This window comes from Cricetulus griseus, chromosome 2 (assembly GCF_003668045.3).
Source record: "Cricetulus griseus strain 17A/GY chromosome 2, alternate assembly CriGri-PICRH-1.0, whole genome shotgun sequence".
NCBI lineage: Eukaryota > Metazoa > Chordata > Mammalia > Rodentia > Cricetidae > Cricetulus > Cricetulus griseus.
Window position 1 is genome coordinate 12,394,851 of NC_048595.1, and position 137,953 is coordinate 12,532,803.

At 51.5% G+C, this 137,953-nt stretch overlaps 4 protein-coding genes and 1 pseudogene across 4 annotated transcripts; 4 read left to right on the forward strand and 1 right to left on the reverse strand.

The window, feature by feature from the left end:
* The first annotated feature begins 19,276 nt into the window (after nt 1-19,276).
* Nucleotides 19,277-47,501, forward strand: Padi1 (peptidyl arginine deiminase 1). Its single transcript, XM_027399887.2, has 16 exons — nt 19,277-19,368; nt 30,247-30,427; nt 31,324-31,396; nt 31,990-32,051; nt 33,358-33,472; nt 34,355-34,480; nt 35,215-35,387; nt 35,482-35,585; nt 36,652-36,775; nt 37,056-37,163; nt 39,764-39,915; nt 42,126-42,270; nt 43,100-43,193; nt 43,832-43,911; nt 45,382-45,507; nt 47,268-47,501. Exons 1-16 carry the CDS (start codon nt 19,277-19,279, stop codon nt 47,499-47,501), a joined length of 1,989 nt encoding a protein of 662 aa, XP_027255688.1.
* Nucleotides 47,502-51,921: 4,420 nt separating this feature from the next.
* Nucleotides 51,922-78,504, forward strand: Padi3 (peptidyl arginine deiminase 3). Its single transcript, XM_027399886.2, has 16 exons — nt 51,922-52,013; nt 59,872-60,052; nt 61,860-61,932; nt 63,917-63,978; nt 65,080-65,197; nt 65,879-66,004; nt 67,055-67,233; nt 67,667-67,770; nt 67,860-67,971; nt 69,502-69,609; nt 70,863-71,014; nt 72,310-72,454; nt 72,567-72,669; nt 75,376-75,455; nt 76,346-76,471; nt 78,271-78,504. The coding sequence occupies exons 1-16, from the start codon at nt 51,922-51,924 to the stop codon at nt 78,502-78,504; spliced, it is 1,995 nt and encodes a 664-aa protein (XP_027255687.1).
* A 9,206-nt stretch (nt 78,505-87,710) lies between these two features.
* On the reverse strand, nt 87,711-88,358 carry LOC100757189 (annotated as a pseudogene).
* Nucleotides 88,359-92,847: 4,489 nt separating this feature from the next.
* On the forward strand, nt 92,848-115,993 carry LOC100757481 (protein-arginine deiminase type-4). Its single transcript, XM_027399885.2, has 16 exons — nt 92,848-92,939; nt 97,340-97,520; nt 99,593-99,659; nt 101,884-101,951; nt 103,261-103,378; nt 104,121-104,246; nt 104,675-104,853; nt 104,941-105,044; nt 105,242-105,353; nt 106,408-106,515; nt 110,488-110,642; nt 111,802-111,946; nt 112,092-112,194; nt 114,340-114,410; nt 114,692-114,832; nt 115,596-115,993. The coding sequence occupies exons 1-16, from the start codon at nt 92,848-92,850 to the stop codon at nt 115,827-115,829; spliced, it is 2,004 nt and encodes a 667-aa protein (XP_027255686.1). The 3' UTR covers nt 115,830-115,993.
* A 4,966-nt stretch (nt 115,994-120,959) lies between these two features.
* Nucleotides 120,960-135,203, forward strand: Padi6 (peptidyl arginine deiminase 6). Its single transcript, XM_027399883.2, has 16 exons — nt 120,960-121,051; nt 121,618-121,795; nt 122,330-122,402; nt 124,810-124,877; nt 125,538-125,649; nt 126,997-127,122; nt 127,905-128,086; nt 128,314-128,417; nt 129,235-129,346; nt 130,578-130,685; nt 130,891-131,045; nt 131,842-131,998; nt 132,081-132,204; nt 133,467-133,537; nt 134,224-134,385; nt 134,970-135,203. The coding sequence occupies exons 1-16, from the start codon at nt 120,960-120,962 to the stop codon at nt 135,201-135,203; spliced, it is 2,058 nt and encodes a 685-aa protein (XP_027255684.1).
* The last annotated feature ends 2,750 nt before the right edge of the window (nt 135,204-137,953 follow it).

A 137,953-nucleotide genomic window follows, 5' to 3' on the forward strand; every position in this document is an offset into this window, starting at 1 on the left:
CCCCAGAGCACTTTCCTGCAGGATGCTGGGCGGTGGTGCAAAGCTGGAGATCTAGGATCACACACACACACACACACACACACACACACACACACAGACACACACACACATGCACACGCACACACACCACACAGACGCAGACGCACACGCACACGCACATGCACACGCACACGCGCACACGCGCACACACATACACACACACCATACACACACACACACACACGCACACGCACACGCACACCCACACGCGCGCGCGCACACACAGCGCAAGGATGACCATGACTTTCTTAGCCTTTTGCCTCCACCTCCCAAGAGCTGAGATTTCAGGAATTCCCTACCAGGAATTCCCTACGCAGTGTTTGGGGTTCAAACCCACGACTGCATGCATGCTGCCAAGCCCTCTACCAGCTGAGCTACATCCCAGGCCTCCCTCCCTGCAGCTCTTGAGCTTCCAATGTCTCTTGTCTACCTTTAGAAGAGACCCCCACCACGCTGTCTTCTGCTCTGGGAGAGTGGCCGATGCTGCAACTGGGTGATGTCCCACGTGTGGCCCAGCTCTCTTCCTGTCTCCTCTTTAATTTTTAAAATTTGAAAGAATGACAGGGTCTCACCCACGTAGCCCAAGCTGGTCTAGAACTTGTGATCTTCCTGCTTTTGCCTCCCAATGCTGGGATTTTGGGGGTGTGATTCTATGCCAAATTTCTTCCCTCCCTGGGCACAGATAGAGAAGGCTCAGAGAGAGCCAATGATACACCCAAAGTCACATAGCAGGTCATACATGGCAGTGTTCAATTAAGCCAAGCATCTGGCCTGTGCATTCTGGCCCACAAATCATACTCCCCACTCCCTCCTGATGCCCTGAGCCTCCCTGGGAATCTCAGTAGCTCAAGAAAACCCCAGGGTCAGTTGCATGTTCTGCCCACTCCATTATTCTCGGGGGTCCAGGGAGGAGGTGCAGCTCGGGGCAAGGCTAGCTGTAAGAAACTGCACCTGCAGGACTGTGCCAGTAAGCAGGTGACAGGGTGCTTGGAGCCCTCTGTGGAGGTGCAGGGCAGCCCCAGAGGGAGGAAGCTGAGGGGCAGATGGAGAAATAAGTGTGGGCTACAGAAGCAGACAGGAGTGCTCACCTCTCTACCTAGGTGCTAAGTAACCGCTGGTGAAGTGTCTAGGTGCAGTGTCTTTAAACCACCATGTCTTCTTGTAAAGTTGCATGATCTATCAGCAGCTGCAGACTCCAGCAGTTAATGGGTGATGTATTCCAGTACCCTGTCCTGACTGTGTCCAGAGGGGCTCGCTACGTAGTAGGGCCCTTCTGTTTCCAACATTATCACAGCTAGGCCATCTTAGGGGACCCTGGTGACTGGTTAAGGGAGGGGTGGCTGATCCTCTATGTCCCCCAAACCCTGCCTTGCCAGGAATGCAGCCCCGTAAAAAGTAAAGCCCATAATGTCCTCAATATAAATCTTGCTGACATCCTGAGCTGCACCTACCAGCATGAAGACCTGTTCCCACCTACCTTTGGCACTGTGAGAGTCCTGGACAGAGGCCAGGGGGACAATATCAGGACCAAGATCTGCTACCGGGGTGCTGTGTGACCTCAGTAAGTTACTACCTATCTCTGGTCCTTCCTGTTCCCTTCATTTGCTGACTCATGCCTAATCTTGGCTTAAGGAGAAGCTGAAGTCAGAGCCCAGGTAGCATCTAAGTGGGTAGTTTTGTTGGCACATGCTAAAGCTGTGCCCCAGGCTCTCTGGACCAGACCCATAAACCAGGCTCATAAACTCCTGATGAGGCAGCGGGCCTTCCTCAAATAAAAAGCATTTTCCAAACAGGGTTGGGAAAGGCCAGCTCTGGGCAGCCTGAGGCAGGGCATCTCAAGGGCACTGGGGCAGAGGTGCCAGGCAGGCCTAGCCTTCTGGGGAAAATACATGGGGAACCAGCTCCCTGAGTCACAGGCTGCTTCTCCTTACCTCCCTGTTGTAGTAAAGCTGGGCCCCAGTCTGGCCTTGGTGTGTGGCCTTGGCCATGTATCTTCTCCTTTGAGGTCTGGTTCCTCTGCTGTGTAACAGGAAAGTGGCTGTCTGGCTGGCCATGCACATGGACAGCTGGGACAGCATGGGACAAATGGTTGTGCAGTTTGGGAGGGGATTCTCTACCCTGGAGGTGGCCCCAGCACATCTCCCGTGGTGACTCTAGTTTGCACTTGCCCTTAACCCTGACCACATTTGTCCAGAGGGAGCCTGCAAGCCTGACAGGGACAGCCTGGACCATGGCTACCTAGAGACTCTGCTCTGTGACAGCCTCCTCTCCATCAGCCGGGCCTGAATCCTCCTGTCCATCATGTCAGGAATCTCCAGGGCAATGGGACTTTGCTACCTCAGAGAGGAGGCTCCCAGGGCTGGACACTCAGCCTGCAATCTCACAAAGGCTCTGTCTCTACCATCAGGCTCCCAGCCCCACCCGGCCCTATCTGTGAGAACAGCACACAGTAGGCCCTCACTGCTCTGCTGGTGGCTGGCACTTGGGGACCACTGCTTGGGTGTCAGGGTGAAGGGAGCCATACATCCGCTGGAGGAAGTGTGACAGGAAGCAATAATTCTGACCAGGTGCTGCCCTGCCCCGCCAGGCCGGCAACCCCAGCTCCAGGGCTGGAGGCCAAGATCAGGAGGAATGATTCAGGCCTGGGTTGGGCTGTGGGTACTCGGACCCAGCCCCAGTCTGACTGACCTCGTTCTGGAGAGTGGCGCTGAGGCTGGGGTGCTGCTGGGGAGAGGGTGGGGAAAGGTCTCCTTTGGTCTCATGGAGTCAAAACTGAGCAGGCCTCAGAGCAGCAGCTACTCAAAGCTTCCTTGCATAGAGTTAAGAAAGATACGGCTAAGGAGAGAGAGAGAGAGCCAGAGGTCCCCAGCAGCCTGTGGGGTCCCACTACTGGGACCCCAGGCTGCCTATTTTCTGCCTGGCTACCTCTTGGAGAGACCCAGTTTGTACTGAGGGAGCCCCCTCCAGTCTGGGGGTGTGTGGTGTCCTTCCCTTGCACCCCTAGTTAGTCAGCTTTCCATTCCTGTGATAAACGACAATTGAGAAAGCAACTTACAGGATGACAGGTTTATTTTGGCTCAGGGCTCTGGAGGTTTCAGCCCCTGGTCACCTTGACCAGGCAGGGAGCATGTGACCAAGCTGGTTGTTCTCTCCAGGCTGTCCGGGAAGCAAAGAGAGAGGATGGGGGCCAGGACAACCGTCCCCATTCAAAGACACACTCCCAGTGGCCTACTTCCTTCCGCTGGGCCCCATCTCCTGAAGCCTCCACCGCCTCCCAACAGCCCATTAAGCCAAGTCCATTGATGGATTAATCAATCAACTGTGTAAGAGTTTCAGTGATCCATCACTCGGGAGGCCGCGCCTCTGAACCCGCACACAGGAGCTCTTAGAGAATGCTTAAGATCCAAACCACCAACAGTTAGCACTGAGCCCATGATCCTCTCCCCCACGGGGGCAGGGGCAGGGGCAGGGGGCAGGGGGGCAGGGGGCAGGGGGCAGGGGGCAGAGGGCAGGGGGCAGGGGCAGGGGCAGGGGCAGGGGGCAGGGGCAGGGGCAGGGGGCAGGGGGCAGGGCTGGTCCTGTTGGGGAAACCACCCTCTGCCTCCTCTTCTGATGGCAGTCTCCTGCATCCTTCTCCTCCTCTCACTTAGCACCCTCTGGGTCTATGAGGCTGAGGATGCTTTACACAGGACCTTCTGAAAGAGACTCATGGAGACATGGCTGGGAGAGGCCCAGGCCTCACAGCTAGCTGCAAGCTCAGAATCACACTGCCGTCCATGTGCACTTTAGCCAGGCAGTGGTGGCACATGCCTTTAATCCCAGCACTCAGGAGGCAGAGGCAGAGGCAGGTGGATCTCAGTGAGTTCAAGGCCAGCCTGGTCTACAGAGAGAGTTCCAGAGCAGCCAGGGCTAGTGAAACTTTGTCTCCCAAAACGAAACAAAAAAAATGCCCTGTGCACTTAGAATTCCTCCGCACAATGCACCATGTAGGGTGCTCTGAATGGCCGAGCAGGTTGCTTACTGCATACAGGTATTCAAGGTAGAGTTGGGGCTACCTTCCTGTCTGAACTGCTCTTGTCTCCTGAACTCAATGGGTTCATTTAACCCTCCCTGCTGCAAGACTTCTTCAAAACTCAGGGGCCCCAAGAAGCAGGCCTTCCATGCCTTCACATATAGTGAGCTATGTTTACCTGCTGTTTTCCATACCTTGGAGGACAGAGACCCCACAGGGCCTGGTGGAAACCTTGGCTACAGAACCTGGTGTTTGGGAGGAGAGCTGTCAGGAGAGCCGGGGAGGATGGAGACTTTGCTGGGGTGCAGCGGGCCCCACCTAAGAGGGTTCTGAGGAGCAGGTGTGTGTCCAACTCAGATGAAGGCAGAACCTGCTTTGACCCCCTGTGGTTGCCCCTGCTGACTTTGAGCCAAATGTGTCACAGAGGGCAGACACATTGGCTGTGTGATGCCAGACAGGATGGCCTGTTTGGGAGCCAGACTCAGGCCAGGACAAAAGTCTATGGCCAGTCAGTAACTGAGTGGGCAAGGATCTTGGCAGATGTGGAGGCAAGAACAAATACAGAGAGCATTGCACCAGGCGCCATGGAACCTAGGGTTCTCATCTGTCCCTTGTCTAATGAGTCCATGCCATTAAGTCCCTTCTAGGTGGCAAATATATCCCATCTGGTAGCCTGGGTGTCATTTGGGAACTCCAGTTTACTGAAAGGGAGCCATTGTGGACACCCAAACTTGAGCACCCTGAGGTAGGACAGGGGAACAAGGGGCATGCATGACCTATGTCATAAACCCTCCCTTGCTCAGGCTGCCATCCCAGCACTACCTCCCACAGAAAGGCTCTGCCCTGAGCAGGACCTGGCACCCCCTCTCTGCATTCCTGTGATGGGTTATCTTAAAGCTGTCTGTCTGTGACAGATCACTAGATTCTCTTGGGCACTCAGCCCTCCTTCTCCTGGGGCCAGAAGAGTCAGGCGGGTCACAGCACCCTTGCCTAGATGACCCCTTTGCCCCAGGAGTCTCCCAAAAGGTCTGGAAGCCTGACCCTTGAAGGAGAGAAGGGAGGTCTCTAATCCCAGAGAGGTGAAAGGTGAAGGAGGCTGGTCTGTGGCTCTGAGAACATTGAGGCTCCACTCTACCTGTGAGATGCGGGCCGGAGAATTTTCCTATCTGAGGAGACATTGCTAGAGAGTCTCTGTCCCTGCCCAGGGCACTTCAGGTGTCTGGCTGTGTGTTGGTCACCTCACACCTTATTCCAGGACAAGAATGTGAGCAGGACACAGGAGACACAGCTGGGGAGCCCAGGAAGTGTCAGGAGTGGGGGATTGGAGGGTGACAACTGTCCCATGTCACCCATATGAGCCAGTGGAGGCATCCTGTGTCTCCTGCTCACATAAACCTCCCTGTGGGGTGCCAGAGACACGGTGAACCTGGGCAGATGCCTAAGGCCGATAGGGCCCCTCTCTGCCTCCAAGGGAGCTAAAGACATCCCATTGACACAGCCACCTGCCTCTCACCATCTCTGCATGGTGGCCTGGCTTGGACAACAGGGGTGGGGAGGTGGTGTTGCCATGAGCTGGGACCTAGCTCCAGCTTCACAGGGAGAGGACAAGTTTGGGCAGTCCCTAGCTGCCTCTTCCAGAAAGTGAGCGGAGGGAGGCAGGAGGCAGGGGAGGAGGAACACATGGCAGGATGTGTTGACAAATCAGATGGGTGGCATCGCCCATCTGATAAGATGTTGCCAGAGACTTAATGAGATTTACTTTGTTTTCTCTGGAGCCAGGCATTGAGCCAGGGGAGGTGGCTCTGCAGCTGCCTGCTGTGTGACCCAAGCCAGTCACTACCTGTCTCTGGGCCTCAATCTTTCTGTCACCACTTTCCAGCTGATGTCTGCCTCTGCCTTCCTCATGCTCTTTCTTCTTCTTCACCCAGCTCTGAGTGTCCCTCATGTCCACCCCAGCTTTCCTGTCTGTCTATCCACCTGTCCCCCTGTCCTTCCCTCTCTCCACCCACTACCACTGGAATGCAGGGCCAGGAGAGGTAGGGTTATGTTGAGAGTTCTGCTCACAAATGACCTTACTCCCAAAAGCCACTGCCCAGGGCACTGGGGGACCATGGGGATTCTGTTCACCAAGGGTGGTTGGCTGATGGCTCAGAACACCCATAAGACTGTTAAACCTGGAAAATGGAGGAGAAAGACTGAATCCATGACTGTCTAATTGAAGTAAGCTTTATTCTGGGGTCAGGACTGGCCAGTCCAGCTGCCTTTCCCTAGGTTGGGATGTTAGAGATCAGTCCTGCTGGCCTCTTGAGGATCTTTTTACGGGACAGATAAGGCGGGCGTTCACAGGGGCGAGAGACTTGGCTGTTACACGCTGTTAGAAAAATACAATGAGAGGGAAGGACAGGAATCATGAGAATGGGGTCGCAAGTTGAATGTAGGTTGAAAAACATGTTTTGCCGTTTGCATCAGATCTAAGAAGGAGGAACGGATTCTTTGGTACAAATAGAATTCCTAACGTGCAAAGGCTTACACAGGACAAACAGGAACTTATTCTTAATTGTCTTGATTGCAAACAGAAACCTTAACCTGCAAGGTATATTGTTCCTGGTTTGATCTCACAAGACCTGGAGTTGAGACTTTCTTTGCATGAGCCCTGACCATCTGTAGACTGGATCTTGCTAGAATGACAAGGGAATGGGGCTGAAGTCAAGTTTTCCATAGCAGAGATGATGGGTGTGGCTTCAAGAACAGAACACTTCCTGAGAGCCAGGGACAGCTGGGAAGGTTTCCTGGGGGAGGTGAACCATGAAGGGCCAGCATGCATTTCGTGTGTTCATGGCCAGCTCCCCGGGAGGCACTGGAAGGGCATGGGATAAAGCCCTGGTGCTTGGGCCGGGTATTCGGCTGCTGTTCCTAATAGTCCCATGGACAGATGGGTCCAAAGCACCCCCAGAAGGCTGAGACAGCCAAGGAACACTTGTTCTTAGGCTCACACTCTGTCCTCTATTGGTTCTGCCTGCCCTACTACTGGCCTTCATTCTTCACCCTCTACCTTGGTGCCCTCCTCTCTTCGGGTATGGGAGAAAGGGAATGTGCTGTGTGGCCTTGGATTAACTGCTCACCCTCTCTCGGCCTTCTTAGCAGTGCTAAGTCAGTCATGGCTTTCTTAGAGCATCTGTTGAGCCCCAGGCTCCTGCAAGGGTCATCGGGACTATGGGTGCTGAGGGGTCTCTGCCAAGCTTGGTCCAGACTTTTCAGTTCTGTTTGTGGAGCCTTTGGATTTGGGTTATCTCTAAGTTTCTTCTTCTGATGTTCTTGGTGTGGTCCAGCCATTGGGATGCTCTCTGTGGCAGGTCCACTCCCAGACTCACCTTTCAAATCCCAGTACTCAGCTGGGGCAAGGCTATTAGGGGAGATGGATTGCATGGCTGGTGCCTGGACAGCCTGATTGGTTTCGCCAAGCCTTCCTGTTGTAACTGGCCCGACTCCAAGTCAATGATGTGCAGTGCAGTGCAGGAAGAAGAAAGAGAACTATTGCTAAGACGCTGCCTTGGAAGATGGGGGTCAAGCACCCTTAGGGTAGCCATGCCTTCCAACATAATTACAAGCCCATTATGCTATCCCTGCCCTATTTGCTCTAGAGTGCGCGCGCGCGTGCGCGCGCGCACACACACACACACACACACACACACACACACACACAGCATATACATATACACATACAAACACAAACCAAAAACACTTTTTAATGTCCCAGTAGAGGGCTGTTGAGATGGCTCAGTTGTCACAGTGGTTGTCACACAAGCATGAGGACCTGAGTTCAGGTCTCCAGCAACCATGTGAAAAGTCAGGCACAGTGGCGCATGTCTTTCATCTCAGCACTGGGAAGCTGACACAGCCTATACCTTGAGCATGATGGGCTAATTAGCATATCAGTGACTCAAGGTTCAGTGAGAGACCCTGTCTCAAAATATGTAAGTCAGAGAGTGACAGGGCAAGACAGTGGACACCAACCCCTGCCCTTCACAGGTACACATGCATGTGCATACAAACACCACACACACACACACACACACACACACACACACAGATGTCCCAGTATTCATACCTGAGGTCCCCATGTGACACCCCCACACACACCCTGAAATCAGGCTGTCACTAGCTCTCCCTAATCACCTCTGGTCTGGATCAAGACAGGTGCCCAAGAAATGGCTGCTAGATAGATGGTAGGTGACTCCAGGAAAGGGGAGGAACCCTCTCTTCAGTGGGGGCTTAGGGAGTCGCTGTCTTGCTTAGGATGACATGGGAGAGAGCAATGGGTACAGGTGACAACAATAGTCTGCTCTGGGCTACCTACGTCATGGGTTACAGCATGGTGGTGTATGGTGTGGTGGCTTTCAGCTTGGCTTTGCTCCCTGTTACCATGTTTTACAAAGCAACGGTTTGTCTTGAGTTACTCCATGTTGAGTACAGGTGCCAAGACAGGACTCCACCTTGTTTATCTAAGCAAACAGCTGTCATCTGCCAGCACACCAGGATCCACAAACTGATAAATGATTTATCTATGCCAATAAGCAATGCCTGTGAGTGCATCAAATCACACAGAAACACAGGTCATGAGGGCTTAGCTATGTACCGGATGCCACCTCACACTAGGACTATCAAGGGACACCACAAGACTGCCATTTGGCCTTGCATGCCATCCCCTCACTCCCAGGAAATCATCGCCTAAGCAGAGAACCTGCCTGGTGATCTCTGCCCCTTGGCAGCTTCAGCTCAGGTGGGATGTATCCTTGAAGGTGACATGTGGGACACAGGGCCCTCTTCAGACTGACAGTCTTGTGCCCAGGTTGCTAAATTTCTCATCTGGAGGGGCTCAGCTGTCTGAACCCTGAAGCTCCCTGAACCCTGGCCTGGCTGTAGATTATAATCTATATAATCTATCTATAATCTGTATTTAATTATATATTACATTTTAAAAGAGCCATGTAAACACAACACCTAAATAAGAATAGAAATATACATATAACAAAATTGACTGTAAATTTGTATCAATTAACCAAAATTTATACCAGTGCAAAGTATTCATTTCTGTATCACAGTTCCTTTTTTTTCTTTAGAAAGAGATTGAATGTGATCTTTAATCATTTATAATCAACCCATTTTAAATGAAAACAAGCATTTATAAACAATATTTGGGAATGTGGGTGTAATTCTCTTCAAACTGCTTCTTGCTTTTTGGGGGTGCTGTCAATCCTAAGGGGATCCTAAGAAAACCCAGAACCATGGCAAAATCCTGGCTGTGGTGGTCTGTGAGGCTGCAGGGTGTCAGCTGTTTTGGATGTTGGATCACCTGGGCCACTGCTTCAGAGGGTCTTGTTTGATCAAACCATGTTAGTCTGGAAGGAATCCACAGTTTTTCATCTTCTGTGGAAAAAAAGCAGAACCTCTTTTCCAAAGTAACATGTCCTTAAAATTTGAAGTCAAGGCATTTTCAAAATATATAGGTTGGAATAATGCAGCAACATTTATAATCAAATGTCTCTTAGCAACCATTGCTTGTTCCTCAGCAATTAAAAAATTCAAAGACAACATAATGACATACAGTATCCAGACTCTATGTATTTTCCATCTTTACATGACTTTTTTTATTACTCTATTTCTTTAATTTTTTTGTTTATTGGGGCAGGGTTTTTCTGTATATGTTTGGCTGTCCTGGAACTCACTCTGTAGACCAGGCTGACCTGGAAATCACAGAGATCCGCCTGCCTTTGACTCCCAAGTGCTGGGATTAAAGGTGTACACCACCACACCCAACTACTCTTTCTTTTTAAAGGACTTTCTCTGTCCTTTTTCTTTTCTCTCCCAAGCCTATGTATAGTTTTAAACACACGATAAACTGTTTAGAGGGTTTTTTCCTCTGAACCTGTCTTTACTGTATATCTCTATCTTTTCCTGACCACATGAGTCTTTATTCTGCTAAACTGCATGGCTAGGATTAAAGTGGAGATTTTGGCTGTTGGCTGTACCCAGTTAGGCTTTGCAACATGGCAGGGGTATGTTTACTGCCAGCTCTGGGAGCTGTGCTCACCACCTCAACTCTGGTCTATGCTGCCATCAAGCAGCTCATAGCACACTGCCCATAAACCTTTTTTGGTCTGTATGAGTAAAAGCTAAATCTGCCATGGAGCTTGCTCTGCAGCTTGGAAACGCGGCTTCTGTGTACCACGACAGGAATCTACCATGCTGTGCTCCAGCCCGAATGCCATAGCATCTCTGCACCATGGCCTGCATGAGACTGTGAGACTAGGAAGCCCGCTACAGCTCTGTTTTTGTGCGTGCAGAATCCTTTTAAGCCTTTGTCAAATTTTACATGGAAATTCTTGCCCAAGGTTTGGGCTCCACATGTGGATAGAATTTCTGTCCTGCTCAGTCCCACAGTGTTTAGTCCCAAATAAACACGCAGAGGCTCATATTAATTATAAATTGTTTGGCTGATGGCTCAGGCTTCTTATTGGCTAGATCTCTCTTAATTATTAACCCATTTCTATTAAACTACGTATCTCCATGTGGCCCTGGCTTACCAGAGAACGCCCGAGTGTCCTACCTTCCCGGTAGCTACATGGTGTCTCCTTGACTCCACCTACTACCTTTCTGTTTGGATTCCCCACCTGGCTAAATCCTGCCTGTCCATTGGCTGAAACAGCTTCATTCACCAACTGATAAGAGAATCATAGATTCATAGCACACAGAAGGACATCCCAGATCAGTGTGGTTTATGACAAGTCACACAGTTCTTGTGTCCATGTAGCCCATGAGGCAGGTGGTGTAAGTTTCATGGAAGGACCAGGTGAGTGCCAAAGTCTTGTGCTGGAGCGATGCCCAGCAGAGGGGCTGGGACTCCTGGAAGGATGTCCTGGCTCTGAGAGTCGGTGGAAGGTGCTGGGCCTCTGCACTGGCAGTTTCAGGGAAGAGCCAACTTCAGGACAGTCTGGAATCCCTGCCACATTCTCTTTACCCAAAAGTTTGCTTGAAACAGAGTTCTCAGAGGAGAGTTCAACAGAGGCCAAGCATGAGTGCCTATAAACACCGTCCCCCAGATAACCCTGGGGGTTCAGCCAGATGCAACTGTATGACTCCCATGAGGCATAGGGTTTGGGAGTCTTCCTTTGACCCATTTATTAAACTCCACCAGGTCCTGAAGAGCCTGACTTCTCTGCCTCAGCTAGCTTAGTTTTACCTTAAGAATACCAAGTTTAATGAGATCCATGGTACTTTCTCTTTTTCCTGGTCTACTAGGAAACTCATAGCTAAGTCTACCATACAGATAAACTCTATAACATCTCCCCACTCCCCACCTCTCTCTCTCCCTCTCTGTCTCTGTCTCTGTCTCTCTCTGTCTCTCTCTCTCTCTCCACTTTGACTTAATATCCTCACTTGGGGAGAAAAAAGCGCTAGAGCAGTGGTTCTCAACTGTGGGTCCTGACCCTTAGGGTCACATGTCAGCTATTTACAGTACGAGTCATTCAGTAGCAAAATAACAGTTATGAAGTAGCAACTCAATAATGTTATGGTTGGGGGGGTCACCACAACATGAGGAACTGTATTAAAAGGTCCCAGAGTTAGGAAGGTTGAGAACCACTGCCTAGAGGGAGTATCATGTGGGCATTCTCCAGCCGTTTTCCCCTGTGAGGATGTGAGTGTGAATCCCCCAAGGTAATGATGCTCTGAGTCTTTTGGGATGTGTGAAGTGCTGAGAAGTGGTGGCGGGGGAGCGCTGGGGACCAGAAGGCATGAAACTCATGGAATCCCCAGGTCAAGGAATAGGTCCCCAGTGGGAGCAGCAGGAAGGCCCAAAGGGATTTAGAAGAGGTACCCAGTCAGGAGGGTCACTAAGGGGAGTGGTCTTGGGGGCCTTGAATGCCAGGTCAAGCTTGTATTTTGCAATTTCTTGAGCATCAGCCATAAGCCCACAACTATTTAATGTATATCTCTAAACTTGTACATTACTAAAGATTTTAGAAATTAGAAGGCTGAGAAATTTAGAAGACTGGGAGCCATTGAGAAGTTCAGTCATGTAGAATTCATGGAGAAGCCAGCCCAGGATCCTGGTTTGGCCAAGCCCAGACTGGAATACAAGGGCCAGGCCCCAAAGCCTCTCTGCTTCCCACTCAGCCATCTTCTACATCCTGGGGGTTTTTGGATTTTTTTAATGTTTGTTCATTTTATTGAGATAGAGTTTCATGTACCCCAGGCTATCCTCAAATTCCCTTTGTAGTTGAGGATGAACTTGAACTCCTAATGCTACTACTTCTATCTCCTGGGTGCTGAGATTACAGGTGCGAGCCACCATACCCTGCTTATCTGGTGCTGGGGATTGAATTTAGAACCTCAGGCAGGCTAAGCAAGCATTCTATCAACTGACCCATATCTGAGCCTATGCAGAGGGCTTTCGGGAGAGGAATGACATGATGGGACTGCAGCAAGCCAGGGCCTGGAACGCCAGGAGCTACCCAGGTCTCCAAAGAGAGACAGTGATGTCCTGGTCAGGGTGTTAATGATGGTGAAGGGGTGTGAAGAGGAGGCCTGTGAGGAAACCTGGAGGCACAGGAGATGAGCTGGAGGGTGACCGTTTAGAGTCTGAAGATGTGACCCGTGACCTAGGTGTCCAGTCCCTCAACACCATTTTTAGAGAGGTGGGGCCAAGCGTGGCCTGGACAGGGCTGATTGATCTGAGGTCACTCGTTGGTCACCTGCAGGGTAGCACTCTTGAACCTAAGCCCCTGAGGGCAGCATCCTCGTGCCTGCTCAGCTGGTGCCCAAACCTGGCCCAGCCCCAGCAAAGGTATCATTTAGCGCTGCTCATACAGTCTCATGGGCCTCAGGTGTCCCTCAGCAGAGAGCTGGGCCTGGGAACAGGGCTGACAGTGTCACATGGCTTGTGGCCCTCACCCCTTCTGCCATTACAACCCCTGGCCCCAGGGCCCCCTGCACTCAGAGAATTGGTGGGTATTCAGCTTTCTTGTGATAAGAGAGTCAGAGCGTCTGGGGACACTCCCCAGTCACTGGTAAGCCCTGAGTCCTACCTTGGGTGGCAATGTTACAGAAAGAGGTTAGGAGATATCCGGGAGACCCCAGTTAGAGTTGAGAGCACTCACCTACTGCCTGGAACTCTTGGTTCTATGGTGGCACCTGAAAATAACAAGTTCCCTCTAGATGTTTGCCAAATGAATGAGTTAGTGAATGAGTGAGTGAGTGAATGAATGAATGAATGAATGAGTGAGTGAGTGAGTGAATACTCTGGGTCTTGGTTCGGCTTCCAGTGATTTCTCCCATGTCACCTTGGGTAAGTCATTGCTCCCTTCAAGCCTTAACTAACCTGACTGGAAAATGAGCCCAGAGACCATGACCTCTGACAATGACAGAGGATCTTTCCACAACAAAGGCAGCAGAGCAAGAAGCAGGTGGTGCTATCCCTGCTGTTCCCTCCCTCAGGTCCTGCAGGCTGCCCTGGGTAAGCAGAGCAAGGGGTGTGACCCTCAGGTTGGAAGGGTCATGGCTGGAGTTGGCAGTCACCAGGAAGCCTCTCGACCCCTCAGATTTGTTATAAGACCTGGACTGGCCATTCCTGTGCCTTGCTGGTTGCCAGGGATCCCCTGACCCCCCCCCCCACCTCCCGTGTGTGCCTAACCTCACAGACATCCAGGGACCTCCCAAACAGACTTAACCCTATCCTTACCCAGACCCAACACCATGATGCAGTGTATGGGGGCTCTGTGGTCAGCCCAGGCGGACTGTTCCTGGGCCACAGCAGTCACCCAGCCCTATTGTCTTACTCTGGAAACTCCTCTCAGCCTACCTGACCCCTGAAAGGTGACTCGGGTGAGAATTCTGACCTAGTTCCACACACAGAGGGCTGGGGGCCTAGAGGGGACAGGAGTCATAGTATCTGAACTCAGCAGCACCTTGGGACTTACTAAGAGTGTGTGTGTGTGTGTGTGTGTGTGTGTGTGTGTATGTGTGTGTATATGTGTGTATGTGTATGTATGTGTGTGTATATGTGTGTATGTGTGTATGTGTGCATATGTGTGTATGTGTATACATGTGTCTATATGTATGTATGTGCGTATGTGTGTGTGTGTCTGTGTATATGTGTATATGTGTATGTATGTGTATATGTGTATATGTATGTGTGAATATGTGTGTATGTATGTGTGTGTCTGTGTATATGTGTATATGTGTATGTATGTGTATATATGTATGTGTGTATGTGTATATATGTGTGTGTGTGTCTGTGTGTCTGTGTATATGTGTATATGTGTATGTATGTGTATATGTGTATGTATGTGTGTGTATATGTATGTGTGTATGTGTATGTATGTATGTGCGTGCGTGTGTGTGTGTGTGTGTGTCTGTGTATATGTGTATATGTGTATGGATGTGTATATGTGTATATGTATATGTGTATATGTGTATATATGTGAGTATATGTATGTGTGTATGTGTATGTATGTATGTGTGTGCGTGCGTGTGTGTGTGTGTGTGTGTGTGTATGTGTGTATGTGTATGTATGTGTGTGTATATGTGTGTATGTGTGCATATGTGTGTATGTGTATATGTGTATACATGTGTCTATATGTATGTATGTGTGTGTGTGTCTGTGTATATGTGTATATGTGTATATGTATATGTGTATATGTGTATGTATATGTATATGTGTATATGTGTATGTATGTGAGTATATGTATGTGTGTATGTGTATGTATGTGTATATATGTATGTGTGTATGTGTATATATGTGTGTGTCTGTGTGTCTGTGTATATGTGTATATGTGTATGTATGTGTATATGTGTATGTATGTGTGTGTATATGTATGTGTGTATGTGTATGTATGTATGTGTGTGTGTGTGTGTGTGTATATGTGTATGTATGTGTGTATATGTATGTGTGTATGTGTGTGTGTGTCTGTGTGTCTGTATATATGTGTATATGTGTATGTATGTGTATATATGTATATGTATATGTGTATATGTGTGTGTATGTGTGTGTGTGTGTGTGTCTGTGTTGTTGTTTTTTCCGACTTACTCCCAAGTCGTTTGTATAGCCAAGCTCCCGATCCCCACCCTTCATACAAGTCTCCCCACCTGTTTCGTTCTTCATCGTCCTTGCTTGTTGCCTGGCTGTCACTGCGTGTACAGCTTGCAGCTGTCTGTGCCCTGAGAGGACAGGGTCTTGTTGGTTGGAAAATGATCAGCCTTCGGGAAGCCAGTGAAGAGATGGGACACCTGCCCAGCTGCCGTATGAAGGGCTTGTTCCCACAGCTCCTGGGCAGGTGTCCCTTGCACAGCATGCGTTGTCTTTTCAGCTGCCCCAGAGAGAGCAGGAACTCTGAGCTGAGCATTCCATCTCTGGAGGGGGTGGTGAGGTCACCCAGTGTCCTCCCCCGCTGCTCCCAGGTCTTACCCATCAAGCCTGGAACCTCAAGTTCAAAGAGACCACAGCCTGGACGTGCAGGATGTGCCTTTGTGGTTGTGGGTTGGGCAGAGGCCTGGGCAGGTCATGGTGTCTTCCGAGAAATGTTCTCAGGGAGAAGAAAAGGAAGGGGTGAGGAGGGTTCAAAGTCTACGTAGGGCACCGGAGAGGAGACACGTGGGTTTCCTTCAATGAGACAATAATGACGGTACATGCTATTCTCTAGAACAGTGCAAATGACCAATCAAATTGCTCAGGGAGCCTGTTTGAACAATGTGGGGAAGCACACAGAAGGAGCTGGGGGCTGAACACTCCCCTGGCAGGGACCTGTGGATGCTCAGAAGTCCATGTAGAGGTGAGGTGGCCTGTGTGCAGAAAGCCGACCTTAGGAGTGAGTCTTAGCTCTGGTTTCAGTTCCTACCTCTGTAAAACAGAGGTGTAGTCTACGGTACCCCTGCCCATTCCTCTATATCCCTCCTTGCCTCCCTTCTTTTTCCTTAAACCCGAGCGTGACCCCTTGGAGGAGCTAGGTCCTGCTGCCCTCTGGTCTCCCCACACTGGCCAAGAGCATAGCCAGACCATGATCTGTCTGAACTTGATCTTCAGACTTGGTCAGAACCTGTCACCTGGAATTGTTGGGAAAGTCAGATGAGAGAATCTGGAAGTCTTACAAACTGCCTGGCAGACGGTGACACTGGATCTGTGGTCACTAGAATGGCAGATTTCACTGTCATCAGCACTGACACTGTCCCATCTATCTACCGGTCCATCCATCCATCCCTCCATCTGTCCAGCCTTCTTCTGGGGAAGCCTGTGCACTCAGGGGGAGCTCACTTTACATACCTTACTCTGTTTCATGGGAAATGGACATGTTTCTACCACTAGATAGGTTTAGACAAAATGACTGGGGTCCTGGTTATGGTTTCAGGGAAAAGTGGTGGGAAGGCCACTCCTGCTGGACTGTTTTGCGTTTTTGTGTCTGGAGGGTAAAGTGAGGATTAGCCTTGATGCCTATAGGTATAATGCTTTTGTTTGTTTGTTTTTCAAGACAGGGTTTCTCTGTTTAGCCTTAGCTGTCCTAGAACTCACTCTGTAGATCAAGCTGGTCTTGAGCTCACAGAGACCCATCTGCCTCTGCCTCCCGGGTGCTGGAATTAAAGGTGTGCGCTACCACCGCCCAGTGTCTAGCAAACTTTTAAGGCCAGAAATATCACACTCAGATGTGCTGACAAAAAGGAAGGTTATTCTGGAAAGAGGAATCAAATAAAAGTTTGTGCCATTTTTCTGTTTCCTGACTTCCTAAGCAGGCTGGAGGTTCCTGGGGGTAGTTCCTCCATGGGGCTGTCAAGTAGCCCACCTGCAAGGAATGCCTCTCCTACCTCCTACCTGTCTTTGCTGTCCGGCCCCTGTGGACAGGATTCTTGGTTGTGAGTTTGCTTCTTGGAAGGCATGCCCTATGGCTCCAGAGAAGTCTTTCTGCACATCCTGACCCTCATCATGAAGGGGACATGTCATCCACCTTCTCCAATCAGCAGCCCTGTGGCCTCTTCATGTTTACAACAGAACAGCCAACCCCTAGACCCACACCCAGCCTTCTCCATCCATCAAACCAAGATACCATCCCTTCGGTCACTCGAGCCCAAACGCTGTGACCATCCTTGGATTCTTCCTCCTATGCCACTTCCAGTTCACCCGCAGATGTCATTGGCCACACTGCTGTCAAGGCATGTTCAAATCCTAGTCCTCTGCCCACTGACATCCCAGGGCCAGGCACCCTCACCTCTGCCCAGAGGATGGAGAACCTGCAACCCTCCATGTCACATGCCTCCTTCTTGCCTCTGGGAGCTGTCTATTTCCCTGACCATCGAGTCCTCAGAACAGGGAGCCTGGTCTCTCCTGTGTCTCCTGGGGTGCGCCCAGCCACACCAGTGTGAGCACAGGGTATCCCAGGAACCATCACGAACAGGTTCCGAACCTGCCTTCTGATCTCAAACAAGAGTTTTCTATATGCTTTTCTCTTCTTCCTTCTTCCCTCCCTCCCTCTTTCCTCCCTTCCTTCCCTCCTCTTAAAATAGCAAATTTCATTAAATACTGACAGCAGTTCATGAAGAAACAAAATAAAAGACCAGAGGTGTGCCTGGCTTGGTAAAGTGCTTACTCAGGCTGCACAAGACCCTGGGTTTGATCCCAAGCACCACATAAAACCGGGTGTTGTGGCCTTAATGACAGCAGGAGGGTGGGAGCTCAAGGTCATCCTGAGCTGTATAGTGAGTTTGAGGCTGGCCTTTCAAGAAGGAAGGAAGGAAGCAAGCAAGGAAGGAAGGAAGTCAAATCACAAAACCATTTCAATCGTCTCTGTGTGAATTTGTCTGTCTGTCTCTCTCACACACAGAGATACACATACATGATCAGAAGATCATATGTCAAAATTAACAAACATGGTCTATGTAACTTTTATTTTCTTCATGTTTCCCCACAGGTCATTTTCAACTTTGAAGAAATACATTTCCTGAATAAGAAAACAATATTTGGCCAGGTGGTGGTGGTGGCAGAGGCAGGCGGATCTCTGTGAGTTCTAGGCTAGCCTGGCCAGTAGAGTGAGTTCCAGGACAGGCTCCAAAAGCCACACAGAGAAACCCTGTCTTGAAAGAAGGAGGAAGAGAAGAAGAAGAAGAAGAAGAAGAAGAAGAAGAAGAAGAAGAAGAAGAAGAAGAAGAAGAAGAAGAAGAAGGTATTATTCTGGGCAGCTTTGTGTAGATCATGGTCTTGTGACAGCACCTCCGGTCCTAGCTCGTCTATGGGAAGGCTGGGAAAGAGAGCAGAGAAAACCTCCATTCTCTGCAATCACACAGACACAATTCAAACTCTCCTCACAGGGCCACTGTGGGAATGAAAGACACGTAAGAGAAGTCAGGGATGGTGGCTAGCACTCTGAGGCCCTGATCAAGTCCCCTCCCCTGTGGCTGGTGAGGGTGCTCACCCACTGACTTGTACCCTCTGAATTCCGAGCACCAGGGCATCACCTCTCCGTGTGGTGTGTAGGTCAGGTGGAATTGTGCCAGGCAGCCCTGCCACTCACTAGCGATGTGATTAGAGACCCGAATGATCACCAGCACATCTTTTAGACCAGGTGAACTCTCACCGAACAGGCCCTCCTGTTACAGCAGCCGTTACACACATGGGGTAAACAGAGTCCTGCAGAGCTCAAGTGACCCTATCCCCCTAGTGGCTCTGAGTGTCAGGGTTGGGATTTGAACTGCATAATGCTCATCTGCTGAGCTGCCCTTGAAGACTGGATTGCCACACATAGGAGACAGGATCTACAAACTTCCTACCTGGTGCCTGGCACGAAGCCCTCAGAAAGGTTGACACAGCGTGGGTTCTGGCACGAGAGCCTAAGAGTGAGATGGATAGACCCTCTGAGTTTCCTGTCGGCAGCTGAACCTGGCTGTTCCCAGGGCCCCTTCTCACCCCACAGAGAGCTTCAGACACCTCCCTCCCAGCCTCCTAGATTGACAGCCCATGACTTAGGTGACTGGGCGTGGAGCCAGGAGGTGGGGACCAGGCTCAGGCAGGCTCCCCAGGTTGCAGCGTGAAATTAAAAGGGAGGAGAGAGCACCAACCCATTAGAACGCACGCTCCCGGCAGCCAGGTGTCCCCAAGAAGAGCTGGGGAGCCAGGGAGGCAGCCGGGGCTTGTGGCTTCTGGGCACCTGAGCTAACCAGACCAGAAGGCTGGGATCTGGGCACAGGATGGCCTCCCAGAGAGCTGTGAAGCTATCTCTGAAGAAGCCCACTCATGCAGTGTGTGTGGTAGGTGTGGAGACGCTGGTGGATGTCTACAGGTAAGAAGAGCTGGGCACTTTCCTGTGCTTAGGTTGGTGATCCCTGGGCCAAAGAGTATGCAGTGTGGTGTTGGCAGGATGGTGTTTGGACACCAAAGAAGGAGCAGCTGACTTCAGAGCTTGGGATGGAAGGGAAGAGGGTCTGCCCCGGTGCTCTGGGGACAGGACACTGGGTCCAGTCCCTGGATGAGGGCGACCTCAGAAGATTACTCTGAGTCCTGGGGCCAAGCCCTGTCTGGGTTCCACATGCCAGTCTTCAAGTGCAGCGGCAGAAGGAGCTGGGGCTCAAGCCAGGGAAGAGGGTTGCCCCCCCTTTCTTCCTTCGTGTCTTGCCAATTTTCTACCTCTCTGCGGTTAAGGGTGTGCATGTGACATCTTGACCCTTGGAGGCCAGCCAGGGACAACCAGAGTGACTGGGATTAAGAGGGAGTGGCCAAGGGATAACTCAATGACTTAATTTAGGAAGTGATCCTGGCACAAAGCCTGGGACTTGGGCTGGCAAGAGGTGATGATGGTGGTGATGATGATGATGATGACTGTTCAAGTGGCCTTGATGGTGGCGGTGATAGTGTCAATAGAGACATCTGAATAGGACATCCATGACATCAGTTTCCGCCACTGACCTGAATCTTTCCTGCCCTGGTCTGCTTAGACAGGGATGCCAGGACCCAGGCCAGCCCCAGTTCTTTGGATGGCTACTGGGGAAGTTGGCTATGGTGATGTCTGGGGCCTCTGGATCTCTAGGTAGGGCACCTTCTATAGGGAGCTGAGTGCTAGGGGTTCCCAGACACCATCTGAACCCAGGTCCCCCTTGGTGCTCAGTCCCTGTGCTTGCCCAGCCAGGTGGGTGAGTGCTGTCTTTATGCCTGCCTGGATTCCACTGATGCTTTGTCTAACTGTCCCCTCTCAAGTAGTGGTGTGGGACCCCTGGTGACAGGGATGGGGAGGAATAGACAGGAGCTCTGGAAGTCAGACCTTGAGTACCTACTGCTGGGGACAGGAGGTCAAGCTGTTCTCATCAGACCTATATGGCTGGTGGGATCATATCTACTACTGACCGTTTAGTATAGGATTCTAGATTTAATGCATAGAGAGTCCATCGAGTGGATCTGGGGGAGAGGGAAAGGAGAGACACAGAGAGAACTTTCTGCTGCTTCCCAGGGGTCTAACACAAGCTGAGCAAATGTTCTACTGTGGGCCGAGCCCCCAGTACGTTTTTAGCGATGGCATGGGACATGTGTATCCTGCACCCTGAGGTTTAGCTGAAACCCAACTAGCCTTCCTGTACTGCATCCAGCAGTCCTGATTTGACACTGATGCCAGGGAAGGTGCCCATAGGTCCTACCTGCCCGATCCCAAGCCTCTGCTCTCACCTAGGGACAAGGCTGTTTCTTGAAGGTTCCTTTAAAGCTCAACCTTGTGTTACTCTATGGCACTTAGCAGCGAGCCAGATCTGCCTTCTGTCACCAGCTTATCCCTTGCTCCTCCATGCCGTGTGAGCTGAACCCCGATTGGATGCCCTGGACCCCCTCTGAAGTTCAGCATGGAGGTTATACATACAACTAGTGCATCCTGGTCCTATTGGTCCCTGGCTGTGTGACCTTGGGCATGCCACTGCCCTTCTGTTAGCCTGGCCTCTGCCTCTGAGAGTCCATGGGAATGTAGCAGTACCGCCATCATAGGTGTGTGTGTGTGGGGGGGGGTAAATGAGACGCGCATGTGCAGAATTTCCATGGTAGGTGCCTGGTAGGCCATGCCAGCTGTGGACATCCCCACATCTGTTCTTCTCATTGCTCCTCAGAGGTGGGAGGGGACAAGGACAAGGACAAGGTGGGGTATGTGGTGGGAATATCAGGTACGTAGCATCCTTCAGTGTGGTGGGCCCAGATTAAAGCAGAGGAAGCTCCCTTGGCTGTGGTGTTCCTTGGCTGGTTCTAGGAGGGACTGAAGGGTCACTCTGCACCACGAGTGGTGAATAACATCACAGCTACCCAGAATGTACAGGGGAGCACAGGAGTTTGCTCTGTGACACTGAGGAGGGCTCTCCTGCCCAGGCAGTGGGGAAAGGTGACTTGGATGAGCAAGCCAGCAAAGCTTCCTGGAGCCTGAGGCTCCCCCAGGGGCTGGGTGGGAGCCAGGCCACACTTGATGATGAGTGATGAACTTGGGGCTCAACCACCCCTTTGCTTGGTGACTAGTTCCGGCTGAGGCCAACCAAGGGGCTTAGAACTGGTCTTGCTTGCTGATAAGCCTGGGGAAGGTCCCCCAAGTGGTTGGTGTGCCGGTCACCTGAGCTGCCCAGAGTTTGAGCCTCCAGGTGATGGCGCTTAAGGTGACATCAGAGGAAGTGATTAATTCCCCATGGGCCCCATGGCCTGACTATTTGGAAAAATGTTTGTGTGGGGGGTTAATTGTGTGTCATGGGGTAACCAGACTTGGCAGGCGCTGTAGACCACCCCCCTAATTGGGCTAGCTCAGCACCCTTACCCCAATTTCCTCACGGGCTCTCTCAGCACCTAGATGTCTATTCCCCAGCAGGCTGTGACTCCACCCCCAATTGTCTGCTTCAGCACCCTGACCTTCTCACTCCCGTGGGCTACTTCAACACTCTCACCTCCCTTTCAGCAAAGCAAAATGGGGTCTTCAGCTCCTATAGCTCTGGGGCTTGGGACGAAGGAGTGTGGAGCACTGTGAGCCTCTTAGATGAGCCACAGGGAGGACCAAACCTGAGCATCTCCTGGGCTTCCTGGATTCCAAAACCAGCAATGCCCTGTAGTGTGTCTGTCTGTTTCCTGCAGTGAGTCTGTCTGTCTGTTTCCAGCACCCTGTGGATAGTGTTCTGGACATGGGTGAGTGTGGGCCCAACCTCTGGACCTGGTGAGAGATGAGGGCTAAATCCTCCCCTCCCGGACTCCACTAATACTCATCTGGTTGCACTATATGGAGGAAGTGCCTAGAGGTGACCAATTTGGTGGCTTCTCAGAACAGGATAGCTGAGGGATCGTACTGGTCCTTGAAGGCTGTGTGACCTTGGGCCAGTCACTTAGCCCCTCTGAGCTTGCTTTCTCTCAGGCTAGCTAGGTGGGGGTGGCATCATTTATTATGTGCCTGTACAGTTGGCATCCTTGTTCTCCCATTTTACTAATGAGGAATTTCGTCACTCATAGGCCTCAGATCTACTTTGGCGAGAGGAACATGACTCACTGCACTGACTAAAAATCGGGGTCCTTTCTCTTGCCGTACTTTGGTTCCAGACTCTAGTCTTCCAGAGCTTCGAAGAATAGGGAGTGGCAACTTCACCCCCCCTCCCCCGGGGGGGGCCCTCTGTCCACTGTGGGGAGACCTGCCTATCTCTGGCCATGCTCCTGGGCTTGCTAGGTAGCCTCCTCTGAACAATGACAGGGCGTTGCAAGGTGCCCATGAGCCACCGATCACTATCTTTGGGAAGGAGAGGTCACAGACACACCCAATATGGTGTAGACCTTAAGGAAACGTGTATATATGGTGCTGGACCAGCCATGGCCCTTCGTGACCCCTGCCAGCTGCAAACGGCTAAAGGAGGGCAGAGGGAGAAAGCCAAGGCAGGCTTGTGTCTGAGTGGCGCCTCCCTGCTGAGTGCCCCCCTCCACCTGGTTGAAGAGCCCCCCTCACCCCCCACCCCCCGCTATCTCCCCTGCCCTGCCAGGCCATCACTCAGCACACATTCAGACCGGCTTTGCTGCGCTCTGGTGCATTAAGTCCACCTGGCTTGTGCCGGTTGTAGGGAACTCACTGAGAGACAGTGTTCCGGATGTTTTGTTCTTGTTCTTTGTGTGTGTGTGTGTGTGTGTGTGTGTGTGTGTGTGTGTGTGTGTGTATACACCACATGCATGCAGTGTCCAAGGAGGTCAGAAGAGGGCATCAGATCCCCTGGAACTGGAGTTATAGGCAGTTGTAAGCTGTCTAGTGGGTGCTTGGAATTGAACCTGGGTCTTCTGCAAGAGCAGTAAGCACTCTTAACCACTGAGCCATCACTCCAGCCCATAGTCAGGTTTTTTTGTTTGTTTGTTTGTTTGTATGTTTGTTTTTTATGCGGGTTTTGGCATTGAATTCAGGTCCTTATACTTGCAAGGAATTACCAATGGAACTATTTCCTTAGTCCCTGGTTTTATTTGTTTATATATTTTAAGATGGTTCTTACTACATAATCCAGGTTGGCCTTGTACTCCTAATCCTCCTGCCTCGGCCTCCTGCATGCTGGCACCTTAGACATCTGTCACCACTGTAGATGTTGGTTTGTGTGGTGGTCCCGGTGGTCTGGCTCCTTAGTCTGCTGAGCGTGAAGGGGATCATAGTAGCATTCTCATCCATGGGTCCCTGTCTCTCTTCCGAAGCAGTGGCTATGGCTGCTACAACTGCCACAATACACCTGTTAACTCTCACAGAAAGTTTGCAAGGCAGAGATCACTGTAATCCCTATCTTGCAAAAAAAAAAAAAAAAAAAAAAGTAAGACACAGAGAGATTGAGAGACTTTCTGAAGTCATACAGCCTGCAACTGCTGGGGATAGGATTTGAACCCAGGTCTGCCTGATTCCAGATTCTGTAGTCTCTACCTCAGGGGAACCTGATCTCTGGAAATTTGCTAAGCTGCAGGGCCCTTGTAAGGAGTGGGATGAGGGCAGGGCAGTGGGCACACTCTGGGCTTGAGTCTCATCTGTGCTCCACATAGCCCTATGTGACTCCTCGGGGTTTCCTCTCTGCCCTGTACACGCAGGTGTTACCTCTGTTCTGCAGGCAGATGGCTGGGGATGGAGTCAGAGAGCAGACCAGGGGCCATGGGGCCTCTTTGCGGTGTCATTCTTCACCGTGTCTTGTGGGACCCACACCGTGCAGGACAAGGGTACTCGGGTTGAACCGAGGAGAGCCTGTGTATTGGAAGACTCAGATTGAGCAGAGAACAGATGTAAAAGAAACACCCACTGGCTCTCAGGGGCAGAGACGCTGAGGACCAGGTCAACCTGGAGGACTGCCAGCTGTGTCACAGGGTCTGACCTGCCACCGGTCCGCAGCTCCCGGTCACCTGGACCTGTGGCCTCCCCTGTTTCAGTCCAGGAGACAGCCTGCACCTCCTGCTCCTGCTGGGCCACTGCCTGGCCCAGGCCTCTCACAAGCCCTGCCTACCCCGCTCCTGCCCCAGTTGCTGGTGATGCCCCAGTTGTGTGTGGGGGTGGCACAGAGATCTTGTTCCTCCTCCTCCTCCTGAGGCCAGGTGACAAGTTTCCTAGCTGCAGAGCTCCATGTGGCCTGAAAGGTGGAAGTCTGCAGCCTAGCAGGAAATATAACTACAGGGGAACTTGTGGGGAGCTGCCTGGTGTGGGAAGTGCTAAGGCTGAATTCTGATGGGGTGGAGGCTGGCAAAGATGAGCTCCGTGTCCCCGTGACCCCCAATGGCACATGAAGTGTGTGCTCATTGTTTTTGGAACCAGAAAGTCACGGACACCATGTTCTGATCTGACAGAACCTTGAGAGGATCAGGTGGATAGGTGAGGACACAGACAGGGGTGGTGGCTTCCCTGCTTGGTTTCCCAGGCTTGCTCACAAGGAAACCCTCGATAAGGAGCTTGTACGGGAGTTTGCCATTTCCATGTCTGGAACCTGCCATGTGATCTCCTCTCTCCCTTCGGCAGGACATGCCCCGGTCACACATGAGAGATGGGAGGTAACTGTGACTCCTTCTGTGTGATCTGAGGAAAGCGACTTGGCCTCTCTGAGACAGGAACACCCGCATGAGAGGGTTGTGGTGGAGTGGAGATGAGGTCAAGAGTACACAAACTAAGCTAAATTAGGTGCTTGAAGCACCACACACCACACACACACCACACACACACACACACACACACACACACACCACACACACACACACACACACACCACACACACACACACACACACACACACACCACACACACACACACACACACACACACACACACACACACACACACACACACACACACACACACACACACACACACACACACACACACACACACACACACACACACACACACCACACACACCACACACACACACACACACACACACACACACACACACACACACACCACACACACACACACACATACACACACACACCACACACACACACCACACACACACACACACACACACACACACACACACACACACACACACACACACCACAACACACACACACACACACACCACACACACACACACCACACACACACACACACACACACACACACACACACACACAACACACACACACACACAACACACACACACACACACACACACACACACACACACACACACACACACACACACCACACACCACAGACACACACACACCACACACACACACCACAAACACACACATACACCACACACACACACCACAGACACACACACACACACACACACCACACACACACACACACACACCACAAACACACACATAAACTCATTCCTGCAATTTGTCCTCTGGTTTCCAAATGCGTGCACACATGAGAACACACACACACACACACACACACACACACACACACACACATGCTACACACACACACTGGACAGATGTCCCCAGCAGGCAGGCAGGTAACCCTGACTGAGTGAGCAGTCAGACAGAGGAGGGTTGATGCTCAGCCTCCATCTTGCACTCCCTCCAGTCTACCCTCAGCCCCCTTGGTGTTGTTCTCTAAGGACGCTTGAGGTTCTGGTGGCTTCCACTGAGGCTGGTTTGGCTGGTTCTCCTCCAGGTACCAGGCAGGAGACCCTACAGGATGAGACAGGCTGGCACTCCTGCTCTCCAACATATCGACAGAGCTGGTGCAGAGGCCATGGAGGGGAGCTGCTTACTGGCTTCCTCCTCATGGCTTGTTCAACCTACTTTCTTATAGAACCCAGGACGGGCAGTCCAGGGATGCCATTTTCCACAGTAGTCTAGCTCCCCTCCACCAACCATTAATCAAGAAAATGCCAACACACACTTGCCTGCATGTAGCCATTTTCTGAATTGAAGTCCCCTCTTCCCAAATAGGCCTCGCTGTGTCAAGCTGACAAAAACAAAACAAAACTGACCAATGCAGCTTTGAGATGGGGTTTTACTATGTAACCCCAGCTGGCCTGGAGCTGGCTATGTAGAGCAGGCTGGCTTTAAACACACAGAGATCTTCCTGCCTCTGCCTCTCCAGTGCTTGGATTAGGGGAATGCATCACCATGCCAGGCCTGTCCCTTCATTTTAGAGAGGAGGCTTCCCTTGACTGTGAGCCTGGGGACTTGCCAGAACATCACACTGGGAGCTTCCCAGCAGGATCCCCCACAGAGAGGCAGTGTGGGGAGGCATCAGGTGGCATGGCCGGAAGTAGACCCAAATGTGGATTTCCTAGGCGTACCCAGCTCCCACAGATGCCTGTCACTGAATTCATGGCCCACCCACAGACCTGTAGTGCCAGTCCAATGCCTGAGGCTCTAGGAGGGGTAGGGGCAGGATGCCAAGGACACACAGAATCTGAGGACACACAGCACTCTCCAAGCAAAACCTGCCTCTCTCGGGTACCACAAGAAATAGCCATGACTCCACTGTCACCCTTGGACCTTGCTGAGCACCCTGCTACTGACATGGGCAGGATGAGGGTAGCCAGAGCTTTGAAGGCAGCAGGATTGGACTGTTCAGGCCCCTCCACGCCCCAGGGAAGGGTCCTGCAGGCCTCTTCTGCCTATAGCTGCCTCTCAAGGGAAGCCACACTGGTCCCTACCTATGAGTGCGGGTAGGCAGGGATGTGGCACCTTTACAGCCGTGACAAAGCACCATGATCAAGGCAACTTATACAAGGAAACATTTAATTTGGGACTCGTGATTTCACAGGGTTGGAGTCCATGGCCATTACAGCGGGGAGCATGGCAGCATACAGGCAGGCACGGTGCTAGAGCAGTAGCTGAGAGCTTACATCTGATCCACTAGCAGAAGACAGAGGGAGAGAGAGCTAAGGATTTGTGGCCCCTCCAAGCCCACCCCAGGGATTCGACTCCTCCAAAGCCATGCCTCCTAATCCTTCCATCCTTACTCCAACTGGGGATCAAGCATTCAAATATACGGCCCTAGCCCCTATGGGCGCCGTTTTCATTCAAACACCACACCTTCCAGCACTGACTCTGCAAAGTTGCTGACTGAGGGGGCGACACTGGGTGAGACACACACACCTTCGTTTCACACACTTCTCAAACCATAGTCAACTCGCCCTCGTATTCAATGACAATAGCTTTATTGGTGAAGTAATTATTCTGGGGCAGACACTACTGCCCTTGTCAAACTGTGCTGTGAGCTGCCCCACAGCCAGCTACAGCAAGGACAAGTGGGTTCTACAGACTTGACTAGGCACTCACCAGTAAGGAGTAACATACAGTGTGACGTGACAGCTGTGGGATATACCTTGTTGAAATCAATAAGTTTTACAATAAACATGTGTGCATATGTGTGTCCCCACCCCCCGAAAGCCGTTAAACCCGGGGCTGGGGGTGGAGCCGCAAAGCACACATTGGTGAGGCTGGGTGGAAGGAGAGCAGCAGAGACTGGGGGTTTGCAGCCAGCTGGGGAGTTTCAAGCGAGAGGGAAAGGGTCTCGGGATGGGGATGAGTAACTCTGGTGCCTGGGTAGGAGGAAGGCTGAGGCCTGGGTGAAGGTGTGTTCCAGAGACCACGGGGGGGGGGGAGCAAGAGGGAGGCAGGAACTGTCTTATAGAGGGTGCCCAACAGTCTGGTGACAGTGAAGGGAGCAGTGATGATCCAAATGGGTGACATTTGCAGTGTATATGGGTTGAGTAAGAGGGAGAAGGGAAGGTGGGGGTGGAGATGACACTCCTGGTCCAGGCCAGGGACAAGCTTGGATGGGGCTAAGAGACGGGTGTGATAGGGAACAAGTGATGCTCAGGTGACCTGCCCTGGGGAGAAGGGAGAGGTGGCAGTGTGTGTGTGTGTGTGTGTGTGTGTGTGTGTGTGAGAGAGAGAGAGAGAGAGAGAGAGAGAGAGAGAGAGAGAGCACTCAACAGCAGTCAGGCAGTGTCAAAGGTCATATTCAAGGTCAGCAAGCACAGACCCAGACAATCCATTGTCTCTAGAACAGCTCAGGAACTGAGTGGAGAGCTGGCCCTGGCAGCTGCTGGAGCTAAGCCAGGCAGTTGGCAGAGGGAAAGCTGGGCCCAAAACATCCCAGGACCAAAGCTTCGAAGGCTGGGAAGGTCAGGTGCAGAAGAAGGCCCAGGGGATTGAGGCCTGGTGTGGGAGTGTTGGGATTCAGAAGTCCCTGTGGGTGCTGACAGGGCAGCTCACAGCCAGTTGGTCCTTAGTAATGACAGTGTGTGGGGCCTGCCCCAGAGAGATGCCTGAGGCTACACAGAGGCATCTGCATTGGAAGCCTGAGGTGCTGAGGTGCGGGGTAAGAGGACATCAGGAACTGGTGCCATTGACAACAAACAAAACCTGGGGACAGCAGACTGCAGAGTGCTGGGAGCTGGTACCCTCCAGGGGCAGGAGCAGAGTGACAGCCAGCAGGGAGGAAGGGGACCTTGTACAGGCTGATGTCTGAACAATTCAAGGGCTGGAGGATCAGGAATTCAAGGTCATCCTTGGTTATATAGTGAGTTCAAGGCCAGTCTGGGACAGTGGGGAGCAAGGAATATCTGGGGTCCCGAGCCATGTGGGCAGAATGGCAGTAGCCACAGGGATAAGGTTTCAGGAGGGCATGGCCACTGTGGAGGCAACTTGGTCCCTGGTGGTCAACGGGACTCTAAATCAAAGGATCATGATATCTGGAAGAAGCAGAAGAAACGAGATGTGTGGGGTTTCCATGGCAATGGGAGTGCAGCTTGAAGGAAGCTCTGAGGGTGCATCAGGGAGGCCTATGGTACTCTGGGGACCCCTCCCCTCTGCTTCTGCCTTGCTGTGGTGAGCCGTAGGGTGTGAATGAAGGGATTGGGGCCATCAATACTGCCAATTAAGACAGTTACTTGGTGGGGACAGGATGACTATGAAGAGGGCTGTGGGAAGGTTTTTTTCCAGAGGTGTGCTTGGATGGATTCCCGGGGGTCCAGGGAAGGGTGGAGACAGGAGGAGATGAGAAAAGATCTCTGGTTGATGTAGTCAGGGACCTCTCTAAGTGGACCTGTCTTCAGTGATGTCATCAGCTGTGAGACGATACGGTAGCGAGCCCTGAGCACTGGCGGGCTCAGCCCTCCCACTGCCCTGGACAGTCTGGGATCACCTGCTCAGGAAATGGCCCCACCCATAATTAAGATGGGTATTCCCACACCAATTAACAAATTATCTTTTAAAAAATCTATGTGTGTGCACGTACATAAGTGAAGGTCAGAGAGAGTTGGTTCTTTCATTCTGCCATTAGGGCCTGGGGAATCGAACTCAGATTATCAGGCTTGGCTGCAAGCCCCTTTCTGCTGAACCATCTCACCAACCCATTTGTATCAATGAATGTAATCAAGACGATCCCCCATAAGCATGCTCTAAGGCCCAGACTCCCAGATAATTCCAGATGCTATCAATTAACTTAACCATCAGAAGAGCGTGGTTGAAAGGGGGACAATTTAAACAGAGCCCTAAAGTCTGAGGGTGTGAGCCTTGTGGATTTTGGGGTGGGCGAGCATTCACTATATGAAGGTCCTGAGGCAGGAAAGCCTGGTGTTCTCATGAACCAGTGGGAAGGACCAGGTGGCTAGAGCAGAGACTTGGAGACAGGGGCCCCAGCCCCACTGATAAGGGGTACATCCTGACCAGCTGACATTTCAGCCTCTACCTCACATGGCCACTCTGAGTCCCTCAGCCTTCCCCCTCCTTTCCTTAGTGATGTGCCCAAGGGTGCCAACACCTTTGGGGTGTCTGGGAGCTCTGAAGTGAAGATCTACATGGTCTATGACCCTGCACGGGTAGCAGAGCCCACAGGCCGGGCCCACTGGCCCCTGGGTGCCAACGTGGATGTGGTGGTGGTGGCCGACACAGTCAGTAAGGACTTAAATGACCTCAAGGTAAGTCTCACTCCAAGTGGCTTATCCCAGCCTGAGCCATCTCAGACACTTCTCCACAGAGACCCGGGCTTCACGCACCCCAACACCACACAGCACATGGGAACAACCCCGTCACCCCCAAGATCCACAGAGACACCCAGATACACATCCCACCTCATGCACCCCAATGTCATACAGCTCATGGGAACAACCTGGTCACCCCTCAGGTCCACACAACTCTATGCTACTCACTCTAGTTGCCCACAAACCTCTGTGCTCCCCAAGCAGGATCCCATGGCCATGCTCAGATGTGCTTGCACAGGGCCCTGGCACAGCCACTCAAGCCTTCACACACACATAGCAAGACACCTCTGGCTCACCCCTCCCTGCTGGCCCTAGTGCCCCCCATAAACCATGTTCCCTCAACTCCTGGCCCAGTGCTTTCTCCAGGATGGGACATGGCTCTACACAGGATAGGGCCTGTGGCAACCTTCCCTGGAAGGAATCCTGTCAGGTGGGTCATGTGGGGGAGGGGTAGGAGTCTGGACTTTGGCAAAAATCCTGACACTGTGATCATGGGGCCCGGGTGGTCGTTCCCTCAGTACAGAGAATGGAGGATGCCAAGGCAGGTCAAGCTGCCTAGGCCAGCAGGGACAGTGGCCCCTCTGTCTGTCCCTCTCATATCTGTCTCATGTCTGTCCCTCTCTGTCTGTCTGTCCCTCTCATAGCCCAGGTTTTGGAGTCACCACATCCCTCTTTGTAGCCCTCCTTTCTTCCTCCTCAAATTGCTTGGCACCCTGGAGCATCACCCCAGGTCATAATTGCCAATGAGTTTTGCCTCCACCTCAAAACAGGGCTGTAGGTGTGGCCCCCATGACCCCTGCCTCGACTTCTCTTAAGATTGACTTCTTCCCCAGGTGAAGGTGTCATACTTCGGGTCTCAGGAGGCTGGTGCCCTGGGCCACAGCGTGCTCTACCTCACTAGTGTTGGTGAGTCCCTCTTCTGCCTGGCTGTGGACGTGGTGGCTCCCGGAATGCGGTGGAGGTGACTGTGGAGCCAGCTGCCTCTCCTCTCTACTTCCTGGAAACACCAAACATTTCCAGGACTGCGGGCATTGAGACCCAGACATGCTTAGGGCCAATGGGGTCTAGAAAGGTCTCTGCTACCAGCTTTAGCCACCGCGGCCTCCTCATGGGAGTCCCACACGTCTCTGGATCCTGGAGACCCAACCTAGAACCACAAAGAGTCATGTACCTCTTTCACCCAGAGCCCACGGCAGCCTCCCCTGAGGACGACAGGCCCTGCTCATGGGTGTCCAGTGAATACAATTAAGGGCCCACTGCATGTGGCATAGGAACCCAGGGCCACCAAGACATAGTCACCCAACACACATGGCCAAGCCAGTGACTTGTGTCCCTCCAGCACCAGCACTCCAGTGCCAGAGCTCCAGTGCCAACATGGGCTCCCGGATATCGAGTCTCCAGAGTTGGACTTCTGGGTTCTCGTCAGCTGGGGTGGGAGCCAAGATGGCTGGGCCTGCCATCACAGGTACAGAGACAGGTGACGTGTCTGCCCTTTGCAGATATGTCCCTCGATGCTGACACAGGCCGCACAGGCAAGGTGAAGAAAGGCTCGGGTGACAAGGTGAGACCCTGGATACCCCAAGAGTGTGATAGGCAGACGTGGGGGATCTTGGCAACAGAAGAGCGGCCAATTCCAGGATCTGTACTGTTCATGGAAAGATGGCCGAATTGGCTCAAGTGAGCATCAGTTCAGGCCATGTGATACACACTGTGTGGCTGTTGGGAAAACACTTACCCTTTCTGATCTGTCTTAATTTGTTTGCTGCAGTTTCTACTCAGAGGGACCTCTCAACATGGCAGGGGCTTCATGAAAGACTATTGAGTAGCCGGATGACCTATTTCTGGTAGAGGGGGTCAGGGTGCTCAGTTACAGCTAGGCCACGAAGAATGAAGGAGAATAGAGTTGTCCATGGGAAACATGCAGCCCACGTAGGGGCAGGAGGCACAGTTTGTAGGGAAAGACCCAGAGAGGCAGCCTGGATCCCAAGGCTTTGTGGACAAGGCGGGGCAGGACACCTGAATCGCTGTAAGGTTATTCATTGCACGGTCTTTCTCCAGGAGGCTGTTGGCAGGAGCTACAGTGAAAACCATGGTGTGGGTCCTGGCACAGGGTAGCATCTACTCAGAGGGGCGGGCAAGAGTGCCATGAGTGCCATGGAAGCAAGCAGTGGACCTGTGAGTCCCAGAGACCGGGGTTTGAAGATGGACTATGCAACCTAAAGATTTCCTCCCAGAGAGTCTCTTTACTTTCTTGCCAAATGGAGAAAACACATAGGGTATTGGGGACAGTAGTGACCCCAGAGTCAGGCAGCTTGTCCTCAGCCTGAAAGGACCTTCAAGACCCCGATGAATGTTAGGCCCAGGAGAATGCTGGAATGGGGGAGTCTTCTTCATGGGAGTCAAGGTGAAGCAGCTTCAGTCTCAGGCAGTGCCAAAACGTGCCCATTTCTGTATGTGGTGGCGTCCCTCTGTTCCTCCATTGGGGGTGTTCTGTATGTGGTGGTGTCCCTCTGTTCCTCCATTGTGGGTGTTCTGTATGTGGTGGCGTCCCTCTGTTCCTCCATTGGGGGTGTTCTGTGTGTGGTGGCATCCCTCTGTTCCTCCATTGGGGGTGTTCTGTGTGTGGTGGCGTCCCTCTGTTCCTCTATTGGGTGTGTTGGTAAAGCCACTGCATAAGGTCCTACGGGTCGTTCACTGCACAGGATGGTTCTCTCTGGGTCTGAGCCTTATTAAGAGTTCTGTGCCCCATGTCCATGGTCCCCTTTTAAATCTTTTAAACGAACCCAGGATACGAACGCGCCTACCCAGGCATGTCTAGTCCCAGAACCCCTAGGCTTGACTAACCCAAACTTTCCTGTGTGTCACAGAAAACTTGGCGCTGGGGCTCCGGGGGTTCTGGGGCCATCCTGTTAGTAAACTGTGACAGAGACGTCCGTGGGTCGAGGGAGGACCTGCATTCCAGCCATTTGAGGTCGCTGGAGGGTGAGTGACAGCAGGCATGGGAGGGGAAAGAGGGGGCCTTGTGTAGCAGGCTTTCTTTTGGGCCACCAAACAGCTCCCAAATCATGACATGGAGACTTCTTAGTAGTTATGAATGCTCGGCCTTAGCCTAGGCTTGTTTCTTGCCAGCTCTTATGACTTAACCTGTTTCTCTTCATCTGTTTTGTCTGGGGGCTTTTTATCTTTCTTTCCTTCTGTGTACCTGACTTTCACTGCTTCTCGTGTCTGGCCGGTGGCTGCCTGGCTTCTGGCCCTGGGCGTGTCTCTGTCTCCCTTGTTCTCTCCTCCTTCTTCTCTCTAGATTTCTCCTATTGGCTGTTCAGCTTTTTATTAGACCATTCAGATGCCTTAGGCAGACAAGGTGAAGCAAATGCAGTCCATCTTTACATAGTTAAACACGCATCCTTACATGGTTAAACAAATGCAGCATAAACAAATGTAACAACACACCTTTACACAGTTCAGGCAATATTCCACAGCATAAACAAATGTAACAACGCACCTTTACACAGTTCAGGTAATATTCCACAGCATAAACAAATGTAACAACACACCTTTACACAGTTCAGGTAATATTCCACAGCATAAACAAATGTAACACACCTTTGTCTAGTTAAAAGAATATTCCACAGCTGAGCAGTGGTTGCACACACCTTGGGAGGCAGAGGCAGGCAAATCTCTGGGAATTTGAGGCCAGCCAGGTCTACAGAGCAAGTTCCAGGACAGCCAGGACCATCCCACATAGCAAGCCTGTCTTGAATAACAACAACAACAACAACAACAATAATAATAATAATAATAATAATATTCCCCACCAGTCTTGGTTGGGGAGGAGGGCATTTGTCTCAGAAGTCACTCTCCCAGACCTGCAGGACATGTCCCCAATGGTGCTGAGCTGCGGTGGCCCCGATGAGCTCTTTGAAAGTCACAAGCTGGTCTTGAAGGTATCTTTGCCCGATTCCAGAAGGCTGAGGGTCTTCTGTGCCCGAGGTGAGTGGCGGTGGCCCGTCTCATCCCCTTCTTCCTTCCTCTGTCACCTTTCTGTAACTCATCGTTGCTTGCATGACTACTCCACTGGGGAAGAGTGTGACAGCCAAGGATGGGGCCCAACTGCTGGTTCCAATGCACAGAGAGAAAAACCGAAGCTCAGGCACAAAGTCACCGTCACACAGCCAAGTGGGGTGGAATGAGCATTCCAAGCCAGGCTTCTTGGGCACCAAGGCCCCTCCCAAACCTCACATGGTTTGTTAGCTCCTCTAGCCAGTCAGTCAGCACCAAACTCTTGCTGTCTGGTGGCCTCACCCAAGCAGGCAAGAAGGGCAAGGACCTTGGAGGCTAGGGCTCAGGACCTGGCTTCAAATCCTGGCTGAATTGCTAGATTTTTCTAACCAGAATCTGCAGCTTTAGTGGACTGAGGTGCAGTTCAGTGGCGATATGTTTAATCACCCCAAATAAAAATCCAGCCACATCAGAAGCCACTCCCATCCTCTGTCACCACAAATGAGATTCATCCATTATGTGGCACACACGATCCCCTCATTGCTTTTTGTGGGTGTTTAATAGCGCATCTATGGACGTGCTTTATTTGACATAATTTGTTTATAGGCACTGTGGACGGACATTTGGGTCATCATCACCTTTTGGGTCAAGATGCTTTTCTCTAGTTATCTCAGTAGAGCTCCCCAGAGGTGGTCCCCACATGGGCCTGACCCTGTTCTCCTTAGGTGGGACCTCCCTCTCCGACTACAAGCAGGTGCTAGGACCCCATCACCAGACCTATGAGGTAGAGCGGCACCCCGGGGAGAGCAACATCCAGTTCTACGTGGCAGGACTCGTCTTCCCAGACGCCAACTTCTCGGGGCTGATCTCTCTCAGCGTCAGCCTGGTAGGCACAGAGGTAAGTGCTAGATGAGGGCTGTGTCAAGGGAGGGGTGTGGGGGACAGAGGGCAGCTGGGAACCTACAGTGCCACTGAGTACTCCTTTCTCCCAGGGCCTCTCCGAGGTGTCACTCTTCACAGACAGCGTGACCTTCCGAGTGGCCCCCTGGATCATGACCCCCAATACCCAGCCACCCCTGGAGCTATACGTGTGCAGGTGAGTGGTCCCCACCCCCCACCCCCTCCAGGCCCAAACCAGAAGAGTAAGCAATAATGCTGTGTGACTGGCCATAGCCCTGAGCTGCCAGGGGATCGCAGTAGAGGTCCTACCACAGACACCAGCACCAGTTAGTTCTAAGTCTGCTGGCTCTCTACCTGTTGCAGAGGCCTAGACACCTTGAATTCAGTCTGGGTTGTGGTCAGGTGTGGTGGTACAGGCCTGTAATCCCTCATTTGGGAGGTTGAAGGAGGAAGACTGGGAGTTCAAATCCAGCCTCTGCTACAAGAGACCCTAGCTCAAAACAAAACAAAACAAAATCTGGGTGGTGGGGCTGAGCCCTGCATGTGTGCCACGAAGGACCTGGCTTCACTCTTCTGAAGTCACAGTCTGCATCTTTTGAGGACATAGGGACCCAGTCAGTTGAGTCTTGCCCATTCGGGGCGTCCTGGTCCTCTTGCTATGCCCTGGTATCTAGTGGCCTCTGCTGGTCAATCCTTGAGATGCCACAGATAGGAGTGGAAGACAGGGCCTGCTGAGCCAGATGCAAATTCACAGCAAGAGGATGAGGCCACTCAGGGTTATCTGTCCCCTGGAGCAGGGGTGTCCCAGCTTCCTGTCTGCTCAGAGACCTACCTCAACTCTCTGCTCTGAGAAGCCAGGGCTAGTCCACCTACTGCCACCTAATCAGTGGCATCAAACCCAGGTCACCTCCATAGCCACCCTGGACTGCCTGGGCTAGTTCAGGCACCCTGCCTCTGGGCTCTACAGTCTGGCCTTGCCCTGCTTAGGACCCAGTCACACACAAACGCGCGCACACACACACACACACACACACACACACACACACACACACACACACACACACACACACACACACACACACAGACACAGACACACACACACACACACACACACACACACACACGCACACACACACACACACCTCCCCGTCCCCCAGCCTTCCAGCCTCTCCAGGGCAGGGATAAATCTGAAGCTCAGTGCCCAGAGACACAGGGCCTGACACATCTGAATTCTGGTCCCAGCTTAGTCACTGTCCTTGCAGTGTGACAGATGCCCATGGCCGCAATGACAAATTCCTGGAGGACATGGCCCACCTGGCCCAGAAAGCCAACTGCAAACTAGTGGTCTGTCCCCGGGTGGAGAATAATAACGATCGCTGGATCCAGGTGGGTACAAGGTGGATCCAAAGAAGAACTGGGTGGGTGGTGGGTGACTGGGATAACAGGAGTTCAGTCACATCTGCCTGCTAACCTGGGGACATGGGCTCAAGCTAGAGCAATCGCTCCCATCTCCTCCAGATGTCCTGCCTTGGGGCTGGGTCTTCTGAATGAAGCCCTGGAGGCCTCCCCCATGTCCTCCCCAGTTCTTGGGTAATGTCACTGTCTGGGGTCATCTCTCCTGAAACCCCCTGAGGAGGCCTGCTGTAGATCTTTCTTCCTCACACAGGATGAGATGGAGTTTGGCTACGTTGAAGCCCCTCACAAATCCTTCCCTGTGGTCTTCGACTCCCCACGAAACAGAGGCCTGAGGGACTTTGCCCTTAAGAAGATCCTGGTGTGTGGCCAAGTACATGGTGGGGGGGGGGTCAGGGCTTTGGTGGCTCCTCTCCTGGAAGCCCTGGTGGATCCTCATCTTTTAGGGTACAGAGACTGGTGGGGGTGGTGAAAAGCAACCTGGAGAGTGGGTAGAAGGTGTCATCTGAGAATGCAAATGATATGCAAATCACACCCAAATAGACACCCACTCCCGTTACACCTTCTCCAGGATGGGAGAGACAGAACAGCAATGTTCTTGGCCAGGGGAGATTCTTAATGATCAGGGCTCATTCTCAGTGGCCAGGGCTCATTCTCAGTGGTCAGGGCTCATTCTCAGTGGCTAGGGCTCATTCTCAGTGGTCAGGGCTCATTCTCAGTGGTCAGGGCTCATTTTCAGTGGCCAGGGCTCATTCTCAGTGGTCAGGGCTCATTCTCAGTGGTCAGGGCTCATTCTCAGTGGCCTGGGCTCATTCTCAGTGGCCTGGGCTCATTCTCAGTGGCCTGGGCTCATTCTCAGTGGCCAGGGCTCATTCTCAATGGGGAGTCAACAGAAACAGCAGTCCTGGAGACCAGACTGCCTTTGAGAGGCTGTATACCCCTAGCAAGCATGCCAGGGACTGGTACTCCCTATACACAGGATGGCAGCCACAGCTACTGCCACCCGTGAGTTCCAGACACTGCCCCCTAGTATTTTTTAATGGTTTCCTACACTCAGTCCACAAGATACTCTGCCCTATTACTAATAATTGTTATTTATAAAGTTTCCTTTTCAGTACCAAGGAAACTGAGGCTTGGGGAGGTTAACCAACTTGCCCAAGGCAGGGAGCCAGTGGGACACCCATGCACAAACCCCAACTGGTACCTACAAGGCTGCAGTTTCTCCTGAGTTGGTCCCGTTTCTGTTGCCCCCGTTTGTGGGCCCCAAGTCCCTTCCTGCCAGGACAATGCAGACCAAGGAAAGAGTTTGGAAATAGGGTGTCTCAAGCCAGTAACTATCAGACCTAGACAGGGATGGGGGTGGGGTGTAACGTGTAACAAGTCTTTCTCTGTCCCACCAGACTGCTCCCAAATAAATACACAGAGACTTCTTAGTAATTATGAAAGCTCTGCCTTGGCTTAGGCTTGTCTCACTAGCTCTTTTTTTTTTTATGATTTGTAGTGGAACAAAGCACATCTTTTTTTTTAAGATTTTATTTATTATGTATACAGTCTATACAGTCCTCTGCCTGCAGGCCAGCAGAGGGCACTAGATCTCATTCAAGGTGGTTGTGAGCACATGTGGTTGCTGGGAATTGAACTCAGGACCTCTGGAAGAACGGTCAGTGCTCTTAACCGCTGAGCCATCTCTCCAGCCCAGTCTCACTAGCTCTTATAACTTAAATTAACCCCTTCGGTAATCTACACACTGCCATGTGGCTCATGGCTTTTACTCTCCTCTGTTGTTTCCTCTGTGTCTGGCTGACAACTCTACCTTTTTTCCTCACCGAGTCCTCTCTATCCCCAGAAGTCCTGCCTACCCCTTCCTGCCCAGCTATTGGCCATTCAGCTCTTTATTAAACCAATCTCAGTGACACATCTTCACACAGTGTAAAGCATTGTTACACAATGGGGGGAGTGAATCCTGCAGGGTGAGTGTGTGGGGAGACCAGGGCACCCTGGCTCTTGGCTCTGTGACCCCTTGGCCTTCTCTTCCTTTGGGTTCATGGCGCTCCTTTCTTCTTGGCTTGCTGTGAAGGCTAAGGCTGCTGAATGCCTTCTCTTCCTGACTGGTGTGTCAGGAATCCTGAGCCCTCTGTCTCCCCAGCGGCTCACAAGTTTTAATGTGTGGGGCATTGTGTGTGTGCATGTGTGTGTGTGTGTGTGTGTGTGTGTGTGTGTGTGTGTGCGCGCGTATGTGTAACTATGTGTGTATGCATGTGTGTGCCTGTGTGTGCCTGTGTGTGTGTGTGTGTGTGTGTGTGCGTGCGCGTGCGTGCGCGTATGTGTAACTATGTGTGTATGCATGTGTGTGCCTGTGTGTGCCTGTGTGTGTGTGTGTGTGTGCATGTGTGTGTGTGTGTGTGTGTGTGTCCATGCACATACATGTGGAGATTAGAGGTCATCCTTAGATGTCATGCCTTAAGAGCTGTCCACTTTTTTTTTTTTTTTGAGACAATGTCTCCTATTGGTCCGGGACTTGCCAATTAGGCTAGGCTAGCTGACTAGTGAGTCCCAGGACTACCCTGCCTCCCAGCACTGGAATTGCAAGTGTGTGCTACCATACCAGGCTTTTATGTGGGTGCTGGGAATCAAACTCAGGTCCTCACGCTTGTGTGGCAAGTGCTTTCTTTACCTCCTGAGCCATCTGCCAAGCCCCAGTGTGCTCCATCCTTCTCTCATTTCCTACCATGGTCTCTGTTCCATGTCTGTCCATCCATGAATCCTTTGATGTCTGCTGCTTGATCAAGGGCCTGGAGACTGCTCACCTCTGGGCACTGACTTGATCTAGAACTTCTCAGTGTGTAAAGAGAGGGGCTTGTTAGGTGTGGATGGAGACCTGGGAAGCAGTCTCCAGTGTCCTCCCCTCCTCTAAGCATGACTCCTCCTGCCTGTGGGTGCTCTGATGGTGCGTCTCTCTAGGGTCCTGACTTTGGATATGTGACCCGGGAGATCCAGTACGCAGGTGCCTCTGGCCTGGATTCCTTTGGCAACCTGGATGTGAGCCCACCGGTGAAGGTGGGCACCAAAGAGTACCCACTCGGCAGAATCCTCATCGGCGGCAGCTTCCCCAAGTGAGTGGCCTGAGAGGGTGGCGGGTTTGGGAGGGTGCAATAACCTCCTCCATGTGGCTCCCCAGACAGGGAGGTGCCCTCCAGAGCCCATGGGAAATGACTGTCCCAGACTCTGGACTGCAAGGTGTTCCCCAGGGCTCATGGTATGACTGTCACACAGGTCTCAGAGGCAAATTAGTGGCCCAGAGTGATAAGGATAAACGCCACGTTAAACCAGCCTGTCAGAGGCTGGGGATGAGCACGGTTGATCGAGGTTTACCCTCCATGAGTCCCTCCCTGCGTTTGATCTCCAGCTTGGAGTAAGCAAGCAAGAGTGACGGCTCACAACTGTGATCCCAGCACTTGGGTGAATGGAAGCAGAAGGATCAGAAGTTCAAGGTTATCCTCAGCTACATCACAAGTCTGAGGCAAGCCTGGGCTAATGAGACTCTGTCTGAAGTCAGCCAAGCTGGGAGGTGACATGCCCTCTGCCACATAAGCAGAGACAGGCTCCTTGCACTGGGAAGCCAAAGCCACTGATATCCTGTCTTGAAAGGGCCCAGAGGCAGGACAGGCAGCTGGAACACTTATGACAGAGACACTCAGTGACCCCACGCTGGCCATCTGTGATGGTGCCGAGGACAAGGTGTTTAGGGCTCAGTTAATGCTCAGACAGGTGCAATGCCCACTTGTGCAGCAGGTCCCTCCCTGACCTCAGGTAACCAAATGAGGGTGTGCTCCTTGGAGCCCACAGGGGTTTCACCCTGTCACAAACCCTGGGTGTCTCTTTCATTTGTGGAGCCTGGATGTGCCCCAACTTGTCTTTTGGGCCCCAGCTGGCCACACAGCCTCAGGTGAGAGCCTGGGGCTGCTGAATCAGACAAGGTGGGTTTTGCTGGTACCAAGTGAGGCACAGAGTTGGGTGCCTGGACCTGCTGTACTGGCTGAGGCTGGCTAGGAGATGGACAGAGACCCTGGTGGCCACCCACCTCAGAGAGGGCGCTGGGGCTGGGCTTCAGGCCCCGAGGTCCCAAGGAAGTGGCCTATGAGTCTCCAGGATCCGATGTCCATTGATTTGGTCTGTGTCACTCAGCTGGTGCTCACCATGGTGTCTGGCAAATACTCGGTGCTCAATTTGTTTCTTCAAATTGGGGTCAGGTGCCAGGCATGGGTGAAAGTACTATGGGTGCTAAACATGGACATACAACACAATAACCCCATGAGTTTGAAGCAGAGGGTCGTGAGTTCAAGGCAAGTCTTGGCTGCAGAGTGAGGCTCTGTCTTCAAAACAAAACAAACAAACAAACAAACCAAACAAATAAAACAAAAACAACAAGTTAAAAGGATGGGGTGGGGACTAAGCAAAATAAAAAACCCAACATACAGAAGAGGAATTTCTAGGGATGTGGGGTGAGCAATGCTGATACATTTGAAATAAATGATTTCTTTTATATCCCATTCCTCATTTTCTTCAACTGTAAAATAGGCTTGATAAAAAAAGCTCTCTCCTGCTGGGAAGAAATGGTGCATGCCTTTAATCCCATGCCTTTAATACTCAGGAGGCAGACACAGGTGGATCTACAAAGGCCAGGTTGATCTACAAAGTGAGTTCCAGGACAGCCAGGACTGCTATACAGAGAACTCCTGTCTTGAAAAACCAAGACAAACAAACAAACAAAAAAACAACATCTCTCCTCTAGGATTAAAGGCGGTGGTGGTACAAACCTTTAATCCTAGCACTCAGACTCATAAGGCAAGAGCGAAGCCAGCCAGGTCTACAGAGCAAGTTCCAGGACAGAGGGTACACAGAGAAACCCTATTTTGAAAAACAAACAAAGAGCCTCTCCCCTGGGCTGACCAGATAGCTTAGTGGGTAAGGTATCTGCTTCCCAAGTGTGAAAGCCTGAGTTTGGGCCCCCAGCACCCCTGTAAACAGCCGGGCATAGCAGCCATAGTGTCTTCCGCTCTCCTCCTGGGACATCCTAACTCCGCTCTGTTCCCAATGGCTTCAGCTTGGGCTGCAAATCTCTGGGCCTGTAATCAGTGGAGTCTGGTCTTGACCTTTCTCAGCAGGGTGGCTCAGACTATGTCACTTAGCTCACTGAGCCTCAGTTTCCCCTCTGGCAAAGCAGACCCACTGAGAGGGCTGTGAGGGCATAGGAGAGATGTATAGGGGATACGGGGAGGGGGGTAGGACATAAGATGACTGACGGAGCCTCTCTCTCCACCAGGTCCAGCGGGCGGCGAATGGCTAGGGTGGTGCGTGACTTCCTGCAGGCTCAGCAGGTACAGGCCCCGGTGGAACTCTACTCCGACTGGCTTTCCGTGGGCCATGTGGATGAGTTTCTGAGCTTCGTGCCCACCTCTGACCAAAAGGTGTGTCACCTGCTTCACCATTCCACAGCCTTCCAATTAAGTCACCTCTGCCCCCACCTGGCCTGATGGGATGGTTCTGGGCATGGGCACTGCCACCAACTCAGTCCCATGGGGTCAGCATGCCCTGGGGCTTAGGCTGTGTTAATCAGGAAGGGCTTCCTAGAGGAAGCCAGGAGACTGTGTGCTTCCTGCTGGTCTTTTCAGACCCCAGAATACTCCAAGAGTCAGGAATGATACTGGAAAGAGTTGAGAAAAGAACTCAAGCACCTACTATATGCCAGGCTCACACACATTTAGCCAGGTAACCCTCCGAAAGCCCATTCTTGCCTCCATTTTATAGGTAACGAAATCAAGGCTTAGGAGGGTCGTGCACACTCTCAGGTACATACAGGCCAGGGTGGTTGTGGAGGATTTTCATCAAGATTTGGGCTCTGGGTTCTATGTTGACCATAGAGTCCCACTATCTTGTAGAGAGGGCCAGGAAGAAAGTGACCCTCAGCCCTCACAGAGAAAGCCACCTGGGGCGGGGGGGGGGGGCGCTTCCTAGTGGCCAGTGACTCTGGCCCAGCTGGTTAGAGCTCAGATGGGGGCAGTGAGCAGCTGCAGCAGGGACAAGCCTGGATGACGTAGAAGGCAGAATGGAGTTCCTTGGCAGGCAAAGTGAGCAGGAAGCCAGGTAGGGAGACAGGTGTGGGAAAGGCCGGCAATTGGGACCCACTTGGTGGGTGGCGTGGACAGGGAGGGCGGGGAAGGAGCCCAGTGCACATCTGGCTCGTGAGCTCAATCCTTGGAGGTCTCTGGCATCTAATGGACCCGCACTTTGTGGCAGGGCTTCCGGCTGCTCCTGGCCAGCCCCAGGGCCTGCCTCCAGCTCTTCCAGGAGAAGAAGGAGGAGGGCTACGGGGAGGCAGAGCAGTTTGATGGTGAGTGCCAACGCTCTGTCACCTGTCACCTCTACCCTTTCATCACCATCCCTGGGGACGTTCCTACTGCTGCCCTGGAAAAGGGGGGAAATTAAGGAACCAGAGAGTCACCCAGATACATTGATGGTGGTGCTGCTCATTGATGGTGTAGGCTGGACCTCGGGGGAGATGAAGGGATACCGGATCCAGATCCTAGCTTTAACACTTGCTGGAGATGGAGTCCACCGGGCCTGTGCTCTGCCTCTTAGAACCCTTTTTCCCTTCTCTGAATTGGATATGATAATCGCCCTCACTGGAACATCTTAAAGATCAACAAGGATTAAGCTGCCCCAGCAGTTGTGGGAGGTCAGTGCTGGGAGCCCTGAGGAGACCTGAGGCCTTCTCCCAGCACCTCGATTCTTCTCCTTGGTTTGGCTACAGATGACACCAGCCTCCCAGCTTCTGGCCTTTCTCTTTCACCATCCTACTTGTGCTAGTCATTGGCCTGTGCTGTGCTGCTGCAGGCCTGGGGGCTCCAGGCAGTGTCCCTGAACCCACACACCGTCTGTCTGTGTCCCTGAACCCACTGTCTGTCTGTCTGTGAATTCACACTGTCTTCCTGTCCCTGAACTCACCCACTGTCTGTCTGTCCTTCACAGGCCTCAAACATAAGACAAAGAGAAGCATCAACAATATCTTGGCTGACAGACACCTCAGGAGGGACAGTACGCATGTGCAGGTGAGGGCAGGACAGTGGCTAGGTGGTGGCAAGGTCCAGAGTGTGGGGGACATAGCCCGGCCTCGGTTTGTCCTGTAGGTTCCTGAGGGTGTGAGAGTGAGAAGAGTGTTTGTCCTCAGAGCTGGTAGACTTGGGGGACGGGCCGGCCACCCTCAGACCACAGCAGGCACCTGGACTTGCCTGACTCTGGGGGTGCAGTCCATTTCCACAGATGTGAATCCAAGTCCTCATGCTGGGAGTATGAATGTGAGATGCAGTGACATGGGGTCCTCCTCAGAGGCCCTGAGCAGAGAGCAGGTGGGACACCAAAGACAACGCCTGCCCTGTGTGTGATGCTGGGCTCAGTGAAGGGAGGAGACCCATCGGCTCTTCTTCACCAAGCCAGGGACTTTACCACCATGGCTGGGGTGGGGCAGAAATATTAATGGTTGGGACAGTGTGTTAAATGACAGGGGTTGCCGGATGGTGGTGGCGCACGCCTTTAATCCCAACACTCAGGAGGCAGAGGCAGGCGGATCTTTGAGTTTGAGGCCAACCTGGTCTACAGAGTGAGTTTCAGGACAGCCTCCAAAGACAGAGAAACCCTGTCTTGAAAAAAAAAATGACAGGGGGCGTCATCAAAGTGACTCAGCAAGTAAAGGCTCCTGCTGCCTGAGGAGCCAAGTTTGATCCCCAGAATTCATAGTAGATGGAAAGAATTGACTGATCTCCACATATGCCTATATTGTACACACACACACACACACACACACACACACACACACACACACACGCACGCACGCACACACATACCACAATTAAAAAATGTAACTGGGACTAAAGAGAGGACTCAGAAGTCAAGAGCATTAACTGCTCTTCCAGAGGACCCAAGTTCTATTCCCAACACCCACATAGCAGCTCACAACCATCTGTAACTCCAGTTCCAGGAGATCTGATGCCCACTTTTGGCCTCCATTGCCACCAAGGCATGCACATAGCACACAGGCATACGTGCAGGCAAAACATCCATATACACAAAATAAAAACGATATTTAAAAATTGTAGGGGCTGGAGAGATGGCTCAGTGGTTAAGAGTACTGCCTGCTCTTCCAATGGTCCTGAGTTCAATTCCCATCAACCACATAGTGGCTCACAACCATCTGTAATGAAATCTTGTGCCCTCTTCTGGGCTGCAGACATACATGCAGGCAGAACACTGTGTACATAGTAAATAAATAAATAAATAAATAAATAAATCTTTTTTTAAAAAATTGTAATCAAGTGACAGAATCCTTTGGAACCAAACCTCAACTATTCCTAGCTTTGTGCAGTTGGGCAAGCTGCTGAGCCTCAGTTTCCCTGCTTCAGACAGCTGTGAATCCTTTTGCACAGAACCATCGAGAGCCTCTGAGGCGCCCACAGGTGCTCAGTGCTGCACTCACACTCACACTCAGATTCTACGGTTGGGGGCGGGGCTTCCCTCCTCCCCAGGAATGCATCGACTGGAACCGGGAGGTGCTGAAGCAGGAGCTGGGCCTATCAGAGAGCGACATCGTGGACATCCCGCAGCTCTTCTATCTGAAGGGAGCCTATGCTGAAGCCTTCTTCCCCGACATGGTGAGAGTCCCTGGTGGGTGTGAGGGCGGGCGGATGCAGAGGCCGCACAGAGAGGGACAGCCGTTCCTAGACGGGGCAGGTACATGCCCCTGAGAGTCTCAGATGGACACAATGAGTTCATGCCTTTGGCACCTGGTGGGCAACAGCTGGGAGAGCAGCGAGACACCCTACAGTGGGCAGCCAGCCCCACCCCATTTTCTAAATGGAAAGGCGGACACAGACGTTTTTGTCTTCTATCTGGAGACTCACTGACTTGCTCTGTTCCCACCTTAGCCTTCACATGAGGCTCCCCCAAGGGACTTCTATGTCAGCCTTCCTGGCAGACAGAACAAACAGTAGCCACCAGGTAGCAGATGGGGCCAAAAGCCCTCAGTCGGGGGAACGGGGCTGAGTGATGCTATCAAATCAGCTGACCCACAGGCCCATTTCCTGCCCGGCCAGGAAAGGATACAGGGTGAGGGCCTCAGTGAGAGGAGGGCTCTGGAGCAGGAAGTGACCCTCCTTTTCTATGGTGCCTTTAGCCTGGGTACTTCTCCCGGGACAAGACTAGAATAGAACCAAGTTAGGGGAAAGGGTGTGCTCACTGGAGTGAGGGGATGCCTCACTCTGACTTTCCATGAGGTCTAGCCTCTAGGCTGGCAGGGTGCTGCTCCCCAAAGACAGGTGCTTTCCACCTGAGCCTCCTGCTGCTGGACACCGTAGGGTGTTCAGTGGCATCTCTGGCCTCCTGTAACAACCAACAATACCAGGCTGGCGGATCCTTCCTCACTGAACAGCACTGCCCGAAGCTCTGCCTTCTGTTAGAGCTTTCCCTGCTGGGGTGAGCACTCTGAGTATTGGGATGGCCTGTAACTAACAACCAGGGACAGGAAGTGATTTTAATCTACCCAGCCATATGTGGCTAACGACGGCTGGCATAAAGACACAGGGCTTTGGTTCCCATTGCAGGTGGGACGTAGCTTAGGTTAAAGCCTATAACCTTGGGCTGTGACTCAACTCCAGGAGCAGAGGCCTGGCCATGGCAGCAAACATGGGTTTCTATTCCTCTCCCTGCCCTTTGAACCTGGCATTCCCCACCTCCCCAGCATGCACATTCCAGCCTGTCAGTGGGCAACAAGGCTTCCTGACTTGTAATGCCACTTAACCTGTCTGAGCTACAAACTCAGAGGGGGTTATGAGATTCAGGGATGGTGTATCTGGAGTGCAAATATTCTCAGTAAGTGCCAGACACTAAAGAAAGGGCTGCTATGAACAGCCAGCCGAGCAGGCTGTGTACTGCACAGCCATTAACACTGGTGAGGACAGTTACAGGACAGGCCCGTAGCTCTGCATGTTTAATCCCTGGCTGTGACAAACTTGTTACAACATGGCAATTGTCTGAGAGATGGGGGAAAGCGTAGGAGGAAGGGGTGATGGCCATTGGTAAAGTTAACCATACCTGCTATTAACTATGGAACCACTCTGCCACTGAAATACAACACTCTCAGCCCAGCACTCCTCCCCCCGCTGTCCCCCTTTTTTTCCCCCTTTTTTGCATGTTGAGATAATGCCTTATTTATGTAGCCCAGGCTGGCCTCAAAGTCACCATCTTCCTGCTTATGACTCCCAAATTATAATGGGCATATACCCCACCCCCATCTCAGACCCTAGTTCCTGACCCATTTCTGGTCCTGGTGGGATGCATCAGCAGAGCCAGAACCCAGAAGGGGCCCAGGGTGTGGCACATTCATGGCCAGTGGGGCTCTTCCTCTCTCTTGCAGGTCAACATGGTGGTCCTAGGCAAATACCTGGGCATCCCCAAGCCCTTTGGCCCCCTCATCAATGGCCGCTGCTGCCTGGAGGAGAAGGTACGCTCCCTGCTGGAGCCGCTGGGCCTACACTGTATCTTCATTGATGACTTCCTGTCTTACCACCAGTTGCTCGGGGAGATCCACTGTGGCACTAATGTGCGAAGGAAACCTTTCTCCTTTCGGTGGTGGAACTCAGTGCCCTGAGCCTGCCTGGCAACCACCCTTGCTACTCTTTTGATGGGAGTACCAGGGCAAGGGTGAGGGACATGGACCAGCCTCCATCCTCCTGGGGCCTGAAAGTAGGCTGGCTACTGTGGTCGCCAGACTCCAGGGGGACACCATGCTTCTTCGTCTCTGGAGCGGTCTGTCCTGCCCAGGGAGATTATTGTCACTCTTCCCTCTCCTGTTCCCAGCCACAGCCCCCGGAAGGTCAAGGTTGGCAGCTGAGCCTGTTAAAGGCATGGCCTCTGCAGGCACACCTCACTATGAGTTGCTCCCCTTTGTTTGGCTGCCTCTTTGGAGCTGGAGACAATGGCCTTGGGGCTGTTTCAGAAATGCTCACCATGCCTGGACCCTGGGCTGAGAGCATTACGGTTCCATATGACTCCTGGATTATGTAAGATGAAAAGGAAGATTTGGGGCATCCTTTTTCCTAAGGGGACTTCAGGCCATGGCCCTTAAACACCCTTCTGCTCTATGTAGGCAAGCAAGGACCGGAAAGGCCAGGGGCCTGAACTCGAGCAGGCAACAAAGCCCCTTTAATACCCTACTCCATCCACTCCATCCTCCGCAGGATGCTTGTTACTTGTTGGGACAGCCTTTAATTATGAGACCTGTTGCTTCCGGTTGGAAGGCGCTAGGGGCATAGGGAGGCCTTGGAAGTCCGCAAGCGGGGGCGGGAGAAGGGAGGGGCAGGCAGGAGGGTCTGAACAAGAAGTCAAATAGGTTGCCCATCTTGGGGTGGGGAACCTGGAAGCCTGGGACTCCTAGCTGGGCGTTTGGGGCCCCTGAATCTGAAGGCCGTTTCAAATGTGAAGGGGTTGGGACCCAAGGTGTTAGGAGAGGGTGGGGCAGACCATTAAGTTACAGCTGGAGGTGGGGCTTAATTTCCTCTAATAGTCTCTAATTACTCCCCAACCTGCTGCAGGCAGTGGGAGGGGAGGACCCACACTTCCTCAGCAGCCTGGGACCCTGCACAACACTTGCACTGCCCTAGTAAACCCCATGGCAGGCCTGTGTCCCCCTCCCACGGTAGGACAGACAGCTGCCCTGGAGACTAATAGTACTGGGTGAGGTCACAGAGGCATGTGCAGGCAGGCAGGCAGGCAGACCAGGCTGGCTGAAGGGCATGGCTGGCAGAGGGAGCTGGCTGCTCCCTTCCTCCACTGGTCAAGGAGCCACACCAGGCTGCCAGTGGCTGGCTTCTGTCTTTGCATTTTTAGTAACTTCTCTTGGGATCCCAGGCTTGAGGCAGCTGCTGCCACTTTGTAGCCACTGGACATTCAGTTAGCAAAGGCTCCCATGGAACTGTTAGAATGGACTTGGCCAGGTAGGGATTGGCTCCAACCCGCTAGAAGGTTCTGTGGAACTGGAAGCCCATCTGCAGGTTCCTGCACCCTCCTCTATGGTCACGACCCAGCTGGGGCTGAGCCTTGGAGAAGAAGAAGGAGGAGGAGAAGGAGCAGGGTTGGGGGCAGGGCCTGGCCTCTGAAGAGGAGACTGCTGAGCCCTGGCAAGCATGGGAGCAAGCCTTCAGAGCCTCATGAGGGGGACCCTGTAGTTGCTGCCCAGGCTGTCTGGGGTCCTGGATGACTGGCCACACTCTTTCTGATCAATAAAAACATCACTTGTGCATTCTTTAAGTGGCTGCCTCATTTGTCTCTGGGCTGACACAGAGAGAGGAAAGTGAAGGGCCCTGCTTCCCTGTTCTACACACCCTGACACAAGTGTGTGGGCTCAACCTCAGCAAGCCATAGGCTGCCCCTGTCAGCTGAACAGCTTCCTGGCTGAGGCAGGTGAGTTCCAGGCAGCAGCTGATTCAACAGAATGCTTGGCACATGGGTGATTCCACCCTGCTGCCTGCCTGAGATACTATCTGGCAGGAGGGACCTGCCTCTTCCTCTCCCCATTCCTTGACTTTATCTTCATCTGTCAGGGAGGATGAAGAGGCGGGAAGCCTAGGGTCCTGCTAACGGAGGGAAATGATGCTCCAACAGTTCTGGGGCCCAGGACATAGGCCCCGATTCTCACGAAGAGTTACCAGCTTTGGTGGTCTGATCTCAGGAGCCTGGAACTACTACTCCTTTCTTATCTTACACATTTGCTATCCCCTCAGACCGTACCCTTTGACATAGTTATTTTAGCTGTTTTTATGGACTAAGAAATTGTCCACCAATCATTGACATCTAATAGCCTGAATCAACCATAGGGCTGTTTCTAAAAGTTGGTACTTGGGCTAGCAAGATGGCTCAGTGGGCAAAGGTACTCAGTGCCAATCCTGATGACCTGAGTTCAAATCCCAGGACCCACATGGTGGTAGGAGAGAACAAACTGCCACAAATTGGCCTCTGACCTCCATGTATGCACTGTGGTGTGCATATGTCCACACACAAAATAAATCAATACATGTACTATAATAAAATGCAGTTTAATAGCTGGTACCAGCTGGATAGATTTGACAGCAGGGATCTACTTCCAAAGGGAGCTATAGACTCTGGGCATGAGACTCATGTCCCCAGCACAATGTGGCAGCATTCTTGGAGGGGAATTCCTCACTCTTTCCAGCCATCCCCCACAGTTAGGGAGGCTGTCTGGGACTTTCTCCAGAATTCTGGTGAAGCTGGGTCCTGGCTACTTTAGGGAATGCCCTTCCCAGGCACTGAACTACTGCAGAGGGACAGTCATAGGCTCCAAATATCATCCTTTGACTGGTGCAAATAGAGGACCCTGGGAAATGGGTCCTGGTCCCTACCCTGCCCTGGAGGGAAGCAGCCACGGGGAGGAGGGAAGAGCCTGTGTTCAGCACTTCTGAGCCTCTAAAGCCATTATCTCTGCCAGCGCAGGTGACTGGCCACATTTTCTACACATGAGGAAACTGAGATGCACCCTCATCAGTACAGGTGCAGCCTGATCAGACGAGCCCAAGACTCCTCTTGCCAGAGTCCTCGCTCTTGATATTCCAGACACCTCTTGGCTTCAGTTTCCTCACCTACAAGCGGGCCTCCTACTCTGATTTTTTTGGCTCCGAGTGACTAGGGATGATAGATGTTTACTTCTGCATCATTTACCCCCTTTGGGGGTTTTGACCTCCAACAGTAGTAGCAACAGCAGTCGGGAGAATGAGCCCAGGTCCGTGTTAGATCTGCCCGCCATTGAATCCTTTAGCCTCATGGCAGCCATTGCTCACAGGGAAAAGGTGAGGCTCCACCAGGAAGCCCCTGAGGCAGGGAGGAAGCCCAGTCCAGTCCTACAACTGGCTTTTAATTAAGAAAGTCAGGGGACCAACAAGATGTCCCAGCGGGTAAAGGTGCTCCTCACTAACCCTAACAACCTGAGTTCTACCCTGGAGTACACACAGCGGAAGGAGAGCACCAACCCCGCTGCCTGCACACAAATGTGCACTGTCTCCTCCATAAACACATCAAGGTAAAAAATCACATATATACATACAGTTATAATATGTTTAAAAAAAGAAAAACCAGGCCAGTTGGAGATATGGCCTGCCTAGCATCCACAAATCTCCTGTTTTGATCCCTAGCACCAAATAAAGCTGAGTAGAGCAGTGCATGCCTGTATTCCCAGCATTTGGGAGGCAGAAGGATCAGAAGTTCAAGACCATCCTCAGTCTCATAGTGACTTTGAGATATTGGACACCTTGTCTCAAAAAAAAAAATTAAAAAAAAAAAGCCAGTCTGTGGTAGTGCACACCTTTAATCCCAGCATTCGAGAGGTAGAGGCAGGTTGATGTCTGTGAGTTCGAGGCCAGCCTGGTATACAGAGTGAGTTCCAGCCAGGGCTACACAGTTCTTTTGTCTCAAAAGAACCAAAATAAATAATTAAATTTTAAAAAATGAAAAGAAAAAGAAAGGTGGGGAGGTGTGTGGGGAGGGAAGGAGGAGAAGGAGAGGGTGGAGAAGGAAAAGGAGAAAAGGGAAATATTTCTCCCATGCTTGGGTGAAGAATCCAGTTGCCTGCACCAGGTTGGAGCCGGCCTGGGAACCTGCATTCTCAGCAGTCCTTCCACAGTGTAGAGAAAGGAGCGCCAAGAGGACAGTGAAGGGCCAGGGCAAAGCCCTTCGTGCCCTCCCTCTTCCCCTACCCATCCCAGATGTGATGGCCAAGTGCCTGCCTGTGGGGACTTGCTTTCTTTCCACCTAGAAATTAACTCTCTGGGTGCCCTGGAGTGGGAGCCACAGGTTCATATGCAAATATAAGAGCCCTTCCAGCCAATCCTGAAGAGGGGGTTGGCTCTTTGGCCTCTGAGAAGAAGCTGAGCTTCTAGGACTGGAGCCAATGAGCTTGCGCCCTGGGCTGGAGGGGTGGGGCTGGGTCCTTTTAAACCGCATCCTGGGGGACCTCTGCCTAGTGCTGGGTTTGGTGGCCAAAGCCCCCATCCTAGGCCGCTATGTCTCTGCAGAGGATCGTGCGTGTGTCCCTGGAACACCCCACCAGCGCTGTGTGTGTGGCAGGTGTTGAGACCATCGTGGACATTTATGGGTAAGAATTGGCCCTGGAGGGTCTGGGGTTCTTCATGCAGAGTCCCTAGGATCTGTGCGGGCGTTCCTCGGGTCGCAGGCCAGTGGCCTTACCCTTGGAAGCCTGCCCATGGGAGGATGCTTTGGTCCTTGCTGTTGTCAGTTAGGTTCCCAGCAGGGTTCTTGAACCAGGGGGATGAAACCAAGCATAGCTGAGCTCCATCTAGGGGCTTTGAGGGATCTGGGACATGGGCTTATGGGGCCATCGGCTCATTTCTGTCTTCAGGGGTGCTCGAAGAGGCTGGGAAGTCTCTCTGTGGTCCACAAGGAAAGGAAGGGATGTGTCCCCTTGTCCTACAGCCCCTTGGCTTATGGGTATGGGAGAGTTAAGTCATTTCTGAAAAGGCCACATCTTCTCACACAGCACTCAAGGTGCCACGCTGCGTCCCCAGAGCTGGTCAGACTTCTCAAATGCCACCCTGACAAGAGCACTGCAGTCTAACAGTATCTCACATGATGTGGGTCAATGTACAAATGGAGGCACAGAGAGGGTGAGCCGTTAGCCCAGGCCGCACAGTCACCAGGACGCAAAGCTGGGCTTTAAGCCCACTGCAGACTTACTGAGGACTTAACATCCAGCCACTCAGCCACGGGATCACCGGGGCTTCAGATCCACCATCACCAGCCACTGGCCACCTACTCACTGCACCTGCTACGTGCCAGGCTGAGACTTGACACTCCGGGGTAGCTTAGGTAGGGGTTGTAGGAGCAAGTCTGGCTTGTTAGGCTCTTGTGTCCCAGCTCTGAGGCTCAGCCGGGGACAGATTTCAAGGATTCTGGGATAAGGGTGCCACCTCTCAGACCTCCCTGTCCCCTTCTTGGACTTGGTTTCAGCACCAGGACATCAGAAATCCTTGTGAGATGATGCCACTCACTGTAATACCACGAGGGTCATCCTTGGCCTCCATTTACCAGCGGCCAATGGTGCTCCCGCCCCTCCTGGGTCAGCTAAAAATGTCTCTAGATATAGTCAGATATGCCCCAGGGGCCGGAAGTTTCATACCCTTTGAGAACAAGTCTCTAGAACTAAGAGTTTAAAAAGTGGAGTGAACTGGGTTGGAAGCAAAGAGGACCCAGGTGTGGAAGATAGGAAGTGAGTTGCCAGTCACAGGAAATAACCAAATCGGGATGAAATGCATACCAGGAGCTAAAGCCTGGCTGAGGGTAGGGGGGCTGTGAGATGGGCAGAGGGCAGGTCTGTGGTCCCAAAAGAATCAGGCAGGACAGGAGCGGGGTAGATGCTGCCTGGCGCCACAGCCTGCTCCAGGGCTGCGTGCCCATGGGGGTGACTCACTGCTCAGCTGCAATGAGTAGATATGTCTCCAGTTTGACCCGTCCAGGGAGCTGGGGATGGCTCCTCCTACCCTCAGAGGCACCTTTGAGGATGGGGGATGGCCTGGGTGAGAGGCAGGCAGCTGATAGGGGGTGGGTGACTTGAGGGATACAGGCAATGTTGGGGATTCACCTTGAAGTCTGGGGATGGGATGCCATGGGTGGTGGCAGGGCTGCGGTGTCACCCTGATGGCCAATCCCCCTGGAAAATGGAGGGTCCCGTCATTTATTCACACACCGTGGTCTTTGAGCATTAGTGATTTCCCAGTTGTAACATAGGCCAGGCTGCTGTTCAGTGAGGGCTGCAGACTTATCTTGGAAGGGAAGAAGGAGATGGGGCATCTTGGAGGGCTCCTCCTGGAGCCAGGCCCTGACCAACAAACGGGAGCTGCAGGGTGGTGGCTCAATCCTGACTCTGACACTCCCCAGGCGCCTCATCTTGGGAAACTCTTTCCCTGTGGACTCTGCTTCTAGCTCTGCAAAGTGGTGGACCAGTGAGTGATGTGAGTGGGTACCGGGCCTGCACCACCCTACACACTTTACCCAGATAACCAAGCTTACCACAGCCAAAGGGTGTCGGCTGTTCTCACCACTGCATAGATGAAGAAAGCAAGACCCAGAGAGGTCAACTAACCTGTCAAAGGTCACACAGCCAGTTGGTAGAGAGGCAGGAGACCATCTGAACTGTTTGGTCCTTCCTTCAAAGAGACACTGGGAGGAGGTCATAAATAGTATACAGCATATGGAGTGCAGAGGCAATGCTAACATGCATAGAGCATTTTATTACGATCTCCGTCACCGTCATTATCATTGCCATCATTTTATGGCTCTGCAGTGATCCTGGGGAAAGTCTCAAGTGTTCCCAAGCCCACCATGTACCAGCTGGCTAGGACACAGCAGGAGATGGAGGGGTGTGCTGGAAGAGGAATTGGCATGGTTTGAGCAATCAGAGCAGGCTTCCTGGAGGAGGAGCCTGAGGAATGAGGCAGGAGAGAGAATGCTCAGAAGAGCTTGAGTGGCCAGGGGAGGGAGGGAGGCTCCCGACTGTTCCTCTTGGCAACTGGAAGTACTTATTCATCTCCATTTCACACGTGCATGGTGAGGCTCTCGGGGGCACAGGCTGTCCCTTTTCTTTGCTAGGAGATGCAGGAGCCTTAGAGCACCCTTCTCCGGGGGGCTGAGGTGTTCGCTAAGGTGTAAGGCTGAGACTTCAGCCTTGGAGGCAGAAAAAGAAAGCTTGGTTCACACTGGGAAGAAGAAAGTTCTGGAACAGGTAAGTGGGCTAACCCAGGGCCAAAGTCACTGGCTGCAATGAGGCGAGAAGACAGACTGAAAGCAACCATCAGTCATTTCGCTACCAGGTGACTCACTCACTTCTAGGTGTCTGTCCCCTGGGGCTGCTCACGGGGCTGCCTTGTCTGGGAAGCTGTCATCTTCATGACATGTCACATATGAGTGTGGAAAGCAGTCCCCAGGCTGGCCCCGTGGTGGCCTCTGGGGCTCACCCACCCCTTCTTCTAAATAGGGAAACTGAGGCCTGGTGGGTGAAAGAACTTACTCACCCAGGTATAGAAAATGAGCTAAGACAGAAACCAAACAGCCAGTGATAGTGACCCAGTTCCAAAGGCCCTATGGGGCTGCTGGGACCTCAGTGTATTCAGGTAGAGAGTCGGGTCTGGTCTGCATGCTTCTTGGCCTTCAGATAAATCCCAGTCACCTTGGAGCAAGCCCCAGAAGCAGCAGTTGGGAAAGCCAGAGGGTGGGGAGGTCATGACTGAGATCCACCAGGGAGATCTCCATCACCGGGAAGCTGCCGTGGGCATTCCTCAGGGAAGCTGTTCTCCAAGAGCAAGTGTCTCTTAAGCGACCACGCCTGGCGAGGCGATGAGGCGGCCCTCTCCTCTCCGCAGTGGAGTGTCTCTGCGCCCGCTGAATCTTTGAGTCATGTGGGACTTTTAAAAAGTACTGCTCAGCAGATAGAAACTGATAGAAGGCTTCCTTAGCATGTACAAGGCCATACCTTTCATTCCGAGTACCATAAAAACCAGATATGGTGGCACATGACTGTAATCCCAGCACTTTGGGGGTAGAAGCAAGAGATTCAGAAGTTCAAGGTCACCCTTGGCTCAATAAATTCAAGGCAAGCCTGACCTACATGAGACTCTGTCAAAAAATGAAACCCTATTCAAAATGAAAAACCAAACCCCAAAGTGTTGATTAGGCTAACTCATCTGGGGTGTGGCTGGGGGTGCCTTGTGGGGCAAAGCTCTTACTTAGTGTGTTTGGGGTTCTGGGTTTCACCACCAGCACTTTGGGTATCTTAAAAAACAAACCAAAAAGCTACCCCCCCTCATTTGCTGAGGAGCTTGGACACTGCTCCCCTAGTTGAGAGAGCAGACAACTCATGGCACCAATGAGCTGCCCGGTGGAGTCAGGAAGGAGCCCTGAGTTTGGCTCCTAGGTATCTCCAAGGCTGTATCGTCCTGAGCCACTGGCTCTTCCTCCCTGGGCCTCAGTTTCCTGCAAGATAACTAGAAGAGTTTGGCATAGAAAGTGCCTTTTGGGGCTAGAGAGACGGCTCAGAGGTTAAGAGCATTGACTGCTCTTCCAGAGGTCTTGAGTTCAATTCCCAACAACCACATGTTGGCTCACAGTCATCTATTGTGAGATCTGGTGCCTTCTTCTGGTGTGCAGGGATACATGCAGGCAGAACACTATGTATAATAAATAAATGAGCCTTTTAAAAAGAAGACAAAGAAAGAAAGTGTCGTTTGAGCTCTGCTTTGAGGTCTCAGAGCCTCCTGGACCAACTAGACAGGCTCCTCTGTCCATATGGGGGTTCTGGCGAAGGAGCTCTGAGCACCCAGCAAGGAGCTGAGTCAGGGGTCTCAGGGCCACTCAGTCTTTGGAGAAGTGTCAGTGTGGCCACCACTGCCCAGGACCAGAGCAGAGTGGGAGGGATGTGGAGTCAGATGTGCCCAGAGTTTCCTGGGCCTAGTCCATGAGCAAAGCTGGCACGATAGGGGGACCTGAGGTCCCTGTTGATTGAAATGGCCACTCAGAGCCTGTGCTGTTTGGACTGTGGTCTCTGTCCTCACCAGCCAGTGCTGAGGGGATCTTGTCTTTTGTTTTTGTTTTTCTGTTTTCTGTTTTAACCACTGGAACCTCTCATCAGCAGTTTTGTTTTGGAGGTCAGAGCCTTAGCAAAAGAGGGAGGCATCAGGTCAGCTTTGCCTGTGAGTGAGGACAAGACAGCTAAGCCCCAGGACATGGAGTTGTCAGTTAGCAACTGCTTGACTTTGGACAAGTCACCCCTGAGCCTCAGTTTCTCCCAAAGTGAGATGATAGTGTGCATATCATACCGGGGCAGCTTCATTTAACAAAGTCACCAGTGTCATCCTCATGGTGGGCAGGAGGACAAGGGTAAAGAGGAAGAGCTGGCCAAGGGCTCCCATGTTGTGCTAATATCGCCCCAAGTCATCCGTGTGCCCCCAGTGGGGACTTAGGGCCAGCATTTCTAAGCAGTCCCTTTGCCATGAGGCTTAGGCATCAGTAGCCATCAGAAGGACTTGATGGCCAGGTCTCTGTAGCTCCACTGGCACTGGGAGCTTTGTCCACAAGGTTCCAGGGACTGGCCACATGTAGGATAAATGAGCTGTCCCTGTTTTCAAGGACTGTCCAGTTTTATAATATACTATTTCATCTATTTATTTATTTGTGCAGTGGGGTGGAGAGGTAACATAGGGTGCAAGTGGAGGTCAGAGGACAATGTTCAGAGGACTTGGATCTCTCTTTCTACCATGTAGGTCCAAGGGATCAAACACAGGTCATCAGCCCTGGTGGAAAATGCCTTTACCGGCTGAGCCATCTCACCAGGCCCTACCTAGGTTTCAGCTCTGAATGTGCTATGTCTCAGAAAACATGCCTTGGTTCCTGCAAGGCTGGTCACCTTACTGTGTGCATAGACACTGTATACTCCAGGTACCTGGGAGGACTGTGAACAGGCTCAGTTGGGTTAAGAGAATGGCCTATAGCCATCTGGAAAGTAGGGCGAAGGATTTGCCTCACTGACTGTCATGTCATGGTGGCCTGGCCCCAGGAAGAATGTTGCTCAAGAGAGGTTCTAGGCACTTCCTAACTCCCAGGAAACAGAGATCTGATGCCTCTGGCCCAGTTCTTCTTTCAGTAGCCACCTTGGCCATCCCAATACATAGCTTCCATGCTGGGGCGTCAGCCCTGTGGGGCTCTAAAGTCTTACCTTCTGGCTGCCTCAGTTTCCCTAGCAGTAAAATAAGGTTATATGACGAGGGATATTTGGTGGCACCGTGGAACTTCGAGACTGTGTTAATAAAATTAACCTCAGATCAGGGGATGGAGCCAGCTACTAGTTGACAAGAATTGGCCTTAGAGAAGATGGAGGGCCCAGGATAGAGAGACACAGGGGAAGGAGTAGGGAGGGACTTGGAGATTCTTGGTCCTTTTTGGTTTGGGACAGGTGGAGAGCCACTTGCTTTCTGGGCCTCTGGGCAAAAAGGAAGGTCAGCTGGTTGTTTCTCAGCCTCTGATGTAGCAGGTTTTCACCCCAACATCTGACTCCTGAGTCTTTTTTGTTTGCTTGTTTTTTCAAGGCAGGGTTTCTCTGTATTGTTTTGGAGCCTGTCCTAGAACTCACTCTGTAGACCAGGCTGGCCTGGAACTCACAGAGATCCACCTGCCTCTGCCTCCCGAGTGCTGGGATTAAAGGCGTGTGCCACTAACACCCGGCCGCTGACTCCTGAGTCTTTATTGATAAATAGAGTGATAGCGACTTAGTTTTAAAACCTACATTTGATGGCTACGGCAGAGCCAGTGCCAGCAGACTGAAATCCCACCAGGCCTTGGTCTGAGCGTCCGGGCACTGGCTGCGGGGCTGCAGGGCACAGACAGTAGTTAAAATAGCAGTAGATTCAGGTGCAGCCGCTAAGTCGACAGAAAAACCAGTTACAGCTTTCATTCCGAGTGCTTTCCGCTCACATGCTCACATTCACTCCTCCCACCTTCCCGCCTTCTGAACAGGGTAGCGTGAGCTGCCGAGGAGGCTGTGGCATATCCTCCAGGTGTGAGCAGTGGCCTGGGATTTGAACCTGGGCTACCCGACTGCAGGGGCCACTGCTTTAATCACCTTGCCACATCACACCCCTCAAGAACCATCGGTGGCTCCACACTTCCTACGGATAAAATGGGAATCAACCCCCCACAGTCTAACACTGACCTCCTGAGGCTCCTGCACGAAATCCACTTTTCTTTAGACAAATCTCAGTCGCCCCAGTTTACTCTCAGAGCTGTCTCCATCCTCCTGCAGCCTGCACCATAATTCATCTTAATAGCACCTTCCTTATCCTGGCCAGGGGTGTTCCAAGCCTCTCAGGGCTATTTATACACCTGAGACTCCTGATTTCCCAAGAGACTGGCCAAGTGTGTGTCATTAGCCCACGCTCTAGGTGACTGAGTCAAGGTCACCTGGCTGAAATTGGACCCGGCTAGATAGCCACCTGACCGATGATTGTGGCCTTGGCCACTAAGCCCTTGACTCTGCCAAGGCTGCAGTGTGTGTGTCAGTGTCTGTGTCACTACCTTTGCTTGTCCCTCCTGGACACTGCTGTTCTCCAGATTCCCTAGGGATTCCTAGCAACTCATGGGGTGGCCTAGGGAAGAGCCCAGGGGTGCTGAGCTGAGGTGACTGGGACCTCTGAGTCAAAGGGCTTCACAGCAGGAAGGTGTCAAGGCACCTTGGCCCTCCATGGCGGATCCAGAACCAAGCTGGTGGTGGACTGGCTGTAGAAATCTGACCAGTTTCCTGGGTTACCAGAAGCCAATTGTCTCTGAGAGTGGGGTACTCCCTGGGGTTCAAGAGAGAGCTCTCCCTCGCTGGCTCAATCACCTACCTGTGTCTGCCTTTTTTTTTTTTTTCTTTTACCATTTTGTTTTTTGAGACAGGGTCTCACTGTAGCCCTGGCTGTCCTGGCTCTGTAGATCAGGCTAACTTCGAACTCACAGAGATCCACCTGTCCTCCTAAGTGCTGGGATTAAAGGTGTGTGTCACTGTGCCCAGCCCATGTCTGTCTTTCTCACTCATCCATCTCTCTGAGTCTTTCTGCCATGTGTGTGTGTGTGTGTGTGCACTCGAGCGCATGCTCATGATTGTATGCATGAGTGTGCACGTGTGTGGGCATACTTGTACGTGTGTGTGTGTGTGTGTGTGTGTGTGTGTGTGTGTGTGTGATCACCAGCACCAAATGAGTAGGATGGTGGTGACATATTGGATCTCAGCACTTAGGCACAAGAGTGTGCATGAGTTTGTGTGTTACCTACCTGGGCTCTGCCTCCCAGACGTTGCTGTGAGCTGCCTTGGCAGTTGGGGAAGGCTTTCTGGAAGAGGGCCCGAAGCTTGAGCTCACACATCTCAGTAAGTTTCTCTCACATTGCCCATGGTCCCCTGCTGTACTCAGGTCGGTTCCCGAGGGCACAGCCATGTTTGAGGTCTATGGGACACCCGGTGTGGACATCTACGTATCAACCAGCATGGAGAGGAACCGAGAGCGAGCTGACACCAGGCGGTGGTGTTTCAACGAGGGGCTGGAGATCATCGTGGTCATGAAGTCCCCTAGCAATCATCTCAACGACAGTCATGTGAGCTCACCCCTGGCCCTGCACCCCACCTTTCTGTAGAGTGCCACAGCTCCATGGGGAAGCACTTGGCCTGAGGGCCACATTGCTGGGTGTGAATCTCAATTATGCAGCTCACAAGTCCAGGCTGCATGTCCTCGGACCTCAGTGTTTCAATCTGTAGGGTGGGGCCGCCGCAGTCCTGCTCCCAGGGTGGGTGGGGATGGACCCTCAGTGTCTTCTGCTTAATCAGCCCCTGTGAGGGGAGGAGTTAGCATAGTCCTGCTGGGTGGACCTCAGTTTCCCCATCTCTAGGGAGAGGCTTGGTTAGGGGGTTTCTGCTGCTCTGGATGGAGGAGAGAGCAGGGATCGGGGAGAAAACTGATGCTTAGGAGTTGGCAGTTCCCTGATGGGCCTCACCTCCCTTCCAGCCATCCTCTTCCTGTCCCCATTTAAAAGGTAGGAGAGATTTAAAGCATAGAAGAAACAGTGGCCTTTGAGCGGTGACTGGAGTTATTCCCTTGAAGGATTGATGGGGACCAGGACCTCTCATGAGGGAGACATTCCTGCATCAAGGGCAATGTTTTGGGGAGCTAGCCCTTTAAGGGGCACTGACCATTACTAAGCCCTGGGTAGCCCATATATCATGAGCTGGCCCTCCCCTATGTGGGGCACCAAGAAACTGTCAGGGGGCTGACCCAGCTAGGGAATGGAAGGATTCTCACACATCTGTCTCCCTCCTTGCCTGTTCTCATCTCCCTTCTGAATCTGGCTTCAGCCCTAAGCTCAATGAACCCATTTTTCAGAGGAAAAAAACTGAGGCTAAGAAGGAATGTGGCTTATCTAAAGTCCCAAGTTCCAGTGAATAGTCTAGTTGCTGAGGATCAGAATCTCTAAAGCTGGGCAACAGGACCTGCCAGGCTGTGGAAGCTCTGCCTGGTGCTTTGAAAGTCGAGGCTGTGTGGGTCCCTCCCCATTCTGAGCTCTGGGGCTCATGGGCCAGTAGGACTGAGGAAGGCGCTCCTCCCCTCCCCCACCTGTGAGAAACTGGTGTAGATACTGGGGCTCCCAGACTGAGGGGTAGGTGGGCTCCACAGGGCCCTGACACTGTGACCCAGATGAAGGAGGATGTCAGAGCCAGGGTGGCATGCCCCAGGGTCAATGACAGATGCCACCACCAGCTTCCCAACATGGCTACCTCTGTCCTCACCCTTAATGGTGTCTGGGAACTGAGCCTGAGCCAGCTGTGATGAACCCCCACATGCTGTGCCCCTTTAATCTGCCTGGCTGTAACCCATCCTACAGGGTAGAAACCATCATTATCCCCACTTTATGGTTGAGGAAACTGAGGCACAGAGAAGGTCAGAAACTATCTCAGGAGAGTCGTGATGGGCAAGTGCGATCTGAGACCAGGCCACCCCGCAGAGCCCATAGGAGTGCGCTTCTGTGAGCAGCAGGTCAAATGCAGGGCTCTCAGGTTTTCTTACCTGCAAAGTGGGGGCTGTGCAAGTCCCACCCTCAGAGGATCCCCAGTTCTGGTCAGAAAGGGTGGGGAAACTAAGGCAGTGCAGAGAGGCATCAGACCTTCGCCAGAAGATGCTGGGCTCAAGTCCAGGTACTTGTTGGTAGGACTAGAACTCAGATCCCCATGGACCCAGGACAAATGGTGCCCATCTACAGACATGCCAAGGGATAGGAATAAATGACTCTGAGGAGCTCAAATGGGAGCTGGCACAGGGACAGAGGTGGCTGAGGGTCCTGCCCCTGCCCACCATGTCCCATGGGCCTGCCCAAGCTCCATATATGTGACATTGAATATGTCTCTCTGCAGATTCAGATAGCCTACCACTCCAGCCACGAGCAGTTGCCCCTGGCCTATGCGGTACTCTACCTCACCTGTGTGGGTAAGCTGGGCGGGGCTGAGGGTATGGCCAGCGAGCCCCTGTGAGAACTGCTGATAAAAGAAGCAGTTAGGAGCTGGACATGAAGCTCTATAGTAGAATACCCTGCTGGCCTTTGCAAGCACTTGGGTTTGGACCCAGGGACACTCGCACAAGCGTACACACAAACACACACACACACACACACACACACACACACACACACTAACCAACTGTTTTTTGTTTTTTTTTTTTTAATGAAAAAAGAAAGTGCACATTAGAAAATTCAAACATAGGGGATGAAGGGCCTGGGCATGATAGGTAAAGTGCTTACTGAACAAGCATGAGGACCTGAGTTCAAATCCCCAGTGTCCAGATAAAAGCAGCCCATGGTGGCCTGTGTTATAATCCTAGCACTGGGGGGGGGGGGGACAGGAAAACCCTAGAGTCTTGCTGGCTAGCCAGGCTAGTTGAATCATTGAGCTCCAGTTTCAGCAAGAGACCCTGCCTTAACAGGTAAAAGAGAGGGCCTAGAGAGGTGGCTGCTCTTCCAGAGGTCCTGAATTCAACTCCTAACAATCGTATGGTGGCTCCCAAACATCTATAATGAGATCTGGTGCCCTCTTCTGGTGTGCAGGAATACATGCAGGCAGAACACTGCATACATAATAAATAACTAGTTAATTAATAAATAAATAAATCTTTTAAAAAATGATTAAAGTGGAAGCCAGGTATGATGGCACATGCCTTTAATCCCACCATTGGGAGGCAGAGGCAGGAAGATCTCTGTGAGTTCCAGGCCATCCTGATCTACATAGCGAGTTCTAGGCCAGCAAGGGCTACATAGTGAGACTCTGTCTCAAAAACAAAAACAAAAATCACTACCCATACCCAGCTGTGCACATTAAATGAACAGTCACAAACCATGTACCCAACACAGTAGTCACTGAGTCAGCCCCCAGAGCCCCCAGATCCACTCCACCCAGTGACTCTCACACTGTCTTCTGCTGTGTTCCCTTTATCTTCTATATGGTTTATAACCACGCACGGGTAGCAAAGCCTGGAAAAAGCATGTAGTCTGTCGGATTCCTGCAGCTGGAATCCCTCCCTCCACATCTGTTTTTCTCACCCACGCTGTGTTGGTGAGATCCCACCAACCATTCTTGTCATAGTGATTGTGGAATAAAGTCACCCAAGTTCTCTCTCTCTCTCTCTCTCTCTCTCTCTCTCTCTCTCTCTCTCTCTCTCCTCCCTCCCTCCCTCCCTCTCTCCCTCCCTCCTTTGAGCACTAAGTGAGTTTTATAGGCTGAGTCTGACACCTTAAGCATTGTAAACACTGCACCATTAGCACTGTAAGCACTGCACCATTAGCACTGTAAGCACTGCACCATTAGCATTGTAAACACTGCACCATTAGCACTGTAAGCACTGCACCATTAACACTGTAAACACTGCACCATTAGCATTGTGAGCACTGCACCATTAACACTGTAAGCACTGCACCATGAGCACTGTAAGCACTGCACCATGAGCATTGTAAGAGCCCTCTTTTCCTAAGAGAGGAAGACTGGGAAAATGGCCTGGGGTGGGAGAGAAGATGCCAAGGCAGCGTTTCCCAGACTGTGCAGTGAGGAAGCCAAGCCCATCTTCACACCCATGTCCTTCTAACACCAAAACCCAAGCTCACTGCTCCATCCCAAGGAGCTAAGACAGCTTCATGTATATGGAGACTGTCTGTCCCCAGCCACCGGGGCTCAGTGATGCTGTGCCCCACACAAGGGTTCTGGGCCTTCAGAGTATGTTACCTTCAGGCAAAGCTCCTTTGGTCCATTCTTTGTCCTGACTCTCCTTCCTCCCCAAAGCCCCTCCCGTTGCCCAAGGATGGGAAGCTCCAGAGCCCCAGCCTGTGGCTGTCTCCTGGGGGATGGCACCCATCTACCCAGCCCCAGATGACTGAGGTGGACACCAAAGTCTATCATGGGACTCACCTGCTGCTGCCTCCCAACAGACATCACCCTGGACTGTGACGTGAATTGTGAGGGTCGACAGGACAGGAGCTTCGTTGATAAGGTGGGCTTCTGGTTGAGCCTCAGACAGAGGCAACAAGTGTGGCGTTCCTATGCCACACAGGTCAGAGGTGCAAGGCCATATGAGTGAACCTTTCCTCCCAGTTGACTTGAGGTTGAGATAGCCAGACAGGGACCAGGCATGGCTGGAGTCATCAGCAAATGAGACCATAATATGGGTCCCTGGACCTGGACTATCCTTGATTGATGAGAAGAAAGTTCTCAGGTTACAAAGTAGGTCAGGGGTTATGAAACTTTTAGAAATAAAATAAAAGCCTTGCCAGGAGGTGGTAGCACACACCTTTGATACCAGCACTCAGGAGGCAAAGACAGGTAGATGTCTGAGTTCGAGACAAGCCTGGTCTACAGAGCTAGTTCTAGGACAGCTAGGGCTACACAGAGAAACACTTATCTCAAAAAGCCAAAATAAATAAATAGAAGCCAGATTGTAAATGCTTTACACCTTGTGACCTATACTACTTTGAAACAGCCAGTTAACTCATAAACTAATCATGGGACTGTGTTCTGATAAAACTTTATTGACAAAAAATAGGCACTGAGCAGATTAGTCCTGTAGGTAATAAATGTGAGGACCCAGGTCTGGGCGGAAAGAGCAGCCTACTGAACAAGACACTATTAAAGGCCTTTGGTGTGGTCTGGTAGGCCTATGCACTGGGGGTTTAGAAGAGGCCACGGTGGCCGGAAGGACAAGGAGGATGTCTAGGAAGGAATGCCTGAGCCAGGCAAGGAGGGTTTCTGGGAAGGAATGCTTAAGCTGGGTTGAAAAGGGATTCCATTAGCTGGAACAGAGCTTGAACTGGAGGGATGAGAGGAGAATCAAGAAGCTTCCCATAAAGAAAGAGGGTCATGATCAGGGGGACACCTCACAGCCAGCCATGATGAATAAATAGCCCTGTGGATTGGACTTGATGGTGTAAACACTCGGCCACCATGGATATTTATTGAGCAGGGGCTGCTTCAGTGAAAGTGGACTTCTTACAGGATAGTGTAAAGGCTCTGGAGGCTGGCCGGGAAGTACTGAGTTGGAAGCCTGCCCTGCGTCTGGCTAGAGCCCCTGTTGCCAGCTGCGTTTTCTCATTGACAGAGCCAGTGGGTGTGGGGCCCTGACGGGTATGGAGCCATCTTGCTGGTGAACTGTGATCGGGATGATGTGGGCTGTGATGCCCAAGATAACTGCGACCAACATGTGAGCTGCCTGAAGGGTGAGTGTGCTGGGGTAACCCAGTCTCTGGGTACCCATGGCCCCTCCTAAGTTACCCCTCAGGGGTTCCTACCCCCAGGAGGGGCTCTGAAGTTGGGCAGGGGAGTGTCAGAATTCACCATGAAATTCTTCAGAACCCAGCCCAGGCGTCTCTCCGCAGTCCCCAGTCCTTGTGGTACTGATGCTGGGGCACCCAGCCGTCTCTTCCTGCAGGAGAGAAAGGGCTGCTGGCATTGTCTGAGTACCCACTGTGTGCAAGGCCCTTCCCCAAGATCTTTCTTTCATCATTTAGAGAGGAGAGGGCTGAGGCTCATAGTCAGGAGGGGTCCCCCACATCCAGCCTGTGCACTGCTAACCCCACATCCAGACCCCTTCCCTCTGGATCTCTGGCCTGTGTTGGAATGAGGCCCTGCATTGTCTCATAGGATGCCTTCAAAAGCAGGCATCCCCTGGGGATGGAAGGGAGTGTGGCTTGCCCCGTAAGATGCCCCCATGACCTTCAACTCTGCTATGGGCATATAGGGTATGTGGGCTGCAGAGAGGACATGGAGCAGGGCAGCATCCCATGTGCACACACACCTCTCTCAGTCACACCAATGGGTCCTAATAGCTCCCTGAGCAGAGGACACCTAGTGCACTTATGGAGCAGTTGTCTGTCAACTCCCTCTGCCTGGCTTCACAGACCTGGAAGACATGTCCATCATGGTCCTACGGACCCAGGGACCTGAAGCCCTCTTTGACGACCACAAACTTATACTCCACACCTCCAGCTGTGATGCAGAAAGGGCACGGGTCTTCCACGTCTGTGGTAAGTGCATATTGGGCACCTCCCAACCTCTTCTGCCTCCCTGCCGTGGGCAGGTGTGTGTCCCAGCTCAGGTCCCGTCCATGCCCTGGTGTCAGAGCAATCAGAGGTGTGAGCTGTAGTGTGTGTGTGTGTGTGTGTGTGTGTGTGTGTGTGTGTGTGTGTGTGTAGACCAGAGGACAGCCTCAGGTATCGTTCCTCAGGTACTGTCTTGTTTTGTTGTTGAGTCAGAGTCCCTCACCAGCTTTTTTGAGCGTGAGTTCTGGGCACAGCACTTGGGTGGGTCCTCATGCTCTCACATCAAGCACTTTATCAATTGAGCCATCATCTTTGCAGCCTGTAGAATGGGCTTCTCTACCAGACCCCTGAAGAGGGTTTTTTGTTTGTTTGTTTGTTTGTTTTTGTTTTGTTTTGTTTTGGCTTTTAGAGACAGGATTTCTTTGTGTAACCCTCACTGTCCTAGAACTCGCTCTGTAGACCAGGCTGCCTCATAGAACTCAGATGTCCCCCTCTGAGTGCTGGGATTAAAGGCGAGCATCACCACCACCACCTGCTTGAAGTGAAAACTTCTTAATGCAATTTGCACCCATATATAGTTTCATTTTTGTTTATGTACATGGGGGTGGGTATTGCACACGTATGCAGGTGATCATGGGGGCCAGGAGAGAGCATCAGATCCCCTGGAGCTGGAGTTACAGGTAGTTGTGAGCCTTCTAACATGGGTACAGGGAACTGAACCCTGAGGCCTCTTCAAGAGCAGCAAGCACCCCTAACCACTGAGCTGTCTCTCCAGCCCCTGTCTACATATTCTTGTAGGAAAGATGGTGAGAGGAAGCATGCTGGGTTAGGGTAAACATTACCTCGTCTTTCAGAAAAGAATGCCCTTCCCCACCATGCCCATGGAGCTGTGCCTTTTCTCCTTCACTGCGGTAGGAGAGGAAGGGCCCCTTTGAAGGGCTGCTTGCCTTGCACCTGGGCAAAACTGCTCAACTCTCCTGAGACTGTCACATTCCCTGAGCAGCCCAATAATCACAGCCACTCCTCTTCTCTTAGGTCCTGAGGATTCCTGTGAGGCCTATAAGTGTGTTCTGGGACCAGACAGGGTGTCCTACGAGGTACCCCGCCTCAATGGCCATGAGGAGCGCTTCTTTGTGGAGGGCCTCTCCTTCCCTGATGCTGGCTTCCCAGGGCTCATCTCTTTCCACATCACCCTGCTGGATGACTCCAACGAGGTAAGGGTGGCCCTCCAGAGGGTGAGACAAATGTCCCTGGCAGATGGAGTTAAAGGCCTCACGCTTGAATACCCTACTGGGCAGCTCCATCCTTTAGAGAAGCCAAGAAATGTTTGCTTGTTTAGAGGCAGGGTCTCTTGTAGCCCAGCTTAGTCTTATGTAACCAAGGATGACCTTGAACTTCTAACCCTCCTGTCTTCACTTCCTGAGTGCTAGGATTTTAGGCATGCACTACCATGCCCCCTTTTATGCAATGGCGAGGACAGATCCCAGGACTCAGATGCAAGGCAAACACTCTTCCAGGGGACCTACATCCATTGCCCAAGCCAGGGCATTTCTTGAGGACTGAGGGGAGGGCTTCAGGGAATCAGAAGTCTTGTCCGGCCACTGCACTCTTGAGTCCAGAACTCTTCATCTCCTTCCTCCCGTGAAGGACTTCTCTGAGACCCCAATCTTCACGGACACTGTGGTGTTCCGGGTGGCACCCTGGATCATGACACCCAGCACCCTGCCACCCCTGGAGGTGTATGTGTGCAGGTGAGTCTGGGTGGAGTCCTAAGCCTTGGAGTCAACTCTGGTCCTGGGCCCCGGCTCTGAGTTCCCCCTTCCACCTGGATCGCTCACAGGGTGAGGAATAACATGTGCTTTGTGGAGGCCGTGGAGGAGCTGGCCAGGAAGGCAGGCTGCAAACTCACCATCTGTCCTCAGGCAGAGAATCGCAATGACCGCTGGATCCAGGTAAGCAGTACCACAGGCAGCCCTGCTGGGACAGCATCCAGCAAGGAAATACCCATGAGGACCCAGGGCTCCCCGACTCCAGTCATGGAGTCCTCATTCCAAAATTTCTCAGTCAGGCAGACCTCTAGGTAAGGTGGCAGAGGCCATACACTCCCAGCCCACCGAAGCTGAGCTGAGAGGTAGTTTGTCCCTCAATGGGATGTTAGGTAGCATCTGGAGACATTGTGGTTATCACATAGGGTGGGGAGAGGGACTGCCTTTAGCACCTAGAGTCCCATAGTGTCGCTATAACTCCAGGGCCAAGTTAAGTCCCACAGGGAACAATCTGGTCCAATGTGTCAACAGCACAGGGTTGGGAAGCCCCACTCCAGTGACTTTCAGAACCCCTAGAGTCCAGAATATAAGGGGTACCAGAGTGCCAGAGGGGACTGGAGGAAGCCTTATTGTTTCTGCTGGGGAAATGGATGGATGGGGGGTTCTAGGAGGTGGGGGAGGATCCTCCAAGAAAAAGCCCGGGAGGGAGGGGCCTCTGTGAGCTGGACTAGATCCCACGGACTGGGAAAGTGGGGATATTCACGGCTATTCCCCAGGCGCTTCCCCCACAGGCCCTGCATAGCATCACTTCATCTCCTCTGGCCTCTTGTAATCACACATGGGTGTTTGCTGATGAGCTCATGCAATGAACACCCAGCCACTGTGCTGACAAAGGCTTGGACTTGGACTGCCAATCATCAGGTGGGATGGGATCGGGAGGTCCTGACCGAGGACCAGCACATGCCAAGGCCTGGAGGCAGGAGGCAGAAGGTTGAAGCTCATTTGCTCCCTCGGCCAGGGCAGGGTTCTGGGAAGGGACAAGTGCTGAGGCAAAAAGCCTTGAATGCCAAGCTACGGAGTTTCTAGTTCAGCTAGAGGTTAGGATCCTGGAGTGAGACACCTGGAGTCTAGGTTCTTGTCATTGGCAGGCTGTGTGCCCTTGAGCAAACAGCTAACCTTCTCTGTTCCTCTCTGCCCTTGTGTATCATATGAGTGATAGCCATGTCTTCTATGGATGGGTCATGGAGATTAATAGAATTTGTGTTCATAAAGAGCTCAGTGCCTGGCACACAGCAGGCCACTCACTGGCTGTGCCATCATGGATTCTGGGCCATCATTTCCTTAAGAGCTCTGAAGAGGGGGCATCCCTGTCTCAGGTCTCTCAGCACTGCTGCCAGCCCTTCATGACCAAGTATAGAGGCCGTGGGAGTGGGTGCATGCTCAGTGAGTGACCTGTGTGTTGAACTTGGTCCATACTGCATCTCTCTCTGTACCCACCCTGACCTGCCTCAGCACAGGCACGCCCCAAAGTCTGTGTTCCCCCTTTATTCCTCTCATGGGCAACCAAGCCCCCATCCCCTTCTCTTGGCTGTCTCCCACACCTTGAAGAGCTGAGAATGACCCACACCTAGGAGCCAGCCTTCCCAAGAGCTCAGTGACCAGCATTTGGGGGCGCTGTTGACTGTCCACAGCTATGGTCTCTCTCCCCATCTGCAGGATGAGATGGAGCTGGGCTACGTTCAGGCGCCACACAAGACCATGCCCGTGGTCTTTGATTCCCCCAGGAATGGGGAACTGCAGGGCTTCCCTTACAAACGGATCCTGGTGAGTGGGGGGGCCAATGCAGCCCTAGGGACTAAGACGACACAGCCCCAGGGACACCCAGGAATACAGGGAGTAGTGCCCGGGACCTTGTTCTGTAGGAGCAACAGCTGGCTGGTTACTGTATGAGAGATGATGTTTGTAAGGAGGCAATCAATTCTGGTGTAAGCCTGTCCCGCACTTAATATGGGATAGACTTATGCATTTGTCTGTGCTTCAAGTGAGATAGTACTATGTGCTTTTATTTGCTGATCAGCAGCGGGAGGTGGGCTGCACAGCAGGCAAAACCTAAGGGCTTTGGTGTCATCCACATGCTGTGTGGCACTGTCAGACGTCCCTCTCACAGCCTCTATTTCCTCAAAGGCAGAAATAGTTTCACAGGAGTTTATAAAGCTTGTCATTGTCACAGTGACAGCTACCTGCTGGAAAGGAGCCTGTCTTACTATGAGTATGTGCTGCCTTTTGTTTTTTTGTTATTGTTTTGGTTTTTTGTTTTGTTTTGTTTTGTTTTGGAGGGGGGTTCCAGACAGGGTTTCTCTGTGTTACATAGCTCTGGCTGTCCTGGAACTCACTCTGTAGACCAGGCTGGCCTTGAACTCACAGAGATCCTCCTGCCCCTGTCTCCTGAGTGCTGGGATTAAAGGCGTGTGCCACCCCGCCCCCCTCAGCAGTTCTGCCTTTTGGAATAAACAGAATAACAGTGAATGCAGAGAGGACCCCTGAGCACTGAGAGGACACTCTAGTTTCTTAAAGACTGGCTCGCTGCTGGATCCCCAGCAGATCACTGGGTCACATGGTGTCAGCACTCATCAGTCCTCAGTGCTGTCTAGATTCCTCCTGAGAGACACCAGGGGAGGCCGTGATTCTGAGAATTTGAAAACAGGCTCAGAGGTCCATTGCCAGTTTCTGGCCCCCTTGAGCTGGACTTGACAGGAGGACCCTGTGCAGTAGTAGTTCAAGGAGCCTGTCTCCACAGGGTCTGTCTGATTGGAGTACAGAGTGACTAGGCCTGGCAAAATGTCATTGGCCTAACAGGTCCACTATGGGCCTTGGTGGGATTAAATGCTTCCCAATCTCAACTTTGGCCCCTTTGCACATGTGACATAAAACCAGATCAGAACCCATTTCAGACACAGTATTTCCTCTGGAAGAATGGGAAGCTGCTCCCATCCGTCTTTTAGGAGCTCAGAGCCCATCACATGAGTTCAGGCTCTTCCTAGTACTCTGTCCCTGTCTGCCTGAGTTTCCCCTCCCAGGGTCTAGATTTCGGCTATGTGACTCGGGAACCTCGAGACAGCTCTGTGAGTGGCCTGGACTCCTTTGGCAACCTGGAGGTCAGCCCGCCGGTGGTGGCCAATGGGAAGGAGTACCCCTTGGGGAGGATCCTCATCGGGGGCAACCTACCTGGGTGAGAGGCTCTGGACGGTAATGATGGTGGTGGGGATGAGAGCAGGGGAGTCCTGGTGGGGTGGGCTGCTCTCCAGACTGCCTGTGCTTACCCTGGGAAGTCAGATAGTACCAGTGAAGCAGGCCAGAGTGAGCAGGAACCTTCAATGTCGTTAAATCCAGCCCTTTCCTTTATAAGGGGGCACAGAGAGGCTGGGTCACACACACAGTACATTCTGGCTAGACTGAAGTCCTCTGTGGAATAAATATATGGCACATGTAAGGTAGCAGCTGAGAGCATAGAGAAAATAGCATTTAAGTCAAACCTTGTTCATACGATGGTGGAAATGGTTAATGTTGGGTCTTTTTCTGAGAGCAAGGGAGGGATTAAGTGAAATGTGTCTTGAGATGACAGGGGCCTTAATGTATACACACATACACACTTACGTGCACGCACACATACACACACACTCATGCATGCACACACACATGCACAAATGCATGCACACTCACAGGCACACATGCTCTCTCTCACACACACATATACACATATATGCAGGCATGCACAGGCATGCACACACATGTATTCTATATGTGACACGGGTGGATGATGGACAAGGCGAGTAATAGCTACAGTCAGGTAAGCAAAGCCACTAGAACAGATGAGATCAAATATAGATGAATCCAGAGTCAAGCTAGAGAGAAGATATCGAGACTGTGCTATAGGTATTTTTTTCAGAGGGCCAAAGAAGGATGAGTTGTAAATGCATGAACAGAAAATACCAGGCCTGTGAGATCTGCTGGGGCGATCTTGTTGACCTCTCCCATGGACGTCCAGCAAACTCAGGCTGCAAGAGCGATGTAAACTAACTCTAGGAAGAACTCCTCAGCTCTGTGAGACCCAAGACAAGAGTGGGGGTGGGTGGTTCAGTGTCCTAGAGAACATGGTTCTCAGGACTCACATGTGTCATGGGTCATTCATTACTGTGACCACCTGTGCTAAGTGGCTTAATCAGAACCCACTGTAAGTGGAATATTAAAATACACTAATTGTCTTTCCTGTTTATAAAGGAATATGATGCTTTGAGATTAAGGCCTTGCTATGCAGCTCAGGCTGGCCGGGAACTCATTATATATCCCAGGCTTTCCTTGAACTTGCAATCCTCCTGCCTCAATTTCCCAAATGCTAGGTCTGTGCCACTATGCCTGGGAGAGCATTTTGGAATCGGGTACTAGGGAGAGCTGCCCTCTGGTCAGTCTGGCCATTTCTTGTAGAGTGTGTGTTTAGTTTGGTGTCTTTTCCTAACCACATTCCAGGTCAAGAGGCCGCAGAGTCACGAGGGTGGTGCGAGACTTCCTCCGTGCCCAGAAGGTACAGCCCCTGGTGGAGCTCTTTGTGGACTGGCTGGCTGTGGGCCATGTGGATGAGTTTCTGAGTTTCGTCCCTGCACCAGACAGGAAGGTAAGGACTTGTGGGCATGTCTTGGTAGCCTTGAGAGTTTGGGGCCAGGGCCGAATGGGGGTGACGGGCACATAAGGCCATGAGTTCAGTTGTGCCTGCTCTCCACACACAGGGCTTCCGGCTCCTTCTGGCCAGCCCCAGTGCCTGCTTCAGGCTGTTCCAAGAAAAGCAGAAGTGGGGCCATGGCAGGTCCCTCCTTTTTGAGGGGGTCATTGGTAAGTAAAGGTGTCAAGTCTCCCCAAAACAGTGTATTGTCTCTCTCCTGAACTAAGCACCCCATGACTTCAGAAAGGAATGAGCATTTTAAAGCTAAGTGGTACCCTCAAAATTCAGGACTGCTTCCTCCTGACATGGCACACACTGTGTCACTGGTGACCACTACCTATGGGGGGGGGGTAGGGCTAAGACTGGCACAGGGCAGAGGGTGTGGAGAAAAAGGTGAGGGCCAGGTGTGCCCAGAATGTCCCATCATGCCTCCACTCAGAAGGTCCCAGAGCCTAGGTTTAGTGTTCTTTGGTCATCAGTTTGAAGTCCAGATGATTTAAGTGAAGTCTAACAGCTCTACAAAGCTGCTGGAGCCCGCAAAGCCTCCATCAGTGGTCTTCTGTCTCTCTAAGAGGGGCTCTCTGCCACTCTCTAACATGCTCTCTGAAGCCTCAGCTACCATGCCTTCTATGCCTGGTCATCACCTACAACAGGGCCTGGGTTTAGGGGGAAATCCACAGCCTAGCATTTATCACCCTTGTCCTTCAGGGACAGCTAAAGGGCAACTTGGTGGGAGGAGCCCCTTGCCAGCACATCTTTGCCAGGAGGCTGCGACACTCTGGCCACCTCCAATGGTGGCTGCTTGAGGTGGTGAGCCTGTGGGAGGGGAGAGGCCTGGCTCAGTGAGTCACCCCATGCCATCAGAGTACCTCTCTCATTCAGACACATCAGAGCCAGGTCTTGGGACTGTGAAGGTCCACACTGCCCCCATGGATACTCTGTCAAATAGCAAATTTTAAACACTATGATGAGTCAAGAGAGACTGTGGTAGGAGTGTTTTCTATTTACGTGTGTTTAGCTTTTTCGCACCTTGTTTTTTAATGAGGGACTTGTACTCTCATTATTCAATGGAGCAGTTTGGATGGGCAGGGCTGCTGGGACTGTAGCCGGGCATGGTGCATGCCAGCTACCCCAGCACTCAGGATGGAGTCAGGATAAGTACAGGTGTGAGGCTAGCCTGTGCTACCTAGTGAGAGCCTGACTCAATAAACCAAAAATAAAGAAAATAGAATAAAGCCCTTTGGGGCACCTAAGTCCTAGATTTTCTAGGCCACATGGAAGGTAGACTATGTCCTGGCCCAAATCTGCTCCCAAGTCCCCTGCTCCCTTCCCCATGCACAGCACTGGAGCCCAGAAAATAAAACAGCAACTGTGTTCCCTATGCCATTGCTCCAAAGGGACCCTAATAAGGTTTCTTTGACCCAAATTCAATCTAAAAAACAAACAAACAAACAAACAAACAAAAAAACCCTTAATCCCAAGTTTTGTACCAGGTAGGGATGGGATGATTGGCTCTTGATCATTCCCTTGGGATTGTTTTTACCGTGACCAATAGGTGGGCCAGAGTTAGTTTAACCTGCCCAGCTGGGAAGGGCAGTCGAGGGACTTGCCAATGTCAGCCATATGCAGCAACCACATCTCCCAATTGCTGTGTGACTTATGAAGAGCCTAGGAGTGGCCATGTGGTGGTGGCTCACAACTTTAATCCCAGCACTTGGGAGGCAGAGGCAGGCGGATCTCTGTGAGTTTGAGGCCAGCCTGGTCTACAGAGTGAGTTCCAGGATAGCCAGGGCTGATTCACAGAAAAACCCTATCTCGAAAAACAAAAAAAAAACAAGCAAAACAAAACAAAAAAGAGCCTAGGAGTGTCAGGCCCCAGGTTTGGGGGTATCACAGGTATTATCCTGCTGGTCCTGGTGGGGGCACCGAGAGAATCTGCTGTTAGTTGAGGCTTAGAGGGAGAAGGTGGTGGCCCCAGGGTCTCATGAAAGATGCCACAGAGCTGTCTGTAATGAGACTATCTCCAGGTGGGGACATGGGACCTACAGCTATGTGTATAGGTCAAAGGAGCCCTCTTCTGCCCCCCCCCCCAGGCCCTCAGATGCACAGGGCTCTCGCCCTTAGTTTTCCAGGTTAAATGAGGGTCTGGAAGCCCTTTGCAAGCACCTGGCTCCCAAGGCCCCCAAGCCCTTGCTGTATGACCTTGGGTAAGTCACCTGAGCACTTGGAGCCTCAGTTCCCTCGTCAGTCAGGTGGCGGTAATGACGCATCCCTCGCAGACTGCAGAGAATGAGACACTGCAGCGGAGCTCCTGGCCAGGGTCTGGTTAGCTGGTAGCGGGGAGGACTGCAAACTCCACTCCCCTGGCCAGTCCTGTCTCCACGGCCTCTACTAGGCAGGCAGGAAAACCAGACCTTAAGTTGCTCCTAAAAAGAAGCCAGAGCCTGCTGGTATTGGACTTCTAGGACTTGCCGGGCTGGGCTGCTTCACTGCCTAAAAAAACTGTAAACCCTGGCCCTGGATAAAGGCCCTCCACAGACCCGGCTTCTCCCCAGAGAGCTGTAGGAGGAGCAATCTCTACCAGGTGCCCAGGGCTGCTGTTAAACCCAATTAGTCATTACCACCTCCAGTGAACTCAAATAAAACTGCAGTTCATTGCACCCTGGCAACCAGGCTCCTCCAATCCCTCTTCTTCCTCCAGATGTGCCCATTGGCCAGGCTAAGCTCTCACAGGTGCTGGTCACCCCTGTCCAGGAAAGTCTAGGAGCTATTGACTCAGCCAGACCAGCAGCTGTGAACTCGGCCTCTGGTCTCCAGAGGGAGGCCCCCACACAGCCTTGTGCTAGCTCCCCAAGGCCTCTCTGTCTCTTTCACAGGTGACAGGCGGGTCAAGACCATCTCCATCAACCAGGTCCTTTCCAACCAGAACCTTATCAACTTTAATAAGTTTGCACAGGTACAAAGGTCATGGGGCTGTGGGTGGGATGTGGGTGTCTATAGGACTGGGGTCAGGGCCAGGGCAGACATCTGGGACCCACAGTTCACAAAAGGTCAGTCAGGTTGAAACAGGCCCAGATCCTCCTTTAACCTGGCAGAAGGGTGTGAGCCCTGTGCATCTGAGAAATACAGGCAGCCAGGGCTGTGAGCACCCAGGGCTGTGAGCAAAGAGATGGATATAACTCAACCCCCAGGAAGGATGTCAGAGTCTATGGCAAGGGTATGGCCTGTTACACCCCTGAACTTGGGACCATGTGAGGACACAGATGAGAGAAGTATGGAATAAATCAGTGGGCAAAGGCACTGCAACCCACCAGGCCAGAGGGCAGCATTCAAGGGGTGTCCTTGAAACAAAGGTGGTGAGAAAGGTGCAGACGGGGACAGACTGAGATGGAGCTGATGTGGAGTGAAAGGAAAGGAGAGGTGGGAATAACAGCAAGGCTTGTAGCCCCAACAGGCTAGTGTAGGGTGGTCATGTGGATAGGAAAACTTGGGAAGTCAAACTTACGAATACACCTTTGGCCTGGGGGATATGATGCCCTCTTCTGGCCCCCAAGGGTACTGCATCCAGGCACACACCTGTATACACACACACACACACACACACACACACACACACACACACACACACACTTAATGATAACATAAATCTTAAATCATGTATTGAATAAGAGCCCCTAAATTGGGGTCTAGGTCGGTGTGTTCTTAGTGTTTGCTCAGACAGAGGAGCAGGACATGGAAGGGTAGGATCTAGGCAGGAGGGGTTTGTATACTTGATGGTGGGCACTTTCGCACCTGCCTCGCCACACTAGCGAGGTCTCTCCAGTTTCATCCCTTGCCCACCTGCAGAGCTGTATTGACTGGAACCGTGAGGTGCTGAAGAGGGAACTGGGCCTGGCTGACTGCGACATCATTGACATCCCACAGCTCTTTAAGACGGAGAGGAGGAAGGCTGTGGCTTTCTTCCCCGACTTGGTGAGATCCCCACTTGGGCTTCCTCGGACGAGGCTCTCAGTCTCAGTATGGGGGAAGGCATTTGATTGCCTTCATGTGTGGAACTGCAGTGACCTGGGGGTGGTGGTGAGAATCGAGGCCCCAGGATGCCCAGGCTGACATTATGGCTTCCTGTGGCTCCCTGGGGAGGAGGGGACCTAGTTCACATCTGTGGCATGAAGAAAAGTTGCATAAGATCATGTGTGCAGAGCACATGGCATCACCCAGGAGCTCAGGGGTCAGCTCTGAATCTGCTGCCATCATTCCACACAGAGCCAGATGTCCCATGGAGAACAGAGATGGCTGAGAATGGTCCCTGTCCTCTGTTAAGGGAGCATTCTCCTCATCGCTCTGAGGGCATGTCCCAACCATGGACTCTGCGTGGTGAAGGGATAAGGGGTCAGATCACAGACAGGACAAGGTGCAGCCAACTTGAGATAGGAGTAGAGACCCCAGAGGGCTTCATGGAAGGCATGCCTTTGATGGAGCATGCCTGTTTCTGCTCTCTCTAAACCTTGAGTTTCCATTTCAAAGCACCCAACACCCGGAGCTCCCCTCAAGTGTCCTGACCAAGCAGATCTGAGGGAGAGTCATGGAGTATGACTGCCTTCTAACACACTGCCAAGGGGCACTGTTGCTGCCCTGGTCACCAGCTGTTCTCGTCACTCACCATCCTCAGAGCTTGTATCCACTAACCCTAACCCTAACCCAGTCCTCCTTTCCTTCCCTCTCTGGGTTTTCACCCTTGCTTGCAAAGCCTTTCTCTGCTCCCCTTCCTTCCTGCATGCTTGGGGCAGCCTTGTAATTAATCCACATGTTCCCGGAAACTTGCGCAAGGGTTGAGGTTCTTGTATTGCCTAGAGGCCGAGGCCCACCCAAGCTGGCTCAGCCAGATGGAGATTTGACAGAAGGGCACTGTGACATCCGAGGGTGGGGACAGCTGTGGCAAGCCCTCGGTGTGACCTGGAGCGCTCTGGTTTCTGCATCCACATCACTGCCTCTGCTTGTCTCCCCTTCTCTGCCCCTCTCTCCTTTGCTGTTCTGCAGAGATTGGAACATCTTTGTTACTTTTCTACTGTTGTGTCAAAGCACCATGGCCAAGGCAATGTATAAAAGGAAACATTCAATGGGGGCTTACCGTTTCAGAGGGGAAGTCCCTGACCTCAATGACAAGGGACAAGTCAGGAGGCAGACAGGCATGGCACTGGAGCAGTAGCTGAAAGCTTATGTCTGACCCACAAATGTGAGGCAGACAGAATTAACTGGGAATGGTGTGGGCTTTTTGAAGCCTCAAAACCCACCCCGAGTGACACGCCTCCTCCAGCAAGGCCATATTTCTTAATCTTTCCCAAACAGTTCCACCAGCTAGAGACCACACATTCATATTGTCATTCAAACCACCACAATGAACGGTGGCCATGAGATGCAGGACCTGTATAGACAAAGACTAAGACTCATCCCATGTCAACGCTAACTTTCTGGGAGAGAGAATTTGATTGGCTCATCTTGGTCAGCTGTTTAACTTGGTCCAATCAGAGATGGCCTAGGAGGTTGGGGCCTCTGTTGTGCAAACATGGCAACCACCAATGAGGAGGGCAGTGGCTGGGCTCTGCAGATCCTTCTGCAGGTGTCAGATTCGCTGACTCTCTCCAGGAGAGAGGAGTGAGAGACCAGATATGTTCAAGGCTGCCCAGAGATAACCCCAGATTCTCTTGGGGCTTCCAGGGTGGGCAGGTGATGTTGAAGTCCTGACTCTGATCTGGGTCCCCACTTTCCCGCAGGTGAACATGCTGGTTCTGGGCAGGTACCTGGGCATCCCCAAGCCCTTTGGGCCCATCATTAACGGCCGCTGCTGCCTGGAGGAGAAGGTACGCTCCCTGCTGGAGCCGCTGGGTCTACACTGCACCTTCATTGATGACTTCACACCCTACCACATGCTGCATGGAGAAGTGCACTGTGGCACCAATGTGCGCCGGGAGCCCTTTGCCTTCAAGTGGTGGCACATGGTACCCTGAGCCACCACCTACCTGTCCCTCATCCTTCCCCTGGGATGGGGTATCCGCCCAGGCGATGGAAACTGAGACAGACCCCTGAGCACCAAGCACCAAGAGACTCCCAGTTTCTAGATGGAATGCCCAGGGTGACCCATTCCCTTCAGAAGCCTTTTCTCTTGAAGTGTCTGCATTCATCTGCAGCCCATTCAGTCCCCAGGAATGAATCCCCCTAAAGAAGGGCTTGGTGTTACTGGACTCTCATGTAGATCAACATGACCATGGGACTCCCCTAAATACCATCCCCACACAGTCCAAAACTCCTCTGTGAGTAAATCCACTTGGGTGTCTAGAAGTGTTGGCACATTGTCTCATCAGCAGCTTGGCCTGTGTTTCCTATGGTGGAAGGCCCCATTGCCTCCTGTCCTACAGGGGATGACGGTAAAGTCAGACTAGTCCACATAAGACAAGAGAGATTCCACCCACCCCACTCCCAGGAAGCTCTTGGGGGTCCATTAGGTCAAAGTGTGACCATCATTCCCACTGCAAGCTCCTGGCCAGGACCCACCTCTGTCCCACCCAGCCTAAGCTGTACACAGTAGGCACCTCTGTGAGCTGTCGTCACACAGTGGGCGCCTCTAGATGCTCTGGGAATGGCAGGTATCCATTTTATCCTTACACACTCCCCATCATCTGACATTTGAGAACCTGGTTGTCCAAATCAAATCCTCTGGGAGGTGAAGTGACTGGAGGGCGGTTGGCGATTAGGAAGACTGGCTTCCGAGTGGAGAGTGTCTTTCCTAAGACACAGGATTGACTGTGGTGGTCCCGCTGTTTGGGGAGGATGGTCAATGGTCTGGGAGCTCTGTGCAGGAGAAGAGACCACTGGCTGACGTAGCCCTACACCTTCTGCCAATACTCCCATCCTGCAGGAGAGGCCCAGGGAGCCCAACCCCAGGCGCCACCAAGGCACGACTCAGTGGGACAGTTGACCCTCTCCACAGACAGGGAGAGATGAGGGGCTTGGCGGTCTCACAATGTGTGATCTGTGGGTCCAGCTGGCCAATAAATCAGCAGAAGCACGAATGCCCTGGGTCTAGTCTTAGCTTTTCTTTGGTGATTAAATTGGGGGGGTTCCTTGCAACTGTGGCATTTGAGGCTCAATAACCCCCAATTTGGGCAATAGGGTGAGAGTGCTTTGTCTTGGCTACAGGATGACCCGGGGTTTCATGAGCACATAGATGGTATGGGTGAGTTGCTGGACTTGGACTGAGCAAGCTGCCAGGAACCACTGGAGCTGGAGTCAGCGTCATTGGGGCAGGAGTTCTGAGTGCTTGGAAGTGCCAGTTGCAAAGGGACAGAGACACAGCTCAACACTGTCACCCTCAAAACCTGAGGAGTCTCCCTAATTTTTAAGGATCTTGGCTCAGATCAAACCAGGATTCATGGCTTTAGTGCAGAAAGGAATTTCAGAAGTAGACAGTATAAAGCAGAGTTTAAGGTTTTGTTAAAGATAACCTTAATACATTCTGAGAGAACATGATGAGGAGAAACACACCCGAGGGCTGAGGAAATGGCTCCGTGGTATAAGAGTGCTTACTGCTATTCCAGAGGACCAGGGTTTAACTCCCAGCACCCAGTGTCTAGTAACTCTAGCTCCAGGAGATCTGGTGCCCCCTTATGGCCTCTGTGGGCCTCTGCACACATGTAGCACACACACATACACACATACATATATTTATTTTATTTTTGAATATTGGTTGTTTTTTTTTTTTTTTTGAGACAAGATTTCTCTGTGTAACAGTCCTGGCTGTTCTGGAACACACTCTGTAGACCAGGCTGGCCTTGAACTCGCTGAGATCCACAGTCTCTGCCTCCCCAGTGCAGGGATTAAAGGCATCTGTCACGACCACCACCTGGTTTATGTATGTATTTTTTTATATATATAAAAAACTAAAAGGCACCCAAAAGCATGGGTGTGTTTATGGGCTTCCAAGGAAGTGGCACATCTCACTAGATGTCCCTAAGTGCAGTATGAGCAATCCCAGAAAGAGTGGCATTAATCCATTGCTAGTGGTAGAGTGAGAACAGTAAAGCTAGGCAGGAAAGAGAAGCCCCTGGCAGAGCGGGCTTTTCCGTGAGTTCTGCAGGGGCTGTGAGCTCATCTCAGAAGGAGACGGCTGAAAACTAGTGGGAGGCTTCCGAATGAACTCTGTACAGACAGTAATGTAGAGACGGGACCCAAAGCCTGTAAAAAAATCATCCCCAAAGCCGTGCATTTCACCCAGCTGGGAACTTTAAAAGGCTCTGACTCACCAAGGTAATAGTAATGGCTGCTGACACCTGCTTTCCTCACTTTCCGGTTCCTCCTTCCTTCTTGAGACTTGTTAGTCAACCCCACTCCCCTCCTCCAGTCTGTTTCTCCTACCTCACCCCACACCCATCCAACTCAGCCAAACAGAAATCTCTAAACTCAATTACAGTTTACATACGGCCCAAGCCAATTAGGACGGAAAACAGAACCAGGAGGCCCGCAGGGCTGGCAACACACCTTCAAGTCCATTCCCTTGTGGGAAGCTGCTTTCCAATTCAGTAAAGCTTTGCTTTTGTACTGTCCATGCCCATCTCAGAATCCAAACCTGGGAGCCACCGGCTTGGAGTGGCTTGAATGACTATCAGGCTTCTGGGACCCTTGTTCTCCTGGCCGCTCCCGTCTGAGCCAGGAAATAGGTGGCTCTGCTCTGCTGGATCACAGAAACATTAGCGTTATCCATGTATACCGGTTCCCTTTCCTTTCTCATGATGACTGAGATTGTGGGATGTCTGTGGAGAGGCCTTGGATGGGGCTATCAGACAGTCAGTTAAAGCCAAGAGGCAGTGTGTGCTCCTTCCTTGTGAATGGGGTTTCTAGAAAGATTCCTAGGTTTAGACTGTAGGTTCATAACTGGGAGGCAGAAAGGTGAAGAACCCCTTCATGTCCCCATAGTTTTTCCTGTCTTTCTATCCTGCCTCAGAGGTGTGCTCTGCACTGCTGGGTCTGGTTAGGCAGCAGTGAGGCACCCCCAAACCAAAACAACATGTAATTTCTTTCAACACTGGGTGTGGCTCCTGGGGCATATCTTTTCAAATCCTGTTAGAATACTAATGGAGCTCCCCAGATTATTGAAAGGTGGGGTGATGGCTCCAGGGTCGGATACAAAAGGGGGTGTTATGGGGGATGCATTCACCCGAAAGGCCAGCTCCTCTAGCAGAAACTCTAGGACGCACAGATGGACAAAACCAGCCATTATAAACATGCCTCTCTTGCCCAAGTCCACCGGTGAAGGTGGGTCAGGGGTGAGGGGATGGCTCAGTTGGTCCAGGCACTTGCTGTTCATGCCTGGCAACCCGAACTCATCACTGAAACCCACATAAAAGTGGAGCGCACTCACTCCACAAAGTCGTCCTCTGGCCTCTGCCTTCATGCTGTGGCTTATGCCCCGCCCACACGGACACTACTGAGTAGTGTGGTTAGGTCTGAATAGTGAACTCACTATGTGTCAGGGTCAGGTGGGGACAGCTCCATTCCACACTTCCCTTCAGAGACCCAGGCTGGCGAAGGTCTTCCAAGTGTGGATTCCAAAGTCACCTTGAACTTGACCCTGAGAAAACAGAAAGGAGAAGACAGAAGGCAAATCTGATTATTGCCCATTTCAGATCAGAGAGTAAGTGCAACATTGCCAGTGCTATGTTTGGGTACAAGGGACTCTGGGATATATATATATATCAGTTTTGGCAGCTGGGTCCCAGCCTTCCGTCTTCAGCACATGTTCCATTTTCTTCATGTTAGGATGTCCTCACAGTTTCAGTCACCTTTTCTGTCACAGCTGTAGCCAAGCAAAACCAGCCCAGGCCTGCAGGCTCCTGTCTGCCCCGCACTCCACTCAGCCATTCCCCTATAAGCACCTACTGACCATGGCACCTGTCAGCATGCAGTATCCTGGAGAGATCCGAGAGTCAAGGGTGGGGCTGGGGAGATGGCTCGGTGGTTAAAGAACTCGCCACACCTGCATGAGGACCAGAACTCAGATTAATGCCGGGTAGACACAGGCAAGCCGTCTGGGATTGTAGTCTCAGAAGGCAGAGACAGGAGTATGCCCAGAGCAAACTGGCTAGCAAGGTTAGCCATATTGGCAAACTGTGGGTTTGATTGGGAGACCCTGCCTCAAGTAATAAGGTACAAGAGCAACTGAGGATGGATTCAGACATTAGCCTTGGGCCTCCACAAACATGCATACACATGCAGAAGAAAAAATACATTCATGCACACCACACCACACACACACACACACACACACACACACACACACACACACACTGGAGAATAGAGGGAAAAAAGAATCTGTGGTTTCTTCAGTGTAAAATGCAAAGCATGCTGTGGAATAATCCTTTTGCACACTGTGAAAAATGTGTTGCTCTCATTGTTAATACAAACCTGACTGGCCAATAGCTAGGCAGGAATAGGTTAGGCGGAAGAGCCAGACTGAGAGAAGGTGGAGTCTTCAGTCAGATGCAGAGGGTGTAGGAGCCGAACATGCTGTGCTGAACAAAGAAACCCCCACGTGGTGGAGCCTAGGTAAGAAATATGGATCAGTTTAACTTGAAAGAGCTGGTTAGTCACAAACCTAAGCTATGGGCTGAGCATTTATAATTAATAAGAAGTCTCTGTGTGGTTATTTGGGAAGCCAGCAGTCCTGACGAAAACCTCTGCCTACAAAAGCAAAACAAATAAATGTAAAGAAAGGGAAGAAAAAAGAGAAGTCTAAGAGTTTGAAGACAGAGGCCAGCCTCTGTCTGGGGAGGTGGCTCTTTTCCTATTTACAAGGGAGGAAGTGACTGATGTGCCAATGCACTAGGTTGAGGTTTTGTTTGCCACCCTGTGGTCAGGGCTGTGGCACGGATCCTGTAGTTCCAGGATACAGGTCCTGGCTTTGCCATTCACTAGCTGTAGGACCTGGGCAAGTTGCTTACTCTCTCTGGACTTTACTCTCCCTTAGTAAGCTGGAGACGGTGCTGGCATCTGTCTCCAGGGATGGCTGAGAGCAGCTAAGTAGTCACCATGCGGGTGACTGGCCGAGTGCAGCAACCAACCAAAGATGTGTGAGATGGAAAGGATGCAACGTGAAGTAACTGAAGAACCAGAGGAGGAGGAGGAAGGGGAGGAGGAGGAGGAGGAGGAGGAGGAGGAGGAGGAGGACATGACGACTTACACTTTTAAACCCAGTACTCAGGAGACAGAAGCAGGAAGATCTCTGTGATTTCAAATCTAGCCTGGTCTATACATAGTGAGTTTCAGGCTAGCCAGGGCTACACAGTGAGACCTTGTCAAATAGATGCCCCTCAACCGAAGAATGGATTAGGAAAATGTAGTATATTTACATAATGGAGTACTACTCAGTGGTAAAAAACAATGACATCTTGAAATCTGCAGGTAAATGGACAGAACTAGAAAAAACCCATCCTAGTGAGGTAACCCAGACCCAGAAAGACAAATACAATATGCACTCACTCATAAGTGGATATTAGATATAAAGCAAAGGACAACCAGGCTACAGGCCACAACCCCAGAGATCCTAGGTAACAAAGAGGACCCTGAGAGAGACATACATCTATCTGCTAGGAAAGGGAAAAAGACAAGATCTCCTGAGTAAACTGGGAGTTGGGGCGGGAGGGGGGGGAGGGAGAGGGTAGGAGGGAAGGGAAGGGGGGAAATGTATTTCTCAATAAAGAAAAAGAAAAATGGTGAAGATTGTGATTTTACAATTCTAGGAAATACATTAATAAGAACACACATGCAGGATGTTACTGATAATGCCCACTATGAGAAATACAGGACTGAAAAACTAGCAGTGGTGACTTACTAAGAGCCCTCTGGCTCAGATGGGAAAAGAAAGAATGGAACATGTAGCCAAGATGAAGACGATGGAGATGAAACAGGTGCTTGAGATGACGGTCGAAGAAAAAGCTCAAAGCCTAAAGGACTCTGAAACAAGGGTTAGCGGTGCCAGGAGCAAGTGAAAAGGAATTTGGAAGCACAAAGAATTACAGGGAAAATGTCATCAGTTTGAAGACAAAAAAGCAAACTGGGATGCTCAGCAACACATTTTAAAGCAACAGAACTCAAGAACATTAGAAAAGAACAAGAAGAAAGGCAAGATCTTTTAAATTCTTGACCAGCAGTTATGTGCTACTTGCCAATATGCCAACTTGGACATCAGTGTTTGCCGAATCCATGTGACCAGTTTGCACCAATTTTATCCATAATGATGGATTTAACGGCTGTCGATGTTTGAGGAGAATCACTGATATATAAGAAACCACACCGTTAACAAGCCCATGTCCATTTACTCATGGCTCAAACAGGCCCCAAGGGCTGACAGGGTGTCCAAGTGCTTGTCTTGGAGCCTGGTGACCTGAGTTCAATCACCATGTGATCAAAAGAATAAATCCACTCCTGACAACTCTCCTCTGACCTCCACACTCATACCCCCCCACGTCACACAGGACACAAATACATAAATAAACAGTTTAACTGGGGATGCCTGCTGCTCCTCAGTTGCAGAGAAGACAAGCTGCCTCACACAGCAACGGAGATTAGCAAGAATGTAGGGCAGCTAGATCCCACGGCTACTAACGAGATGAGATCGTACAACCATGAAAAACAGCCTGTTGCTTCCCAGTCAGGTTAGCAGTGGCCACACCCTGCTCCAGAAATGCAACTCGTGGGTATAACTAGAACAACTCTGAAGTGGTACTCCAGGACACGAGAATAAACCCAACAACAGTCATATTAACCATAGACTTGAACACCCACTGCTCTTAGGATGGGTAATTACATTGCTACACATGCTTGGTCTGAAATGGTAGACAGTAATGACCATGGGCCATCCGTGCCCCACACAGTCACATGGATGAATCCCCTTAATGGCATGGAATTAAAGGAACAAGTCACAGAGGCATACAGTATCCATCCTTCAACACAAAGGCAAACCCTAACAATAATGTAAAGCCCATAAAGAAAAACCAGGGAATAATAACTGCAAAAGGCATATTTGTTCTGAGGTTGGAGAGGTGTAGTCAGGGAGATGACTAGAAACATCTAAAAGTTCTGTTTCCTTAGCTATGTGGCATCTGCTAGGCCTCACGTTAATATTCTTTAAGGTTCTAGTATGTTTACACATCCTCCTGATGTATGGAATATTGTGCTATGTTTTTTTTTTTGCTTGTTTGTTTGTTTTGGTTTTTTGAGACAGAATTTCTCTGTGTAGCTTTGGAGCCTATCCTGGCACTCGCTCTGGAGACCAGGCTGGCCTCGAACTCACAGAGATCCGCCTGCCTCTGCCTCCCGAGTGCTGGGATTAAAGGCAACGCCGGGCAGTATTGTGCTATGTTAACAGAAGGTGACTGATAAAGAGAACATGCAATGCATCCATGAACATCCGTGAGCATCCGTGAACATCCGTGAGCATCCGTGAGCAAGCCAAGCCTAGCCTGTGACAGGTAGTGGCCCACTGGGCAGATCACGGAGAGGACAGCTGGGGTTGGGCTGGCAAGGGGCCAGTTGCCTGAAACTCCCAGAACAAGATTGCGCTCCAACAATCACACTGCATGCTACGGCCAGAAGTGTCCCTAAGTGTGTGGGAGGAGGGACAGCTGTGTCAATAAGCTTCACCTACCCTGGTGAGGACAAGTGGACTACAGAGGAGCAGGCGGAGGGTGAGTCACACTGGAAGTCTAGTCTAGCCAGTATTCTTACTCTGGATTCTCCAGCTGGGCTCTATGAGCCCATGACAGTATAATGTTTTCTCTCTCTCTCTCTCTCTCTCTCTCTCTCTCTCTCTCTCTCTCTCTCTCTCTCTCTCTCTCACACACACACAATAAATAAGATGAACCTTTAAATTTTTTATTTAAATTTTTTTATTTCTTAAAAAAAATTACGTGTTTGTTTGTATGTGTCTTAGGGTTTCTATTGCTGTGATGAAACACCATGGCCAAAAGCAAGTTGGGGAAGAAAGGGTTTATTAGGCTTACACTTCTGTATCACTCACTGTTCATGACTGAAGAAAGTCAGGACAGGAACTTAGGGCAGGAACCTGGAGACAGGGGTTGATGAGAGGCCATGGAGGGGTACTGCTTACTGGTTTGCTCACATGGCTTGCTCAGCCTGCTTTCTCATAGAACCCAGGACCACCAGCCCAGGATTGACCCCACCCAAAATGGTGGTCCCCCAGCAATCGCTAATTTAAAAAAGGCCTTACGGAGGCATTTTCTCAATTGAGTTTCCCTCCTTTGTGTTAGTTGACATAAAACTAGCCAGCACAGTGTGCCATCATGAGTTGACATGCACCCCGTGTGTCAGGTGCCCATGGGAGCCAGACAGCATCATTTCCCCTGGAGGTGCAGAGCTGGAGCAAAATTATTTAATGCCCATAATGGCCACTCCTCAGCCACCAGGGTCTGGCCTACCCTTAGTGGGTGTCACTGAGCTCTCTGGGGATATAATGACTCTTAGTAGGTGTCACTGAGCTCTCTGGGGATGTAACTTAACAAACCACCACCAGGCAGCACCTGAGGCCTTCAGCAGAGCTCCCCTTGCTTCTGCAACCTGGTGTTCCCACCAGCGTATTTAAAACATGCCTTGATTTATTAATTTTTCTTTGAGACAGTCTCTCTCTCTGTAGCCCAGGCTGACCTTAAATCAGAGATCCACCCCCCTGCCACTGGCTGGTGAATTCTTCTTTGTTCTATTCCTGTAGAGGCTTCATGGAACTGTTGTGGCACTGGACCACAGTGTTGAGGGTGACCTGCATGTTTCCAGGCTGTACCCAATCATATTTGACTTCAGAATAATCTTTTTCCCTTTAGGTGAGAGCCATGTTTATGCATCAACAAGGCCTCGGTGTTACATGTTCCCTGTCAGATCTGGGTGGCTTAAGCAACCACTGCAGCCTCACTGCACACTCTCACAGCCCACCCTTTCTCTCCAGCAGGTAAGAGGGTCACCCAGAGCTCAGGATACAGCCAATAACCCTGGGATGTTCTCTGCACACAGGGGCCACATACCAGCCATCAACGTGGCCTGGAAGAGATGAGGATTTTTTTTTTTAAGATTTATTTATTATGTATGTACACAGCGTTCTGCCTGCATGTATCCCTGCAGGCCAGAAGAGGGCACCAGATCTCATTACAGATGGTTATGAGCCATCATGTGGTTGCTGGGAATTGAACTCAGGACCTCTGGAAGAGCAGCCAGTGCCCTTAACCTCTGAGCCATCTCTCCAGCCTGAGGATATTTTTTTTATGGTGAAAAGTGTCTATTTGGAATTAGCCAGCTGGACTCAGTTTAGATGATCCCAGTTTTGTTGGCAACATCCAGAGCATCATAATCAGACACCAACCAAACGTATGCCTTCTTCTCTCCGTCAGGCCTTATGAGGGGCGTTGACTTTGACCACATCAATGTCATAGAGCTTCTTCACAGCCTGTTTGATCTGGTGCTTGTTGGCCTTGACGTCCACAGTGAACACAAGTGTGTTGTTGTCTTCTGTCTTCTTCATGGCTGACTCAGTGGTCAGGGGGAATTTGATGATGGTATGGTGATCAAGCTTGTTTCTCCTGGGCGCGCTCTTTCGAGGGTATTTGGGCTGTCTCTGGAGCGGCAGGGTCTTGGGCTGCTGGAAGGTGGGTGACGTGCAGATCTTCTTTTTGTGGCTGTGGATGCCTTTCAGCACTGCCTTCTTGGCTTTCAAGGCCTTCACTTTGGCTTCGGCTTTAGGAGGGGCAGGAGCTTCCTTCTTCGCTTTTGGTGCCACCTTGGCAAAAAGCGAGATGGGGACATTTTAAAAGACACTAGTGTCCTTCACTCTTCAATAGTCCCTATTAGACTATTGAAACAATGGTCACCCCAACATTGGAATTCCCCGAAGGTATCTCACGGTGGGTGAAGGAAAAGGCTAAAACCCAGCATCAGCTGGAGGTTACATTTGTCTCCCAAGTAGTGCCTCCCACAAATGCTGACGGTTTGCTAGATTGCCCTTCTGAAGACACTAGAGCCCAGACAATGACAGGTCAGCAGTGGGTTGGACAATGCCTTGATCATGACACGCTTAGACATGTAGATCCCTGGCCCTCTACTTAAATGTTAAAGATCTTTTAAACTTTTTTATTTATATGTATGTGTGCCTCTGTGTGCCCACAGCAGCCATAAAAGGGCATCAGACCCCCTGCAACTGGAATCACAGATGGTTGTTGCTCTGATGGAAGGTTCAGCCCAGCCCCTGGCATCCATATACCCAAAGAGTCTGAGATGTTCTGGTGGAAGTTTCACCCAATCAATCCCCCATCCCCTATCGCACTCCAAACCCTGGGCATCTCAGAAAGCCTGCCAAATGATGACCTCTCCCCCAGAGATGCTCAAGATCACTCCCACAGAGTATTTAAACTGCTCTCCCCACCCCCAGAAAACATACCTGTGGTTTTCCAGTCTCTCTTTTTCATCTCCTCTCTGGGAGGCTGGAAAATCATCCAGGAATGTTGTATCCATTAAACCTGGGCTTTTTCAAATTCGGTTTGATTTGGTCTGATTTGGATTGCTGCGTCAGTGGAGAGGCTTATAGGGTGTAGAAACTTCAGTTGTGAACCACCATGTGGGTGCTGGGAACTGAACTCAGGTCCTCTGCAAGGGCATCAAGCTTTCTTATCCACTGAGTCATCTCTCCAGCCTGGTACTTAAATTTCAGGCCCCTGAAGATGGACTTGAGAAGATCACTGTATCTCTTTGTCCCTCTTCCCAATGTGGCCACATTGACTAACTCTCCTTTTTCTGCTCTTTGCTATTAGATGGTTGTTTTAATTGGCTTCTTGAGTTTGAGTGGCTCAGCCTGGCTTCTCAGACTATGACCCAAAATTCAGCAATAATAGCATCACAAAGAATCAAAGGCCTGGATCCTTGAGACTATGGAAGACGATGTACCTGCCAGTGATGGGAGGATGGTGTGTAAACAGCCAGCTGCTGAGACTGGGAGAGCAGGACACAGTCCAGGGGTGTGAGCATGGTTATGGTTACTTACGACTTCTGTAACCGCCAGAAGCTTGTTCATTCTACACCACAGGACCCTTGAAGACGATGAGTGGCCCTGCTTCATTAGTGGGGAGCTTGGTGAGGTCTGGAAGTCAGGGAATGGAAGCACTGAAGAGCTAGCAGCAGCTAAGGAGCCCAGGGCAACCCTGACCACACCGGGCCACTGTGCAGCCCAGCCCTGCCTGGCAGCCTTCCGCTGGGTGTGAATCCACCGGGCAGATAAACACATCCAGGAAGAGAATGACCCACGCATAGCTGAGGAAAGTGCAGGTGTCTGTGTTGTTTTAAACCCGACCCAGGTTCAAGTCCAGATGCCAATGTTATTCCTGAAGGCTGCTGGCCCAGCCCTTAAGTTGCTGCGGAGAGATGTGATTGCAGTCCTGACAGCCAAAGCCACAGGGGTGACTCTTTAAAGTCACAAGGCACCTGCAAGGCCTGTCCTGACTAATGCCGGACGCCCAACATCAATAGCAAATGACACCATGGAAACAGAAACCACGCAAACAGGGACTGGGCAGCGATGACCAGGAGCAAGCTCACGGAGGTGTGGTTTGATAGGATCATTTGGAAAGCAATCGTCTGACTCTGCCATCTTACTTCTGTGGGTGTAGACGAAATAAATCAGTATCTGGAAGAGAGGCTATGCTTCCGGCATGGCTCTGCTCTGCAAGATCTCATGACACGAAAAGAATCTAAGTGCCCACCAACAGGGGCAGGCTAAGCAAGCGCGTCACCAATACAGTTCCCTATGTGAGGAGATGGATGCGTTAGTCAGCTGGATTGTCGCCACCATTTGACAATGGCTACCTTGGGTCAGCAAGACAGCTTGGAGGGTAAAGCAGCTTGCCGCCAAGCCTGACGACCTGAGTTTGATCCCCAGAACCTATGTAAAGGTGGAAGGGGAAAATGGATCCCCAAATTTGTCCTTTGACCTCTATTCATGCCCTATCACATAATAGGAGGAGGAGTAATAATAATTCAACAACAGCGAAAACATCCATATCACACTGTGCATCTTAAATACATACACATCTCAATAGCCGGTGGTTAAAGTCTGGGGTGATGGCTCAGCCAGTAAAGTGTTTGCTTTGCAATCATGAGGACCTGAGTTCTATTCCCAGCACCCATATAAAGAGCAGCCTTGCCTGTAGTCTCAGTCTGGGGAGTTGGAAGCAGGAGCACATATGTAAGGCTCACTGGTCAGAAAATCTAGCCAATCAGTATGGGTTCAAAGAGAGACCCTGTCTCAAAGAATAAAGTGGAGAGCAATCAAGGAAGACACCCAATGTTGCCCTGTGGCTTCTACCTGAGTACACACAGTCTTGTACACAATGACATGTGCACACAAGGTGACACATGAGGCCAGGCAGGGGTGGAGGCACACGCTTGAATCCCTGCGTTGAGGAGGCAGAGAGACATCCTGGGGCTCCCAGGAAGCAGGTAGGTTCTGACCAGTGAGAGAACCTGTCTCAAAAATCAAGTTGAGAAACAGGGAGATGATGGTTCAACAGGTGTTTGACACAAAGCCCGGAGACCTGAGTTGGAGCCCCTGGACTCCTGTGAGGGAAGGACAGACTGACTCCTGCAGTGTCATTATAACACAGCTGTGCTGGCTTTTCCTAGAGAACGGCCAAATACGCATCATCAGCCCCTCAAGTCAAGTCTGATCAAATGCTGCCTGCTCTGCTTGCCCCATTTAAAAGGAGAGACAGAGAGAGAAGGATGAAGCAAGAAAGCTATTCCAGGAGAGACTTGAGTACCTTCTGGCCCTCCCCCTGATTTGCTGCGTGACAGTGGGTCTATCAATACCCTCTCTGTGTTCATTTTCTCCATGTACAAAATGAAAGCCGTGTGTTGCCTGAGGGCTCCCTCCTGCTGTTAGACAGACACTCCTAATCACATGACCAGCCTGAGACACTGGGCTTAGTTTGGGTCTACTGTGAACCAGGTCATGTAGAGCATATGGCTGGGTCAAATCCTCCAGAGGACAGGAAGTGACCCTGATCCTAGCTCCTGTTTGGGGATTGCTGCACCTGGGAGCCTTTCTTGGCCTCTCGGGGCCCCAGTGGCCTCCTCCCAGCTCTGGGGATGCTGGCAAAGAGGCCATGTGTTCACATCTGTCTGATGCTGCAGCCAACTCATCTCTCCTGAGGCAAAGTCTTTCATTCAAAGCCAAATGAGAAGATGAAAACCCCAGTTCCCCTCCCCCAACCCTGCACCCGCTGCAGCTCCTGGGACACACTTTCTCTGGGCGCTCCCTGTTGAAACTTGTCCACCCCCCACTATCCTACCCCCCTCCATTTACCTCATTAGCAGACAGACTTGGTACCAGGTGCTGTGCCCTCGTGAGAGCCTCCGGCCAGCGCAGCCCACACCTGTACCATCTGGTCTCACGGAGGAGGCCCCCTAGAGGCAGACACCCAGGGTATATAGCAAACTTCACTTCTAAGTCAGGCAACTGGGTTTCCCCTCCCAGCCCTGCCACAGACAATCCATGGCCCCCAGGACAAGTGCCTTTTCCCTCCCTGTGCCTCGGTTTTCCCGTCTATAAAATGGACTAGTAGTCACCTGCCCTTGGATGCCTGGTGTTACAGTGAGAAGCCACTGTGTTATGGTCTGAAAAGATCACGTCACCTGGGCAGGCTGCTAATAAAGGCCCTACCCTGTGGTGACGCCTCTGTTCAAATCCTAGCTGACCGTGAAGCCTCCCTGTGCCTCAGTTTCTCCCTCCAGATAGTGGATGTGATAATGAGTGCTGACCTCAGAGCTGCTTCCAGGATGAGATGGGGGAGGGGACAGTAACACTGCATGCTTCCTAGGCTCTCCTGAGAGCATTCCTGTAACAGCAGAGAGCCAGTCCGCATGAGAAGACCCTGGGTGACTCAGCCACACCCAGCATGACCCTTAGCGTCCCCCTGCCCTGCTGTCCTTCTTTCCAATGTCCTGTTACGTGGGCTTCTGTGCTTCGGCAAGACCATCCAGTCCTGGCCCAGGCAGGGGTGGTGAAGAGCACGGGCTATGCTCTCCCCTCCCAGGCTTCAGGGCGCTTGACTCTTCTGTTGCCAAGCCCACCATGGACACCCATCTGGGGGTCCTGATGTCCCAGGGTAGAGGAGGCTCTGTAGCCCACTGAGGCACCTGAGTGGCAAGGGGCTGGGCCTCTGGGGCAGGGCAGGTGCTGACTCATGGCCTCATCTGGTAATATAAAGGAACCAGCCCAGGGGCCTCCTGCTGCCTGCTGCCAGAGGATGGCCCAGGGCACGGTGATCCACGTGGCCCCTGAGCAGCCCACCCATGCTGTGTGTGTGGTGGGCACCGAGACCCCGCTGGATGTCTGTGGGTGAGAGGGAAAGCTCCTGAGCCTGTGGGGGTGGGGCGGGGTGGGCAATGCCAGCAGGGGCGGGGTGCTGCTGGGCCGGGCTCAGGCTCTGGGCAAGAGATCTGCTAGGGAGATAAGCCTGGAGGTGCAGGACCCACCACAGCCAGTTCTCTGTGAGGTATAAATACCTCTGCTGCCAGGCTCTGCTGTAGGCTAATGGGCTAGAGCAACTAAGCCGCAGTTTCCCTACCGGGTGAAATGACTCTGAAGATTAAGTGTGACAATTGCAAACATGTTTGTTTGTTAAGTTCTCCACGGTGCTGTATGTTAGGTAATCCACAGTGCAGTTTTTTAGATACTCTGCACAGTGCCAGGCAGATCCCCAACAGTTATTTATTTGTTCATTCTTCCATTCCCTTGTTCATTCATCAAATATAGGCTGAGACCTTTGCCAGGTTCTAGGTCAGTGGAGGACGCTCAGGGTAGAGTCTGGTGTTGCCTTTCATGTGGGAATTACTGTAGCTGACCCCACAGAACTGTAGTCCCAGTGATGTCCATAAAAGTCTCTGGGAATTGCCCACGGTCAGAAGCTGGTTCACACCAGCAGCAGGAAAACACTCAGGGTCTCAGGGGTCCCCAGAACACTGGTGAGAGGCTTGGTGTCATCAGAGAATGAGTTGCTTGAGTGTGGGTGCAGAGATGACAGGGGCCAGAGCTAGCCCAGTGTCATTGCCAGGATCCTAGGTTAGTCCTCCCTTGGTCAAGGTCATGGTGGTTCTTTTGCACATGTCTGCAGGTGTATACATGGTTGTAGATTCAGGTGTGTGGGGGAGTGTGTGGAGGCCAGGACAAACTCGGGTGCATTCCTCAGGCTCTGTGTTCAGAGGTTAGAGAGGACAATTTGTGAGAGTCGGTTCTTTCCTTTCATCTCGTGAGTTCTGGGAATGGAATTCACCTCATCAGGCTTGTTAGCAAACGCCTTCACCCATTGAACTATCTGGCTAATCCTAATTTCCGTTTTCCAATGGGGAGATCAGAACAGTGACATTTGATTAGACAGGAGTGTTGATGACAATGTGGACGTTTGTCTGTCCCCTGGCAAGAGTCAATATAGTTAGTGCAAAGGACCTGAGGCATGGGCATGTCCAGTCAGTAGGAAGAGGAGCAAGAAGACAAGAATGGGAGGGGTGCCCTGGGCAGGGGCAGCGTCCTGTATAGCTTGGGTGGGGCATTGGAAGGACTTCTGCTCTTTTCAAGGCTTGGTTTGCCATGGACTGCCATGCAGGTGTGTTGGGCAATGGAATACCATGTGTGGTCTTGGTTAAACCTAAATACTGGTTGCCATGTGAGAAAGGGCTACAGGGGACAAGAGAGGAGGCAGGAGATGTCAGGGTCAGGTCATGTGATGGCCATGAAGAGTGACGTGCTGGCTGGTGTCTTTGCTTCCCGAGCATGGGGATTTACCTTTTTTTTTTTTTTTTTTTTGAGACAGGGTTTCTCTGTGTAGCTCTGGCTGTCCTGGAACTCTTGCTGTAGACCAGGCTGGCTTTGAACTCAAAGAGATCTGTCTGCCTGCCCTACCTCCCAAGTGCTGGGATTAAAGGCGTATGCCACTATGTCCAGCTACCACGCTTAGCTTTTATGCATGGGTTCTGGAGATCAAACTCAGATCCTTGTGTTTTTTACTTGACTAGATCTGCTGGATGGATGGATAGATAGATAGATAGATAGATAGATAGATAGATAGATAGATAGATAGACAGACAGATGTTTAACTGCTCCTAGCAGGCTGTGCTATCAGAGCCAACCCTTAGCCCAGGCTGCTGAGTCAGGGTCCCCAGGGCTAGTGATAACACCCTGCTTCCTGACCCCAGCAGCATGGCAGCCAGGTGAGGACGCCCTCTCACTTGTGTTGAGGGGATAAACAGAGGCACAAGTGGTTTGAGATGAGTGGTGTTGAATTGTGTCCCTATTTGGGACCACCAGCCTATGCTGGGAGTGAGTGCTATGGATTAGGTGAATAATTACTGTGTGTGGGGTGTGTGTGTGTGTGCACGAGTGTACTCAAGTGCATTTGAGTACACATTGTGGTGTTCTGTTTTGCTGACCAAGTAAAAGAAAGTTGAGCACAAAAGGGGGTCTCATTAACGCTCAGTCACCTGGGAATTTTTTTTTGCAGAAAGAGGAGGAAAGACAGAAAGACAGACAGAAAGGAAGGAAGGAAGGAAGGAATGAAGGAAGGAAGGAAGGGAGGGAGGGGGGAGGGAGGGAGGGAGGGACGGAGGGACGGAGGGAGGAGAGAAGGAAGGAAGAAAGAAAATGCACTACAAAAAATAAAACCCTTGGCTGTTCATCCCCCTCTCACCAGACAGGTCCCCACGTCTTTTCCCAGCCTTTTCCCACAATCCTCCAGAAAAGTCTCTCTTTGCTTTCTTTGCTCATATAGCTTTGACCCTGGAGTATAGTGTGGATTCAAAAGGTGGGGATGAGGAAAAGAGAAAGGAGAGAGAATGTTCCAGAAATCAGGCTCCTCCAATCTTGCCCTGTGACCTTGTCCAAGAGAAGCTTCCTCCTTCACTGACCTCACTGTGACGGTCTCTGTCACTCCCTCCCTCCACAACCCACACTGGCTCCCCATTGCCCATGTGCTTGTCCTGACTACTGCTGACCCAAGCCGGCAACTGCTCCCTGCCCCCAGCTTCATCACCTCAGAGTCGCTTGAGAAAGAAACCTGGGCGTTGCTCTTCATCCTGTCCAGCAGGTTCTGTTGACTTTGAAATTAAACAATCGCCTCATAAAATAATAATAATAGTAATAATAATAATAACAACAACAGGTTTTCTCAGCCACCAGCTTCATTTGTGCCTGGTTGAGCCTAGGTTCCAGGTCCCTCAGCTTCCACTCAGTTGGGTAACTCAGCAGCTGCCTTTCAGTAGCTTCCTGGGTGTGGTTCTCATGCCTGAGGGTGCACAGAGCACCCTGGGGACAGGAGGAAGCTCAGATCACTGGGTTCCAAGTCTGCAGCAACAGGTCTGAGGACCAAGCCTGGGAACCTGTCTTCCTGTTTCCAGGGGAGGCTGAGGCAGCTGCTCCTGTGCCTAGGACCACGCCTTGCCTGTGGCAGGTGGCTGAAGAATGCCGATAGGGAAAGTGTATCCCTGGAGATGGTCCTAAGCTCATCTGACCTGGACCTGCAGTGGGTGGTTCTTCAATGACAGGGTCATTGAAGATGAGAAGACAAAGATAGGGAAGTTGAGACCAGATCTTGCCTAAGCTGATGGCTTGCACCAAGAGTTTATGGAGAACTAGAGCACCCTCTAATCAGTTTACTGAAAGGAGGGGCAGAGACAGCAGAAAGCTATCACACAACGCTACAAAGTCAGCAGGAAGCTAGCCAAGCAGTGTTGCACAAAGGGAACACATGGTGTCTCAAGAGCATCACGACTGAGCACACAGTAGCCCTGGATGGACAACCCCAGTCTCTTCCCCAGAAAAGAATCAGATGCCCAGGAACTGAAACCTTAACTCCTTCAAGGCCCAGATGGACCTTCTTGCCAAGTCCACCCCAAGCAAGGACCAAGAACTGAAGTTCCCTTTGTCCTTTTGTCAGGACCTCTGAGCTTGACCCCCAACAACTTTTATAAATTTTATTTTGAGAATTTCATACATACACGAGTACCATACTGACCTCATTCCTCCCCTCCCTCTCTGGTCTCCAATGCTACTCCTGTCCCCTCAGCTACTCCCTCTCAAACTCATGTTGTTTGTAAGAGGATGAGCCTCAAGAATGTCTACCTGCTCTGCCTCCCTGTGTGATGGTGCACGCCTTTAATCCCAGTACTCAGGAGGCAGAGGCAAGAAGATCTCTATGAGTCCCAGGCCAGCCTTGTCTACAGAGTGAGTTCCATGATAGCCAGGATTATATAGTGAGACCTTGTCTCAAAAAAAAAAAAAAAAAAAAAAAAAAAAAAAAAAAAAGATTATTTGTCCTGTCACAACTTCCGAAATCTGTGTGGTTTTGTTTTGGCTGTGGTTGTGGGGTTTTTGTTGTGGGATATATTTTGAGCCCTGTCTCCAGTCCCCTGTGTGCGATTCTTTATATGCACACAGCTCTTGGCATGTCCACTGTTGAAGGTCCCCTGTGTGCACACTGCTCCATGGGTGTGCAGGAGGTACCTTTGTTACACACCTCCTGCTGCTGTCTCTCTAGTTCAAGTGTAAGGCCTCCAGTCTGAGGATTCCCATTCTATTTTCTCATTCCTTTCTGGCAATCATACCATATTTACTGTCTGGCCAGAGCAAGCCCATTGGTGGCCTGTGTTTCTTCCTGCCGGGGAAAGGGGGACGGCTGGGACCAGTGTGGTGGTGGGCCAGGCCCTCTCACCACCAGTGCCTCTGCTGGCCCCTGTCTCACTCCACAGCTCTGCCCCTAAGGGCTGCACGTCCTTTGGCATCACAGCCTCGCCAGGAGTGGTTGTACATGTTGCTCACAGTCCTCCAGCCAAGAAGAACACCACTGGTGCCTCCAAATGGCCTCTGGACCCAGAGCTGGAGGTGACCCTACAGGTCAAAGCAGCCAGCGGCCACACAGATGACCAAAAGGTGGGTGTGATGACTGGGGTGCAGGGGGGGACCTTCTGGGTGGGGTGGGTGGAGGGCTGAGGGTGGGGGAATGAAGAGTTGAGGGGGTTTGGCTGAGGGGGCTAAGGAGGGTGGGTTGGAGCCTGGGAGGTGGGCAGTGGGGGGGTGGAGGGGAATGAGGCTGGGGTAGGGGGCTGAAGGTGGGCTCGGGGACTGATTGGTGGGCTGGGGGCTGATTGGTGGGATAGGGTAAGGGTCTGGTGGGTAGGGTGGTGTGGGGCCCTGGTGCCTGGAGTGGGGGGCTGAGGGTGGGAGATGTCAGCCCCACAGCTGCTGTACCCAGTCTGATTCCATGTACAGGGCTCACTCTGGGAGAGTCTCCTTCTCCTGGCCAAGTTCTCAGTGACTCCTCCCTCCACAGTGTCCTCATGGATAGGACACGGATGCTTGTCAATCTTGTACTCATCACTGGGATCAAATACCCAATAAAAACCAGATTAAGGAAGGCTGGGCTTATTTTGGCTCACAGCTTAGGGGCACAGTCCATCATGGCAGGAGAGCTCAGTGACAGGGGCCTGAGGCAGCATCCTCGGTCAGGAAGCAGAGAGAGACGGATGCTGGTGCTCAGCTTGCTTTCTCCGTCTCCCTTCCACTCAGTCTTGACTCTAGCCCACCAGACAGTGCCATCACCACATCCCGAGTGGGACTTCCCTCCTCAGTTAAACCTCGCTGGAAACAAGCTCATAGGTACACCCAGTGGTGGGTCTCCCAGTTCTAAATGCAGTCAAGTTCACAGTGGAGCTTGCAGGGGCCTGTGAAGGCTGGAATCCGGATCAAGTTCATCCACTTAGCAACTGTTTAATAAACACCATCTCATGCAGAAATAAGCAAGGCACTGGCGTAGGAGGCTATAGTCCTTGTGGGCATCAGGTAACATGCAGGTAGACCTCATATATGTGGCCATGGGGTCCCTGAAGGTCACAGGCAGGGAGCCCCCAGGGGCACCTTCTGTGCCCTGATGTTAGTTTCCAGTGGCCGCTGCAGCAAATCACCACACCAGCTTGCATGTAGGTGGAATTTTCTGTCCTGCCAGCCAGCTCCCAAATAACCACACAGAGACTATTACTAATTATAAATACTCTGCCAATAGCTTAGGCTTGTTACTAATTCGCTCTTATAACTTAAATTAGCCCATATTTCTTATCTACGTTCTACCACGTGGCTCAGTAACCTTTCCTCAGTATGGCATGTTCACTTTGCTTCTCCCCACGTCTCCTGACAACTCCACCCTTCTTCATCCCAGAGCTCTCTTCCTGTGTAAAAGTCCCACCTAACCTCTTCCTGCCAACTATTGGCCATTTAGCTCTTTATTAAACAAATGAGAGCAACACATCTTCACAGTGTAATGACCCACCCCAGCCTCCCTGTTTGCACAGAGCTACCACCTGCCTCTCTTTCCCTCTTATGCCTCTTGAACCTCATTTCCAGCTGCTGACCCCCTACTCCCCTTCTGAGAACTTCTCAAGCTACAGTTGGGGTTTCTATTGCTGTGATGAAATACCATGACCAAAACAAGTTGGGGAGGAAAGGGTTTATTCAGCTTACACTTCCACAGCACTGTTCATCATGAAAGGAAGCCAGGGCAGGAACTCAAACAGGAAAAGGATCCTGGAAGTAGGAGCTGATGCAGAGGGCATGGAAGGTGTTGCTCACTAGTGGGCTTGCTCAGCCTGCTCTCTTATAGAACCCAGGACCACCAGCCCAGGGACAGCCCCACCCACACTGGGCTGGGCCTTCCCCCACCAATCACTAATTTAAAAAATGCCCTACAGTCAGAACTTTCTCAATACAGGCATTTTCTGAATTGAGGTTCCCTCCTTTCAGATAACTTTATATTTTGTCAAGTTGACAGCCAATAAACACCTCCTTGCCAAATCTTCCCTCACCCTTTTCTCAGGCTCAGTGGATCCCTCCATTTCTGGACTCCCTTGGGACCCTGAGTTGAACTAGATTAAGCCAGCACACAGCAGGGCTCAGACTGTGTTTGTTGAATGACTAAGAGAAGTCATGAATGGTCTGTTATTATCTTATAGGTTCGAATTTCATATTATGGACCCAAGACCTCACCAATCCAAGCCCTGCTCTACCTCACTGGGGTGGGTAAGTGATGACCAGGGTCCCAAAGAGCTGCCAATGGCGCACACCTTTAATCCCAGCACTTGGAGGCAAAGGCAGGCAGATCTCTGAGTTCAAGGCCAGCCAGGACTAAATAGTAAGATCTGGTCTCAAAAGGAGAGGGAGGGAGGGAGGAATCATAGAGCTGCCTTCTGTCTCTACACAGCATATCACCACCCAGCAGGGCATCTTTCCAAGACAGGACATGACTAGATCTTACTTTAGAGCAAGCAAAGAAAAATGATCATTTCTAGCTGGCCAGATGCCTGGTGATTCATAAATACCCCTTCCCCAGAGAATGAACACAAAGAAACACAGATGGGGGCTAGGGATGGGGGTAGAGTGCTTGCCTAGGTAGTTTGAAGCCCCAGGTTCGATCCCTGGTACTACATAAACCAGCTGTGAGGTCCACATCTGTGCTCCAACCCCTGAGAGGCAGAGGCAGAAGGGTCAGAGGCTCAAGGTCACCCTCAGCTGCAGATGAGTTTCCAGCTACATAGAACTCTGACAATAGTTAGTTAATGTAAGTGCAGGAGAAGACTCACATTACAGTGTAATAACTGGTTTCTCAGGCTAGGAAGTAGGTGCCTGGATTCTATGCACAAGTCTCTATACCTTTGTAATGTGAGAATATATATATATATATATATATATATATATATATATATATATATATATATTTCTGTGTTCCCCAAATACCATTATTTATGTTTCATTTTTATCACACCAATAACACATTTATGCAATGTACTTGTTTTTTTTAATGTGCATTGGTGTTTTTGCCATGAGTGTCAGGTCCCCTGGAACTGGGGTTACAGACAGTTGTGAGCTGCCATGTGGGTGCTGGGACTTGAACCCTGATCCCCTAGAAGAGCACTCAGTGCTCTTAACCACTGAGCCGTCTCTCTAGCCGCATACTTATACTTCTTTAATATCCATCTTTAAATAGAATTTATTAGTGTAGCTGGAGAGATGGCTCAGTGGTTAAGAGCATGTATTGCTCCAAAAGAGGACCGGAGTTTAGCTCCCAGTACCCACATCAGGTGACTCACAACCATGTGTAACTCCAGCTCCAGAGGATCCAATGCCCTCTTCTGGCCTCCACGAACAACTACATTCATATACTCTCCCCCCCCCCACACACACACACACACCACCACCACCACCACCACCACATACACACAAAATTAAAAATAAAAATAATAAAATCATTTTTAAATCCATTCTTAGAATCACAGAGTTCAGGAGCTGGAGGCTCTCCTGCACAACATAGTGAGACCTTGTGTCTAAGTTTTTAAAAATTAAATCGATTTTTAATGAGATCTCAACCTGAACAATACACTCTTTTTATCTAAGTGTGCATTAAATATATAATGTAAACATGTAAAATCTCCAGATGTCGCTTTTATTGATAAATTTCCTTCATGAGTATACATTTAAATAAAACGGGGCTTACTCTAAAGCCTGGTCCTGTGCTGAGATGTTGCATTTAATTCTTACAATAACCCAGTGAACTTGACCCCATGATCCCATTTCACAGATTAGGAAACTAAGGCTCAAGAGGTGAACACATTGGCTCAAAGAACTATTTACTGAGAGGTGGGGAAGCCAGGGCCACTGTGACTCTAATGCTATGTCCCCATCATGTATATTAGTGTATCTATTATATCACAATAACAAAAGGTCATATTGTTCCTCTCATGCAGGCCATGGGTCCCTGTGTCACACTGTGAGGCACATGGGTCTACATTATTGAAGCAGTTGTGACCATACATTCTGATAAAGGGAAAGGAATTCACAGACATGCCTGTCCCTTGCTTTGACATTTGCACAGGGTGGATTTGGGGACTGTGTGTTTTGTCTCTGACACAGACACACGAGTATAAATAACAAAGAACAGGTGAAGGTGATGGGTTGACTCGGGTGGCCAGAGTTCTTGGAGAACTTGGCAAGGTGACCTGGCAGGGGTGTGGAGGCTTCCCTGGGATGGCTAGCAATTGCTTTGGCTCCCAAGGAAGGCAGAGTGGTCGGAAGGCCTGGCTCTGTTCTCCGAATTGTAGTGTGGCTTCTTGGGGACAAAAGAGTGGAATGTCTTCCCCTCTGAAGGAGTAAAGAGGCTCCCATCCCTGGGGCTGACCTGTCTGTCAGAGACAGTTTGAGAGCCTTACGGTTCACACTCACCAACTCTGCCCTCTCACGCTGGTTTCAGAGATCTCTCTGAGCACAGATGTCACCCGCACAGGCAAAAAGAAGTCAGCCAGGACGAAGAAGGATCAGGTAAGGCTCAAAGTGCATCAATACACACGCTTAGGGTCATGGTGCTCTCCTACTGCGCCTCCTGGTGGTGTCGAGCTGAACAGCGGCACCTTGCCAATGTCTCATGTTAACTTGTAAGGGACAACACCTACCAGGAAATTACTGGTGACCTTTTGGCTTATGCATATTCCATCTCCTTTACAAGATCATATTTACAAGCAATTGTGGGTTCAGAAATGGTGTTAGCCTACAAGCTGGGATCTCTACTGTCACCCTGGTAATAGGAAAAAAATACATAGATGGGTCTCAGCTGTGGCTCAGAAATGCTCTCCAGACTTATTACAGTCATTAGACTGATGGAAGAGTTTCCCATGTACAGGGGTGAGTGGGGGTGAGTGATGGAGATGGGAAAAGAGACAAGGGTGGAGGGACAGAGAATCGAGGCAAGGCAGGGAGTGTGTGTTGCAGAAAGAAAGATGGTTGGTCAGGGTAACAAAGGGGACCGCTATTAACCCAGGGTATGTGGGCGAATTCGAGCGTCCTTGGAACTTCAGAACTGCCTGCATGACTTCGTGTGGGTGGCTAGTATACACTTTGGCAGGCTTTAAATGCTGGGCCCCTTTGTGGGGTCCATCAATGGTAGGGCAAGGGGGAGAGTGTGGCTTAGAGTGCTTGTCTAGCATTGCAATTTGCCCAATATTATATAAGCTGTCACATTAAAATAGATCTCTACAGGCTAGGCCACCCAGAGTTAGTTCAGCATTGGGCAGAGGGTGCCTGTTACCAAAAGTAGCCCTCACACCGGGAAGGAGTGACTGTGTGCTCACGAGAGAGTAGCGGGGTGGATGGGAATCTTGATATTCTTACGTATTTGACTCCATTTGTTTGTTGAGTCAATATATTTTTAAAGACTTTTAAAGAATACTTTACTATCAAGCTCCTTTTTAAGAATGGTTGATTGGGGCTGAGATGTAACCGAGTTGGTATAGTACTTGCCTAGCATGCACAAAGTCCAGGGTTTGATGCCCACCACCACAGACTGGGTATGGTGGCACATGCCTGTAATCTCAGCTTTCAGAGGTGGGGACAGGAGGATTAGAAGTTGAAGCTAGCCTTGACTAGAGTAGATGTCGTCTTTAAGAGACCACAAATACTGATGAATCACATTCAGATTTGGTTATATTTGGAGCCACCAAAACCCACTCTTTGGGCCCATGAATTGCTGGGTGAGAGAAACAGACAATGTGGGAGGGAGAGAAAAACAGCCACTTGTCTCCCTAGGGCTGATGGGATCTGAGAGGGTTCCCGACAGTGTCTTTTGCCTTCCCAGAGCACCTGGACCTGGGGCCCGTATGGCCAAGGCGCCATCCTGTTGGTAAACTGTGACAAAGAGAACCCAAAGTCCTCCAAAATGGATTTTGAGGATGACAAGATCTTGGACAACAAAGGTAAAGAATAGAGGCTGCGACCAGGTCCCAGAACAAGAGCTTTACCAGTCTACAGGCTCATTTGCCCATGCGGTCTTGTAACATAGCCCCCTGAATTTGGGGTTAGTGACAGCATGTTTGTGTTAGCATGTTCATGTTACAGGGGAAAGAATGGAAAAGTGTCCCAGGAGAGCAAGTGACAGAGTTGCACAGCAGTCAGAAGAGACTAGCATGGGCTACTGATGCCCCAAGAGGCTCCACTTTCCATGGTGGCCCCTGTCTAGCCCACACATCTGGCCTTGGCTCAGACATGGTGCCCAAACTAATTAAGAAAGGAGTGCTGGTCCCCAAATATTGCACAAGACCCCAGCGCCTAAGGAATGGGGAAACTGAGGCACAGAGATGTTAAGAAAAGAGACTGGAGAGATGGCTCAGAGGTTAAGAGCACTGAGTGCCCTTCCAGAGGTCCTGAGTTCAATTCCCAGCAACCATATGGTGGCTCACAACCATCCGTTATGAGATCTGGTGCCCTCTTCTGGCCTGGAGGCACACATGCAGGCAGAACACTACACATAATAAATAAATGTTTAAAAAATAAAAGAAAGAAAAAAAAAGAAAAGACAAGAAGTTAAGCTTGTCTAAGTCAAACAACTACTATGTAGCAGTCAGTATTTGAGGCAGGGTGTGGGCTGCACCAAGGCAGCTGGAGGGCGACGGGCACTGGGAAGGCAGCAGTCCCCAGCCCACACTGTCCTTGTCTCAGACCTGCAGGACATGTCCCCAATGACCCTAAGTACGAAGACTCCCAAAGACTTCTTTGCCAAGTATCAGCTGGTGCTGCACGTGCCCAAGGCCAAAATGAGCAAAGTGAGAGTGTTTCGGGCCACACGTGAGTCGGCCTGACCCTTCCCTTGCCATCTCTGATGCTGTGACCCCGTGTTCCTTTCCTGGCCCAGCAGATGGGGTACTGCCCTATCCCACTGCCCTTAGGCAAGTAGTTCCCTTGCAGCTACGGTGTGCTTGATTCTGAGTGCCAAGCACGGGCCTCTGTCCTCTGCCTCCAGATGAGGTGACTTGAGGAAAGGTCAATAGATGCCAAGTCCCAGCTGGCCCTTCCTGGACCCCTCTAGTCAGGAAAACAAGGTCCCAACTGGAGCTTTGATTCCCTCCCCCCTACCCCCACCCCCACTCTCCTGTAAACACCTCCAGGGGCCCTTGAGTAGAGACACAGAGTGACTGGGGCATTTCAGCACCTAGGAGAGGAAATCTGGGCCACATAGGTATGCTAGACCTAAGTGTACTTTTGCCTCTGTCTAGGGGGCAAGCTGCCGTCCAGGTACAAGGTGGTCCTGGGACCACAGCAGTTCTCCCACTGCCTAGACCTGCCAGGTGGCCAGCACAGCACAGACTTCTACGTGGAGGGTCTTGCTTTCCCTGACGCTGACTTCCAGGGGCTCATTCCCCTCACTGTCTCCCTGCTGGACAAATCTAACCCGGTAGGCCTCAGCCTAGGGGTGGGGGAGGGGAGGGGAAGCAGATGGACCCTGCTTGATGTGGCATTTCTTCTCATCTCTCCCCTCCAGGATCTCCCTGAGGCCCTGGTGTTCCAAGACAGTGTGACATTTCGTGTGGCCCCCTGGATCATGACCCCCAACACTCAGCCTCCCCAGGAGGTATACGTGTGCAGGTGAAGCTCTAGGAAGTTGGGTACACCAGGGAGAGCCCTGAATCTTGGGTGCTATGTTTGCTGGGAATGAAAAAAAAAAAAAAAAAAAAAACCTCCTGGCCCTCAGACGCTGGAAGCCATAATTTGATCAGGACCCTGGAGAGAGGGACAAACTGTTAAAGTCACTCCTCTGAGGTCATGAGGGCTAATGTTTGTAGGATTCCTGAAAACGAAGACTTCCTAAGGTCATTGACTGCTCTGACCAAGAAAGCCAAGTGCAAGCTGACTGTGTGCCCAGAGGAGGAGAATTTGGATGACCAGTGGATGCAGGTATGTTTGCCTGTCCACCTGAGGTCAAGAGACAGATGTGGGCCTTGGGCTCCTGGGGTACAGCCTAGAGCTGGGGGCCAGCCTTCCTGGGATGGACAGGGAGGAAGGAGCCTCAGAAGATCCACACACCAGGGCACTCAAGCTGAGAGTTCGTCTGACATAGACTGTGAGCCACGGTGCCCCCCATCTCCACGCCCATCCCCCGACTTCCACCTGGTGCCTTTTGCCCTTCTCTCCTCAGATGTTTCCCTTCTCCTCACCCATAGCCCAGTCATGCTTATCAAAAGCCAGCATGAAGGCTGCCCCTCCATGCATGCCGTCCCTGAGGGCCGCCCCTCCATGCATGCCATCCCTGAGGTCTGCCCCTCCATGCATGCCGTCCCTCCAGTGGGGCTGTATCTCTCTTCCTGTCTGCTAAGTCCCACCCTTCCATCCCACCTTTGTGATGTAGGCTGATCCCTGGGAAGCTGCACACAGGTCCCCATCTTTCACCTGAAGGAAAGGAACCTAGCCAAGGTTTCCATCCTGTAACTTCTCATAGTGACTGTCCCTCGCACTCTGCACAGCTGCCCGCTGGAGGGGCAAGGTCCTCACTAGATTCATTTCTGAAAACTTGGACACACACCTAGAGAGCCAGGTGGGCCTCCTGCCTGTTCCTGTGAGATCCAGAAGGCTGCTCTCACCTGGGCTCAGTCAACAGCCTTCCCACTGAAGCCTCAGACTATCCCAGCGATACCGGGAGCCCTCTGGGGACCCCAGCACCCCCCAACACCCGTAATCACCCCAACACTGGAACTCACTGTCCTCAAGGACAAGGCTCAGTCACCCATCCCAGCCACAGCCCAGGGTCCCCCACCACCCAAGTCAGGGCCTCTCTCCTATTCATTTTCCCAGCAGACTGTGTAGTACACAGGTCTGCAGCCCCAGAGCCATTCTCTGGGCTCAAGTGACAGAGTTTGTTCTTGACCGCAATGACTAGCAGGTGGGGTAGGTCCACACCGCATCAGGCACAGGACTTCATGGCACATACGACGGTCTCTCTGCACCCCTCCAGGATGAAATGGAGATTGGCTACATCCAGGCTCCCCACAAGACTCTACCTGTGGTCTTTGACTCCCCAAGGGACAGAGGACTGAAGGACTTCCCCATCAAACGAGTCATGGTAGGAGCCCTGTAGGCCTGGCCAAGACCCAGGCACCCAGTGCCCCTGGTCTTGAGGCCCCTCCCTCCTCAACCTGTCTCTCCCCAGGCCACCCCTTGCCCCTGGGCAGCCTAGTCCCCAAAGCTGAATTCCTGCTCCAGTGGGACTCAAGGGGTTGAGCTGCCTGTTTCAGCCATTACCCTGATAAGATCTGGTTTCTCAGAGCCTAGTCATGAATGAGCTCAGCTGGTCCTTGGAATAACACTGTGAGGGGTAGCCTGGGCTACCTAAGAGTGCTTTTGCCACAAGCCAGGAGTTTGATCTCTTGGGCATGGTTTGTCCTTTGGGAGCTCCTTTGGGGGCTCCACTGGGACTGTGTTGGGGCATCAGGATCAGCGGGGCTTTATCAGCCACAGTCAACACTTTCGGGATCAGGGCATGAGATGTTGGTGAGTCACACTGGTCTGGTCTGGCAGACGATGCCAGCTCAGCACAGGTCATCACCATCATACGTAAAAATAATAGTATGCTCACTGAACCCGCGGACTTCCAGCCATGGCGCTGACTTCTCCGCGGGCACTGACTCATTTCATGTGACAACCATTAGAGATGCTGTCTGTGGGCCCATTTCACAAGAGGTAGAAACTGAGGCTCGGGGCGAAGACATCAGGGCCTCCCACACTGCCTCCCTGCCCTGTCTGGAAGACCCTAGCCTGTACTGGGGCCTGGAATCCTCAGACAAAGGAGAGACAAGGTTTGCAGCCAGGAGTTATCTCGCACTCCAGGGAGAGAGGCACTAGCCCGCCCCATGCCAGAGGCTTGGAAGGAAATGTCTGTCTCATCAGCAGCTTCTTTCGCTTCTTCCTGGCACACCCTATGCCTGTGGCTGAGCTGTAGCTGGGCTCCCTGTGTGAGCCAATGGTGGAAGCAAGTTCATGCCCTTTGGAGGTGGGCGCACCAGCCTACTGTTGCCCGGACTTTGTACCTTCCCATTCCCCTGCCATTCTGGTTCCTGCAGTGGCTACATCTTACCACTTTGATAATTCAAAGACCAGCTTCCCTGTTATAAGCCAGACCTCCAGCATCCGATGACAGACAGATAGACAGACCCTCAGCATGGGAATCTCCCCTCTGCCTCATCCAGCCCTGGGTGGAAAGAACCCGCAGCAGGCCCTTAGCTGGGTACATGTGCAACACCCTCGCCTGACTCTTGCAAGTGAGAAGAACCAGGGTAGCAGGGAAACTGTCACCAGGCCTCCCACGAGTGTCATCATGGACCAGTCTCCCTGCCCTCCCTGCCTCCAGCCTGTGGGATTCATCCAAGGCCTTAGCATAGGCCATGTGCCATTCCCTCCGCCAGGAGTGCGCCTCCCTATTCTGCTGCTAGGTGACCCTCAGCCTTCAGGTCAGAGTCCTATCCATGAGGGCCTCTCCTGAGGCTGTCAGGGCCTCCCCAATGTCACAGTTTGCTTCTGTTGCTGTGATAAAACCTAACCAAAAGCAGCTTGGGGAAGAAAGGGGTTTATTTGCTTCACACTTCCCTGCCACAGTCCATCACTGAGGAAGTCCAGGCAGGAGCTGACGCAGAGGCCATGGAGAAGCGCTGCTTACTGGCTTGCTCCTCATGGCTTGCTCAACCAGCCTTCTAATAGCACCCAGGACCACCTGCCCAGGGCTGGCATTGCCTACAGTGGGCGGGGCCTTTCCATTATCAATCATGAATCAAGAAAATGTCCCATAGACTTACCCACAGGTCAGTCAGGTGGAGACATCTCAACTGAGTTCTTTCTCTGCAGATGATCTTGTGTCAAGTTCACGAAAACTAACCAGCTTTGCATGCCAGGCACCCCTCTCTACCCTCCCGCCCCACCCCCACCCCACCCCACCCCCACCCCCCCCCCACACGCACCATGCTCATTTCCCACAGAGTATTTTGCTGCTTCGTCTCCACTGAGTCAGTTTAGTTCTCATCGGCCTGGCCAGGGTGTGAGGCTGCTCTGCTAGGGCTATAGGTGGGCAGGGGCGTGGGCCCTGCATGTGCTGGTCTTTCAGTAAGATGTTGGGAACTCTCACATTGCCAGGCCTGGTGCATCCACACTCGCAGTACTTGGGAAGTACAATTTGAGGCTATTCTGGACTATACAGACTGATCGTGTCTTTCTGTATGTGTATTAAAAAAATGTGAAAGAGAAAAAAAGGAAACAGAGGACTGGAGAAGTGGCTCTTCCCATGGTTTCTCTTTCTTTTAGCTGCTGTTCCTTGTTTTGTTTTGTTTTGATTTTAGACAGTGTCTTGCTTTGTAGCACTGGCTGGTCTGGAACTGGCTTATGTAGACAAGGCTGGCCTGAAACTCATAGAAATCCACCTGCCTCTGCCTGGAAAGTGCTAGAATAAAAGGTGTGCACCACCATACCTAGGGATCTCTCCATTTTTTTTTGTTTTGTTTTGTTTTGTTTTGTTTTTTCGAGACAGGGTTTCTCTGTGGCTTTGGAGGCTGTCCTGGAACTAGCTCTTGTAGACCAGGCTGGCCTTGAACTCACAGAGATCCGCTTGCCTCTGCCTCCTGAGTGCTGGGATTAAAGGCGTGTGCCACCAACGCCCGGCTTGATCTCTCCATCTTAAAAGAGCATTTACTGTTCTTGTCGAGGACCCAGGTTCAGATCTCAGCACCCACATAATGACTCATCACCTGTAATTCCAGTTCCAGGTGATCTGACGCCCTCTGCTGGCCCCTGTGTGCTCCAGCAAACATGTGGTACATATAAACTCATGCAGACACACACACATACATAAATAAAAATAATGGATACATAAATAAGTTAATTTAAAAAAAAGAAATAGAAGGCTGGAGAGATGGCTCAGAGGTTAAGAGCACTGAGTTCAATCCCCAGCATCCACAGCTGTTTATGATGGGATCTGATGCCCTCTTCTGGCGTGCAGGTGGATATGCAGAGAGGGCACCATATAAAAAATATGTAAATTTTTAAAAAGAAATAGAATTTAAACAATATACTGCTGTGAAAGCTAGCTCAGTGCTGTGGACAGCAAGGTGACGGGGCTGCTTGCCTCTTTGGGGCTGTCAGTTCAGAGTCTGAGAAATGGGGGATCTATACGTTTTAAGTCAGGGAGGGTGTGTCCTGCTTTATGCTATAAGGAGATTAGACTTGGGGGCAGAGCAGAGTGGCAAAGACCAGGAGCAGTGACTGGTCCTGTGGGAAGTGGTCACACTCTGAGTAGCTCTACAAGACCAGGCCAGCAGGATTTTCTGGCCATCGTGAGAGAGATGAGGCAAAGGTGGCCTCCAGGCTGTCCCCTGGGAAGAGAGGCCCATGGGAAGGTTGATGAGAGGAGGAGTCACCAGTGCTCGGGCAGGACAAATGGGAAGCCAGGCAGGTGTCAGCAACTGTGTCTGGGGGAGCAGAGGTGGCTGGAGGTGTGATGTGGGTGGTGGGCTCAGCTCACAGATGGATGACAAGGCTGCCTGGCCAGCTGCTGGCACCAGGAAATGGAGGCACAGCTGGGCATGCCCTTCCCACACAGCAAGACAGAGAAGGGCTACAATGGGGAGCAGCACAAGGCCACCTCAGGCAGTGGCACCCAGCACAATCGTTTTCTCTTTAGACTCTTCCTCTGGGGTCCCGGTGATGGTGGCGAGGACCAAGTGCCAGCCAAGGGTGGCTTGGACTCCTGTCCCTCCTCAAACTGGCGGAAGGAGTCCCTGTCTCCACTCATTCCCTGTTACCAGCCTGTAAAGGGAGAGCAGAAAGAATGCATTGAGGTTCTGTTCTGCGCATGTGCCGAGAACCCAACAAGCTGGTCTCTTTCGAGGGTCATTGACTCAATCCAGTGTCCCCTCCACACTGCACTCATAAACTTCCTGTCTGGCTGCCACAGAATTCCTTCCTGTGACCAAACCAGCCCTAAACCTGCAGCCACCATTTCCACTGGGAGACAAGTGCCTCTAATTCTCAGTGTGTCCTTCTCCCACCTTAGGGTCCAAATTTTGGCTATGTGACCCGAGGGCCCTACGCAATGGAGGTCACAGGGTTGGATGCCTTTGGAAACCTGGAGGTGAGTCCCCCAGTCACCGTCAGAGGGAAGGAATACCCACTGGGCAGGATTCTCATCGGGAGCAGTGGTTATTCCAGGTAAGCAGAACACGAGGGGTGGCCAGGACCCAGGTGCTGGGGTAGGGGACAGTGACAAAAGCCACAGTGGCGCCTCCCTTACCTTCTCCAAACCTAGGAGGTCAGGAGACATTGAGAGAATCCACATGTAGGGTGAATAACCTCCAGAGCCTACCTCTGCTTGCTTCTATGTCTTCAGGCAATGACTATTTACTGAGCATCTACTATGTGCCAGAAGCTGTGGTGGGGCAGTGAGTGTGACCAGCTCCGAAGCCCATACTTCTCCATCGCATGAAGCCTAGGCTTCCCGTGGTTTGACAGTGATCCTATGTAACTCAGTGGCTGTGCCTCAGTTTCCCCCCAAGGAAGCTGCAGTAACAAAGCCTAAATTGTTCAGGTGTCAGTGCCACGCTCCGGGTCCCTTCCATGGGTGGGAGGAGCCTTGAGACCTCTACCAGTCCACCCTCCCTGGACAGCTCCCCATGACCACGCCCATTGCGTGAACTTTTCCAGATAAGGTCTCAACAACTGACCAAAGTAATTGTTTTTCCAAGGCCCAACTTGGGGGTGGATTGGGCTTACACTGAGCATGGGTGAGGGGTTACTACAGGCGGGTGGGTGGCCATGAAGCCTCACGCCAGCATGAATGACCCCCCCCCCACGGCATCCACGCACCTCCTCCCCTCGTCAGTCAACCTTCCTCCCACACTGCCACACTCTAACACAGCGGTTCTCAACCTTCCTAACGCTGCGACCCTTAAACACAGTTCCTCATGTGGTGGTGACCACCCCCACCACAAAATTGTTTCATTGCTACTCCATCACTGTAACTTTGCCACAGTTATGAATCGTAATGTAAATATCTGTTTTCCCACGGTCTTAGGAGACTCCTGTGAAAAGGTCGTTCCACCTGAGGGGTCGTGACCCACAGGTTGAGACCACTGCTCTAGCAACTCTTGCAATCACGTGACAATATATGGTTAGGACAGAGTCACATATAGCTGGAAGGGGTGTAGGCAGGTGCTGGAATCTCACAGGAGGGTCCAATGACCGTCCCCACGCCCTCCTTCGATGAGGGAAAGTCAACAGGCCAGATCCCGAGGCCGCTTGTGAATGCCTAGTCACTGTGTCTTTTGATGATGCTGATGGCTGTCATAACTTCTTATCCCTGTGAGGACAGCATGGAGAGCCGGGACATGAATCAGGCCCTGCAGGACTTCCTGTGCGCCCAGCAGGTGCAGGCCCCTGTGAGGCTCTTCTCTGACTGGCTCTTTGTGGGTCACATCGATGAGTTCTTGAGTTTCGTCCCAGCACCCGACAGGCAGGTGCGGAGCCCTTCTGCATGGGTGGTTTTCAAGTCAGCTCTCCTTCTCTGTGGGGAACCGGAAGATGATAGAAGGTGCCATCCCCCATTCTGGGAACCCCGGGTAGGGGGCAAAGCCTCCCTTTGACTCCAGTGTTTCCCAGCAGGGCTTTCGGCTGCTGATGTCCAGCCCCAGAGCCTGCTACCAGCTATTTCAGGAGCAGCAGAGTCAGGGCCACGGTGAGGCACTGCTTTTCGAGGGGATCAAGAGTAAGTTGTCATGGCTGTCTATAGTCTCCTTTGCTCCATGCATGAGATCCTGTGGGTGAAAAGAGATTTGTGTACCTACTGTGTGTGGGGGGGGGTATGCTCAGCACTGGGCCCCCAAGCTCCCAGTGAGCTACTAAGACAACAGAGGTATTTGGGGGCTGCCTAAGTCGGTCCAGCTCAGGGAAGTCTTTCTGGAGGTGGCAGGACATGAGAAGGGGTTAGCGGGATGGAAGGGCCTATGAGGAGACTGAAAGGGAAAATTGCAGACAGGGAACTGAGAAGGCTCAGGGGCAGCAGAGAGAAAGAGTTGAACAAAGTCCCTGGGATGGAATGTTTTCAGTAAATACAAAAGGTGGGGTCAGAGGCTAAGGAACCTCTAGGGCCCAAGAGTTTTCTCTAAATATGTTTGAGCATGTTAGACCGAGGTGAGCAAACCAGCCCCACCCCCTTGGCTTGCTTGCTTTCCTTTCCCGTGTCTCTGTGTTGCTGAGAATGAAATTCAGTGTCTCACGCAAGCCAGGGAAGTGCTCTGTCACAGAGCTCACACCCACCCGGTCTCCTCCTTTCCTAACAGCATCAGACTTTTTCTGCCTTGTTTGCCAGCTCCCAGATATCCACACGGAGACTTCTTATTAATTATAAGAGCTAGGCCTACTAGCTTAAGCTTGTTTCTAACTAGTTCTTTTGTTTGTTTTTGTTTTTGTTTTCCGAGATAGGGTTTCTCTGTGGCTTTGGAGGCTGTCCTGGAACTAGCTCTTGTAGACCAGGCTGGTCTCGAACTCACAGAGATCCGCCTGCCTCTGCCTCCCTAGTGCTAGGACCAAAGGCGTGAGCCACCACTGCCTGGCTCTAACTCGCTCTTATAACTTAAATTAACCCATATTTTTATTAATCTATATTCTACCATGTGACTTTTACCTCTGTCCTAGCTTCTCCTCCCTTCTTCCCAGCATTCTCTCTGCCCTGAAATCCTGCCTAGCTATTGGCTATTCAGCTTTTTATTAAACTAGTCACAGTGACATATCTTCACACAGTGTAAAGGAATATTCCACAACAGGATCTGGGGCTGGGGATGTAGCTCAAACGGTAGAGTTCTTGTCACACATCAACCTCATTCTATCCTCAGCACCAGTAAACCCAACATGGTGGTGCACACCCATAATCCCAGTACTCGGGAGGCTGAGAACCAGTTCAGGGTCACCCTTGGCTACATAGCAAATTTGAGTCTATCCTGGGCTACATGAGGCTGTCTGAAAAGTAAATATAGGGACTGAAGAGATGGCTCAGCAGTTAAGAGTCTTATTACTCTTCCAGAAGACTGGAGTTTGTTTCCCAGAGCTCACATGATGGCTCCCAATTACCTGTAACTCCAGTTCCAGGGGATCTGATGATCTCTTCTAGCCTGTTTGGGCATCATACACACTTAAAAAATTAAAAGTAATAAATATAAATAGGCTCTGAGACCAAGGGTCAAAGCTTCAGAATTGGAAAAGTGCAGACCACCAGGGTCCCTCTCATTGCTCCAGCTCTGATGGATCCGCTGAGTCAGGGGTCCAGTCACACTACACTGCTCCCAAGCAGACCTGAGACCCCATCTAAACAGCAGATCCCCTTTCCTGGTGGCCAGTGCCACCTCCTGGGGACACTGACATAGCAGCCTCTTTTTTTGGTGCTGGGGCCTCCAAAGTTGGCTGGATCGGGAGTGGCAGTGGAGTGGAGTTTGTTAGCTGGATTGGTCGACTCTGCCAGGACCCTGTCTCTCAGGCAGCAGCTTGCCTTCTGTGCCACTTCAGGCTTTGCTCTGTCTGAGGCTTTGGGGTCTTCTGTTCCATAGTCTCCTTCCTCGTCCTCTGTGTCACATGACATTCAGGGGGGTCACCCAGCCATCCTTGCTGCTTTGACTCTGTGCCAATCCTGGTGCTGGAGTGTGCTACGATTTACCATTAAAGACAACATTTCTGGAGCCCCCTTCTCCAAAACAATCAGGATCCCCTTGGAGATGAGTGCACTGTGGGGATCGAGTCTTGAATCAGAAAATCCCCACTAAGAGGTGGAGACCCTGGTTTCAGCTCCGCCCCTCACTGGTGAGTAGCCTGCCTCCTAAATTGGGTCCTTTTTTTTTTTTTCCTCTCTCCTCCATGACAGGAAAAAAACAGCAGACGATCAATGATATTCTGTCCAACAAGAAATTAAGAGACCAGAATGCCTACGTGGAGGTAATCAACCAAGATGTCCTGGAGACGGTGCAGTGGGTGCCTGGCTGTCTGTCCGTGACAGCAGTGGGTGCCTGGGGGGTGGGGGTGTGGAAGCCTCTCAGGGATGCTCACTACAAATTGGCTTGGCTACAGGCCCAGGGTCTGAAGCCCAGGAACAGGCAGAGATGGGAAGGGGGGCTGGGGGGAGGGGAGGTTCTTGGAGCCTGAACCCCGATTCTTACCCATCCCTATTGTTCCATACCTTCTCCTCACCTAATGCACCCCCTCGGTGTCCTCACCAGAGCTGTATTGACTGGAATCGGACGGTGCTGAAGCGGGAGCTGGGCCTGACAGAGGGTGATATCATTGACATCCCTCAGCTCTTCAAGCTCGTGTGGAACTCCAGAGAGAGGCCGAAGGCTGAAGCCTTCTTCCCAAACATGGTAAGGAGATGACAGCCACCATCCAACGTCATCTCATTCAAATGGCTTAAATATCAGCAAGCAACCAGGAGAGGCCTAAGGCGGGAACAGGTGCCTCTTCCCTCACCCTCTGAAGCTCATGCGACCCTCGTGGCACCAAGGGCCTCTTCTAAGCCTTGCAGCAATGTCAGGAGTGGGTTCTCTCATTGCCTTGCTTTCCAGAGGCAGTTCAGAGAGGTTAGGTCACTAGTGCAGAAACACACAGAAGGTAAGAGATAGCAAAGCTGGGATCTGGCTTCAAAACCAGCTCCATCCACCACTGCTGCCTCCAGGCTTCCATACAAGGGTCAGAGGCTGACAAACATGGGCCACCAAGTGTTCTGGGAGGCATCCTTTGCCAGGAAGGAAGCCCATGTGGAGCATGTCCTCAGAGGGAGGGAGTGGTTTCAACCCCTCCCTTGGGTGGGGGCAGATTCGACCTTTCAGAGCATGGACATCTTTGCTACTTGACTGTGACCCCAAGTATCTCTTCCCACTCACTGGTTGCCCTTCCAGAGGACCTGGGTTCAATTCCCAGCACCCACCTGGCAGTTTACAACTGCCTGTCACTCCAGGTTCTGTGGATCCGACATCCTCACACAGGCATACATGTAGGCAAAACACCAATGCTTGTAAAGTAAAATTAAAGCTAAAATAACTTTGAAAGCACAGGGCTAGTCCACTAGACCTGTGGGTCCCACACTAGCTTCTGTCTCCTCTGATCTGGGCCCCCACTTTCCCGCAGGTGAACATGCTGGTTCTGGGCAAGTACCTGGGCATCCCCAAGCCCTTTGGGCCCATCATCAACGGCAGCTGCTGCCTGGAGGAGAAGGTACGCTCCCTGCTGGAGCCGCTGGGTCTACACTGCACCTTCATCGATGACTTCATACCCTACCACATGTACCACGGAGAAGTTCACTGTGGCACCAATGTTCGAAGGAAACCCTTCACCTTCAAGTGGTGGCACATGGTGCCCTGAGCCACTGCCTTTAGCAGCCTCCCTCAAAGATTTCCCTGGCAGAGGTTGCTGGGCCCTCTGCAGGAAGGGGCAGCGAGAGATCTGGGGATGTTTGGGCTTCCCCGGGAGTGGCCACCCCTCCCTGCTGTGGCTTGCTTACGTCACCCATCTTTGTACATGCTAAAATGGTCCTTGCATAGCAAATTCAGTTCTACTCAAACAAGTTGCAATAAAGATGTGGTTCTGTGTCGTCATTTTACCACCGAGTTTGCCCCCAGCCCCACTCTGTAAAACACACTGAAATCAGTTTCAAAGCACCCAGGAGGTGAATGGCTTCAACCGTGACTGGGAGCTCTTTTGACTTGTTTAATTTACGTGTGCTGGAGATGGAACCTGGGTCCTCATCGGTGTTAGGCAAGTGCCCTGTCAATCAGCTATACCCTCAGCCCTTAAAAATACATGCCTTGGAGCCCAGGGTGGTGATTCACACCTTTAGTCCCAGCACCGGGGAGGCAGAGGCAAGCAGTCTGTGAATTCAAGACCAGCCTGGTCTGGATATGAGTTCCAGGTTAGTGGGGGCAACATAATGAGGCCCAGACTCAATTAATTAACAAATTAATTAACAATAAACAGAAACACATTCCTCCAGCCAGTAGGATGACTCAGTGGATAAAGGTACTTGACTGCAAGCCTGACCACCCAAGCTTGGTACCCAGAACCCATGTAAAGATAGAGAAAACTGACTCCACAAAGCTGTCCTGTGACTGCCTCATGCACGTAGTGGAGGGCACTGGCGTGTTAGTATTCACACACCTGTGCACCAATCTGAAATGCAACACATTCCTCCAGAAGCCAGAGGTGACTCCGTGTGATAAAACATGCACTAAAAAGTATGAAGGCCTGAGTGCAGATCCCACACCCATGTTAAAATAACCATGCCTGTAACCCCAGCTGGTTGGAGGAAATAGAGATAAATCAACCCAGGGCCTCCCCAGCCAGCCAGTCCATACACTCATGGGCTTGAAGTTCAATGAGCTATCTTGCCTCCAACAATAAGGCATTATTTGCTGGTGTGCCAGGCTGCCTGGAATAGGACCTGGAACACCTTAGGAATGATGGAATTTTGTACAATGAAGTATAGAATGAGTGCTGGCACAGTGCTCAAAAGACTAGCATTTAGGGCCAGCAAGATGGTTCAGTGGGTACAACCTGAAGACCGGAGTTCAACCTCTGGGTCCCACATAATAGGAGACTCAACTCCCATACATTGTCCTCTGAAGGCCACACACATGATGTAGCACGCATTCACACATACACACATATACGGATATATATTTGAGACAGGATTTCTCTGTGCAGTTTTAGTGCCTGTCCTGGAACTCACTCTGTAAACCAGGCTGACTTCGAACTCACAGAGATCCACCTGTCTCTGCCTCCCAAGTGCTGGGATTAAAGGTGTGCACCACCACCACCCAGTTTACACAAATACAATTTTTATAAAACCTCAGATTCAGACAAGGCATGGAGATGCAAATTTATAATCCCAGCACTCAGGAGGCTGAGGCAGCAGGATTACTGTAAGCTAAAGGTAGCCTAGGCTTGATAGTGAGATTTGGCCCAGAACAGCATTCTTTCCTAAAATCTCTGCCCTGCCCTCAAGAAAGAGATGGATAAAACCTGAGTCCAACGGTGAAACGGAGCAGCTGCTCCCCTGCCTAGAATTTTCTGGGTCAAAGCAACTTTTAGTCATCGTGGGGGAGAAGGAGTTGCTTCCAAGAGAGCCAGGGCAAAACACAGTGACCTCATGAGTGGCTCACTGGGTGAGGCCGGGCCTGGTGGCTCATACCTGCAATCCCATCACTGGAACAGAGAAAGAGCAGGGATTAGAGGCCATGCTCAGATGCATATCGAGTCAGAGGCCAGCTTGAGCTATGTGAGACCCTGATTCAAAGAGAGGAAGGGATGGCTCTGGAGCAGCGGTTCTCAACCTTCCTAATGCTGTGACTCTTTAATACAGTGTGGTGACCCCAACCATAAAATTATTTCCCTTGAATTTCATAACTGTAATTTTGCTACAGTTATGAATCGTAATGTGAATATGTTACATGCAGGGTATTTGATATGCGACCCCTGTGAAAGGGGTCGCAGCCCTCAGGTTGAGAACTGCTCAGTGGTTAAATGCACATGGTGCTCCTTCAGAGGACCTGGGGTCAGTTCTCAGCATGTGTAGGGCCCCAGTCCCCACGGAGTCTGAGTTGCTTGTCAGCCAATAACCCAGGTGCATCCTGTTTCTCATCCTGGCTTACGGCCCTGGCCTCGCCCACTAGCATCAACTACGCCTGGGGTTTCTCCTCTGTGCTGTAAGTGTATAAGGCTGCTCTCCCCCCTAGAATAAAGTCGAACAGACTCACATAGAACAAACGAGCAGAGTTTCTGCTTTAACTAAATCTCCAGGCTTTTCCCCGATACTCAGACTTAGTCCCTGTTCGGACGCCACAAGCATGTACACAATGGCTCACAACTGCCTGTAACTCCAGTTCCGGGGCATCTGATGTCCCTTTCTGATCTCCGTGGACACTGCATACACATGGTACATTTACCTACCCTCAGACACATACACATGAAATAAAACCTTTTTAAAAAACAATTTTCAAACCTCGGGGCTTGAGAGATGGCTGGGAGGTTAAGAGCACTGGCTGTTCTTCCAGAGGTCCTGAGTTCAATTCCTAGCAACCACATGGTGGCTCACAACCACCTGTAATGAGATACAGTGCCCTCTTCTGGCGTGCAGGCATATATACATAATCAGTCTTAAAAAAATTTTTTTTCAAACCGCCAGGCATTGGTGATGCACACCTTTAATCCCAGCACTGGGGAGGCAGAGGCAGGCAGATCTCTGTGGGTTCGAAGCCAGCCTGGTCTATGGAGCGAGATCCAGGACAGGCTCCAAAGCAATACAGAGAAGCCCCGTCTCAAAAAAACAAAAAATTTTCAAAAGATTCCATCACCTCTGAGGACAATGCCTTTAACACATGGGATCATTGGGGACACTCTAACCAGAGCACCAAGCCTGATAAAATCAGAAGGGCCTCAACAGCAGCTTTAACCTTGTTACACTACAAATAGGTGAAATTTGGGTTTTCTGAAAAATTTGTTTACAAAATTTAACCCCAGCCAATCATAAACTGTTAGTCTATAACTGTGACCAGAGGCTTTTTATCATTGCAAAATAATCAAATAATGTCCTTGTACCTCTTCATTTCCCCACTAAGTGCTTGCTTCTACCACCTCGTTCTTATCCTCTCAGTTTGCTGTACACCTCCAAAGCCGTCTGGGAGCTGGTACCATCACGACTTCTCTGATAGACGGGTAGAATGGAGACTGTGAGGAATGGAGGTGACTCCCTCTAAGCTCTGCCCTGCACCAGGTCTTCTGGGAAATAAACTGGAGCTGGTCCTGTATGGAGTCCCCTTAATTAGCCCAGGCTGGCGTGCTACTTTTAATCCTCCACCTCAGTCTGCCAAGTTCTAGGATTGCAGCCATGAGCCACCATGGTCAGCCTTTAGTGAAGGAACAATGGGAACTGAGCCTAAGGCCTGGAGGTAGATGCACTCTCTAACAAGGACCTACACTGCCACCCACCCACTTTTTAAGAACTTTGACACACTCTTACTGAATTTCCCAATCTAGCCTTGAACTCCCTCCATGAGCACAGGCTGGCCTTACGTCAGCTGGCTTTTTTTCCCCCTAACAACAAATACGTATACTGTGGAATGCAGTATGATATTTTGTGGGTTTTGAAACAGGGTTTCATTCTGTAACCCAGGCTGGTTTCAAACTCGCAGAAATCCTCCTGCCTCAGTCTGAGTGCTGAACCAGTTGACAAGCAGGAACCACCACCACACGTGGCTTAGTCGTTTGGCCTGGGTGTGCATTACTGAGAGACCATGGACCACTGTTAGACTTGTCATCCCGGCAACTTGTCGGAGGGCATGAGAATGTTGACCCCTGTTTTAGCAATTTTGAAATATACAATAATTAAAACTTTTCCTTTCTGCCTTGTGGGCTTAGATGGACCACAGCTGTAAGCAAGGCTCCACAGGCTTACACCATGCACCAGCTGGTGCCGCCCATCCCCCACCCCACCCCACCCCTGTGCTAGCAGGAGACACAGCTGTGAGCAACTGGCTCACCTGTATCACCAGGAAAATGATGTAGGTTGTATCAGGACCAGGGATTCACAGAGATAACCAGCTTCCCCAGCTGTGACCTTAACGCTTCGCCAAGCCCTCCCCTCCATCGGTTGCCAAGTAGCAGACATCCTAGAGCAGTGACCTTTCTAATGCTGTGACCCTTTGTTTTGTTTTTCTAGACAGCTTCTCTGTGTAACAGTCCTGGCTAGTCCTGGAACTCTCTTTGTAGATCAGGCTGGCCTCAAACTCAGTGAGATCCATCTGCCTCTACCTCCCAAGTGCTGGGATTAAAGGTGTGCACCACCACTGCCCTGTCTGCTGTGACCCTTTCTTGCAGTCCCTCGTGTTGTGGTGACCTTCAACATAAAATTATTTCGTTACTACTTCATAACTGTAATTTTGCTACTGTTATGAATTGCAGTGTAAACATCTCGTGTCTAGATATCTGATATGCAACCCCAAAGGAGTCGAAACCCACAAGTTGAGAACCACTGTCCTAGAACCATGACCCCCCCCCCCCAACCTTGAGATATAGCACCCTGACCACAGCCTCTTATGTCTGGAGACCTCCGCTCTGGCAGATCTAGCAGAGTCTGCTAGTGTCTTGGTCCATACAGGTTCCAACTTCCCAGAAGGCTCCTTGCTCCCAGTGGAAGGCCAGAACTCCAAGTGATTAGCGTCTGATTCCTTAGGGCTGCAGAGTCCACAGGCAGCAGCTGCAAAACATTGATACTGACTGAAAGGGTCTCCTCCTCCCATGCACCTCCCACAGCTACCAGAGGGAAAAGCAGGCTCACCTGGGTGGGATTGAGGCTGTAAACCCTTAACAAGCGGGTGGAACGGGGCGGGGCATTCCTTACTCTACTAAAGAGGAAGGCCAGGGGGCACGGGCACCCTAGGCAATTGCTCTGGTAGGTAAGAGCTGCACCTAAGGGTGGCCGTCTTGGAAATCCTTGCCATGTCTTTCCAGAGTACCGTGAACCTGTCCCTGGACAGCCCCACCCATGCCATTTGTGTGCTGGGCACGGAAATCACCTTGGACATCAGTGGGTAAGTCTTGAGGACCTCTGACGGAGGTCCCTAGAAAGGATGGTCTGGGTAGAGTCCTTGTGCCTAGGAATCTAAGGTTAGTTTAGCTCTCTCTGCTGAACTGGCTGGCCTCTGGGAATCTGGCTTGGTCTTGTGGGGGTGGGATGGCCCTTTCAGTCCCACCACAGGCTCTTGACTTCCTGCTTTCTTCTGCCCCTTGCTCCTAAGAGCCCCTTTAGCTTTGACGTGGCCATGAGGAGTAGGTGAGGGGATGTTTTATTTGTGGTTCTCTTGTATGCTCGTCCTGCCATGCAAGGGAGCTGTATATAAAACAAAAATTTGATCACTTGTGAGGCATTGGTGGGAAGGCAAGGTTGGGCTGGAAATCAGAGGGAGAATGGAAGTCTGGGGTGGTAGGTGTGGTAAGAGAATAGCTGAAGACACTCGGGCCCCCCAAACTTCACTGACTAGCAGGCCACTTCCTCAATCCTATGAGATGGATGAGGATTGGCAGGATGTCCTTAAGCCTGACTGACTCCTAAGCTAATGCGTCCCTGCATCTCTAATGTGTGTCTCTGGCAAACCAGGTGTGCACCCAAGAATTGCGAGTCCTTCACCATCCGTGGCTCCCCCAGGGTCCTGATCCATATCTCCAGCTCAGTCATTACTGGGAAGGCGGATGCAGTGGTCTGGCAACCAATGACCCAGCCCACAGAGGCCCTGGTGAGAATGGTGTCACCCAGCCCCGATGTGGATGAGGACAAGGTGAGCCAGGGAGGGGAGATGGGTAACCCTTACCTACTCAGGTGATCCCAGTATGGAAGCCTGCAAGCCTAGCTGAAGCCCATTGGCGATAGGCCAGCTGCAGCTGTCTGTGGGCAGGGAACAAAACACAGTATGGGATGGTGAGTGGGTGGAACCTGCCTATCTGTGTCTAGGGCAGGCAGTTTCCTGAGGCAGGAGGCCCACTTGGATAAGTAAACACTGTGCCTTGAGTTAGGTCAGAACCAAGGATGTAAACTGGACCTAATGGTGCCTGCTTATTAAGCCCTGTTAATGGGGAGGAGGATAAAAAGTACAAGCTCTGCAGCAGAATAAGCTTAAGGCCAGCATAAGCAACTTCTGTGAGACACTAAAAGTTTTAAGTGTTCGAGGCCCTTGGGCCAGCTCACCGTGGACCACTGGAAGTTTTAGATGCTTGAGCACAAAGCCACAGTCAAATGCTTGGACTCCAGTCTGTGGCTCTGGCGCTGGGCTCCTGCTCTCAGCCCTTACAGATTCTTCACACTGTCTCCACAGGTGTTGATCTCATTCTACAGTCCTGACAAAGAGGTTCCCACGGCCACAGCTGTGCTGTACCTCACAGGCATTGGTGAGTCTTGCTGCCTCTAGGAGCTGAAGTCCGTCCAGCCTTCTGGAGAGCAGGGCAGGCAGTGCCAAGCTAGGGAGAGGCTCCTCGTATATAAAATGCCTCCTATTGGACCTGAGGCATCCACACACATGCCCTCCGAGTTTAGTCACTCTTCCTTCATTTCCTGAGGATGGAATCTGCATGAGTTATCTGGCCCCTTCCTCACTATCACTGACCGTCTGGTCCAAAGCTCCTGTGTCCTCTCATTGTAGATCTCTTCCCTTGGCAACTTACTGGTCTAAGAAGGCATTATACTTCATGTGAGTGCACATGAGGCTGGGGGGAGTGGGGGACCAGATGCCCCTGGACTAGAACTATAGGTAGTTGTGAGAAGTTTGATGCACACTGGGACCAAACTCGGATCCTCCGAGGAAGCAGTAAGAGTTCCTCATAGCTGAGCCATCTCTCCAGCCCCATCTTGTAGCTGCTTTGTAAGAACCAGGTGGCCACTGCCTTCTCTGCCTTGACCTGGTGGTGGTAGACACACCTGTCATCCTGTCACCTGAAACTTATCAAGAGAGCTCTCTGATCCTTTCCAGGGGCCCTTTGCAGAGCCTTCACCCCCCCCCCAGATGTCCACCAAAGTGTTTCTAAACTCCCAACACCGTTTCTACCCACGTGACCCCAAAGATTCATGAGCATCGCACAGCTTATGTGTCTAACTTAATGGGTCCTAAACAAGACTGACTTCTCTACCCTGCCCCGAGGCTATCTCCTTTAATTCCATATGTGTTTAGCTCATGTGCCTCACAGTGTATGATGTCCTTGGAGGTCAGACAGGTATTGGTCATCTGAAACTCTCGCGTGGGCGGTAGTTGTGAGCTTCATGTGGATGCTGGGAATTCGAGTCCTCCACACAAGCAGCAAGTGCTCTTAACTGCATCCGTCTCCCGAAGCTAATAGCTTCCGCATCACAGCAGACACCGCTCCATCCTTCTGGGTGTTCAGGCTCATCACCTTGGTGTTGCCCTTCATCTTCTTGGACTCCATGTCAATCTAAATCTTGGACTCTTCAAGCCAGACTGAGGATTCTGCGGTTCTGTCCCAGTTGCCATCCTCAATGTTTACCCAGGTCTCCAACGGGGCACCTGGCTTCTTGCCATTCTGTGGGTCTGGTTGTGGTTTTATCCCATAACCAGAGTATATCTTTAGGAAGATGTCGGATGACAGCACCTGGGTTCTCCCAGGCTTTCTTCAGCTTCTGTGGGACCCAAATCAAACCCAAAGTCAAAGTCATGACTGTCTATAAGTCCTCCATGAAGTCATCCAGATAACTCTGACGCTTGAGTCTTTTTTTCTTTTTTTCTTGCCCTTTCTATTTTTCGAACTAGTGGCTTCTTTGACCCTTTTACTTGCCACTTGGTAATTATTTCCTATTCTGGTACCTTTTACTCCAGATATCGGGGATCTTTTGCCTCTTTCAGGGCTTTAGATGTCAGTTTATATAGGCTCCCCTTGACTACTGAGACAAACACCTGGCTCCACTCCCTAGTCCCTGCGTCCCCGGGCCCATGCTTCGGTCAATGAACACAACACACTATGATCAGCTACAGCCAACCTCTATGGACATTAAACTATAAGCTCCCAAATGACAAGTGTTACACACTGCTCTACTCCAAGCAGCCAGCCTCACTGTGGGCAATAGGACACCACGCTGATAGTTTGGGTGCTGAGGGTGCAGCAGCAAGCCAGGGCCGGGCTCATGGCCCTGACCTTCCAGGTGGGAATGGCACTTCACACAAGATCTAGGAGTGACACTAAGGTAAAGTTGAAGGGATCTGAGCTGTGTAGGAAGGGGTAGGGGTGGACACTGGAATGCCACAAGAGGGTAGTCCCCTAGGAAGCCTTTTGGGCAGAAGTCTGGCACGCTTAAGTTCTCAAGAAGTTCAGTATTGATCCTTGTGTATCTTCAAGTTTGAAGATTGTTCTAGAAGGGTAGGGGGGAGGTAGGTTCCTTGTTGCAATTGCTTGATGGAAGCTGGAAGTATGGGGTCACATCACAACTGGTGTCTGACCTCTGCAGTGTGATTGGGGGAGGGGGAGGGGGCTCCCTCCCTAACTTATTCATGAGAACCAGTCTGCCTTTGGGGACACTGCCTCACTAGGAGTGTCCAACCTGTGGCCCAATATAGCTATGGATATGTCCCAATATAAAATCACTCAAGACAATTGGGACTTCTTTATATGTGACTTAACTCTGACTCACGGTGTGGGTCTCCAGCGTGAATTTTGAAGATGCTGAATTTCTTGACATTAAGATACCCCATTAGGCTTTCAGCAGCCTAAGACTGGGCTTGTCCTGTGAGGACCACTGGAGTTTCTGGGCCCCATTAGCAAGCAGTCCTGAGATCTTCCCTTTCCCCTTCAGAGATCTCCCTGGAGGCAGACATCTACCGAGATGGACAGCTGGACATGCCAAGTGACAAGCAGGCTAAGGTAAGGCATGCCTGGTCGAGGGAGCAAGGCTGGGCCCAAGGGAGCCCTGACCCCTGGGCCCATTTTTATCGGACTTCCAGGGCGTCTTTATCACTGCTATACAAGTCGGGGTCCATGAAATGGATTTCCGACTCCTGAAAAAAGCCAGGTGTGATGGGATGTGCCTTTTCAACATCCATGAAGCAGAAGCAGAAAGATCAGGCATTGAAGGCAATTCTCAGATACACAGGGAATTACAAGCTAGCCTGGGCTAGAGTAGATGCTGTCTCAAACAAAACAGAGCCAGATTGTGGTGGCGCCTGCCTGCCAACCCAGTACTGGGATGACAAAGACATGTCAAGACCTTGTCTCAAAGCAAAACCAAAATAGCAAGGTGTCCCGAGGCACTGGCCTGGTTATATAGCCAGCTACAGCAGAGTCGGCTCTGCCACCCTGGACCTCTGGTGGGACACAGCTCTTGCAGCATGCCTCTCTGGACCTGCATTCCTGAAACCAGGCAGCATCTGTAACCTGTATTTATTCATCCAGAAGCTTTCTGTTCCCCCAGGTCATCTTAAACTGTCCCCTGGGTCCCCAGGGACTGTGAGTACAAAGCTCTGCATACAAGAAGCAGAGGGTTTGTTTGTGTCTTTCCTGCCTCAATGTCCCTGTCATCTGCAGAAAAGATGGGTGTGGGGCCCGAACGGCTGGGGAGCCATTCTGCTGGTGAACTGTAATCCTGCTGAAACAGAGGATCTTGATGACCAGTCCAGTGATCAGGAAGCCCCCAAAGGTACACCTTTTCCATGTTCCCACCTCTATCAAGCTCTGGCCATTCCTCGGCCCACATTGCAGGTCACAGCTGATTCCTCAGGGGTGACCAAGTCTTTTATCATAAGTTGGGAGTGTATCACTCCATAGGAAAGCATTTACTTAACATGCACAGAGGTCCTGGTGACATTACTGGCATACCAAAGGGTTTTATGCCTTGAAGTTGTATAATGAGAGGCCATATGGTTTCATACAAAGGTGTGTAGTTTTTAAAAGAATTATTCATAGCTGGGCAGTGGTAGGTAGACACCTTTTAATCCCAGCACTTGGGAGGCAGAGGCAGACTGATCTGTGAGTTCAAGGCCAGCCTGGTCTACACAGTGAGTTTCAGGACATCCAGGACTGTTACACAGAGAAACCCTGTCTCAAAAAAATCTTCATAGCCAGGTTGTGGTAGCACACTCATTTAATCCCAGCACTTGGGAAGCAGAAGCCGGCAGATCTGAGTTCATGGCCAGCCTGGTCTAGTGAGTTCCAGGTCAACCAGGGCTACACTGAGAAACCCTATCTCAAAAAACTTGTGTCTACATGAGTTTGTGTGTACCATGTGTGTGCTGGAGCCCTTGAAGTCAGAGGGCAGCAGATCTCCTAGAATTTGCGATTGGTTGTAAGCCACCTGAAAACTGATGCTGGGAGTCAAACCCAGATCCCTTGGAAGAGCAGGTGCTCTTAACCACTGAGCCAACCCTCCAGCCCTCCTCCGTGTGTTCAGAGACTAAGATCACATGTAGCCCAGGCTGGCCTTGAACTTCTGATTATCTTGTGTCTAATTCCTGAGGATTACAAACGTGCTTCACCACAGCACTTATATATAGTGCTAGGGATTGAACCTCCCAATCCCCACCCCCCAGACTTTGTGCAAGCTAAGCAAGCACTCCACCAGCTGAGCTACACCCTCAGTCCTCATGAAGGCAGTCTTTATATCGGACAGCAACCCATTAACTTCCTGGTTGTGAACGAGCCTCGTTCTGCCCTCTAAGGGTAGAGATGAGATGTTGCCCTCCCAAGGTGGTGAGAACACTCGATCCTGTAAAAGGGGTGTGACAACCTCTCCAGTGCCCAGGAGGTGCCTTCAGGCTGGGGACACTGAGCATCCCAGGAAACAGGATTTCAGATAAGCCTTACAGCCAGACATGATAGCTCACACCTGTCACCCCAGCACCTGGGCGGCTGAGACAGAGGAATTACGGAGTTCAGTCAGCCTGGACTACTAAACAAGACTCAATGTAACTTCCACCCCGATCCCTGCTGCTCACTTTGCCATCCCGGAGACTGGCCTGAACCTGTCTGTGTCCATCCTTTTTCCCAGACATACAGAACCTGTCTCAGATGACTCTGACGGTGGAGGGCCCCACCTCTGTCTTTAAGAACTACATGCTGATCCTCCATACCTCTAAGGAAGAGGCGAGCAAGGCACGAGTCTACTTGTCCCAGAGTAAGTCCAACCCTGCTCCACCTCAGCCTGCTGGTCAAGTGGTGGCCCTACACCACCTCTAACATGGCGCCCAGGGTCATAGGTCACAGGCTGTGTGGCAGATCTATGTTACAGGGGCTGTCTGGCTGCCACCTTTACTAGAGTTAATTCATGCATATTACCATGAGTTAGCCATCCCAGCTAATGGCAGGATCATCATCTCCATCATCTCCATCCAGGAGATGATGGTGTATGGTTGCAGGATTCTCTTAGCTGGGAAAGGAGGGAATACATTTGAGCCCATAAGATGCCTTACAGATATGTTAGTTACTTATCTTCCAAGTAACAACTCCTAGGAAGATCCATCTTCAAAAAACCTTAAATTTGTGTATGGGCGTCTTGTCTGCTTATGTCCATGTACTCACTATGTACCTGGTGACTGCAGAGGCCCACAAAGGGGGTATGAGGTTCTCAAACCAGAGTCAGAATGGTTGTGAGCCTGCAACATGTGTGCTGGGAATCTCCTGACCAGCCACTCTAGCTGAATCGGTAAGCTCCTGGTTCAGTGAAGGAGACCTTGTCTCAAAACTGTCATTGAGGACACCTGTGCCAACCTCTGGCCTACACATGCAAACACCCACAGTATGTACAGTGCGATGGTGCATTAAGTCACTCTTAACAGTGCTGGCAACCCCTGAACCCTCTCATGTCCTGAGGGATCACAAGTCTGCTGTGCTGGCCCACCTGGGACAGAGAAAGCAGCTGCAAGCTCTAGCATCTGGTCACCCCTTTCTCTCTCCTAGAAGGCACCACCACTTGTACCTATGAACTGGTAATCGGACCTGGCAAGCCTGTTCATGTCCTGGCTCCCTTTGAGAACCGAGGGAAAGAGACCTTCTACATTGAAGCCATAGAGTTCCCGTCTGCCAGTTTCGCAGGCCTGATTTCCTTCTCCATATCCCTAGTGGAAAAGTCTCATGACAAGGTATGCTGCCTGGTCAGTGAGGATCCCTGGGCTCGGTGGAGGGAGAGCCATAGTAGTGGCTGGACACCCAGAGTATGGCTCTCAGTACAGCTCGGGTGTTGCAGAAAGCTGGAAGGCAGTGGACTCCAGGGATGGGTTGAGATTGATCAGCTGCAGACCTTGGGTGTGTTAAGAGGGAAGGGGGCAGATGGAGCCAGGTCTCCATGGAGACCTGTCCTGCATTGCAGTCAATCCCGGAGATGCCGCTATACAAAGACACAGTGATGTTCCGGGTTGCGCCTTACATCTTCACTCCCAGCACCCAGATGCCTCTCGAGGTTTACCTGTGCAGGTAAGAGTGTCTGAGGCCACCTGGGGAGGAGGGAGTGTCACTAGCATGCTGGCCAGAGACTCTGGAAGTGCATAGGATGTCAACATAAACATTGGCGTGGGACTGGCCTAGAATCTGAGCGAGGACACTTCCCCAATTGTGACTCGACGATGCAGTCAACTCTTGAGGTCCGGTTGTTAAATTGGATGTCTTGACACCAACCTTCAAATGTCACTTTGTACCCAAGGAAAGGGTGTACACTGTGGATCCACAATTTGGTCCTCTCTATGAAAGAGCTATAATCCAAAGTTTTTCCAGGTGTGGTGTGGTGCACACCTTGAACCCCACCCAGCACTCGGGTTACAAGAGGCCGGCCAGTCTGAGTTTGGGGCTAGCCTGGTCTGCAAAGCAAGTCTCAGGCCACAGTCTAGTAATGAGACCCTGTCTCAAAAAACCAACCCAGGTGTCCAGATGTCCCCATATCCCCATGCCCCACAGATGACCTCCCTGGTCATCTTGAGCTACCTAGTTTCTGATAATCTCTTGGGGAGCAAACAGTCACCCAATAGTTCGGAGGAGCCCATCCAAGGGCATAATAAAGAGCGTGTGTGTGCAGAGGTCAAAAGGAGTGAACCGTAAATGGAGCTGGATCACCAGTTGCCAGCATGGTCTAGGTAAAAAGTCTTAAGTCCATGACCTCTGCCAAGGTAGGGGGACAATGGCTCCATTCACACTGTGGGCAGAATGTGGCCCTCTCCCTTGCCTGTCCCCTGGGATAAGGGAGTGTGGCCTATTCAAGGACCTTGAGGAAATCAGTGGGGCTTCTCTCTCATGGCAGGGAGATGCAGCTGCAGGGTTTTGTGGACACAGTGACGAGGCTGAGTGAGAAGATCAGTGTTCAGGTGGCTTCTGTCTACGAGGACCCCAGCCGTCAGGGCAGATGGCTCCAGGTAACTGACATTCCACCTGGGCTGCTCTAGCTGTGGAGGAGGGGCAGGGCGGCTTGGCGCACATGCCACAGGATGACCTTAACACAGCAAGCCAGCGCATCACTGAGGCTTGTCAAGGACAAATCTAGAGTCCAGCCCCTCTCTCCTGGATTGCAAGCACATTTCAAGACTAATTTGAGACCTCGGTTGCAGGCATCGGAGCTGGGCTACAAGTCTGGGCTTGTGCCTGGCCTAACAGCAGGACTAGAGATGGCTCGGCTTTATTTCTGGAGAGCCCTCCTGCTCCAAACACATCTGAGCACTTACTTACCAAAGGCTGTTGTGCAACCAGGGACTAGAGATGAATAAGGCCAGGTACCCTCCAGCGGGGCCCTGAGCTCTAAGTGCTGAGAAGGACGAAAGGGGACAGACACAACAGCCTGAAGCAGGTCACTTAGGTAGCTGAGAAAACCTTCAGATGGGTCATAAGCCAGGCGCTGCTGGGGCTGTGATGGGGGCTACCAGCTCTTCAGGTGACAGTGCCATTGACCTGGAGGTTGCAATGTGAGGTGTGCTTGGAAGGAGGAGGAGTGATCAGGAACAGGTAAACAGTTGCTTCATGGAATAAGAGACCCAGCAAAGCAAGACGTCAACTCAAAGCAGGGTAGGGGGTGGGAGCGGTGATGTTCTAAATGTACAAGGCAGAATTTGAGAGGTAAAGGGTTAGGTATGTAACTCGGAGTGCTTGCCTAGTGTCAGTAGAATCCCAAATTCAATTCCCAGCCTTGTGTAAACTGGGATGTGAGCTGGTGCATACCTGTAATCCCAGCACTTGGAGACAAGGCAAGGCAGATCAGGATTCAAAACCAGCCCTCAGCTACATAGTAACTTTAAAGGTTACATGAGATGTCTCAAAAGACACCCTGCCCCCATCTACACACACACCAAAAAAGTCCCTTGGCTGGGAACTCTGACTGGATCTGGCTAGAAGGTGTCATAGAGCAGGTCAGATCACAGTGACTGTCTGCAGGTACCAGAAAGAATTGCTTTTTAAGTAGAACTTGACAAGACCAATGTGGTGGGGGTGGGGGTCTGTCTTAAACTGGAAGGAGGCATGTGCTGGGCAAAGCCTCTGGGACGGTTTTGGGGGCTGAGCTGGCGCTGGCCAGGTTTCTCTTCTGGCTGCTCCCAGGAAGCAGTGTAGCAGATGAGGAAGCAGCCATGAAGAGTTGATCATCTTTGTCTCCCCCAGGATGAGATGGCTTTCTGCTATACTCAGGCTCCCCACAAGACAGTGTCCTTGATTCTCGACACACCCCGGGTTTCCAAGCTGGAGGATTTCCCCATGAAATACTCACTGGTGAGGCTCTGGGTTCTGAGAGTGAACCTTTCAAGCCTGACTTTGAGCCAGGATGATGGGATGCTGGGGGCGGGGCTTCCAGGTGGCCTCTGTGAGGAAGGGGAGATATGCATGGACCTGACAGTCAGGATTGCGACTGGACCTACATCCAGTCCTTCCTGTGTAACCTGTGTAACACTCCTTTCCCCACTGGGTCTCCTCCTAGAGTCCTGGTGTTGGCTACCTGACCTACAAAACTGAGGACCACGGAGTGGCTAGCCTGGATTCCATCGGGAACATGATAGTATCCCCACCGGTCAAGGCTCAAGGCAAAGATTACCCTCTAGGCAGGGTCCTCATTGGTGGCAGCTTTTACCCCAGGTGAGCTGGGACACCAGCTGGCAGGTGACCAGCTGTCTTAAAGGGAAGGCCACCATCAAACTGGTCACAATCCCCCTCAGCAGAAATGCTCTGCTTTTTTTTTTTTTACACTGAAGGGTATTCGAGCCTTTGGTTGTTGTAAGGTTGGAGTTAGTAAAAGCAAGCTTGGGGCGGGAGTATGCTGGCCCAGCAAACAGGAGGTCCTGGTTTTTATCCTTGATTCATGCCTCTATGGATTTGAGGCCAGCCTGAGCTTGTGGGACCCCTGTCACAAAAACTACCAAAAACAAACAAAAAAAAAAAAACAAAAAAAAAAAACACTTGATTTCCTGGGTTTAAATCCAACTAGGCCGTTGGCTATTGGCCCCGAAGACATGACTTTTACAAAACAATGGGGTTGGGTTGGTGGTATTAACTCTAAAACCAGACCATGTAGTCCAGGGCTCAGTCAATTTGATCACATGATTTGGGCTTGAGCCAGATCACAGTAAGGGCTACTGAAAACACACACCCCTTTCTAAGTTTACTGTGGACATACACCACAGTAAACATAGTGCTCAGGACAACCTGTTGGAGTCGGTTCCCTATGTGGGTCCTAGGGATTCAATCCAGGTCCCCAGGCTTGGCAATAAGTACTTTTATGTTCAGAGCCAGTTCGTTGGCCCAGAAAATTTTTAAAGCCTCCCTACTGGTTGGCAAAAGCAGTCTGTAGCCTGGAGGGGGGCTGATTTAGGGAATGGTGGGCAGCTGCCTGGAGCCCCAGCATCTCAAAGGCTGCTTTCTTCCAATCTCCCAGCTCCGAAGGCAGAGACATGAGCAAGGCCTTGCGAGACTTCGTGTGTGCCCAGCAGGTGCAGGCCCCTGTGGAGCTCTTCTCAGACTGGCTGATGACCGGCCACGTGGATGAGTTCATGTGCTTTGTCCCTGTAAAGGACAAAAACAATGACGGGAAGGTTTGTGTTGGGGGCTGGAGAAGGTGCATCTGCTGGAGACCCTAGGGACCCCCACAGCAGTGACTCTCATCTCCCTTCCCAGGGTTTCCGCCTCCTGATGGCCAGCCCCAGTGCCTGCTATGAGCTGTTTGAACAGAAGCAGAAGGAAGGCTTTGGGGATGTGACCCTGTTTGAAGATGTCAGAGCAGAACAGCTCCTTTCTAATGGTAAAGGTGACTTTTCTTCACCTAGGGTTTCTCTCTCTCTCTCTCTCTCTCTCTCTCTCTCTTTCAAGACCGGGTTTCTCTGTGTAGCCCTGGCTGTCCTGGAACTTCAATTCTGTAGCTCAGGCTGCCCTCAAACTCGGATCCCTCTGTCTCTGCCTCCTGAGTCCTGGGATTAAAAGTGTGAGCCACCACCACCTGGCCACCTAGTACCTTCTAGAGTAGTTCTTGACCTGCTGTGGGTCAAGACCCCAGAAGGGGTTGAGCGACCCTTTCACTGGAATCACATGTGGGATATTTACATCATCCTGGTAGCAACAAAATCTTCTGGCTGAGGGGTCACCACATGAGGGGCTGTGTTAAAGGGTCGAAGCATTAGGAAGGTTGAGAACCACTGGTCTAGAGGTCTCATTTGTCATTGGTAGCGAAGGCACAGAAAATCCTGAGGTGGTGGAATGGTCACTGTTGGGACATCCTCACCAGAAGAGGGCAGACCTGGGGCCACTTGGTGACCTGACACTCCCGGGTCTCCCTTAAGGAGATGCAAGATGACTGGCAAGGGTGTGACCCAGGCCACCTTCTGAGCTAAATATGAAGGGAACACAAAGGGACTGACTTTTCCAGTAAGGAGGTGGGGACATCAGGAAATCCTGGAACTAGCTCTTGTAGACCAGGCTGGTCTCAAACTCAGATGCACCTGTCTCTGCCTCCCTAGTGCTGGGATTAAAGGCGTGCGCCACCACTGCCTGGCTCAGGACACTCTCTCAACCTGGGTTAAGAGACTCGGGTACCACCCATCTCCTGAGCAACATTCTGTGGTAGGGTCCAGGGACACTTTTTCACTGGGTGAGAGGTCATGGGATACAATCCCAGAAGGCAAAGGCTGTCACCTCTGGGCTGGAACCTGAACAGAATTGAGCCTGAGGGCCACACTAGAAGGCGCCTGGCTACACACCTGGGTGGGGGAGGAGGTGTGGTGCAACACAGCCGTACAGAGGGTTGAGGTGTCCATCTAAGTTAGTGGGGGCTGACGTCACCACACTGATGCACTCTGACCTTGCTTTCCCTTGAGCCACAGTGGCTGGTGGCAGTAAATCCTGCCTGGGCCTTCTGGTGGTATATATCTTAGCTGGCACCAGATGTAGGATTCAGGAGCCACACCTGGGTCTAGAGACTGACAATATAGTCACTGGTCTGAAGATGCACCAGCGGCTGGGTCATGCTGGGCACTGATCTGTCCCCTGCCTGGCCTCTTCTTTTCGCAGGGAGGGAGGCCAGAACCATCTCCCAAATCCTGGCTGATCAGAACTTGCGAAAGCAGAACGACTACGTGGAGGTAAAGGCCTGGGGTGCTGGCACCGCAGGTCTTGTAGGGAGGCCCTGATCCTATTGGGGTGGAGGCAGCTGCCTAGCCCCAGATCCAGACTTCAGGGGTGCAGTGGGGTGCTCTGTTCATTGAGTCTTTACTACTTTTAGACCATGAACCCCTATGCCATGGTGTACTGGTGCCCTGGCCTCTGCAGAACCAGGGAGGACCACCTGCCCTGGCAAATGGGATACCAGATGGGGTCTAGGGCAGGTGTTTCGACCTTACTGGAAGCTGAAATTGGATACCATGGGTCAAGTTGGTGTCAGCAGGGAGGGTGTGTTGAGTAGGCAGAATGGCTGCTTAGATGTGAAAGAACGACCTGAAGACTTCTGTGTGTCCCGTCTCTTCCCCCCAAACCTCCCCCCAAGCCACACACACCCTGTTCACTTGAAAGACCCAGGGAGCTTTGTGACATTAGTGGCTATCCAGCAGACTAGCTGAGGGATCCTGGCCTCCTGCATCCCAGCCTTCTCTTGGGACTGCTGTAACTACATGTTAAGGAAAAGCTCACAGGGCCCTCCAGGGCTCCTGGCTCACGGGATTTAAACCTGATAGGAGCTGCTCCAAGGTCTTCTCTGGATTTGTGTAGAAAACGAGCAGGGCTTCTGGATGTCCACATCCCGCTGTCTCTCCCCGCCTTCCCTGTTGTGCAGAAATGCATTAGCCTGAACCGTACCCTCCTCAAGAAGGAGCTGGGCCTGATGGAGAAGGACATCATTGCCATCCCACAGCTCTTCTGCCTGGAGCTGCTGACCAACGTCCCCTCCAACCAACAGACCACAAAACTCTTCGCAAGACCGTACTTCCCTGACATGGTGAGGGCTACTGGGCATGCCTGGTTCAGACAGTCTGCTTGGCCCACACTGCTGGTGCCTTTGCTGGCCACGGTGCTAGATTGGCATCAGATGGTTGTGGCCTGAAATGGAAGCCTGCCTGATGTAGTCCCCAGGTTCATGTGGCTAGCACCAAAGCTGCTACGAATGGGTTAAGAAAGATAGGTATCAATGAACAAAGCTGAGCATGGTGGGGAAAGTTTGCCGGTGGACTACTGGATGGAGCGACCCCCCCCCCTTAAAGCTGGCTGGGCCAGGGTATGCAGACAAGGCCAGAGCAACAAATCCAGAGACAGATATATGGTAAGCCAGCAAGGTTAGCTGCTGGTCAGTTTTTGTTTTTGTTTTTTTTTTTAAGAAAAACATTGGAAACTAAGCAAATAGATTTCACTGAGATTGATTAGTTAATGCCTACATGGACACAGGCTTAAGTTTGGCCAACTCTAAGGAGTGTAGTTTTCCCCTGTATCTGATTCTGTGTCGTCCCCAGCACACACCCAAGGAAGGGCAGGGATGGCTTTTATTTCAGGGCCCTGATCCTGCCTGACCCTAGCTCTGTCTAACAGCTGCAGATGATCGTGTTGGACAAGAATCTAGGGATTCCCAAGCCCTTTGGGCCCCAAATCAAGGGCACCTGCTGCCTGGAAGAGAAAGTCTGCAACTTACTGGAGCCCCTGGGTCTCAAGTGCACCTTCATCGATGACTTTGACTGCTACCTGACCAATATGGGAGACAGCTGTGCCTGTGTTATCATCCACCGGGTGCCATTTGCATTCAAGTGGTGGAAGATGGTTCCTTAGACCCTGGAGCTGCCAGCTCTGCACCCTCCCCCCCCCCCCCCCCGGGAGTGAATGGCCTCATCATAAAGCAGGAGTGGCGCGTGTGATTCCCGGTGCAATGGACTGAAGTTGAAGGGAACAGGGAGGCTGGAAAGTTAGGGTCCCTCAATCTACCCGTCTGCTGCCCCCCAGCTGGAGGAGGGGGGGAGAAAATGGTGTGGGGAACTATCTTTAGACAACCACAGAGCAAAAAATAAACACTACTACAGAGCAAATAAAACATGGGTGTTCTGAATGCATCTTAGGGAAGCTGCCTTATTTTGGAGTAGGGGCAGCTTGACGCTTTTGCCACTTTGGCAGGATGTGGCCCCTAGTTGCTGTCCCTTCTGAGTTTATAAAAGGGCAATACAGCTGGACTCCCCCAAATGCTTTGAACAGATTCAGCTAGGCCACACTGACCTATACTGCAAACTGGAGGAAGGAACGGGGGCTGCATCTAGCCGCTGGCCTGCGTTAGAGGCAACGGGCCTAAGTGGAGCTGACATCCCGATAGCAGGCAGGGGTCCCAGCAGATGATCTGGTCTCCTATCTGTCCAGTAGCATGAGGGATAAAGTTAACTTGGTGAGCCTGTGCTGGTTCCCAGGAGCCTGCAGTCCCCATTGAAAAGTGTCCTGTTTTACTGGCTGGGTCAAGGGCAAGTGCTGTTAACAGCAGAGGGGTTCAGAAGTCTGGTACCCTCCTAGGCTCTTCCCGTGCTCAGGACCCCTTAAGTCCTTGGCAAACCTGAACAGAGTGGCTCTCATCCCCTGTGAGTTGGGAGCAGAGCTAGGTCTGGAGCCAGCAAGGACTCCACCCCACCCCCACGCTCCCAAGAGTTGTCGGTAGCAGAGGTAAGTGGGCCTTGTCTGATGGAGCAGAGGGAGCAGGACCTTATCCCAAGCTGACCGGTAGGTGTGACTTAAGAGCTGTGGCCTGGGGGAGCCACTTGGTAACCTAAACCTAAGAGGGGCCCTACTGTCCCATAGATCTGCTCAGGGCTAGGTATGGATTTGACCCCGACGGGGATGGACTCAGGCTGCCTAGAAGACCCCTAGAATAAGGCCAATGCTAAGAGTCTTCTGGTCAGGGAGATCATCCCAGGACCTGGCTGTGCCCTAACCTATACCCCCATTAATCTACAACTTGGGGTGCACTGCCAAACTTGAAGGTTAACAATACAAAGCTACTTATGTGACCTCTACCCCACCTCTAGAAGGGTTTCTTTGAGACAGTTTCATGTTGCCCAAGCCAGCTCCCTATGTAATGACCTTGAGGGCTGATGAGATGGCTCAGCAGGTAAACAGTGCTAAGCCTAGTAACCTTAAGTTTGGTCCCTGGACACACACAGTGGGATGACAGATTCCCACATCTCCATGGCTTATCCTACCACATGGAAGCACGAACACAACACCATAAAACCCGGTCCTCTGCCTCCACCTCCAGAAGGCTGGCATGAATAACTATGGTTAACAGTCGGAAAAGGTAGTCTGGCGGTGGTGCTCGGGAGACAGAGGCAGGTGGATCCCTAGGAGATGGATGCCAGCCTTATCTACAAAGCGAGTTCCAGGACAGTCAGAGCTGGAGAGACCTTGTCTAGAAAAACCAAACAGTGGGAATGTAACAGTGCTCTGGCATGTGCACAACCTGTTAGAAGGCTCCAAGCCCAGGCCCTGGGACTTATGCTTTCCTGGAGACACTCAGTGAGTAGCTGGAGAGGTATATGTGGTTAAGAGCACAGGTGGCTAGCTCTTCCAGAGAACCTAGGTTCGAGTCTCCGCACCCACATGGCAGCTCACAACTGTGATTCTAGTTCCACGGGTTGTCTTCTGGCCTCTGGGCACTACACAGCAAATGATGCACACATATATAAAGGCAAAACACCCCTACATATACTAGTAAAATTTTAGATTACTCATTTGCTGTCCACCTTTGCTGACCCTCGCTCCTCAACAATACCTGGGCACTGCAGGCATTAACTCCTGTCTAGTGACGGACAAGGCTGCTCCTTGGGCCTCTAACATTGTAGTCCACTGGGAACCGGGGTCTTACATGACCCCACAACGCCTCCCTTCCCAACAGGGGCAAGTGTGTGACAGCTGGCCACCTGGGGCCCGCATCTTCACAAGCTTGTGACATAGAGGGATAGGAAGGCTGCTGGCCTCTCCAGACAGCTTCTCCAGCAACCAGCACGGCCTGCAGCACCAGGTCTTGCCAGCGCAGCTTGTAAAAGGTCAGGGTGGGGTCTCTTCGGCTCTACTGCAAACTCCCCTTAGGCCGTTCTGGAGGGTGGTGGGGCAGGGGTGGGGGGATGGATGACTGCAGCCTTTCAGCAGAGGTTCCCGGCACAGGTTAGCCCAGCAACCCCCCTTCCCTGTGACCACGCTCATCACACGACAACTCATTTCCTCTGTAAAACAGGAACAATGACCCAAACCTCAAGACTGTTGGTGTGTGTTGCAGATGACAGACATGTATGGCAGCCCTCGGGGACCCTCAGTCCAAGTGCAGTCCTCTGGCATGAAACAAAAGGCTGGCTCCTCTGCGCCCCCTGGTGGGTAACTGGCCAAACTGAAGCGGCCAAATAGCCTCCGATCTCTTGTGAAGTCTGGGGGTGTGGGATTACAGGCGCTCTGACTCTGACAGACCCCCCTCACAGGGCTAGAGTGGATAAAACTCAGTGTGCTGGCTCATGCAGGTTTGACTCCCAGACCCAAACCTAAAAAAGCCCAGG

What these genes read in the sequence shown, in the direction of transcription:
- LOC100757481 (XM_027399885.2), top strand. Translation starts at nt 92,848, where the DNA reads ATGGCCCAGGGCACGGTGATCCACGTGGCCCCTGAGCAGCCCACCCAT. An exon ending in TGGATGACCAGTGGATGCAG is followed by an intron (nt 105,354 to 106,407) that starts GTATGTTTGCCT and finishes GCACCCCTCCAG; the next exon opens with GATGAAATGGAGATTGGCTA. An exon ending in ACCAGAATGCCTACGTGGAG is followed by an intron (nt 114,411 to 114,691) that starts GTAATCAACCAA and finishes TGTCCTCACCAG; the next exon opens with AGCTGTATTGACTGGAATCG.
- Padi1 (XM_027399887.2), top strand. Translation starts at nt 19,277, where the DNA reads ATGGCCTCCCAGAGAGCTGTGAAGCTATCTCTGAAGAAGCCCACTCAT. An exon ending in AGGACTTAAATGACCTCAAG is followed by an intron (nt 30,428 to 31,323) that starts GTAAGTCTCACT and finishes CTTCTTCCCCAG; the next exon opens with GTGAAGGTGTCATACTTCGG. An exon ending in GCTCTACCTCACTAGTGTTG is followed by an intron (nt 31,397 to 31,989) that starts GTGAGTCCCTCT and finishes TGCCCTTTGCAG; the next exon opens with ATATGTCCCTCGATGCTGAC.
- Padi6 (XM_027399883.2), top strand. Translation starts at nt 120,960, where the DNA reads ATGTCTTTCCAGAGTACCGTGAACCTGTCCCTGGACAGCCCCACCCAT. An exon ending in CAAGTGACAAGCAGGCTAAG is followed by an intron (nt 124,878 to 125,537) that starts GTAAGGCATGCC and finishes TGTCATCTGCAG; the next exon opens with AAAAGATGGGTGTGGGGCCC. An exon ending in ACGAGTCTACTTGTCCCAGA is followed by an intron (nt 127,123 to 127,904) that starts GTAAGTCCAACC and finishes TCTCTCTCCTAG; the next exon opens with AAGGCACCACCACTTGTACC.
- Padi3 (XM_027399886.2), top strand. Translation starts at nt 51,922, where the DNA reads ATGTCTCTGCAGAGGATCGTGCGTGTGTCCCTGGAACACCCCACCAGC. An exon ending in TGCTGGATGACTCCAACGAG is followed by an intron (nt 67,234 to 67,666) that starts GTAAGGGTGGCC and finishes CCTCCCGTGAAG; the next exon opens with GACTTCTCTGAGACCCCAAT. An exon ending in TCCCTTACAAACGGATCCTG is followed by an intron (nt 69,610 to 70,862) that starts GTGAGTGGGGGG and finishes TTCCCCTCCCAG; the next exon opens with GGTCTAGATTTCGGCTATGT.